Raw genomic sequence first — 121,896 nt, 5'->3', positions numbered from 1 at the left:
CCAGGGATGATTGGGAATGTCTTGCTGCTTGTCTGCCTAATCTCTGGGATCTCTGTTTTCTTCATTTTCAATCATGTCGCCGTCCATACTACTATGTGCTAACGTTACCACCATCAAGCTGCAATGATTTGCTGCAAATGAATCGCCGAATCTGTCGAATTCGTCTTGTAGTGGTGCATTACATGCAACATAGCCTACAGTATATTCCCATCCAATTAGATTGAATTCGGTATTGATCACGTGAAAAATAATACGGTAACTCCAGTGAAATTATTTGAAACTTGTTAGTGAGGACTAGATTAGGACCGTATTTAAAGCTGATGCTGGTTTCCAACTTCGCCCCGCCCCCAGGTGTGTCTGTAAAACACGGATAGAAACAACTTAATTCTTTTGATGCTTTACAAGCAACGTGAAACCTAGCTAACAGGTGAAGAACACAAACAACTAAATCACTAGCTAACCTACTTTAACTGTGCAAGAACTACAGACCAATAATACAACAACAGGCTTAAATGAACTGATAACATAAGTTATACAACTTACAGTTCTCAAGGACGCACACACAATCTCAACTGATTATCCTCCGGACAGCATTCTCTTTTTTTTCTTTTTCTATCTCTTTTTTCTTTGTTTTTTTTCTGTGGCGCACGGTTCGCTTACGGTGTTGTCCGCGCTATTCTCCGCATTACGACCTCTTGTACAAAACTAAAGTAACGAGCCAATTTTTGAAATGTAAGGGGTAGAAAGTACCGATATTCGTGTTAAAATGTAAGGAGTAAAAGTAAAAATTCGCCACAAAAAAATAGTAAAATAAAGTAGAAATATCCGAAAAATCTCTGCTCGTTAGACAACTTCTCAGACCCCTGCCATAACGTCAAGTTAGGTTAGCCCTGTTTGTTTAGCCCTGTATTGCCCTGTTGCTGAAATGTGCTATATAAATAAAGCTGCCTTGCCTTGCCTTAGAGAATGTAGGTTAGAGTTAGAATGGTTATCACTTCCTCGGAAATCTAGATTTCAAGTGTCTTTCTTTCTCTAAAGTTTGCTTTCCTCTTTACACACTAACCTAACACACAGGCAACACATACACAGATCAGCTGATGGTCACCCCATAGTCATGTGGTATTGCAACCAAGTTTCACTACCCCCCATCTTGGGGTTAAATAGCCTCTTTGTGTATTTTCCTCGAGTAGCCATTTTGTGCCTTGCCCTAAAAACTACAAATAGCCTCACATCTCGCGGTTTCATCCGCCATCTTGATCTTGCATGGCTTAGCTACCCAATTGATCTCATAACACACAAACCACATATTGGCTTGTTTTTGCCTTTGCTGTAGTGTAAAAAAGTAAATAGGTTTATTGATTGAAGAACTATTGATTGACAATTAATAATTTGGAAATTCAATCAATTATATTATTCTTTAAAGAGCAGTTGTTTGGGATTATTTGTGTACAATGTTGAAGAGGTCAGTACTTGAATTTCACCCTTCCTTTTCACTTTATAAATATGAGATAAATTAATCAAATGAATTAAGATCTGTATTTTCAAAGAGAGAACACTACCTATGAGAGTTTTTATAGTTCAGTTATTGGCCCCTGATTCCAGGGTGGTGCCCCGTTTTGATTGTTTGTCAATTTGGTAAAGTTCTCACTATTATAGATTTCTGAGGGGATTGCTATCAATGCATGAAATGATATTTGTATTGATGATATTAGGATAGGTTTATTACATAATATAGGATGTACCCTCCATCCTGCAGGACTCTGCACTCTGCAAAGAGTATCCACATGTCTAAGTAGTCCTACTCTGCCCTCTGCAGTCATTCAGATACTTTCACTTCTGGGCTGCTAAACATTACAAAGATACCTGAAGTAACTGCTCTGTTTGTATTGTCCCAATGGCCTTTCATTACACCTGTAGGCTAAAGGACTTTATACGACTGAAATTTGCCTATCATGCAGCTGATAGGCTGATAAGCACACAAGTTAAACTTGAGACTTAAAAGGATGTTAATGTTCAGCTCAGTCTGTTTCCTGATAGCAAGATATTCCAGTCAGTGTGCACATGTCCTGTGAAATCTCCTGCCCCATGATAGGACGTTGCTAATGGAAACATATCTGTGGGGAGTGATTAGGTCAGAGTCTAGACACCAAACTCTAACTATGTTCTGTTGTTGTCAAAAACATTTGAAACGTGAGTTATCTGACTGAAATGTAATTCTCTGCAAGGAGTATAAACATGTCAAAGTAGCCCTACTCTGCCCTCTGCAGTCATTCAGATACTTTCACTTCTGGGCTGCTAAACATTACAAAGATACCTAAAGTAACTGCTCTGTTTTTATTGTCCCAATGGCCTTTAATTACACCTGTAGGCTAACATTTTATACGACTGCAACTCGCCTATCATGCAGCTGGTGATAAGCACACAAGTTAAACTTGAGACTTAAAGGTTGTTTGGTTTGTTAATGTTCAGCTCCGTCTGTTTCCTGATAACAAGCTATTCCAATCATTGTGTACATGCCCCGTGACATCTCCTGCCCCATGATAGGACGTTGCGAATGGAAACATATCTGTGGGGAGTGATTAGGTCAGAGTCTAGAGCCAAACTCTAACTATGTTCTGCTGTTGTCAAAAACATTTGGAACGTGAGTTCTCTGACTGAAATGTGAAAACTCCAAAAGCCAGATCTGCAGCACACAGGAAACAAAGTGAGCACATCTGTGCATGCTAACGACCAAGAGGACAAATCATTTTATTTGAGGACTTCGATCACTTCACTCCTGAGTGGAGCTGAGTTGTTGACACACACGACAGGTACGCTATTTCACATTTCATTTTTGTTTTCTTTGAACTATTAAACATTCATCATTGCTTATTTGTGAATTAAAATCAGGATTGCCATCACACGTGGATATGCATATATTACCTCAATCGCAGTTATTTTGTGTGGCTTTGTTGCATAAAAAGATATAAAATTAAATAAAGTAAGATTAAGATTCAATGTTGGTTAACAAAAAATATAATTGTGATTATTTTGATGTTTTTTATTTTCCTGTCCATATGAGCTATTCCTTTTTTTACATGTAAATGCATACATTTTCAGAAATCCAGTATGCCTCCTGTGCCACATGATCTGATGAAAAGTGAGTACTTTAGTTAATTGTTTTTGTCTCTGCATTGTTGTACTATTCATAAAACTAACACAGACATCAGTAAAACTTTAGTTTTCTTTGTCTATCGTAACGCCTTTTTTTAAAACAACCACTGGTAGAAACCTAAGTCAAAAGGTTTCATATTCTGAGGATTGATTATTCAGATACATTTGAAATTGATTTAATGAGTGTTGATCCTGCCAAATGAGTTTAATATGTCTGCTCTCTCTCTCTCAGGTGCTGCCTCCTCAGCAGGATTTACTTCTGACTGTATTCCCATGGCTGCGGTGTGTGGCCTTGCTGGCCTGATTGTTGGTGTTCTAGTAGTCCTTGCTGTATTGTGTATATGTAAACGTAAGTCACAGCATGTTGATGGTTACAGCAATAACATATTTTACTGTGAAACACCAACCCACTGTTACTTTTACAGATGGAAACATAAGTCACAGTTCTATTTATCTATCAGCTTTTTATTATATATGATATTTCCATTTTAACTTGTGCACAATTTTATGTCTATATCTTGGATTCTCATTTTACTGTTTTTTTCCTTTATACATTTTGAAGCAGCATTGCTGGAAACAGCCTGAAAACATTACTTGTCTTACACACGTTTTTATCGAGACTTATTTGTGTTATATGTCTTGTTTTACACGTTTTTGTTTTATGTTATGTTTTGTTGTGTGTGGATCCCAGGAAGAGCATCTGCAGTTTTAGTGGCAGCTAAATTTGGATGAATTTCATAGTCAACAAAGGCTTGACTGTAATTCTTGTGCCGAAGAAGAGAAATAGTGTTATTGAGCATTATTTACACGCAGGGGCGCCGTATAGGGGGGAAAAGTTAGGACAATTCTAAGGGCCCAAAAAATAGGTAAAAACTAATATAAAATTATTAAACCATCATCATTCAGTATGTGTGATATATATATATATATATATATATATATATATATATATATATATATATATATATATATATATATTTCAAATGTAATAATAAAATGAATGATATCTTTCTTGTTACTTGTTTTTGGCAGTAAAAGTTAAAATCCCCATTGACCGACCACCCCCTGTATCTGCATAAAATGGTTTGGTCCTGCCTTAGCGCACTCAGTGACGGTGTTTAGTTGCAGTCATTAAACACGCCAGAACTACAGTGACCACAATGTTGCCAAGTAACGTTAACTCAAAATCTGGTTTTCAAAAAAGAAAAGAGAGAAAAGAGAGAGAGGAAAGACAAAGGAAAGGGTGTCAAACTGTAACCCAGTTTTTCACCAAGAAAGGTGGGTAGCCTCTAGTCTGTGAGTGGTATTAACCTGTTGGCTTAATGTCCATAGTGAAATAAGCTAGCTAGCTACAGACTAGTGTTAGCCTACATTTAATCACCATTTCATCAGTGCAGGGAAACGTTTAGCAAGATATTCATATTAAATCATTGTCCCTGCCCCTTTTAGCAGACTTTACAACAGATGAGTCAGCAGCACCCCAGTCTCCCTCTGTTAGTTTGTTATGACCATATTCCGAACCTCAAAACCTTTTGATTTAGTGATCACTTGATCTGTTTTGTAGCAATATAATAACCCTGGTGTGGAAATTCCATTTTACATGTCCACTTTATTTTCTTGTTGGCATGTATGTGCAGCTAAGTTAAAACAAAATCTGCTGTTTTCATTGTTTTGAGAGGATGATGTTAATTTATTTTGATGGAAAAGTTTTTATATATTTGTTTGTTTGTTTTTCTTTTTTAAAATCTTTAATTAATAATTATAATAATAATAATACAGACTAGTGGTAGCCTACATTTAATCACCATTTTATCAGTGCAGGGAAACGTTAAGCAAGATATTCATATTAAATCATTGTCCCTTCCCCTTTTTATTAGACTTACCAACAGATGACTCAGCAGGACCCCAGTCTCCCCCTGACTGTGCCCCTCCCTGTCCCAGTGAAAAAGGTGAGCAACATTGTGTTCAATGACATGCCTGTTATTTGAGAGAAAAGTTTGAGTTTCTTTGCGTTTCTTTGTTTTTATTTATACCTATTAATTTGATGTCATTGGTAGGCCTACTGTTAGGTTGTTATGACCATATTCCGAACCTCAAAACCTTTTGATTTAGTGATCACTTGATCTGTTTTGTAGCACTATAATAACCCTGGTGTGGAAATTCCATTTTACATGTCCACTTTATTTTCTTGTTGGCATGTATGTGCAGCTAAGTTAAAACAAAATCTGCTGTTTTCATTGTTTTGAGAGGATGATGTTAATTTTTTTTGATGGAAAAGTTTATATATTTAAGTTTGTTTGTTTTTCTTTTTTAAAATCTTTAATTAATAATTATAATAATAATTAATAATAATGATTTTGTTGAGAGAATTTTCCATTTTGTCAAATTTTTTCAAATTCCGATTTGTCTCATTTGTCGTATATATCTAATGTCACAAGCCAAATTCTATCAGATAAAACAATTGTGATATGAATTACTATTTGCTTAACCCTTACAAACATTTCTGTTTATTGAGAAGGCGAGAAAGCAGAGTTGGTGAAGAGAAACGCACAGCTTCAAAAGGAGTCGCTGAAGACAGAGGAAGACGTGGTCAGCACACTGATGGAGTTGAAGACTGAACTGGAGAACCAGAGGGGTCGACTCAAAGAGCTCCTGGAGGAGGTGGAGGGGGAGCGGGAAGTAAACAAGCAGAATCTCCAGGCTGTGGAGAAGGAAATAACAGAGCGAGAGGCGACGTTTGACAAACCGGAGGAACTACTAAGAGAAAAAGAAGACCTACTGCGAGCCCAGTGGAAACTGGACCAGACAAAGAGAGATAATGAGAGACAGCTGCTCAACACAGAGAGACTGCTGGAGGCAATAGAGATCCAGGTTAATAAAGTACACCGAAAGAAGTAGCCTTTGGGTAAAGTACTCTGAGGGAAAAAAAAGTCAATATACTGTATATAACTTAAAGCCACCAAAAGTCTAAAAGATAAACTTAATTATTACTATAGTATGTCAGGGAACGGCCCTAAATATTAAACTACAGATGAATTGATTCATGCTCCATTGCTTACTCGAGATATCGGACGAGAATACCTTTATATGTTTAACTATTTTAAAATGCTTGATTTCTTACATGATATTACCATGTAAGAAAATCAGTTTTAGCTTATCTTTTTTTACTTTTTTAAAGGATCTACAAATATGTGTACATTTTCTATATGAAATGCTTTTTGCAATGAATGTGTGCTGCTTTTGTTTATGTATCACTTGGATCTGTGGTCAGTTTATTTAGTGTGCAGCAGAGAGTAAGAAATGCGTGGACATTTTGTACAAGCCTTCATCTCCTGAATGAAAAACAAATTCCAATCAACATGAAATGGTGAAGGGTGCTAAAGGAAGCAGACGCACAGCTCCAGTTTACAGTTCGGAGACTGGCCTAAGATTAAATATTAACCAGTCAGTGCTGTTCACTCTAATATAAAAACCAGCAGCCTGCAACTCCTGACATCTATTGTGATGTTGTTTGCATTGTATTATATTTGTTTTCTACATAATTGTAAATGCTGAACTTAAATTATTTCCTACAGCTGTGGAAGACCTTTTACAGTCTACTTAAGGATCAAAGCATGAAAGCCAAAAGGTCATTACAAGTGCCATTATTACACCTCGGAACTGGCTTCAATGCAAAACTACCGATGAATTCATGTATGCATGCTTGGACTAAACTAAAATAATTAAGTGTAGCTTGAAATTGTATGAAACAGTGTACAATATTAAAAGGGGTGTATTATCACTAGGTGCAGCTGAAGTTCATGTATGATAGATTTTATAAAATCAACTAGATATAACTGATTGTATGCAGACAAAAATGTGTATGGGGATAAGATTTTTAATAACACATATGGGTGTTTATATAAGGTTTCAGAGATAAACCGTATGAACTGAGCTTCTTTGTGATTTGATTTGTTTGGCATTTAGTATTGTCACTGTTTTTTGTTTGGAAAATAGCTGATTGTTGTAGGTATTGTGAAAATCTAAATAAAATCAAATCTAAAAAGCTTCTGTGGAAGTTTGTATTTTTTCACTGTGAAACATATCACTGTTTGATTCTACTGTAAAGGACATGAATCACAACTAAACACAACTTCATTGCTTTTTGGAAAGGATGTTACTGCCAACTGTTAGAGCTATAGAAAAAAGTTTCAGCACTTTTAAAAACAGATGTTACAAAGTGTTTTACAGGATGAAGATCAGCTAAAGAAACAATGAAGACAAGAGCACATGACACAAAATTTTAAGTTAGAAAATTAAGAAAATCCAAAGAAAACAACCAGGTTCAAGGATGCCTTTATAAAAATATTTTGTTTTGTTTTTGGAGACTTTGTGAGATGCTGCTACAAATTCAAGGAGCAACAACAGCTACGTTAAAGATCCCTGCTTTAAAGACCTGAGGTCTATCTCTGGACAGAGGGCACCGCCCTTCCATTACAGAGATGCAGATCATGCAACGCGTTGTATGTCAAAAGTTAACATTTTAAACCATCTTAAAAGTGGGAGGGAGCCAGCAGGGAGTTGATAAAACTGGAGTAATGTGTGACTTGCTGCTGCAAAGTGAGTAAGTTTTAATGCTGTTAAAGATAGTAATTATTTATGTAAAAGCTGCAGCACAAAGGCGGGAAAAGCACAAGTCAACACACCTTACCTGATTACAGTTGACTGGGATCAAAGTACAAGGTATTTTAATCGAGGACTGTGATCGCCGAGGAGACTGTTAAGCACAAAGTGGGTAGGGAAGCTTTTGTAAATTCTACTCTTCTACATACATTGCTCATTCTATTGAAGGTGTACAACAAATCAGTTTCTAACTCCAATCTAAATATTAGTGTTTTAGAAAAATGCACAATGATTTTGTAGATCAAAAAGTCCAAACTAAGTAGATAAAAAGTTTAAACAGCATGCATGCTGTCTGCAGCAGGAAGCGGTTTCAGTTTTGTAATCACAGAAACATTACTCTTAACCCATTGTCATGTTAGTTGTAATGTTTCTGTAAGTGACTTTAGTGTTTTATCTTTCCAGCTGATTGTGTGCCATCCAGTGCTACATATTGTATCATTGCTGTCATGCGTACTGTCATCTCTGTTGTTGCTGCTGCTTTCCTAGCCTTGTCTAGAGAGAATTGTAAGTCACAGTTTGATACACATATTTTAAATACTTGTGATCACATTATGGAAGTATTGTTGTGCTGTACTGTATGGTTTATGTTGCTCTTTGGAATGAAAGGCTTGAGTGAATGCCTTCCCACATAAATATGGACTGTTTTATTACAATGCTGCTGTGCTTTTGTGTGCTGTTTGATTTTAGACTATTTCCCAAAAGATGAGAAAATGGTCAATGCAGAGACAAATCCACTGTTTCAACAGTCACTGAAGGAAAGAGAATTGGAAAATGTGCCCAGCAAGAAAGAGCTCACGCACATGACGAGGAAAATCCAACCACAATGTACAAAGGTGAAAGAGAGAGATTGAACATTTTGCAGATGTTTTATATGAACTGAATTCCTATATATTGTAAAGACAATGCCCAATTTACTTTTTTGAAAACACAAAATAGTTGCATAAAAACACCAGTCTTATTGGAAAAAAAAGCTGCAAAAGAGAGCAAATTGGGCCAATAGCTTCATGTTTGAATAAACCGAGTTTTGCCCCCTGCTGGGGGACCTTTGATGCATTTTCTTTCATCTCTCTACTTTCACCATACAGTACATTGCATCTATGTTGCCAATGTTCTTATTCAAAGCTGTTTACAATAAGTGAATTTAATCATGTCGGTACAACCCAAGAATTGCAAGAACCACGCAGGTACATCAACTTCATCAGATATGCTGAACTGCTTCTGGTACTACATTTAGAAACAACTTTTGTTATCTTATGGAAGATGTGTAGAGTTTATGCTAATATAATGTCAGTGGGAGCTCGTTTCTCCATTGAGGAGCCAGGACAACAAACAGTCATGACTTTGTTAAGTGGTAGCTGGGCCCTAGCGTAGTGTGGGAGTAGCGACCAAATTGGCAGTAGAAGAGCGTAGTGTATGGCCAGGGGTCTCATTTATAAAACTGTGCGTAGGATCCTTACTATAAGTGTACGTGCACCCAAAAGCCCAACATGGCATACGCCAAAAAAAATTATATATACTATATACTAATAATATGTCCAAAACGGCAGGCATTATGGCACTCAAGGACAGCTTCGATATACCAGACGTATATAATAAGATTTAACAGAACTATATATTATATGCAAACAAGCCTTAGTGATAAAGTTGATATATATATAATATTATTTTATTTTTTTAAACACTTAGCTCTCTGACATTTCCCTCTGGAAACAGCCAGTTGTGAGGACCTGTATTTGGACCGGGATGGCATGGCTCCGGCGCGTTGCCCTCTCTACTGGACCCACTTCAGTACATAGATCCAAGCTTTAGAAAATTGAAATCGGCATATTAGTCATCGTCAGGGTCCCTGAAGTCTCTTTTTCTCCTGATTCTTCCATTAGCGTAGTCCTCCTGCAGGGCCAGCAGTTGCATCATGAAGCATTACGCATGGGGTCACTGCAGTATTTATATGTTTACAACAATTTGTGATTGTTAACACCTTGCCAAAATCACAGCATCAACTAGTGGTACCCCCCCACCCCCACACACACACACACCCCAAAATACAATTTGAAGACAAAATAAAGTCTAACAGGCAAACACACTTTTCTTCATGCTGGTTTTGTCACAAACGGTATTAAAGTTCGGACTGATAACGAGGACAGTAAGGGTAACTATTGCGCAAGAGCTTAATGGCTGCATTTCCAGACTTTGATATTTGATGATATATGCACAGTTTTAAAGACAGATATTTTGTTATTTACACTGTGTTCTGCAGTTATCTAATGCTAAGGTATTTGATGCTATCCTGTATTCCATGCAGTTAGACCATCCCCTCCTCCTGTGCTCCGCAGCGGACAACGTGACGGTGAGACAGCGCCGATTAAATATTAAGAACGAGTTTTTATTGAAGATTTGAGTTGGAGGTGTTTATGGAACAGTTATCACTCAGTACAAGCAGAAATCACACTGTTGGATTTCATCTTCATGGTAATGTGGATGATATGGAGTGAAAGAATGTGCATGAGGCATCAATACTAGAAAATATTACGAGTACTCTTATTCCCATTTACTCTCTGCAGTCTGACTTCAGTTCACCACCTCACCATCTGTGAGTACTTCGTCCACAGTAATCCCACCAATCGGTCCCAAAATGTCTAAGTTAGTGAGTAAATGCCGTAAACATATTCTTTGTAAACCTTTACAATCATTTCCAGAAAGAACCAAGCGGACCTGCCTTACTGCACGATCCAAATTTTGTTTAAAAGTTGTCATTTTCAGCATTTAGCTTGCTAGCTTGAAGTTTGTTGTTGTTTGTTGAAGCGAACAGAGCTTGAGAATGGCAACACACAGATTGGAAGGTGAGAGACATCCGGTGCGTGATGTGAGGCAATTATCCTGAAAATACTGTATACTTCCACTGATCCAGACTAACTTGTTAGTTGTAATTGACTTTTATCTTGGTTATTTAACTCCTATACTACCTTATATTTGACCACATCAGTGCCGTCTGATTACTTTGTGTCATGACTATTTTGCCTGTTATATCAATACCAATTAATTCTTCAATATTCCACACTCTTTCTGGGATTTACAGCTGGTTCATTTCTTTTTAAAGAACCCCACAAACCGGAACGTGACAGATGGACTGTTCGTTAAACCTGCATTCATGGCCGTCAGTGGATCAATGACCCTTGACACCGTCTTCATCCTTCGGCTTATACACACGTGTGGAGGTAACTAACAGCAGTAGTAACAATAGTATATATTTTGTACTCTAATTTTCACGGGTCGTATTATCGGTCTTAAATTCACCCAAAATGTGAAATATAGAATTTTTAAGTCAACTTCTAACATCTAAAAATTGAAGTTCTTAATTAGCTAAATGTTACATTTTCTACATTTTCAAATCTGGCCTCAATTACATTTGAAGGTACTACATAGGCCTAAATAAGAGTTTTGCATTAGTGAAGCATGGTTCTGCACATGGCATCCTTTTAGCAAAAGTGCATTTTGGTTTCCAGAAAACAAATCTGCATTACAAAGATGCAACAAGATATGAAGAACCAAAACATTCATTTTAATTAGCAGCCATACCTGAAGATATTTGGACTTTTATTTGAAAGTGAATGGTGTGTTGTTCTGCTGTCATTTCAGCTGATTTGGTTGAATCCATTTCCACAGTGTGTCACCACATGAGCCTGCGTGGTGTCCTGGTTGAACTTGCTTTACATGTTATTCTAGCTGCTTGTGCCAATTACAGATGGAAACGTAAGTCACAATTCTATTTATCTATCACAGTTTTATTATATATTTTATAAGATTTTTTTTTTTACATTACATATACATTTTGAAGCAGCATTGTTGCAAACAGCCAGAAAACATTACTTGTCTTACACACATTTTTTTGAGACTTATTTGTGTGTACGTCTTGTTTTACACTTTTTTTTATGTTATGTTTTGTTGTTTGTGGATCCCAGGAAGAGTATCTGCTATTTTAGTGGCAGCTAATGGGGATCCGTCTTCCATAGCCAACAAAGGCTTGACTGTAACTGTTGTGTCGATGAAGAAAAATAAATCGTATTATGCAGCATTATTTACATGTATAAGTTATACAAACTAACCGTAAGTTAGTTCAAAACATTTTTTTATATTTTTTTTGTCTCATTTGTCGTATATATTTAATGTCACAAGCCAAATGCTATCAGATAAAACAATTGTGATATGAATTACTATTTGCTTAACTCTTACGAACATTTCTGTTTTTATTATTGAGAAGGCGAGAAAGCAGAGTTGGTGAAGAGAAACACACAGCTTCAAAAGGAGTCGCTGAAGACAGAGGAAGACGGAGAAGATGTGGTCAGCACGCTGATGGAGTTGAAGACTGAACTGGAGAACCAGAGGGGTCGACTCAAAGAGCTCCTGGAGGAGGTGGAGGGGGAGCGGGAAGTAAACAAGCAGAATCTCCAGGCTGTGGAGAAGGAAATAACAGAGCGAGAGGCGACGTTTGACAAACCGGAGGAACTACTAAGAGAAAAAGCAGACCTACTGCGAGCCCAGTGGAAACTGGACCAGACAAAGAGAGATAATGAGAGACAGCTGCTCAACACAGAGAGACTGCTGGAGGCAATAGAGATCCAGGTTAATAAAATACACCGAAAGAAGGGAGTAGACTTTGGGTAAAGTACTCTGAGGGAAACAAGTCAATATACTGTATGTAACTTAAAGCTACCAAAAGTCTAAAAGATAAACTTAATTATTACTATAGTACGTCAGGGAACGGTCCCCAATATAAAACTACAGATGAATTGATTCATGCTCCATTGCCTACAGGTATGATAGCGGCTTGGCTGCCTCCCCACTCATTTTCACTGTTATTTTGTTGCCGTTATTTATTATATACTGAACGCTCATAGATCTTCAGTTGGCGGGTTATCCTTCACCTTACCGGTTGAACGCCGTGAATGAAAAGCGAGTAACACTGATAGCTGCTGCGGTTTGCATGCTCGGAGCTGCCTCCCTCTGGGTCTACTAAAACTCTGCTTGAACAGTATGTGGGCTAAATGGGGTAGGATTTATTTGTTAAACTTATTTGGTGTTAATTATTATTTTCTGTAAACGCTAGGAACGCTGAAGTCGCTGGAGATCCCTGTTAGCTGCTTAGCACTTAAATTGCAGAGGCTGCTGTTTTGCCAAGACTGCTGCTGGCCTTTAAAAATCTTGAGTATCGTAACCATTGCTGCACGCCTCTGTTGCCTTCACGGCTACTGGGCCAATGTCTGAGCCACCTGTTTTACATGAATGAATGTAGCTGAGGGGTTTGGCTCCCTACATTAATTTGGTTGATTTAGTGGTTTCTTTCTTTACTTTATTTTTATTTTTCAATTTAGTTAAAAGTTGTAGTCATATTTTGTCTTCTTTTCTTTAGTGAGTGTTCTACTTAAAGCTTGAGTTTCTTTGGTTATGTTATTGTGCTAATTATAATTAGTGTTTTGTTTCTTTGGAGTTTATTGCAAAGTCTTTTCTTTGGAATTCTTGTTTTGTACGGCCTTCTGGAGCCACTAGTGGTTCTGGCCTTTATATTGTACTTATATTGTGTTAAATTTCTTTCAATTTGTTTCTTTATAACCTTTTTATATTGATTTTTGATATTCCTTTTGTGGAGTGAACCCCTTTAATTGTGTGTGTGTTTCCCATTTCTCTCCCGATTTTTAGTTGCTGAGAGCCGAAGGTGGTGGTGTTTGTGTCCGGGTGGTGGTATCTCCTTCCCTGTGTGCTGTGTCTCCCCATTTTCATTTGCTGTGTTCACTGTTGTGTTTTTGTGTGTTCACGGGTGACTTTTCCTGGGATCCACCTTACTGCCCTCTTACCCCCTTCTCCGCCACTGGTAAGCCTCAGCACAACAATTTTCTCCCTTTTTGGTGTGAATGTGTTTTAAATTGATTGTTTTAACTTTGATTCTTATTGAAATAAAACTGTATTCTTTTGTAAGTTGAACCTCGTCTTTGGCGCCTTTTGTATACTGACCTGTGTGACCTTAAATATATCAATAATCTTGCAATTGGAAGTAAAATCATTCATTAGTAAGTTATCTCATTCTCTGGGTGAAATTCCCAGGGTGGCGTTGTCGGTGTTTTTGAAGTGGGCTTCATCTGGAATACCACCTTTGTTCTGTCAGCTCTCGTGTCGCCACACTAACACCCACACTCGCCTGAGCGACATACGTCAGGTCATCCATGTCACCAGTCGAAGACCTTCACTGGACCATCTTCAGGGCGTACTATTATTCAATTCAATTAAATTTTATTTATAGTATCAAATCATAACACAGGTTATCTCGAGACACTTTACAGATAGAGTAGGTCTAGACCACAATCTATAATTTACAAAGCCCCAACAATTACAATAAGTCCCTCAAGAGCAAGCAGTGCGACAGTGGCGAGGAAAAACTCCCTCTTGGGAAGAAACCTAGGACAGACCCAGGCTCTTGGTAGGCGCTGTCTGACAGGCCGGTTGGGGATGTGATGAACAGTGGCGATAATAGTCACATTAATAATGGAACAGTGACTTCAAATGGTAGTCGTAGTAGTTCATGTCAATTATGACAATCCCGAAGAACCAACTAGAAAATGTGGATAGAGCTCTGAAAGATATTGACTGGTTTGGCCTTATGGAATGCGAGGATGCAGACGCTGGCAGTGACATATTTCTCTTGAAGGTCAAAGAGGTTATTCTCTTTTTCTCCAGGAGGGGGCACCATGGGAGAAAGAGGTCCAACTATCTCCCCTGTCTCAACCCTGCCTGTTTAAAGCTAATGAAGCATAGGGATCAGTTACTCAGAAAATGTATTAAATCTGGACTTCATATAGACAGACTTAACTTTACAGGAGCGAGAAATAAAGTGACGTCTGAATTACGTAAGGCAAAAGCAAACTTTTTCATTCAAATTATAGTAAACGCTATAGGTAACGGTAAAAAAATATGGCAGAACATAAATACATTGACAGGGAAACAACCCAAGCAGGAAACTAAAGGCTTGGAATTAAAAATGAACAATCAGCTGGTGAGACACCCTGTTGTTCTGGCACAGGAGCTTAATTCTTTCATCATTAAATCAATAGAAGATTTGGTGAAACAATTTACATCTGTCAAGGGTTTGATCAGCAGGTTACTACTCTACCTGACAATGTTCATCCCAAATTGTACATCCAAGAAATCACAGAACCAGAAGTTATTGATATTATTACGGCTCTGAACAACTCTAAAGCTAAGGATATTTATGGGCTCAATACTACCTTTTTAAAATTACATAACGATGCTTTAGCGCCCCCAATCATGCACTTGATTAATTTACCTATAAAAAGTTTAATTGTCCCTAAGGCGTGGAAATTGGCTTCAGTTACCCCAGTATTTAAAGCTGGAGATAAATATGACATGAATAACTATAGACCAATCAGCATTTTACCTATAACTTCTAAAATAATTAAAAAATGGATCATTAAACAAATCATTGAATTTCTTAGCAATAGCCAAACATCTTTACATCCCATGCAGTTTGGGTTTCGGCCATGCCACTCAATCGAGACTGCATTTCCTATGTTCATGGAAAAAATCAAATGTCAGCTAGATAAAAATGGATGTGTTGGTGCCGTTTTCCTAGATTTAAAAAGAGCTTTCGACACTGTCAATCACAAGGTGCTGCTTTCTAAAATATCCTGTTTAAATTTTTCTGTTCAAACTATTAATTGGTTTCACGCATACCTGTCTCACAGAGAACAATGCACTGTGGTGGGTGGGGTTAGTTCTGCTTACATGCATTGTCCAGTAGGAGTCCCTCAAGGGTCCATACTGGGGCCCATTTTATTTTCATTATATATTAATGATTTACCTGAATAGTGTTTACAAGTAGATGTTCAGCTTTATGCCGATGACGCTGTAATTTTTACTGCAACACAAAATCCTGAGGAGGCAGCATGTGTGCTCGCAACAGCTCTTACACACATACAAACATGGCTCAATAGATTGTGTCTCATCTTAAATGCAAAAAATACAGTTTGTTTATATTTGTCGAAGCAACCTTCTACTATTATGCTTTCTCAATCTGGGGTGTTCTTGGGCACATAGGAGTTGGAAGTTGTTAATGAGTTTAAATACTTAGGCGTGATTATAGACTCCAAACTCTCTTTAAAAAAACATGTTAAATGATATCCAAAAGAATTCAATTCAATCTTTGTAATTTTAAGCAAATTAGAGGATCTCTGTCAAAGGCAGCTGCTCTAATGTTTCTGCACTCAATGATACTCTCACATCTGAACTACTCCATCACCAGCTGGTCCATGTCGGGTTCTACTATCCTAAAACCAGTTTATTTTATTTATTTATTTTATTACATTTATATAGCGCTTTTATAATAGACACTCAAAGCGCGGTTGAGCTTTTGTACAAAAAGCCACTCAAAACTCTAGATAAAAAACCTTTCTCTTATCATCATTGTAAGATCTTAGAGAAATAGAACTTACTGAGTTTTGATTATTTTTGTAAATTGTCTTCATTATGCTTAGTTTATAAAGTACTACATGGCTTGGCACCACCCCCTCTGATAGAGTTTATTAAATACCGACAGACTCGGATCACCAGAGCTGTTGTAAACAGGGACTGTAAGGTTCCTTTTAGAAAAACCTCCTTCAGCCATAATGCACTATCTATTAAAGGTAGTGCATTATGGAACACTACCCCCAACTATAAGGGAATGTCTCACTCTGGCCACCTTTAAGAGCCAAGTAAAGGTGTGGGCTTAGAGCTAACCAAACGTGCAACCACCTCTAACTGTATGTTGTACCGTATTAGCCCAGTAGAGCATACTAATGAATTGTGTCTCCGTTTTAACACTTACTAATGAATTGTCCTGTTTTCCTTTTTGTTTCTTCCTGTTTCTCCTTGTTTTATTGCAAATGTTACTACTGTATATCTTTTGTACTTTTTATTGTAACTTGAACCTGCTTAATGGACTGCAGATGGACATTAGCCTTTGGGCTACAATCTGGCATTTTTTACGTGTACGTTGTACATGTTCATCAAATGTGCATTTTCCTGAAATAAAAAAATAAAATAAATAAATCAACACAAACAATCAAGAGGAAAATAATCTAGGACTGAAGCTGTGAAACTGCTCATTTATCGACCTGCAAAGAAACAGTTTACAGATGAATATCATCTTCTTGGTTTACTTCTGTCCTGACTGTCTTATTCTCAGACTGGACTAACTTCCTTCTAAACCCAGATTACCCCAGCAAGTACTCAATGAAACTAAAACTGTAATAAAATGTTGCAAATTTTTGAGACACAATTCATTTCAAGTTTGTATAACATCTCTTTGATGGTTATAGTAGTATTCAATATAAAACATATATGTGCGTTCAATGTTACTTGTAACACTGCATTTTTGTCAGTGTATTACAAGTAGTATTACTTGTAGTACTACAAGATAGTAGTGTAGAGAAAATAAATAGTATTAAGTTTAATAAAAGGGCATGTAAGTACTGGTTAAGTTAAGAAGCAACTTTAAACTTAAATGGAGTGTGATGGAATTAGGAGCCAAAGAGCAGGCAATCAATGATAAGTGACATCCTGCCCCCTGCAGACATATCATCTATCTCATGCTTCCTATTAGGTTGCCAAAAGAATACAAAAACTGCTGTTTCTTGCTCCTGTTTCATTGCCCTCAGATGTGTTAGCAGCTGTAGTATTTTATAATAGTGGTGATTAGCAGCTATCTGGCAACTGGATCAAATTTTAGCCTCTTATTAACTAAAAGACGCTGAATGCAAGTTTAAGATCAGCTAAAGGCTACAGCACAGAGCCAGTATGTTTAGTCAAAACTCACTGGTTTGACAAATTAGCAGGTTGAAATGTTATTTGTAGTCAGCTGTAATTTTGCAGTGATTATTTCTCTAGATTATTCCACTGCTCACCCCCAAAAATCATCACGTATTGGATTAATTGTTATTTTCGGCTTTTCTATCCTAAAATCAACATAATTTAAGGGGTTCTCTGAACACTTGGAAGGTGCAGTATATTTGTTTTGATTAAAAGGTGCATTGTGTGGCCATGCATTTAAAAAACTGGATTCTGGAATTAATTGATTGTATTATTTTACAGGAAATTGTAACTTTTTTTGGTATTAAAGCAACTGGCCATTAAACAACCCACTTTCCCAGACTCACTGTGCAGATAAACTCAAAGTTAAAGTGAAAATGCTTGTTTGACTTGACTGGTCAGTTAGATAACGTGGTGATTTAATGCCTGGGGTTATGGCTAGAGTTGATCATTAACTTGTACCTGTGTGTTGATGTACGGTTTATTGAAATGAGCTGCGTACTTTCACTCTGACTAAGAATAATAATGGGACACACTCTGTAGTCACTCTGTGTTGTGCTGCTGAGAAATTTACAGGACTATTAAATTGTAACAATTACATGCTTTCAACACAACATATTGTACCGTATCAACACATTTTACATCAGCAAAAGTAAATAAATGTCCAAATTATTTTGTGCAGATGTTCACTGCTGACGTAAATCAGTATGTTCAAAAAAACATGATCAATAAATTGTTTCAGTATATTTTTATATTTGTGTGTGTGTGTGAGAGTGAGAGAGAGAGCGCTAAAGAGTGAAATCAATAAAACCTTAGTACATTGTTCAAGTTATTGCAGAAAACAATAGACTGCATATATAAATTTAACAAACATATCTGATATCCATTAACCCAGGCCCAAAATTTAGATGAAAGCTGGCCCGCTATCAACCCCGCTATCATGGACACACTTGGGCTGACATGAACTTACCATTTTTCTGTCCCCTGCGGTCGACGGTGGAAGTTGACATTGACAAAATCGTGTCTGAAGCAGAGAAATGAAGCCACACACACATTCATCACACACACCTCAGTGACGTACCTCAGGGCATCAGACCGAGTCAGTGTTTAAGTTCAAGTTCAAGTTGAACCTAGAATTGAAAAAGAAGCAAAATTGGGATAGATTTATTTCTTATGAGATATTGAGTTAATTTTGAGACTTTTAAGAATGCATTCCCACTCATGCTCTGTGGAATAGGCCGTGTAGTTTAATTACATCTATGAAAATATCTTTCGTCATCTCCAACTGAAAGGACCACCAGAATGCACTTACAATAAAGTGTATTTATTGAAAGGATGCATTGTGTTTCTTTTATTGAGTTGTTATAAAAGGGAATCGTTAACCTTAGGTATACTTCACCTAATTCTGGTAATTTAAATTTTTTTGCTTTTCATGCATTATGCAAAATTTCATCAAGCAATATACAATTTTTATATAACATTTATATATTCATATCACTTGAATAGATATAACATCAGATTGTCCTTTCAACTTTTGTAGACATTACATTTTATGCGGCGCAACACATAAATTCACATTTCAATATTCTGCTCCATTTTAATTTGGTAGCTCCACATTAATAGTATGTATATTTTTTGATGATGCTAAACCTCTTACAACTTATGAAGTGCAAAGCACTACACAATTTTTTTACATGAATAGCCAGATGGCTTTTGCTTGTGACCCAGCTTGCTGTAGTTGCTGCTTGAGAGGGCACTGTGTCAAATGTAGAAAGTTGTTGCTTTGGGCTTAAGCACCTGCGGCGCTACCACTTTAGGTCCGGGCCCGCCCATTTTGACCCAAGCCTATAGTGAGTAGTGAGTAATTTTCATTCTAGCAGTTCATCCAATAAGCATCCAGAGGGAAGCTTTGAGTGAAAGCTTCTCAGCCAATCAGCGGCTTCTACCCCACGTGTGGACTATTAAGCCTGCCCACAGGCTGCATCGTCAGCAGCAAGTGATCCAATGAAATGAATGACATTTGAGAATGAGACAGACACAGACTGTAGCTATTAGCTAATATGAAACGCAAAGCAGCTTGTTTTCATTTAAATTTAGCAAGAAACGCTCCGAGGAGCAGGAGGAGGAAACTGCTGCCATTTTAAGTGACGAGTTACCATCCTGCTCAGCCGCCCTCTCCCCATCAAGTCCTCCCGTAGCCACCCCCTCAGCAAGGCAAGTAGGCTAACAGTTAGGCCAACGTTAATGTTAGTGTCTGGCTGTCTGTATGCAGGGGGAACCCTTTTTTTTTTTGGCTTATTTTAACTGGCCCATCCAGTTTTCTGGAGGCCCACCTACAATTAAAATCCTGGCGCCGCTAGTGGGCTTAAGGACAATAACACAAAGAAAAAATAATACATTAAAACTACAGAATACTACAAGAAATACTACATTAAAACTACAGAATCATATAACCAAAATGAACTGTACCACTGTCAAACCAATGTATTTTTGATAATATGCTGTCAAAATATTTGAAAATATCCCTCCTATCTAAAAAAATACAAATCTTTCATACATAATGGGAACAATTTCCACATCTTAAATTAAGAAAATCCTGCATTTTTGCTGCTTTGATTGCTGGACTAGATTCACATTGTTGAGAGAGAGAGCTGTGCCATATGTATCAAGAATAATGCAGAATCAAAATTTAAACAGTGTAAATGGAATCAGAATAGAGAACAATGAGGCTTCATATCAAATTATGAGCAAAATATAGACGAGGGAATTAGAAATAAAGGGATCCAAATAAGGTGATGGTCCTTAGGAAGGATGTGGAAGAAAACTATTACAGCAAATGTTTTTGGATAGATCATTTAAATTTTTTCAAATTCCCACAAATTAATCAGAATTTCAGATACTTAAGGCTCTATAACAACTCAAAAAGATGGTAAATGCATAATTTCAACAAGTGGTCTTTCTTTTAGTTGAAATATGGCACATACAAAGTATTTTCATATATGGAATAAAAATATACAGCCACAGTAAGAAACAAATCTGAAATGCCAATGAATTAAATCATAGTTAACATGATAAACTGAGTGAAATTTTGTGGGAATGAACATCTCTCCTGTCCTCTGTTTGCTCTGCAAATGCATAGACTCTCTGTCTCAGTAAGATTTTAGATTTGTGGCAAACTAAGAGTACACTGCAAAATAACTAAAACGATAGCTTCCTCTTTAGCTTATTCATAATAATTAGCATCAGGGTTTTGGTGAGGTCTGGCAGAGGTTGATGTGAAGCTCGCGGACTCTCCAAGCCGACCTAGAGACCCTGCGGATATTTGGAAAAATGTTCTCCTCATTTCCCCACTCTTATGTGTAGCGGTTGTGTACTCTGTCGTTGCCTTGTGTTAATTATGCCAAGGAAACTCTCATCATTTTGGCAAACCCGCCATTTATTCACAGCATCTAGCGAAGGATTAAACATCGCACAGGCCACATTATAAACCAAGAAAATCACCGTCAACTTTACATTAAAAGAACGTGCTCGACCATTCGGGAGCTATACGTTTCACAAACAAAATAAACCACTCGTTTTGTATAAAATTAAGATAATTAATAAAAATGATGGTGGAGCTCATAACTTGTGCACTTATCAAGGGGACAGCAAGGTCTGACTGCTGTACCCCCAGGGTGCATGACCCAAGTCTACAGGTACGTTGCGTTTAGTGACCATAGTAAAATTAAGCCACAGTGATATGTGATGTGTGATAATGGCAAGTGGGATCATATTATATTTTAACTGCGTTACATATACAGGAAAAACCCTGAATGACTTCAAAAACACCCAACACTATTTAAACTTACTTGGTATTGCTAAGTTTATGTGCGATGACTATGAAACCTTTGAATATAATGTGAAAATACATAATAAAACTCTTCCCACACAGTATTTATTACACGAATGACATATAGTTTCACTTGAATAATTCCAGTTCTCACTGATACTTACAATTAGAAAATAAAAATTGTGAGTTAATGTTGAGTGGAGACAGAACGGACCCAAGAGCAAGGCTCCAAAAAACACAAATTTATTGGCAAACAGAAACTGGATGGGAGTGGGGAAGGAGCTAATGGGGCCAGCTGTCTGGAGGTAGCGGAGGGAGATGGAGGAGATAACTGCAGGAGGAAACACAGACAGGGTTAGCACAGGTAAAGACAGGTAAGGACAAAAGTATTTGTTAGAGAGCTTTTACGGCGTTTCACCCAGGTGGCTGAAGCAACGATCAAGCAGAGATGAGTGAGTGAGTCCGGGGTTCATATACTGGGCTTGATTGTAGATGGCTGCCAGGTATGTACGGCAGGGAGGGGTGATTACGGAATGATGAGCAGGTGTGTGCAGTCAGCTGGCAGGAGAAGGCAGGAGGAGGGGAAAAACACAGGAAACAGAAAAAGGCAGGCAAACAGAGGAAACTGACAGTGGAAATCAAATAGAACTAGGAAACAAACAATGACTCACAGCCAGCCGACCCCCAACCATAAAAGTTAACCTAATGAATATGACTACACCACAAAATATTTTTTTTCAGTGTACACTTAGGGATATATTTAGTTAGAGTTAGTAAAACATTGGCATTGGCTTAAAGCGTGTCAAATCAAAATTACCAGAATGAGGATGCAAGGTAATGCCATTGTGTCACGGCAAAAAATGGTGGCACTTCATTTTCCAGTACATTAAAAAGATGTAATAAGCTGTACTTAGACCATAACTAGATTTAATTTTGTTTTTCAGAAGAGTACCGTAAAATAAAGTAGGCTATCAGTCTATTTTCTTATTATATATTATAAGAAGGTAATTTGTAAACATTGCAAAGTAATTAGAAGGTAAATTCCACACCTTACAATAAAAATAGTTAAATGATGCACGTATATTCATATTAGTATACAAAATAAATAAACACACGTGATATTTCAAAAATGCATAGATTGATTAATTGATTGATTGATTGTGTAGGCTTTGCAGTTGGCTTGTGTCTGATCTTTTAACGTTACAGCTGCTTGCCGCGTCGTCCCTCGTTTGTCTACATAATCAATCAATATGTTTTATTTTGTACTGTACAGACGCTGCTGATAATTTGAGCTTCTCAGGCAAAAACCACATGAGAACCTGAACGTCTGTAGAAGAGGCGTTCAGGAGCCTCTGCAGAAACAACAAACAGCAGCTTAAAGGGTAAACGGTGTCTTGTATATTGGGAAGAACAAGGACAGAATAGAGTCAGTCTAAATATTAAACCATCTGTTGTTACTGCATCACCTGCCTTTTTGTTTAGGCTGCATGTCCCAATATAGTACAGTAATAACATAACAATACAGTGCCTTGCGAAAGTATTCGGCCCCCTTGAACTTTTCGACCTTTTGCCACATTTCAGGCCTCAAACATAAAGATATAAAACTGTAATTTTTTGTGAAGAATCAACAACAAGTGGGTCCCAATTATGAAGTGGAACGAAATTCATTGGCTATTTCAAACTTTTTTAACAAATAAAAAACTGAAAAAGTGGGCGTGCAAAATTATTCAGCCCCTTAAGTTAATACTTTGTAGCGCCACCTTTTGCTGCGATTACAGCTGTAAGTCGCTTGGGGTATGTCTCTATCAGTTTTGCACATCGAGAGACTGACATTTTTGCCCATTCCTCCTTGCAAAACAGCTCGAGCTCAGTGAGGTTGGATGGAGAGCGTTTGTGAACAGCAGTTTTCCGTTCTTTCCACAGATTCTCGATTGGATTCAGGTCTGGACTTTGACTTGGCAATTCTAACACCTGGATATGTTTATTTGTGAACCATTCCATTGTAGATTTTGCTTTATGTTTTGGATCATTGTCTTGTTGGAAGACAAATCTCCGTCCCAGTCTCAGGTCTTTTGCAGACTCCATCAGGTTTTCTTCCAGAATGGTCCTGTATTTGGCTCCATCCATCTTCCCATCAATTTTAACCATCTACCTGTCCCTGCTGAAGAAAAGCAGGCCCAAACCATGATGCTGCCACCACCATGTTTGACAGTGGGGATGGTGTGTTCAGGGTGATGAGCTGTGTTGCTTTTACGCCAAACATAACGTTTTGCATTGTTGCCAAAAAGTTCGATTTTGGTTTCATCTGACCACAGCACCTTCTTCCACATGTTTGGTGTGTCTCCCAGGTGGCTTTTGGCAAACTTTAAACGACACTTTTTATGGATATCTTTAAGAAATGGCTTTCTTCTTGCCACTCTTCCATAAAGGCCAGATTTGTGCAGTATACGACTGATTGTTGTCCTATGGACAGAGTCTCCCACCTCAGCTGTAGATCTTTGCAGTTCATCCAGAGTGATCATGGGCCTCTTGGCTGCATCTCTGATCAGTCTTCTCATTGTATGAGCTGAAAGTTTAGAGGGAAAGCCGGGTCTTCGTAGATTTGTAGTGGTCTGATACTCCTTCCATTTCAATATTATCGCTTGCACAGTGCTCCTTGGGATGTTTAAAGCTTGGGAAATCTTTTTGTATCCAAATCCGGCTTTAAACTTCTCCACAACAGTATCTCGGACCTGCCTGGTGTGTTCCTTGTTCTTCATGATGCTCTCTGCGCTTTACACGGACCTCTGAGACTATCACAGAGCAGGTGCATTTATACGGAGACTTGATTACACACAGCTGGATTCTATTTATCATCATTAGTCATTTAGGTCAACATTGGATCATTCAGAGATCCTCACTGAACTTCTTCGGAGAGAGTTTGCTGCACTGAAAGTAAAAAGGGGCTGAATAATTTTGCACGCCCACTTTTTCAGTTTTTTATTTGTTAAAAAAGTTTGAAATAGCCAATGAATTTCGTTCCACTTCATAATTGGGACCCACTTGTTGTTGATTCTTCACAAAAATTACAGTTTTATATCTTTATGTTTGAGGCCTGAAATGTGGCAAAAGGTCGAAAAGTTCAAGGGGGCCGAATACTTTCGCAAGGCACTGTATATGCTAACAAAACTGTAAATGGTAAACATTTTCCCCAGCTAGCATGTTAGGATTTTCATTAAGAGCATGCAAGCCTAATGACTTTAGCATTTAGCTCAGAGCACCTCTGCCAACTGTAAGTGATCTCAGAGGTCAGGAGATGATAAACAGGGGGAAAAGCAGAAAAACATATTTCATACATCTGCTGTATGACTGGATGATTTTACCATCATTGTTGAACTTTGAGTTTGTTGATCAGCTTTTGATGAGAAAACAAGAACAGTGGTTCATTTTCACAACTTGCAGCATCAGCCTGAAACTGTTTTACTTTTTTTCATTTTCAATTGTCTTATGTTTATAAAAACATTAAGTAGTTTCAGTTCAAGTTGGTTTGTCAGCAAATCTGATTTTGCAAAACCTCAAAGAGTGTACCACTATTAGTCTGTAAATACAAAATGACTTCTTCATTAATATACTGTAAAGTTGCATTTCACAGAACAAATAAAAAATATATTTGGAAGTTGATGTGTTTCAAAGCAAATATTGATCATAAATGTATATCAGCATGAGTGAACAATTGTCTATTTACACATGCACAACAAAGACGATAAATAAGAAAAGTATTTGCCAATTAAATACTTGGAGTTCAACAGAATTGAAATCAAACTTGTATTTGTCTTTTTATCTCTTTATTAAAAAATTCTACATTGGCTAGCCTATATACATTCAATTACAGTTAAACAAAACAAAACATAAAATAACAAAGATCTGTGAAGATTTAATATATCCAATTCAGATAAAAATGCAAAAAGAAATCCCTGAGTTATGTTAGCTCACATGTTTTTGTGTTTGTCTTCATAACCGTTCAATATTTGAGATTTTAGAATTATATTTTGTCTTCATAATGAAGAGTGTTTTTCAGTAATGTGTCCAAATAGGAAGAGGCAGATGTTACCACATTTCAAATAAAACATTTTATGAATTGCTGAACTTACCACAATAACAAAAACATAGTGTTTGATTTAATATTCATGATGTTCTTCTTTAGTTGATTTCAGATTAAAGAGAGATGTGACATCATGATGACAGAGCATCACTACAATCTGTGTTTTTACAGGAAGATCTGAGTCATGATGTTTCTGGTGTGTAACGTGTGTTAATGTGATAATGTTTTCCATGGAGCTTTCTGTTGCTAATCGAAGCAGCTAAATGGGAGATTATTGTAGTATAAAGGAGCAGAAAGGTAAGGTAAAAAAATAGTATGACAGCAGGCTAATTATTATCTTCCAGAGACTATGAACTGAGTTGATTTGATCTCTCCCTTGTTGCTGGTGAGGGTGAACTTGAGTTTGTCTCCGGGGGTCCAGGACTTCAGCTCCCTCCATATAAGATCAGTGGGACATTGAAGGCTACCATAACCTGGGACAGCAATCTGCAAACATGCAAAGATCAAATTCTTACAAGCAGAATTATCCAATGATACAATCATTATTTTTAATATCATCATTATTGTTGTTGTTACATATCTTTTATTTCAACTGAAACTCAACAGAGGTGAAAGAAAGAAGAAAATAATGAAAATGCAACAACATAAAGTAAGGAATAAAATAAGACTCACTGTGATGATTCTGTCAGCCTTGAGCTTGAATGTTTTCGGAAATGTGTATGTGATGGGTTGTGTGTCGTTGATCTGCATTTCTAAATTCCATTCTCCCATTTGTTGGTCCTGCAGGACGAAAATCAGGCACGAGAGTTAGGATGACAGAAAGAGAGAGTAACAAGTGAATGTTACAGTTAAAATAGTGTGTTAATACATTGTTGCATGTAATTTAATTATTTAAATGAAAACAAGAGAACATTGATTTTGCAGTAAACAACAGGTTTATAAAGTATTGTTCCACACACACAAACAACCTTACCTCACTCAACGTGTTTCTGAGACGGATATAGTTGCCATTTCGCCCAACCTCATGAACAATGACAGGTCCCGTTGCTGAGCTCTGATTGGCCGAGCCCGTCTTGTCCTCCTTGTACTCAGAATCTTCATGCTCCCTCAATTCAACTCCGCTTGCATGTTCCTGTAAGAGAGACAACACATACGTACATTTAGTCATCCAACACTAATTATCTAGCTAACAGATATGCAGTCTTTTCTCTGTCAGCAGTAGATTACTGCAGGAAGTGATAGTCTGACAGAAAACTGTTCAGCTGCTGACTGAGATACATGTTGTCTTTCTACTTGTGAGTTTTGTGTAAAAAATATAATGAAATATTATCTCCTACATAGGAGTTACACAGTTTTGTCCAACCCATTCTCACTCCCAGCTCAATACCGTAAATACTGACGCTTGCTCAGTAGCTCTCAAGTAACGATGCAAAAATCACCCTTTAGCGTCTGTTTTAGACAAACAAGCAGAGGAGCAGCTCGACCGCGGTGCTGTAAAGTTAAGTAGTATGGAGAGAGACAACGGTAGTGAGTAGTATGAAAGAATGAAAGGAGGCTGGGTGGAGTGGTGGATGGGTGAAACAACATAAGACTTTCACCCAAGAGCCGGGGTTCTTATCCATAGTGCTCTTTAGTGTGCATAATATCCTTGTCTGGTCTACTGTACATCAATAAAATATGATCAATATTAGCCTATATGTTATCTCACAGGACAATTATAGATTTACTGTTTCACTTCTTTGAGTCCAGTTTCAGTTATTTGTGTATCAGATTTGTTCTCGTGGTTAGTTTGAACAGAAACAAATCAATGTCATATGAAGAAGATAAAAAAATGATTTGGATGAAATGATGAACCTCCATATTTTTGGCCATCAGCTCCTCCAGAGCTTTCTCAGCTTCCTCTTTCTTCTTCTGCTCATCCTGGAGCTGCTTCTTCAACTGGGAGGGAGGAGAGAAAAAGAGAGATGTTTTATTTCATTAAAGTGCAACTATTGTATAGCATTTTCAGGATAAAACTTGAATTTCGTTTACATGCTTTAATGTTAAAAAAAAAACACTTCACCCTCTGTATGAGATGCTCTGTAGCAGCACCTGTCTCTTTAAACCCTCCTCCCGAAAATGGCCCAGTCAGGCACTCGGGAACCTATTTTTGACCAGGGGTGCTGAACACCAAAATAATGGATGTCCGACGATTTCTCCCCCCAGGAAATGTTTCGGATTTTGACAGCTAAATACGTCATTTTAGCACAGTGTATGGGTGAAAGTGAGAAGTTTTAGAAAAGTCCTTTGCAGCCACAAATTTCACTGTTCCACAATCATGCGACAGCACTCGCCACTCACATCATTACCCTGTTTCAGTATATAGCTAAGGTAAATTACTTTTGTGATTGTCAAAACCACACCAGAGATGTTTGGCTTGAAAAGATATGCTAATAATCAGGCTGCAATGACCTTGTGGCTTCTCGACAGCAAATGTGTCCTAACCACGTCACAGCGGTTTCTGTTACACAAAACATATGCAATGAAAACAATCGTACACAGGTATTGACCTCACAGTGAACAGAATTATCTTTAGAGCAACTTGTTCTTTTTGCAGAATAACCAAAGTTTCAGGAGACACTGAACCAGCGTGTAAACCATAGTTCTATTCCACACATGAACAGGAAGTAAGCTGAACATATTCCCGTATTTCAGGATAATTACCAATTGTGCCCAGTAGATGGCATAGGCTACGGGAGGCGATAGGGTGCTGTCGCTACCCCTAGGATTGCCATAGCACCCCCTTAGCACCCCCAAGAAATTGCTGTGGTTGATTTATAAATAAATAAATAAAAAATTGTTAATGTGTAAATAGTATAAGTAATTTATATTTAATTTATATTTGAAAAATTAATAGATACATTAATAAAACAAGCTAACTGAAGCTGGAGCTACTGCAACTGAGTATATAGCAGGACTTTGTACAGGGAAAAACCAATAAAAGCTTCTAAACCAAATATTACAGGACCGGATATGTCCCAGCAGTAAAGTGACCAGAATTTGGGGAGAAATTATCAGCTTTGGCTGCCAAGATTACAGCTATTTTGCGTTAGCATGCAGCTACTTAATAGTGTATGCTAAGGTTAGATTGTAGTGGAACGAAGCGGCACTTTTTACTGTCAAAAATCACAGATAAATGCTTCTGAACCAAACACTACCCAATCGGACATGTTTCAGCAGTAATGTGACCCGGAATTTAACAACATTGGCAGCACAGATGACATTGTTTACTACCGTTAGCCATGTAGCTACTATAGTTAGCAGTGGACACGAATAGAATATAGCAGCACTTTCTACAGTCAAAAATCGCAGAAAAACGCTTTTAAACCAAATACTACATGAACAGAAAATGCTTTAAATTATGGCCAGCTTAGAGTAGCGTAACACTGAGCCGAGAGTAGATAAAACTGTTGAAACCAGAGCGTTCAGAACATTTGGACATCTGAACGTTTTAGCTTACTTTGGTTTCTCTAAAATATTTTTACCCATTATTTGAAGTTTTGGACACATTTAACATCAAAATCCATCATTATAACATTGTAGATATGACAGAAAATAGGGAAAAGCATAATATGTCCACTTTAAGTAAATCTTTAATCGGTCTAACCATTTATACTGGAAACACCAGCTCAGTGATCTGATTTATTTTCTAACTGTGTGTACTACTTTAACTGGTTTTAACCACTGACTGAACTGATAGTTATATATGACATATTATAGTAACTGTTAGATTGTAAGGACCATACATCTCATGTTTGTTATGAAACATGTATTAAAATATAATTTTTTGCTTCTGCACCACTTACAGTGATTGTGTTTAACTGTGCCTACTGTGTGTGTGTGTGTGTGTGTGTGTGTGTACTTCTCTATTAAGCGTTTTGATCTCTTCCTTCCTGCTCTTGAGTTCTTGCTTTTGCTCTTGAGCACTGCTGTAAATTCATTAACAGGAAATATAAAAAGAAACGTGTAATATTGGTTTGGTTTTGATGTGTAAATTTACGTAAATCAATTTGATCTGATTCTGGACTTGGTCAAATCCCTGTGGATCTGGTCTTGGAATGATTTTTGTAAGTGACCTGCACACACTACTGTAAGTTTGAACATGTCTACACTATGTATGGCATAAAGAGTATATAATCAGTGTGTTTTATTATTGAAGTGAAAATGAACCTCCTACTTATTGGTCTCCAGTTCTTCTTTCAGAGTCTGAACTCTATCAGCTTTCTCAGGAGAGAGATGAACAGAGATGTAAATGATTCTATCAGGGCATATTAGTGAAGATACCACACAATGAAACATGTAAAAATAATCATAACTCAAGTCTTGTTTTTGCAACATTTGAATGTAACTGCAATTGAGTAAATTCACTTTTAATTTAACATAAGTATCTATGAGAAGTATTTGGAAGGTGAATTTTTAGTTTCAATTGTTACATATTGCTAGTCTGCAGTGGTTGAGACTGGTTTCAGCAAATCAACCCTCCCACAGTGTTAACCCTCTCTATTTCAAGACTTATGGACAACAGAAGTTAGTCACTGTCAAAATAACAACTTTTGAGAATTTCAAATTCTTCTGGTGACCACATATTTCTTATCAGATGTTGTCCCTGTATTTCTGGTTAATCTCTCTCTTCTGTTATTCTAATCTCCTCTGATGTTTGCTCTCATGCTCATTTGACTCTGTCTGAACTGGGCCTCTTCGGTCTCATTCCTCTTGAACCTCTGAACGTCCCAACATCGATTAAAGTAAGCTAGTTAAAGTTAGTTGTTTTAGCAGCTTTTGTACTCTTCTTACTTTCTTTGGAAACACAGGTCCTGTTTCTTGATGCAACCATTTTCTATCTTTCTAGCTCAGATCAAACTTTACCTGCTTTAGTTTTATTCTCTTCCTGAAAGTCCTTCTTGTTTCTTTACTTACAAGTTTGATCTTCTTTTCCTTTTTTCCTGTCAAAGCCTCGGCTTCTTCTGCAGTGACAGACGGACCAGTTACATCCCTGTGGCTTATCTTTGAGTCTGTGTAAAAAAAGGTTGTAGTGTTAAAATACATTTACTTTATTTTTTGGAAATCACAGTATATGAGACATTTGAGTCTAAAATTAGGTATAAAACACCCAAATTTGACTGATTGTCAGAAAAAAATAGACATACCACGTTTAGTAACTACATTACCTTTAAAACACTGACATTTCAGTCAAATAACATTAAACAAGATCACTATTTCCACTAAATATCAGAATCATTTGACATGTACAAAACACTGCAATTAATTTGTGACTTACTGATTTTGTTTTGTCTCCATTTCCACACAGAAAAGAGAAGTAACATAATAAACAGGATGACAAAAACAGCCAAACTAACAGCCAAGCCAGTGTTGATGGGAACAGAAGAACTGGACTGGATCTCAAAGAAATCATCTGAAATCATAAAAAACACAATAACCATCACATCCTCATAACTAAACGACATTAAAGGTCAATTTCCAAAGACTCGCAAAACGGCATGTACGACCGTTCTATTTACTGCCGCTCAGTGGCGGTTTGATCATATAACTGTAGTCATTTGACTGTTCTATTTTAACATAACAGCCACAGTTTTAAAATTAAACTAGTTTAGACAGCAAATTCACTTAGTTAGGGTTAGATAAACATCAGTGATTGGAGTAAAGCTGCTGACACACTAACCCGATGGCTGATCAGTCGGCTCCTTGAGGTCCAACAAGACGCCGACTTGACCATGTAATACATCTCCATAACAGCAGGTGGCGCTAATCTGTATTGTCACCCAAAAAAATTAAAACCGGCATCTGATTGGATGAACGCGCCACGTGGGTCTGGTTTCTCCGGAAACTCAAAGACAGACTGTCATGGCGGCTTGTTCAGAATATGATCTCATATTTTACTAAAATAGTTCACGGAAATGTGTTTCTGAAATCATTTTCAACGAGAAATAGGCCGTACAGTTGCTGAATCTGTCTTCATTTCAGATCGACAAAGGTCAGTTTAAAAGATTTTAATCAGATTTTGAGAGGCTTAGTCACGCTCATCCCACTCGTCATTTCCGGGTTAACACTCCATCAGTCAGATTGGTTATGGAGTCCGACTGCCCGCCCTCCGATGCAACATGTCAAATCGGCCAAAATGAAGGCCGACAGCTCCTCGGACGGATGACGGCACAGAACACACCAAAGAGACTTGAGTCACCGACCTCGCCAGACTGTCCGACGGGCGATTATTGGGTTGGTGTGTCACTGCCTTAAAATGTACCACGTAAAACTACTACAGTGAGGCCGTATCGTGACGGTGTAGCATCACAGACAAGTCTGTAAAACTTGGTTAATTTTAAAATGACAATTGACTTTAAAAAAGGTCCTTTGTTTTGTTGACCCATCTCTTTGCGCGACATTTGTTCTTTGTGCTTTGCTTATACTTTGTCACCTCACTCTTGTTTGCTCTATTAATAGCCATGAGAGTTGGCCACGTAACAAGAAACATAATTCTCGGTCATTATTAGCTGCTGGAATAACATGATATTTATTCTAAACTGGACCATAGCTATCATCTATTAAATCATATTTACCTGTAACATGGATTTCTGTCTCTCTGGTCTGGTTGGTGTCCTTCTGCTGGACTCTACAGGTGAATCTGTTGCTGTGTCTCTTCTCCACAGTCACTCTGCTGCTGACAGTATAGAGATCATCGGGACCTCTGGCTGTCTCTGTAGGTCCAGCAGAGAGGAGGTTTCCCTCACCGTCCAGCCACAACACCTCAGGTTCTGGACACCAGCCTTTAGACTCACACTGTAGAACTACTCCTCTGGTGGCTTCATCAATTCCTGCTAAACTCATGACAGGCAAGGAAACGGCACCTGATGCTGAGCAAAAAGGAAAGATTTAATCAGTAGTCGGCAATAAAATGATGACTGTGGTTGTGCTTAGTCTACACTTATCAGCCTTATGTAAATACCATATACTGTATGTGTCAACTCACCAACAACAAGATCAACAAAATACTCTGTGTTCAGCTTTGGAATGTAGCATTTGTATCTCCCCGCATCAGAAGGTTTCACTTTGGACAGTTTCAGTGAAATGTTTCCGTGTTTCAGCTCATCAGGAAAGAGCCATGTCCGTCCTTTGAAAGATGGATGTTTAATTTGTACGTAGTCCTGACCAGCACGCCACACAAGGACAAATATAGGATTCAAGTCAGATCTCGTCCACTCCAAAGTCTTGGCAGCAACATCCTCGGTCGGTTCCAGGCTACATGGTAAAATGACGTCATCGCCAACTGTTGCTACTATTGGCTGAGAAGGACCAATTAACTGAGACTGACCTGGAAAGGAATAGATAAATACATTATTAATTCCTGCATTTGGCAGTCTCCCAATGCACTTGGAAGCATGCACCTGACCTGCAGCACAGCTGGTTAATAGTTACCATAACACCCAAAAGTGAGTGGACAAAAACTCACATTGTCCCGCTATTCAGGTGCCACATCTCAATGGATCAGCACATTGTCACTCCCAACTCGTCGACATAATGACGCTTGGTCAGGACCCTTTGGAGTCACTTTTCAACATGCAGGTTAACCACAAAGTTAGGGATAGGAAAATATTGTGGGTGGGGTAAAAAGATGTATGTTCGTTGGTATCTGATGCTGAGGGTGACTGATCAGTATGTTGACCAGGTGGGAGTGAGAATGGTTTGAATGGACAGATAAGCATAATGTTGGTTACAACTAGGGTTTTTAAATGGAATTTGTTGTACTGTCATTTTCAAGTTGTATGTACTGTACATGCTTAGCCAATCGCAATGAGCTTTTTACTTGTATGTGGGTTGGGCCTAAGACAAAAGAACAGCCAGTCCGTGGTTTTATCCACTGTCAGCTGTCACAGAGCTAGAAGTGATTTGGTCACTTTGCAATTCGAAAAAAACATGTACACACACCCTTAAATGTTTAAAATGACAGTGGATGCCACTGAAAAGATCTATCACTTTGTCTAGAGAGGAGAGGTGTTTTGATAACTGAAATGCCTATGTCCCACATTTAATAGCATACAGTATAATGATATTATTTTGTGTCTTTTAAGTCTAATTGTGACCTTTTTAGGAGTGTACTTATGTATGAGTTACCTCTACAAGAATGTATTAGGTGAAGATAGACAACCAAAAGCCTAAGGGGTCTGAGCGGAGCCTGAAGGGGCAGTCCATCCATCTGGGGAAGGAAAACAGATTTCTGGAAATGGAGCAGATGATACAGTGTTTGGAAATATGGCTTTTGGGTTGGTGTCCTTGGGTCGTCTCGTCCATCCATCCATCCATAACCCTCACATTACATTATTACATGTCACAATGTAATTTAGCTGATGCTTTTGTCCAAAGCAACTTACAATTGCTATATATGTTAGAGGTCGCACGCCTCTGGAGCAACTAGGGGTTAAGTGTCTTGCTCAGGGACACGTCGGTTGATGCATCAAAGTGGGTATTGAACCTGGATCTCCCACACCAAAGGTATGTGTCATATACACTGCACCATCACCACCCTCACGTATGGGTGTGGGAAATAAAAATCGTTAACTCAAAAGTAGTAGGACTACATCATACATATTAAATCAAACATATTTTTTTCTTCCCTTTGGTCCCATTTGAATTTAAGCAAAGGCCTACATGTACAAAATGTCCATATACTTTCACTTTTGTCTATGCATACGTATATGTTGTGCATTGTGCAATTAGGATAGTATCATACTTTCACTTTTGTTGCAAACAACAAATACTGCACTCTTGTGTATTCAAAAGTGTTTTGAAGCTGCAAAATGTGTTTAATATTTCAGCCTATGCCAGAAGCCCTTCTATGATACAAAGTCCAAATGAAAACATGGAGTTAAGATGATAAACACTCTTAGGAACCTCCAGTTTGGTGTTAAAACTAACAGGATTCCTGTTCAGATAACTACAAAAACAGAGGCTGATTGGATTGTTTATGATTAGATCTAAATGCAATGCATTGTAAATACAGTTTAACTATGATTACATATCCATCAAAACAACAGCTTTTAAATAGATTTAATAATCTTTTAATAGTGTCAAGTTTTGGTTAAAAGAAATATGAATATGGAAAAGATATGATTTCCGACCGACTTTGAAAAAAATAAAGTTAAACTAAACATGTAGAACAGGGATATATAGGGAATAAGGAATAGGGAAATCAGACTTACCTGTTGCGTGATACCAGTCATTTCAATGGACTGCATGGTCTGGGTCTGTAAATCATTGATAGACTCGGTTTATAATTCTCTTCCCACAAACTTCCAAGAAGCCATTCACTGTTTCCCTATAAATTGTGTGGTTTAATGGAGAAAGCAAAGCATACCAATTTACAAATATTAAAACCACATGAATATGAAAGCCTTAATGTTTGCTTGATTCATTTATAGAGAATCATTTTACTCAAGTTGAGTTAAAATGAAATAAAATCCAAGTTTGGCAAAGTATATATTTATATATAGATATATTGAATGTTTGAACTGCACCTTGAGCCTAGTTCCAGATTACTGATCACATTTATAAAATAATATAGCTGCAATCAAATCCATCATGAACAATAACAGTATTTCTTTCATGTCTTATATTAGCAGTTAAGAAAAAAGTTTGATATTAGGCTATGTCATGTTAAAGCTGATTTTTGTAGCTCTTCTCTGATTAGTACCTGCAAAAGAAAAAGATCAGTTGTCTTTCAGTGGCTGGTCGGGGTGGAGCAAGCCATGTCAATCATTACCTAGAAAGAGCAACACAAAGCCAGACAAACAGTCACCTTTGCATGCATATTGCATCTGAGCACTAATAACCCATGGCTCCCCTGCCCTACTGGAAACCACCAGAAGGAGGTTAAGCTTGACATGATGACTTATTTGTCTTTTCAATGAGTGCTACTTTTGTGAGCATTGTGAAAGTGAATCTGAATACTCTGCAACTGCCCTCATTGGATTCTGTGAAAGATAGCGAGAAGGGCTTAATGGATAACGTTTCAGTACAGTACATTTGTGATGAACATTACAGTATGGTGGGAAGAATGCTTAAGAAAACACTAAGGACACAATCAGCATAAGCAATTCACAACCCAATCAATGTCGGCCAATTTGTTCAGTTTTGCATTATACATGAACAGAAAAATAATGGACGGTGCTTCCCGTTCCAAAAAGTAAATCCAAAGCTTAAGTGTCTTAAACCTGCATTCTATCTAATCTTCCAGCAGGTGGGAGCAGCGTATCAGAAGGTGATAGAGCAGATGAGGATCGACTCGAGGATGGCTGAGTAGAAGTCCACCATCATCGTCTTCTTGTTGTTGATGAAGAATGGATGAAGAATGGTCTATGGACGTAGGCTGCTGCGCGTAATCATGAATGGCGCCCACCTGCACTGCTAGTTCTTTTATTAACATAGTCAGAGCCAACTGGGTCCTTACTGGCCAGATCATAATGGATTGGACCCAAAAGCAGACCAGGCAGATGATATCAAAAGTTGAGCTTTAGTCAGAGTACAAGTCAGGCACGGTTCAATACCAGGCAGACAAAAAGACAAGGCAAACTTATCCAGTCGGGAAACGGCCAGGTGAGCAAAAGTCCAAAAGAACCCTGAAATTACAGGAGAGCTAGTAACTGGCAGGAAAAGAAAGCCGATACGAATGAAAAATGTGAGCCCAAGACATGGTGGAAGTTGTTACACTTCTCTGCTTTAATAGCTGGTTTTCCTTGCTGCTATTTGAGAAGTGAACACTATATGTTCAACATGTCCAGGAGAAAAATTTGCATTTCCTAGGATAGCGAAGGCATGACCCACCCTACTCTGATTGGCTAGTACTCATTTCCTTCTTGGTTGAATTGATTATGTTTATGTGTGATACCTAAGCTGATTAGGGTAAGAATACCAGGGTAAGCCACTCAGAGGCAGAGTCAGGCAGTTTAGGATGGGACATGCCTTCACCATCCTGGGAAACCCACATTCACGTCCAGGAGGAAGTCATTTACTAGGGCCTGGATGACAACTGGGACATTAGTCAGTGTAAATGGCATTACAAGATACTCATGTCTGCTGGGGGTGTTAAGGGTTGTTTTCTATTCAATCCCCTCCCTGATCCTATTTAAATAACTGCCGTGCATTTCCGAGATCAAAGTTAGAGGATCATGACTGAATGCCTATTAATCAAATACAAGCAGAATGCCGTACTATAAATAAAATACAGGCAGAATGTTGTATGTTGAAGCCACTGTGAGTCTAACAGAAAGAACTGCACAGGGAGAGGAAGTCCTCATGCACATTATACAGGACTTCAGTCTTATACTCAGACAGTCAACAGCAAGACAACATGGAGGTAACAGTCTGAAAAAGGAAAACAGACATTTATGCTGTATTTTATGCGAAAAACATAATAATGGGCATACAACATTTCATCAATACGCAGCATATAGCGTAGCATAGTATATAAGCTATGTAGCAAAGACAGGTGGGCATTGGTGTACAGTAATCCCACTTAAAAAAAATCTGACCTAACCTTATAAGACTGAATTTAAATTCCAGAGACTTCATTGTTCTCTAAAAGAAAGTGCCAGTAAAGCAATACAGCACAAAATGGATTAACATATCAGCAAAAAGTTGCACAGGTATTAATGAACACAAATTGCTCAAATACAACAGATAACATGTTACACTGCAAACAAGTGCCTGAAAGAGTTGTAGCTAAAAAGAGAAATGGAAAGAAGAGTTTATAACCAGGCCATTGAAGATATGAGACTGTAAAGGGAGTTTGTTAACATGCAGTCAATGTGTTAATATGGTAAAATTTTGCATATGATGTTTGCCATGTTACGGCTTGGCTTTTTCTCACCTGTAGGATCTGCAGGTGAGTGCTTTTCTGGTGTTGGTTTTCCAGACGACAAACAGCCCAATACTGGAGGATAGAATAGACCAAATGCCATCAATAGAAAAACTAGATAGAGACGAGAGACGTGAATCAATCAGGTAATTTACTGAATTAAATATGTACTTGTAATTTCTGGGAGACCGGGTTTGTTGGCAGAGCAGCATGTTACAGCAGCTGTACCCCTGTGTTTCCTACGGAGAAGAAGTCCCATCACCAACAGCATCAGAGCCACCAATGATACACCAACACAACAATCCAGAGCAGGGAGGGCAGATTGAAAGGACTGGAATGGAATGAAACGGCTGCTGGAATGGAGTTATTAAAAATGCCTTCATCACCTTTTACTTTTAAAACAGTCAGCCAACTCTGTGGTGATTCCCCAGCTCCAGAGATGCTGCACTTGTAGAGTCCTTCATCAGACTTGGAAACATTTTGGATGGTCATGTTGTTTCAATACCAGGTCCCGAGTTTGGATCCATCTTTGTAGAAATCAGCCAGTGGCGGTTTTTGGCACGGGCGAACCAGGCAGCCGCCCGGGGCGGCATTTTTTCATGTCACATGGGGGGCGGCACGAGAACTTAAAAAAAAATAAAAATCCTCTATTTCAGTTTTTTCTATCATTTCACAGTGTGGGGAATTGGCAGATTCCCCACACTGCCCCCAGCGGCTGCAAGCGCCCTGCTTGCTGAGAGAGGTCAACACCCCCCACTTTCACAATGAAATGGACTAGTCTGTAACAGTGCGCCGCAGCGCGAAAGATAAACACACAGTGACAGGAGAAATGGGAAGTAGGCTACACAGAGACGGAGCAAGACGAGTCTAAACCTTTCTTTTAGGTCAATGGTCTAAACGCCAAAATGAAACAAAGTTACCCAAGCGGCTCAAATAAAAGAAAAAAGCGAAAAGACATCTTTTGGGCAGTAGCAGGACCTTCATCAGCTCCCGTGGCCGATGATAGTGGTGCTGGTGTCGGTTACAGTGACAAGCACAGTGGGGAGGAGACTTTAGAAGGAGAGGGACAGAGATGAGGGAGTGAGGCTACAACCTGCGGTAAGCAGAGCTCCCCTTAAAACACTTTGGCCCTTGATAAAACGTGTGGTGGACAAACTGTTAACACTACAACAATAAAAAAGTGGGAATGCTTTACTGTATGACTGCATTAGTAGCCTATATAAAAGTTGCACATCATGCAAACGTTCTTAACGAGAATTGATGCTTTTCTATCTGCATTGACAGACAAAAACTCATGATAGACCTCTTCAAATTATAGCATAGCGCCTCTCGAAATGATATATGATATATAAATATATATATATAGCTTGTTTTATGATTTATTAGGGGTATACAGTTTTAGTGTATTAATAAATGGCACTTTGTTGAAGTATTTAATATGTCAACTCTCACTGATTCTTGCGTACTCATTACATGGCGTTAGTAGTTTTAGGAGTAGGAGTTGGTATACTGTACATATTCAGGGGAGCGCAAGGACAGGTACAGCTTTATCAATACTAGTTAAACAGTTGTACAGTTTTATTCCCAACATGTATATATTTTAAATTATTTGTTCTTATATTCTATCCTATTATTATTTCATGTATATTGTATCCTATTATTTCATTTATATTCTGTGTGTGCAGCATGTCTGATATTGTGCTGCTGCAACACTGGTATTTCCCATTTTTTTGGGATCAATAAAAATCTATCTATCTATCTATCTATCTATCTATCTATCTATCTATCTATCTATCTATCTATCTATTTGTGATCTTATGTGGTGGGCCGGTCTGGGCCAAAATGCTGATTTTTGGTCCCAGTCCGTCCCTGTCAGTCACTGTGGCTCAAGCAGAGAAGAGCTTTTCCAAACTAAAGTTGATCAAGTCATACCTGAGGTCATGTCCCAGGAACGGATCACTGGCCTCGCCGTCATCAATATCAATCACTCAATAGGGGAGCAGATTTCATATGATGACATCATTGATGATTTTGCATCAAGGAAGGCCAGAAAGGTCAGGTTTTAGTTGTAGTTTGGGTTTTCTGCTCTTAGTGCTATAGTGTAATAATTACCTTCTCTTTAGTGTGTTTTCACATTTGTGTGATGAAGGATTTGCTATTTTGAATATTTATTCTATATTGTGTCTTTTGGCAGGTAGAGCTTGTGCACCTTAAAAAGAAAAACAATTCTGTGTGTGTGTGTGTGTGTGGGGGGGGGTGCTCAGAGGGGGTCTTGCCCGGGGCGTCATTCAATGTATGTGATTTGACTATTTGATTTGAGTATCCTTCTTTCTACAATAAAGACTCACATTTTCTCCCTCCAGAACAGGACTGGCAGGAACTTCCAGGATCACAGAACCAGCTGGTCAGTGTGATAAAAACAGATTTTATGTTGAACATGTATGTTAAGTAGAAAACAACCAGTCTCTGAACAGGGAAGAAAGGGACCATTCCTGTATTTGGCATGAATGCAATTATATTGTTGAAAGGAACAGTAACCCTTAATTTGTACAGGACTTTTCAAGCAGGAAATGATTAAATGGGAAATGAATAAATCAAACTAAGGGAAATGAAATTGCTATTTATTCTGTTTAATTTTAAATATGGTATGTGTGCCATGTGGGATGGATGCATTCTTGTGTATTGCTTAACTTGAATTCATGTTTCTACACTGTAGTTTTACCCTGTGAACTTTGTTGTTTTAGTTCATATGACTGTATTTCAGCCATCCTCCTACACAATAAATACTGTATTTGACTTAGAAGTGACTTTTTTCTGAAGTCAATATACAATTCTTCAAATTAAAAATAAAAATATAATTTGAATTTCAGGAGTATGTCTTTCTTCACCTCCTTTAGTGCAACGCCAGCCTTTTATAGAAAGTTAGTGAAGTGCTAGAGAATGTTTTATCACCATGAGTCTCTTAAGCCGTGCAGACACTCTACAGATGAAGCCCTACTTTAGCCCCAAATTGGTCTTCCTCAACTAATTTTAGAATCAGACTAATTTCTACCTGAATAGTTGTCTGATGTGCAGTGTGAGGTCACAACTCGGGATTCATTTATCTGATCCATAAACTGGCTCTCAGACGATCAGTTCAATTTCTGGCAGCTCAGAAATTTGGGGACAGCTCTTTACACAAACCATTTGTCTACATGGCTGCCTTCTACTTCAAGTGTAGCAGACATCACACTTTGAAACTTTATCATAAAAGGTAGACACTTAGAAAGTTAGCATCAAGATGGCACATGTGTAATTCTTCATACTATTGTCCTAAATATGTCTCTTGACTTGCATTAAAATGTTCCATTGTTGTACAGTAGAACTTTTTTCAAAATGCTAAATTGAGTTTACTGTGTCACTGCGGTCAAATAAACCAAAACTCTTATTTGCTAAACATACGATTGATGGTGATGATGACAGCATTGCGTCTGTTCCCCTCTGCATCTTCACACCAGTACTCTCCACTGTGATGTTTAAAGGTGAGATTCATAGTGCAGGATGGTGCTGATGAATTCCAGGTGTAAGAATCTGTTGGACTTCTTTCGTTGAGCCTCCTCATCACTCGCCATTCAGTCAAACCACCTAACTCTTGACAGATCACACTGACATTCTCATATTCAAAAAACTGCAGTCTGTCTGGAAGAACACGAGGAAAAGCCGCATCTGAGACGGACACACAGAAAGTGAGTAATCAAATCAAATATTCAAGTTATCTCAGGACACTTTTCATATAAACATGGTCTAGACTACCATTTACAAAAAATCAAGACAAATCTTTACATTAGTATTAACAGCATAGAATAAAAACATCTACATTTTAAGGTACTCTTAGCAGTTTGTGGAGCAGCAGGGTAACTTGGTCAAGGTCTGATTGTGTTCAGAGTACTGTGGTGACAGTGTCATTATTACATATTTCATCTTTCTTGGTCTCTTTGTTGCTAAGGTATAAAAAAATGACACATTTCAGCAGTTAATAAAGATACAACGATGATATAATTATTCAGAATATCACACAGCCGAGCACAAACTGAGTGTTCAAACTGAGTATCCAGCTAATTATTTAAATCCAACTTACTAGCTTTCTTAGCAACGTAACTGTGGTCAACTCTTACAAGCAGCAGTACCAACATGTCCATCCCTGGAGAGACACATGAAGAGAGCGGTTTGTCAAATAAAACACAGATATTTGTCCACTGGCTAAAAGGAAAGATAAGTAAAATAGTGATACAAAGTGTCAGTACTCACACAGTCTTATGCAGAGAGCTGTGACCTCCATGCTGTCTTCCTGCTGACTGTCTGAGCAACAGCGTGAAATACTACCAACACATGATGTACATCAGAACCTCCCCTCCCTGTCTGCATTATTTCTGGTTTAATAATTTTTATCTAGAAATATCTATGCGAGGCAGAACTGCGATAGTGCAGATAATAATTTCACTGGTGTAAACCTAAAAAAAGACAAGTGTGCATGATAGAGATCAAAGACAGGTGCCTGACCCCCTAACCCTAACCCTTAAACATAAGTAGAAAACGCTGGTCCAGCATCAAAGCTGCCATCAGACACTGCTGTCCTCAAAGCAAGCGTCAACACTAATATATTAACCCTCTTGTGCCAAAAGACTGTATTTAGTATGATAAGGAAAAATGACACCCTCGAAAACGAGATGCTTCATCTCAAGGGGTTATCCTCTTAACAATTTCAATAAACAATAATAAACACATTTGTTCTGATTGGTATTAAGTATTGAAATCTGGTACAGACATACTTTGGTTAAGTATCTAACAGTACAACTTTGAAAATGTAGGTCACATTAAAAAAATCTTACTATACTACTTACTATAGTCAAAGTTAGCAAAAGCACTAGCATTGTGTTTCTTAAATGTCTTCCATTTGAATATCAGAGATACAAATAATTGATTGTGCTCTGTAGTTTCTGAGATAAAGCCATATTCTCATCATGGGCCTCCTACATTAAGTCTTTGGGGTTTTATTCTGAAATATAGCAATTTTGAGTTATTGCTGGTTTAGTGATAAATAGCAAGAGCGAAATAACCACGTTTTAATCGAAAACCTGATATTCTCAGTCTAAATCAATGAATAAACACATACCGTGTTTCTCGTACAAAGATCCACATTGTTCAGACTGAAGAGATGTTATAAACACTGTTTTGAAACTATAGCTGTGTGTTCACGAAGACCAAAAAAAAATACATAGTCTGTAACTGCCCATATGTTTTCTGATCTGATGCCCAGCCCACAGCAGCAGGCGGATAAGGGGGGGATAGGAAAATATCATGGTTTGGGTAAAATATGTTTAAAAGAAAACTGTTTTTGGCAGGAGAAGAGAAATAAGACCTCCTAGGTCAATCTCTTGACACCTTCATGACCTTTTCATCCACCTAAACCTCACTATAAAGTCATGAGGCCCTGGAACAATATGACACTACTTGCTCAAGTCATATTTCGCTTAGCCACTAGAGGTGGTTGCCAAATGTAAACATAAGTCATTATAGGCATTTTGCAGAAATGACTGATGGTGTTTGGTATAATTTTTCTTGGGAAGATAGAACTTTTTCTCAAAATAGACTGGGGGAGTTCTCTCAAACTCTAAATCAGTACTTAATGTATTGCTCAAACATTTGGAGACAGTCCTCACTATTATAGATTTCTGAGGGGATTGATATAAATGCATGAAATTATCTTTGTATATGATATGTTTATTACATAATAGAGGATGCATCCTCCATCCTGCAAGACTCTGCACTCTGCAAAGAGTATAAACATGTCAAAGTAGTCCTACTCTGCCCTCTGCAGTCATTCAGATACTTAAACATTACAACGATACCTGAAGTAACTGCTCTGTTTTTATTGTCCCAATGGCCTTTAATTACACATGTAGGCTAAATTGTTATACGACTGCAATTCACCTATCATGCAGCTCGTGATAAGCACACAAGTTAAAGTTGAGACTTAAAAGTTGTTCGGTTTGTTAATGTTCAGCTCAGCTCCTGATAGCAAGATATTCCAGTCAGTGTGTACCTGTCCCGGGACATCTCCTGCCCCATGAGAGGAAATGCTATGTTCTGTTGTTGTCGAAAACATTTGAAACGTGAGTTATCTGACTGAAATAAATATTCAGTAAATATACTGTAAATTTCCTTTGGGATGAATGAAGTATCGATCTATTTATACAGTGAAAACTCCAAAATCCAGATCTGCAACACACAGGAAACAAAGTGAGCACACCAACGACCAAAAGGACAAATATTTTTTTTGAGGGACTTCGATAACTGCACTCCGAGTGGAGCTGAGTTGTTGACACACACAACAGGTACTATTAAACATTCATCATTGCTTATTTTTTAAATTAAAATCAGGGTTGCCAGGTTTGCTCTCTCTCACTCTCAGGTGCTGCCTCCTCAGCAGTATTTACTTCTGACTGTATTCCCATGGCTGCGGTGTGTAGCTCTGCTGGCGTGATTGTTGGTGTTCTAGTACTCCTTGTTGTCTTGTGTAAATGTAAACGTAAGTCACAGCATGTTGATGGTTACAGCAATAACATATTCTACTGCGAAACACCAACTCACTGTTAGTTTTGATGTGAAATAGTATTTTCTTGTGTTAAATGAACAGATAAAAGATTATGGGCCCTATCTATCTTGTAAAATTGACAGAACAAAGAAAAATTATGAAAGACAGAATATAAACGTAGAGAAAAAGCTGGAGCCAATAGAGTTTCAGCTGAATAGAATGAGAATTGCAGAGGAGACTGTAAAGCCGACATGGCATCATGACTTTGCGTAAACATAAACGCCACTTTCCTAAAGCCAAATGGCGTGTTATCTGTACGCATTTTCAGGTATCCACGTGTATGTCTACGCTGTATACAGCAAATGTAAACATACCCACCACGTGGCATCGCGAGAATGTGACATACTATCGCGAGAACGTCACACATGTAAAAAAAAAATAAAAAAAAAATGGTTGGGCTTAGGAAAAGAACACAGGGAAAGGCTTTAGTAACACAAAAAAGCCACAAAAACACATAAAACACGACAAAAACATGCTTAGGACAACAATGAACGGTTGGGTTTAGGAAGGAAACATTGGGTAAGGCTTAAAAAAAAAAAAAAACGGCTGAAAATCGCCACACGCAGGACGCAAAACCGGCTCTCCCTGGTTGGGTTTAGGAAAAGAACACATGGAAAGGCTTTAGTAACACAAAAAAAGCCACAAAAACACGGAAAAACATGACAAAAACACGCTTAGGACAACAATAAACAGTTGGGTTTAGGAAAGAAACATTGGGTAAGGCTTAAAAAAAAAAAAAAAAAACGTCTGAAAATCGCCACACATGGTGACCAATTTGCATTGATAAACACGCTAAAAAGCGATTATGCATCTTGATAACCCGCCAAAATGGCATACGAATTGGCGTGTAATACATACGCCACTTCATGAGATCAGTCTGGTAAAGCACAAAGTGGGTAGGGAAGCTTTTGTAAATTCAACTCTTCTTCATACATTGCTCATTCTATTGAAATCATAGAACAAATTAGTTTCTCACTCCAATTGAAATATTAGTGTTTTGGATGATGCACAATGATTTTGTAGATTAAAAAGTCCAAACTAAATAGATAATGTCGCGACCCGACACCGGATAAGCGGAAGAAGATGGATGGATGGAAAAAGTCCAAACTAAATAGATAAAAAGTTTTCACAGCATGCATGCGTCTGCAGCAGCAAGCAGTTTCAGTTTTGTAATCATAGAAACATTACTCTTAACTGATTTTCATGTAAGTTGTATTGTTTCTGTAACTGACTTTAAGTGACACATTGTATTGTGTAGAGTTGAGCTGGATACTCGGCTGAAACGAGTATCCGGTACGGATAAAGCACTTTTGCCGAGTACGAATATTATACGAGTAATACGAGTGAATATCTGTGCTCGGATTGAATAAAAATCGTCATTGGGTAGCTGATTGTGTCTGCGTTCTGTGATAGGCTAGTCACACAGCGCCCCTCCCCTCCACACATACAGATTTATTGTGTTGCTGTCTGTGTCCCGCTCTGCTCACTCACACACAGAACACTCTCTGTCTCTCCCTCAGTCACTCAGGTTCGCGGGTCTTTTCCGTTAACGTTTAGGGTTTCTTCAGCTTCAGGTTTATTTTTTTACTTTGATTTGTAGTACTTACTTATTAACCAGTAGAGTTCTGGTAAACGTGGGGTTTGTTCCAAGGGCGTAAATCTGATCTAACAGTAGGGGGGGACAATAAACATAAAATTTCTGAAGAGCAATTTTTGAATGCTTAAAATAACATACCCCGCCCATTTCAAGACAACCCGACCCACTTCCGGGTTAAATCCTGCCCACTTCCGGGCTAGGCCCCGCCCAGTCCGAGTATAGATACAGATACAGATAATTCATATGGTTAAGAGATACAGATACAGATAATGCTGTACTCGCTCATCCCTAGTATTGTGTTTTATCTTTACAACTGATTGTGATTGTCAGGCGCCCCGCCATCTCTTGTTGCTGTTGTTGCTGCTGTTGCTGCCCTAGCCTTGTCTACAGTGAATTGTAAGTCACAGTTTGATACACATATTTTAAATACTGATGATCACATTATGGAAGTCTGGTTGTGCTGTACTGTATGGTTTACTGTATGTTGCTCTTTGGAATGAAAGGCTTGAGTGAATGTCTTATTGCTGCTGTTATGTTTTTTTGTTTTTGCCTTCCCACATAAATATGGACTGTTTTATCACAATGCTGCTGTGCTTTTGTGTGCTGTTTGATTTTAGATTACACAAAAGATGAGAAAATGGACAAAGCAGAGACAAATCCACTGTTACAACAGTCACAGAAGGAAAAAGAAAATGTGCCCAATATATTGATGGAGAAGGTAAAAGAGAGAGATTGAACATTTTGCAGATGTTTTATATGAACTGAATTCCTATATGTTGGACAATGTCCAATTTCCTTTTTTAATAACGCAAAATAGTTGCATAAAAACACCAGTCTTATTAGAGAAAAAGTTGCAAAAGAAAGCAAATTCGACAAATATCTTTATGTTTGACTAAACAAAGGCTTGCGCCCTGCTGGGGACATTTAATGCATTTCCTTTTATCGCTCTACTTTCAACATACAGTACATTACTGTTTACAATAAGTGCATTTAATCATGTGGTGACAACCCAAAAAGTGCAAGAACCACGCACATCAGCTTCATCAGATATGCTGAACTGCTTCTAGTACTACATTTAGAAACAACTTTTGTTATCTTATGGTAGATGTGTAGAGTTTCTGCTGTCATAATGTCAGTGGGAGCTCATTCCTCCATTGAGGAGCAAGGACAACAAACAGTCATGACTTTGTTAAGTGGTAGCTGAGCCCTCTCGTAGTTTGGGAGTAGTGACCAGATAGGCAGTAGCAGAGCGTAGTGGATGGCCTGGGGTGTTTGGTTTTAACCATGTCCTGGATATAGGAGGGCCTCAATCATTCACAGCACGGTGGGCAAGTACCAGTGACTTGAATGGTATATGAGCAGACACGTCAAATAATCTGGGTAGGTTGAAGACCAGCGGAGCTGCTGTATACTGGGCTACAGAGCTGTGATGGCAAATGCATTCAATAAGTGCCAAAAATAACTCAAAATAATTCTAATAAAGAGAAAGTAGCTAACTTTTTTTTTTCTGACTCTTCTATTCTTAAGTTCTCCCATCGGTCTAACCCTTCTACCAGTAACTAAGGAATGACTAAACACCTGCATATGTAACCGATGTGATCTCTGCGTTGTGTATAATTGAAGACTTCACACTTGCTTCTCAATGTTGTCGGATTTATTCTGGTAAACAAAGAATTATATCCTGGTCAGCCACGTAGTACACAGCGTACACACCCAGTCATTCACGGGCACACTGCTAAATCATGTACAATGGCATATATAATATCACAACACGACATTAAATTGAACAAATATGTGAACAAAACAATACAATATGTACCTGGTAAACAAAGAATTATATCCTGGTCAGCCACGTAGGACACAGCGTACACACCCAGTCATTCTAATTACAGATGGACAAAAGCAAATTAGCGACCTAGCATGCTACACTAACTAGCCGGCTAAGCTAACTAGCATGACCTCAGCACTTTCTGTACATTGCCCGAGATAAGCATTTCATACAGTACTTTAGGTATACATAGCCGTCGCTACATTCTACTGAAGTATTTATGCATCATCATATCAACATGGTGTGTAAATGAAATATTATTAAAAGAAACCATTAAAATGTGCTTATGACTGGGTGCAATCCAACCTAACACGGGCACACTCCTCGTGCACTGGCACTGCTAAATCACGTACAAGGGCATATATCTACAGAGGAGACGCCCACTGACCAACCACAATACAGAATGCCAAGAAAACCTCTTGGTAATTAAACTTGGTGGATTAAACCCTGGCAAGTGGAATCACTAAATAACTCTGTTACACATAGAGAGGGTGTACATTACATGTACATGACTTTAAAAGTATTAACCAACTTGTAATCTTGCATTGCCAACCCTATTTCCACAGCGCTGTGGATTAATGTCTTGCTACACAACAGATGCTTTCCAGGACAGGAGGAAAAAGTTCTCTGGGTTGTTTGCATTTGTTTAAACCAATCACAATCGACTTGAGTGGCGCTAAGCTCCGGATGGAGCCACGGCGTCTCTGCAAAATAGTCTCAGGAAGTAACTTGTTTTGGTGGAAAATATGCACGCTGCAAAAGAAAACGCCACATACAATATTAAATTAAGTTAACTGTTCAAACAATACAGTAACATTAGCTATTTAAATTAGCTGACACATGGTTAAACCTCATTGGCGTCTTACCAGTGTATCTCCGTGTGTACTTCGTCCACAGCCATCCCCCCAATCAGTCCCAAAACGTTCCAGTTAGAGAGGAAATGCCGTACATATATTCTTTGTAAATCTTTACAATCATTTTCAGAAAGAACCAAGCAGACCTGCCTTATTGCATGATCCAAATTTTCTTTAAAAGTCCAATTTTCAGCATTTAGCTTGCTAGCTCGAAGTTTGTTGTTTGTCGTCGAACAGAGTTTGAGAATGGCAACACACAGATGGGAAGGTGAGAGACATCTGGTGCATGATGTGAGGCAATTATCCTGAAAATACTGTATACTTCCATTGATTCAGACTACCTTGTAAGTTGTAATTAACTTTTATCTTGGTTATTTAACTACTATACTACCTCATGTTTGACCTATCTACAGCAAACATCCTAACACATCAGTGCCGTCTGAGTACTTTGTGTCATGAATATTTATTGTTCTATCAATACCACTTTTTTATTCAATATTCCACAATCTTTTTGGGATTTACAGCTAGTTTATTTCTTTTTTTTTTAGAATCCCACAAAGCTGAGCATGACAGATGGACTGTTCTTTGAACCTGCATTCATTGTCGTCAGTGGATCAATGACCCTTGACACCGTCTTCATCCTTCTGCTTAGACACACGTGGGGAGGTAACTAACACACTTATTTTGGGTAGTAGCAGTAGTATATGTTTTGTACTCATGGGTCGTATTATTGGTCTTAAATTCACCCATAATGTGAAATATAGAATTTTTAAGTGAACTTCTAACATTTAAAATTTTGTTAATTAGCTCAATGTCACATTTTCTACATTTCCAAATCCGGCCCAATTACATTTGAAGTTACTACATAGGCCTAAATAAGAGTTTTGCATTAGTAAAGTATGGTTCTGCACAATAAATCCTTTTAGCAAAAGTGCATTTTGGTTTTCAGAAAACAAATCTGCATTACAAAGTTGCAACAAGCTCTTAAGAACCAAAACATTCATCTTAATTAGCAGCCATACCTGAAGATATTTGGACTTTTATTGGGAAGTGAATGGTGTGTTGTTCTGCTGTCATTTCAGCTGATTTGGTTGAATCCATTTCCACAGTGTGTCACCACATGAGCCTGGGTGGTGTCCTGGTTGATATGGCTTTAAGTTTTATTCTAGCTGCTTATGCCAAGTACAGATGGAAACGTAAGTCACAGTTCTATTTATCTATCCCAGTTTTATTATATATCTTATTTGTGTTATATGTCTTTTTTTATATGTTGTTTAAGTTATGTTTTGTTATGTGTGGACCCCAGGAAGAGTTTTAGTGCTATTTTACTGGGAGCTAATGGGGATCCGAATTTCATATCCAATAAAGGCTTGACTGTAACTGCTGTGCCGATGAAGAAAAGTAAATAGTGTTACGCAGCATTATTTACATGTATACGTTATAAAAACTAACCAAGGGTTAATCATTTAAAATGTGAAAATATCTTTGATATTATTTAAAGTTATACTTCATGAGATTCCACACATTTTGTTGTCATTTTTATTGTAAGTTAGTCCAAAACATTCTTTTGTCTCATTTGTCATATATATCTAATGTCACAAGCCAAATTCTATCAGATAAAACAATTGTGATATGAATTACTATTTGCTTAACCCTTACAAACATTTCTGTTTCTATTATTGAGAAGGCGGAAAGCAGAGTTGGTGAAGAGAAACACACAGCTTCAAAAGTAGTTGCTGAAGACAGAGGAAGACGGAGAAGATGTGGTCAGCACACTGATGGAGGTGAAGACTGAACTGGAGAACCAGAGGGGTCGACTCAAAGAGCTCCTGGAGGAGGTGGAGGGGGAGCGGGAAGTAAACAAGCAGAATCTCCAGGCTGTGGAGAAGGAAATAACAGAGCGAGAGGCGACGTTTGACAAACCGGAGGAACTACTAAGAAAAAAAGAAGACCTACTGCGGGCCCAGTGGAAACTGCACCAGACAAAGAGAGATAATGAGAGACAGCTGCTCAACACAGAGAGACTGCTGGAGCCAATAGAGATCCAGGTTAATAAAATACACCAAAAGAAGGAAGTTGCTTTTGGGTAAAATACTCAGAGGGAAAAAAGTAATTATGTGTTATTTAAAGCCACCAAAAGTCTAAAAGAACCTTTTTTTATGGAGCAAATTATTACTGTAGTACTACAGGGAACGGCCTTGATTTATGCTCCATTGCTTCCTTGAGATACCGGATGAGAAGAATACCTTTATATGTTTAAATATTTTAAAATGCTTGATTTATTACAAACATTTTACTTGACTAAGTAAGTTTGTGGTGTGAAATTGTTACATGTTTGACATTACCATGTAAGAATATCTATTTTACCTTATCTTTTTTTACTTTTTTAAAGGATCTACAATGTGTACATTTGCTATATAAAATGCTTTTAGCAACGAAGGTGTGCTGCTTTTGTTTCTGTATCATCCAATCTGTTGTCAGTTTATTTAGTGTGCAGCAGAGAGTAAGAAATGTGTGAACATTTTGTACAAGCCTTCATCTCCTGAATGAAAAACAAATTCCAATCAACATGAAATGGTGAAGGGTGCTAAAGGAAGCAGACGCACAGCTCCAGTTTACAGTTCGGAGACTGTCCTAAGATTAAATATTAACCAGTCAGTGCTGTTCACTCTAATATAAAAACCAGCAGCCTGCAACACCTGACATCTATTTTTATGTTGTTTGCATTGTATTATAGTTTTCTACATAATTGTAAACGCTGGACTTAAATGTTTTCCTACAGCTGTGGATGGACTTTTTACAGTCTACTTAAGGATCAAAGCATAAAAGCAGGCATTCTCAAAATTTTTGATACTTTAAAGTTTTAGTAGTATAGAAATATAACAAGCACATGTGCAAACCTGCACGAGAGGGGGGGCTGTAAATCGGAAAGAGAGGACTGTGGGTTTGCAGTTGTTGCCGTAATTCTAAGCTAATGAAGTGTGTTCAGTCGGCAAGGTAGTGGTATTTTTAACGGTTCCTATTGTAATTCTAAGCCGAGGAAGTGTGCCTGTCTGGCGTGTGGAGAGGACGGTGAGGTTGTGGGGTTTTTGCTGGTTCATACTGTAATTCTAAGCCGAAAAAGTGTGTCTGTCAGTTGGTTACAGAGCTCCGCGTGAGCACGGGCTTCTATGACTGTCAATATAGCCAGCATCTACCGTTAGCTACTCCGCTGTGCAGTGGAGTAATGTCTGGCTATGTGAGACAATCGTCTAGCAACATTGTTGTGGATGCTGCGGTCTCAGCCTGGCAACCTCCGTGAACTTCGAGTCTGGCGGGAGAGACGACTCTCTCCAGTGTTTTGAATTTGTACTGAAGTAACTATTTAAAACAATAGCTGTCAGTATTACATATTGGACCTTTAAGTGTAGCTTGAAATTGTATGAAACAGTGTACAGTATTAAAGGGGGTGTATTATCACTAGGTGCAGCTGAAGTTCATGTATGATGGATGTTAAAAATCAAATAGATATAACTGATTGTATGCAGACAAAAAATGTGTATGTGGATAAGATTTGTAATAACATATATGGGTGTTTATATACGATGTCAGAGATAAACCGTATGAACTGAGCTTTGAGATTTGTTTGGCATTTAGTATCGTCACTGTTTTTTGTTGGGAATTAGCAGATTGTTGTAGGTATTTTGAAAATCTAAATAAAATAAAATCTAAAAAGCTTCTGTGGAAGTTTGTATTTTTTCACTGTGAAACATATCACTGTTTGATTCTACTGTAAAGAACATGAATCACAACTAAAACACAACTTCCTTGTTTTTTGGAAAGGAGGTTACTTCCTAACTGTTAAAGCTATAGAAAAAAGTTTCAGCACTTTTAAAAACAGACGCTACAAAGTGTTTTACAGGATGAAGATCAGCAAAAGAAGGAATGAAGACAAGAGCATATGTCACAAAATGTAAAGCTAGAAAGTTAAGAAAATCCAAAGAAAACAACCAGGTTAAGGATGCCTTTTTAAAAAGATTTTGTTTTGTTTTTTGGAGACTTTTGAGCTGCAGCACAAAGGCAGGAAAATCACAAGTCAACACACCTTACCTGATTACAGTTGACTGGATCAAAGTACAAGGTATTTCATTTGAGGACTGTGATCGCCAAGGAGACTGTAATGCACAAAGTGGGTAGGGAAGCTTTTGTAAATTCAACTCTTCTACATACATTGCTCATTCTATTGTAAGTTGTACAACAAATCAGTTTCTAACTCTGATCTAAATTTTGTTAATTAAAAAGTCCAAACTAAGTAGATAAAAAGTTTAAACAGCATGCATGCTGTCAGCAGCAGCAAGCGGTTTCAGTTTTGTAATCAAAGAAACATTACTCTTAACTCATTGTCAGGTAAGTTGTAATGTTTCTGTAAGTGACTTTAAGTGCCACATTGTATTGTGTTTTATCTTTCCAGCTGACTGTCATCCAGTGCTACATATTATATCATCACTGTCATGCGTACCGTCATCTCTGTTGTTGCTGCTGCTGCTGCCTTAGCCTTGGCTACAGTGAATTGTAAGTCACAGTTTGATACACATATTTAAAATATTTGTGATCACATTATGGAAGTATCTTTGTGCTGTACTGTATGGTTTATGTTGCTCTTTGGAATGAAAGGCTTGAATGAATGCCTTCCCATGTAAATATGGACTGTTTTATTACAATGCTGCTGTGCTTTTGTGTGCTGTTTGATTTTAGACTATTTCCCAAAAGATGAGAAAATGGTCAATGCAGAGACAAATCCACTGTTTCAACAGTCACAGAAGGAAAAAGAATTGGAAAATGTGCCCAACATATTGATGGAACAGGAGAAGGAGCTCACGCAGATGATGAGGAAAATCCAACCACAATGTACAAAGGTGAAAGAGAGAGATTGAACATTTTGCAGATGTTTTATATGAACTGAATTCCTATACATTGTAAAGACAATGCCCAATTTCCTTTTTTGATAACGGAAATTAGTTGCATAAAAATACCAGTCCTATTGGAGAAAAAGTTGCAAAAGACAGCAAATTCAACCAATTGCTTCATGTTTGAATAAATTGAGGTTTATGCCCTGCTGGGGGACCTTTGATGCATTTCCTTTCATCTCTCTACTTTCAACATACAGTTCATTGCATTTATTTTGCCAATATTCTTATTCAAAGCTGGTTAATTTAATCATGTTGGTACAACCCAAGAACTGCAAGAACCACGCAGGTACATCAACTTCATCAGATATGCTGAACTGCTTCTAGTACTACATTTAGAAACAACTTTTGTTATCTTATGGAAGATGTGTGGAGTTTATGCTAACATAATGTCAGTGGGAGCTCGTTCCTCCATTGAGGAGCCAGGACAACAAACAGTCATGACTTTGTTAAGTGGTAGCTGAGCCCTCTCGTAGTTTGGGAGTAGTGACCAGATAGGCAGTAGCAGAGCGTAGTGGATGGCCTGGGGTGTTTGGTTTTAACCATGTCGTGGATATAGGAGGGCCTCAATCATTCACAGCACGGTGGGCACGTACCAGTGACTTGAATGGTATATGAGCAGACACGTCAAATAATCTGGGTAGGTTGAAGACCAGCGGAGCTGCTGTATACTGGGCTACAGAGCTGTGATGGCAAATGCATTCAAAAAGTGCCAAATCAAAATAATTCTAATAAAGAGAAAGTAGCTAACTTTTTCTCTTCTATTATTAAGTTCTCCCATCGGTCTAACCCTTCTACCAGTAACTAAGGAATGACTAAACACCTGCATAGAGAGGGTGTACATTACATGTACATGACTTTAAAAGTATTAACCAACTTGTAATCTTGCATTGCCAACCCTATTTCCACAGCGCTGTGGATTAATGTCTTGCTACACAACAGATGCTTTCCAGGACAGGAGGAAAAAGTTCTCTGGGTTGTTTGCATTTCTTTAAACCAATCACAATCGACTTGAGTGGTGCTAAGCTCCGGATGGAGCCACGGCGTCTCTGCAAAATAGTCTCAGGAAGTAACTTGTTTTGGTGGAAAAAATGCACGCTGCAAAAGAAAACGCCACATACAATATTAAATGAAGTTAAGTGTTCACACAATACAGTAACATTAGCTATTTAAATTTTCTGGATACATGGTTAAACATAATTTTCTCTTACAAGTGTATCACTGTGAGAACTTCTTCCACAGCAATCCCACCAATCGGTCCCAAAACTTCCCAGTTAGAGAGGAAATGCCAAAACTTATTCTTTGTAAATCTTTACAATCATTTCCAGAAAGAACCAAGCAGACCTGCCTTATTGCACGATCCAAATTTTGTTCAAACGCTGCCATTTTCAGCTTTTAGCTTGCTAGCTCGAAGTTTGTTGTTGTTTGTCAAAGTGAACAGAGTTTGAGAATGGCAACACACAGATTGGAAGGTGAGAGACATCCGGTGCGTGATGTGAGGCAATCATCCTGAAAATACTGTATACTTCCATTGATCCAGACTAACTTGTAAGTTGTAATTAACTTCTACTGTGGTTATTTAACTCCCACACTACCTTATGTTTGACCTATCTACTGCAAACATCCTAACACCTCAGTGCCATCTGAGTACTTTTTGTCATTACTATTTTGCAATACCACTTTTTTCTTCAATATTCCACACTCCTTCTGTAATTAACAGCTGGTTTATTTCTTTTTTTAGAATCCCACAAAGCTGAACGTGACAGATGGACTGTTCTTTGAACCTGCATTCACGGTCGTCAGTGGATCAATGCCCCTTGATACCGTCTTCATCCTTCTGCTTATACACACGTGTGGAGGTAACTAACACACTTATTTTGGGGTCAGTAGCAGCAGTATTTGTTTTGTAAATTCACCCATAATGTGAAATATAGATTTTTTATGTCAATTTCGAAGATTTAAAATCTTTAATTTTTAATTAGCTAAATGTCACATTTTCTACATTTCCAAATCTGGCCCAATTACATTTGCAGTATAGGCCTAAAGAGTTTTGCATTAGTGAAGCATGGTTCTGCACAATAAATCCTTTTGCAAAAGTGCATTTTGGTTTTCAGAAAACATATCTGCATTACAAAGATGCAACAAGCTCATAAGAACCAAAACATTCATCTTAATTAGCAGCCATACCTGAAGATGTTTGAACTTTTATTTGAAAGTGAATGGTGTGTTGTTCTGCTGTCATTTCAGCTGGTTTGGTTGAATCCATTTCCACAGTGTGTCACCACATGAGCCTGGGTGGTGTCCTGGTTGATATGGCTTTAAGTTTGATTCTAGCTGCTTATGCCATGTACAGATGGAAACGTAAGTCACTAGTCTTGGATTCTCATTTTCCAGTTTTTTTTCTTTTATGAATTTGAAGCAGCATTGTTGGAAACAGCCTGAAAACATTACTTCTCTTACACACGTTTTATCAAGACTTATTTGTGTTATAGGTCTTGATTTACATGTTTTTTATGTTATGTTTTGTTGTATGTGGACCCCAGGAAGAGTATCTGCTATTTTAGTTGCAGCTAATGTGGATCTGAATCCGAATTTCATAGCCAACAAAGGCTTGACTGTAATTGTTGTACCAATGAAGACAAATAGTGTTATGCAGCATTATTGACATGTATAAGTTATAAAAACTAACAAAGGATAATCATTTAAAATGTGAAAATATCTTTGATATTATTTAAAGTGATATTTCATGAGATTCCACACATTTTATCGTTATCAGTAAGTTATCAAATAAAACAATTGTGATTGTGATTACTATTTGCTTAACCCTTACAAACATTTCTGTTTTTATTATTGAGAAGGCGGGAAAGCAGAGTCGGTGAAGAGAAACGCACAGCTTCAAAAGGAGTCGCTGAAGACAGAGGAAGACGGAGAAGATGTGGTCAGCACACTGATGGAGTTGAAGACTGAACTGGAGAACCAGAGGGGTCGACTCAAAGAGCTCCTGGAGGAGGTGGAGGGGGAGCAGGAAGTAAACAAGCAGAATCTCCAGGCTGTGGAGAAGGAAATAACAGAGCGAGAGGCGACGTTTGACAAACCGGAGGAACTACTAAGAGAAAAAGAAGACCTACTGCGGGCCCAGTGGAAACTGGACCAGACAAAGAGAGATAATGAGAGACAGCTGCTCAACACAGAGAGACTGCTGGAGCCAATAGAGATCCAGGTTAATAAATTACACCGAAAGAAGGAAGTAGACTTTGGGTAAAGTACTCAGAGGGAAAAAAAGTCATTATGTGTGACTTAAAGCCACCAAAAGTCTAAAACAGAAACTTTTTTTTATAGAGCAAATTATTACTGTAGTTCTCCATTCCTTACTCGAGATACCGCATGAAAAGAATACCTTTATATGTTTAAATATTTTAAAATGCTTGATTAATTACAAACATTGTACTTGACTAAGTGACTTTGTGGTGTGAACTTGTTTGACATTACCATGTAAGAAAATCAGCTTTAGCTTACCTTTTTTACTTTTTTAAAGGATCTACAAATATGTGTATATTTTCTATATAAAATGCTTTTTTGCAATGAATGTGTGCTGCTTTTTTCTGTATCATCCGGTCTGTGGTCAGTTTATTTAGTGTGCAGCAGAGAGTAAGACGTGTGAACATTTTGAACAAGCCTTCATCTCCTGAATGAAAAACAAATTACAATCAACATGAAATGGTGAAGGGTGCTAAAGTCGGCATCTCCTCACATCTATTGTAGGGCTGCACGATATTTTGTTTCATTTCATTTCTACATCGCGATGTGCGCATGCACAATAATCACATTGCAGGAAGTTGTGATGTTGACACTAAAACCTTTTTGCTGCTTGATAGAAAAGTAATCTTTCATCGTTCTCCTTTTACATGATTGCTACCAGCTGACCCTTCCCCTTTAAGACAGGTGGTCATGTGACGTAACGTTAGTCTGACGGGGTTTGTTTTGGGAAGTGTTGAACGGAGGTTCAGTTGAAAACCCAAAAAACAGCTAAAACTATATTACTGCTTAGAAGTGTATTAACCCGAAAACAGATAAAAATGTATAATAATGCTATAAAAATATTGGTATGTATTGTAAATGGATCATGGTTTTGACTGTCTGCTTTCAAATGAAAGAGAGTAGGAGACTGCTGCAAAAAAAAGGAGAAGGTGCGAGGTTCATAGGAGCCGATTTATGTTTTCCTCCGTGGGTGCGCACAGGCGCACGCCTTAAAAAAAAAAGTCAAAAATTGTTTGCATTTCAGAACCTTAGAAAATGGACAGCGGCCGACACGAACACACGCCTATTAACTCGATAATAAAGCCGTAAAGTAGGATTTCAACTCCGGACAGCGCCACTTCTCAAAGATAGGATTGGAGATGAAAAGTTTAACTGACACGTAACCGCGATCAGCTTCATGGGAAATTAAGAATCAATGCCACCGAAATAACCAATCACACTATGACAGACGCTCCACTTAGCACCAACTGCAATGTTTAATTTTAAATGAATGTCTAGTCTGGCACACGTGGGTGCTCAGTATTTTCCGTGGGTGCTCGAGCTCCGGAGCACCCACGGTATCGGCGCCTATGGTGAGGGTCACTGATGTTCATATGTGAATCTTCCTGTATGTGCCTTCTGACTCTGGTGTGCGTACCTTTTGGCTTGTATTTGCTTTAGCTTATTCCTGTACGTGCCGTCTGACTTTTGTGAACGTGCCTTTTGGCTCGTATTTGTATTAGCTTATGTTACCCTACAAGGGCTTAAAGATTGGTGAAACAAGCCAGCTGCGTCTAGGGGAGTGAATCAAAAAAAAAAAATGTTAGGGCACCTTGCTCTTTGGATGCGAGGGTTTTAGTACTTCAGCATTTAGAGGAATTACTCACCGAATCTACTAGGTTCGGGGCTTTGTTCATTTTCATTTTTATTCAACATAGCTTATTTGTTTTTTTTTTCTCTGCTTCATATAAAATAAGAATACCTGAGCTCGTGTTGAGCTAGAGAACCAAAAAACCCGTGAATTTTTTGTGGCTTTTTTGGAAGACCCTATTTTTCCTCCACCCCTGCCATACAGGCTGGGGACACCCCACGGGGGACAGCTCAGACTCCTCTTTAACCGCCCGCGGCGAGTTGCAGCCTGGCGGGGACCGATCTTGACAGTCAGACCTCCTGTTATCTCCCAGCGGAGTGCATTTCCCTACCCGCTCGGATGGTCAGAGCCCCCGAGTGCTTGGCCTCCCTCAGCACGGTGACCAAAGAAGGCTAGCGGGTGTCCTTCGAAAGAAAGGGACCTTCGGTGATCCTGGGAGGAGCGGCCTTAAACTGTGAGTACTTAAGAAAAATCATTTGATCCCCTCGGGCAGTGCTTTAGATCCACAAGGGGATAAGAGCCTGTGAGTTGGGGACATCTAGGGTGATAATCAAAGCCTCTTGCCTCGCCTCCGGGTTCCCTGACCCCGGCGAGGGCCCTTTAGTACAGGCGTGTGTCTCTCTAATAAACTAACAAACAGGGGAAGTATCTGAAATAACTCCTTTTAATATAGACCAAACCATCCGCTCCGCTGACGGTAGCTGGTGTTGCTGTACGGCAGAAGAGGGCATAGTAGACGCGGGGGTTATCGAGGGGAAGGCATAAAGGGAGTTGGCTTTTGATGAGAAAGCGATACGAAGCCTCTGTAACTGTCACATCGCTCTTCAGAAGTGAGACTCTCCCGTGTGTAGAAAACTATCGTAAGCGGCAGCTGCCGCTGAAAAGTGATGCACATACTTTTCCATGGGTAGTGCAGCTACAGCAGTCAGTGTTTTATGTACGCTGCAAAGACAAACTAAATCACTTGTTTAATGCAATGTAATCACAACGTCTCCCATTTTTCACCGCAAAAACACTGCTACCAGCCAGGCTAAAGCTAATATACCAGTAATTAGCCTAAAGAAACAACTAACATTATGGTTCGGAGCCACAACACTGGAAACGTAACACTAATCTACAACAGCAGTCTGTGTAATTTACACTGATTTAAGTGCTCCTGGATACACAGAGCTTGTTACTAGTGTGTGATATGCAGGCTCTGCATGCACAGCAAACCAACAATCACAATCAATGTTGATCAATTTATCTAAAAAACAAGCAGACCCTGCTAGTCGACCATAACCTGAAATTTAGAGGAAGCAACATGCATGCATTATTAATATCATTCACTTTAGCCTAGATCGATACAATTATATGAATACAATGGTCTCATGTCAGTCAACCAGTGTATTTCTTCCTAATTTCCCTCTCCAAAATCACTTCAGAAGAGTAGTAGTCACAGCGCTTACTTGATTTGGTTTTTGTAAAGCATTAAAGTTCAACAAAGAATGGTTCACATAAGAAAATTTCCTTTTTCATTTAGATTTTGTGTGTAGATGCACTCCCCTACAAAATCAACCCAGTAGCTGAGAATGATTTAGTATTTCTAAATATGGCTATTTATGTCATCTTGTGAAAATCTTTTTTTTATATCGCAATATATATCGCAGGAAAAAAAAGATATCGCAATGTCAGTTTTTTTCCAATATCGTGCAGGTCTAATCTATTGTGATGTTCTTTGCATTGTATTATATTTTGTTTTCTACATAATTGTAAACGCTGAACTTAAATGATTTCCTACAGCTGTGGATGGACCTTTTAAAGGCTACTTAAAGCGTAACTCTTGCTAAAATGCAGCCTAGGGTCTTTTTGTGAATGTACCCGGGTCAAACTTTAGTTTAAAAGCATATTTAGGAAGGAAGCGCTGCTTTTAAGACTTACCGTATTTTCATTTTTCGGTCAAATGGCCTTTTGAATGGGAGTAATAGGGGCACCTTTATGCTAGCCTCAAAATAGCCTCAAAATAGCTACCTTAAATACACTGGTTCACAAAAGATATACTAAATCTGTGGCTACTTGTTTTGATATCGACTCGTTTTGAGTCAATATCAACAACAAGAGCTACGGTGAGTTGTTCAAAACCTCTCTTTTTAGTAAACTCTGTACACAAACAATGTTGTCAGTGCTTGAGTTCATGTGTAGAGCTCCTGGTGATACTTGGAGCAAAGTCTCATGTTGTGTCAAACCTTCTTAGTGTTTTAAAAATAGCTATTTGAGGCTAGCATCAAAGTGCCCCTATTACTCTCATTGAAAAGGCCATTTGACCGAAAAACGAAAATACGGTACATCTTAAAAGTGGTGCTTCTGTCCTAAATATGCTTTTAAACTAAAGTTTGACTCGGGTACATTCACAAAAAGACCTTAGGTTGCATTCTGGCGAGAGTTACGCCTTAATGATCAAAGCATAAAAGCAGGCATTATTTGTGATACTTCTAAGTCTAACTAGTATACAAATATAACAAGCGCTTTCCATACAAACCTACATATAAATGCTGCAGAGTAAACACACCTTATCTTGTTATACACGCCTAGGTTCAAAGTACACATTCGTCACTTTGAGCGCCCGGCATACTGAGAGGTGAGACGACTCACACACAACAGGTATGTGGGATTCTCAAATGTTATGATTTATTATATTCACGTATAAATATAGAAAGAAAGGAGGTATTCCTTCACAACAGAAGTGTGAGATTGTTATGCCTCACTGTCTTTAGGGGAGGTGGTTTTAATATTACCTCCGCCACTCAGTGATTTTAATCCTGCCCGGTGAGTATGTGGGTCATTTGACAGCCCTACCCTGTTATACTGTAATTACAATGCAACAGCCTTTATGTGACGTCCATTTTAAAGTAGATCTCTGAGTTCTTTTTACGCAGGAAGAGGTGCTTGTCCTACTTTACTTTATCAGGTCAGTGTGAAATTTGTTTAAAAATGGAGCAGGTAAAAAAGGTTTTCTTACTCTGAACATGCAAACACCAAGATATAGACCTATTTGAGAAGCAAAATGACGACTGAAAAGATTAAAGACATCAGGAGAGAAAAAGCTAATCAAATGTGCTGCTGTAATGTCGGCTACAAGTGGATACAGAATTTCTCGTTTGAGTCCTGTTTTAACCTATATTTGTTTACATTTAAAAGTAGGCAAAGTTAGCTATTAGCTGGATTTATTTGATACAGAAGCAAACCTAAAAAAGTGAATTTCATTTCCCACCTCCTCCTGTAATGTTAATCCTGTATGAAGGCCTTGAAAATAACCGTTTGACAGCCAGATCTATTGGTTGTCATTGTTAATGCACACTACTTCAGATGCTGCACACCTAGATAATGCTGCTAAACGCTTATGAAAACAATATTGCTTTAAATACCTTCATTCTACAAATTTAAATTTCATAAAAGTGTATTTGAATTTGTAGCACTCCAGGATGGTTCACATCAAGGATGGACTTCTCAGACCTGTCAGTGTTTTCCGACACATCGTTGTCTTACTTCTCCTAAACCACTTATGTGGAGGTAACACACACACACACACACACACACACACACACCACACACACACACACACACACACACACACACACACAAAAATCGGCAGCTCTTCTTTTACTTTTGTCTAAAGGCCAGTTTTGCCCAGTTCAATATTGTGTTTTTTTGGTTACACATATACACCCGTAAGGCACTATTGAGTCATTGTCATCATTTAGCATTTGTTGGCTGTAGTTTGGTAGATTAACTGCACAGTTTGCTCTAATCAGCAAGACCTTTACTCCATGCATAGGCAGTAAAGACACTCACACTAGTTGTGTGAGCTGCTTTCTGTCGAAATTCATCACTTTAGAAAAAAATAATTACAATAATAATACAACGTTTTATATACAGTATGTGCACAATTTTTTCTTGAAATAAGATAAAAAATTATCATGTAACTTATGCACGTAGCAGTAGTTAAGTGTGTAAGTTACTTGACAAAAATAAGTTAAATTAAGTCAACGTTGACTTGTGGTATCACAGAGGACATAAAGAGTCTCCTGGGTAAAAGTCCTGTTTGTTCGGCCCATCCCTACTTATGCAGACGTTCTTGCACCCCTGCACATGCTGGCTCATGATTATGTGGGTTATATAGGAATTCAATTGTGCATTAACTTTCGTAGGCATAAGTACAAACAGTGAATGTGAATAGTCTGCCTGTGGGAATTATATTTTCCCTGCTTATCAATAACATTTGAACATGTACTGTTTTGGATCGGATAGTGTTAAAAAGGAATGTGATCAGCATTTTTAAAAACCCCGAACGCTGCATTACAAACACTGAAATTCTGTAACTACGTGACTTTGACTTTATTCGTGCCACTTGATGCATACAAGAAATGCTTGTAGATCAGAATCTCTAAAGACGCGTCGGAAGCTGCAATCAACAGTTCATGTTTACTGTGAATATTCGACCTCACGGTGGTAAATGTGTATTAAAACAGACCTACTGTCTTCCAGGTCAGTCTCAGGAGATAGGTCCACCTCAGCTCGTCGTGGCGATGCTCGGTGATGACATCATTTTACCATGTCAACTGGAACCTCCGAAGAATGCCGTTTCTATGACGATGGAGTGGGGACGACATGACCTGGAACCCAGATTTGTCCTTGTATGGCACGATGGTCAGGAACTTCTGACTGACCAAAACAAGGCCTACAAGGGAAGAGCATCAGTGTCCATCAACAACTTGACGCTCGGAGACTTTTCACTGAGACTGTCCTCAGTGAAGATCTCTGACAACGGGAAATACAGATGCTACTTCCCAAAACTGAATAAAGAATATTTTGTTGAGCTTATTGTTGGTAGGTAAACTGACTACACTGTTCATATAGAACTCTTATAACTTATAATTTTACAATATCTGTACACTGATGTGATGATTGAGGTATAAAGGATGCTGTACATCATCCAAAGATTGGACCAATCATTTCTCATTAATATGTCTCATCATTAGGTGCTTCCTCCTCACCTGCTATCAGTTTAGCAGGCCTCCATGAGGCCACCAGCGGAGTGATGCTAGACTGCAGGTCTGAAGGCTGGTATCCAGAGCCTGAGGTGTTGTGGCTGGATGGTGAGGGAAACCTCCTCTCTGCTGGACCTCCAGAGACAGTCAGAGGTCCTGATGATCTCTATACTGTCAGCAGCAGAGTGACTGTGGAGAAGAGACACAGCAACAGCTTCACCTGTAGAGTCCAGCAGAAGGACATCAACCAGACCAGAGAGACACACATTTATGTTCCAGGTAGAAAACTTTTCATAGGTTTCAGCTTCTTTTCTGTCAAACATCAAGTCTTATTTTCTATAAATGTTGTTTTCTCTTTTATTATTTCAGAGGATTTCTTCGTGTCTCCATCTAGCTGTAGTGCATCTGTTGCCATGAGCGTGTTGTTTGGCCTCATGTTTGTTCTCACAGTTGTCCTTTTTGTCTGGAAATGGAGACAGAACAAAATCGGTGAGCAAAATATTTGAAGTTTTTAATGATGGATTTACTATGGCTTATTTTTATGGTTCTGATAACATGATACAACACAGCATAACAGAAATGTACAACACTGTTTCTGTTTCAACACAGAGATCAAGATGCAACTCAAGAATAAAAACAAAGAGGCAGAGCAGCAGGCTTTAATGAAAGAAAAAGTGAGCAGAGAGCAGCTCATGGAAGAAAACAAGAAAATAAAAGAGGAGTTACAGAAGAAAGAGAAAGACATGACACAGGTTATTGATACATTGACTGAACTGGGACAGGAACTGCAGAAGCAGAAAGAACAACTCAATGACCAAAAGAAGAAGGCAGAGAAACAGGCGAAGGAGAATGAAGAGAAGGTTAATTCAGTGGATAAAGAAGTATCAGAGAAGGAGGGAGATAAAACAGCTAACAAAGCTCAGGGATACTTAAAACTCAAAGAGATCATAACAGAGAACAAATGGTACCTGGAGGAGAGAAAGAAAGAACTTCAACAACTGGAAATGAACACAGACAGACTGATTAAGAGGACATTTGACTTAAGAGAATTACAAAGAACCTAAAGGAAGGACAACATACAAAACCACATGGAGCAAATAAAGAAACAACTGGACAAGACGGAGGACATTCAGAGGAACCTTGACTCAGAGAGAGAAGGGAGTGGTTTCCTCAATCTTAATTAAATAGGCTATAAACCGAACTTTTACATAAATCATGTATCATCACATGACAATGTGAAAGGTGTCACATGCTGATGAAGCTACAGAGAATTAAAACAAACAGGCAGCCATTTGAAAAACAGCTTTAGATGATTTAAATGTTGGATGGCCTAGTTAGGAACTGTACTTTATTTATCAAGATAAGGAATATATTGTGCAGTTAGTATGTGACATATCTGTGGATGTTTTTTCGTTTGCATTTTTTATTGTTTGATAAAATGTATTGTTTGTTTGATCTTTTTACTGACTATGTTTTTGGTTTTAATACATGCTTGTCTGTTTTTATTTCAAGTTTTCATTGGTCAAATTGTTCTCATTGTGTGAGTGTATTTGAACATTTTAGGCCAACAGTCTGCTGTAGATGTATAAATAAACTTTTTTTTTTAAAGAAAATTTTTTGGTGCATTTTTAGGCCTTTAATTGACAGGACAGATGAAGACATGAAAGGGGAGAGAGAGGGGGGAATGATATGCAGCAAAGGGCCGCAGGTCGAGTCAATTTCACATTTTAACCATGACAAATATATTTAATATTAAATAGATAAACAAATATATAGCAACACTATGCCAAATTAATTCAACTTCATTATTGTTCTAGCTGACATATAACCAAACATCAAATAATTAACAAATAAAAATATGTATAAAAAAAACAAAAGTTATACACTAAAAAAAAATGTGGGTATACATGTTATTAGGATCTCTAATTTTCCCTCTGTATCTGCACACTTAAAATCACACAGACTGAGCAAGTTTGTGGTGAGACCAAGATGGCCAGCAGCCACACTCCAGTTTCCCAAATCCTGTGGAGTTCAGCTAAGTTAATGTGGGGATGCTAAGGTTAACTAGCCTAGCCTATAGCCTACATTTTGCTGTCTGCAAAAGACAGAGTAACTTAAACGTACCATATAACTCCCACAAGTGCATACAATTCGACACAACTACACAAGCATTTTTTTAACCTTTTTAACCGAACGTTAACGTTACTGTGTCAACAGACTATTGTCTAAATGACCGAGCTAACAGAGCTATGTAAACAGAGCCAACATGAGAGCACCCGACTGCAGACGTCAATAATGCAGTGTAATGGAATAATCTCCCGATCAAACTCCGCTTCCTGAAACTGAAACTGCCTCCGGAACCCAGTTAAGGTACAAAAAATCTATTCAACAAAAATAGTGATGCAGTTAAGTGTTTTTTCGCTCAGCCGAGCCCTCTCTGTTGCTTAGTGGAGCAGCCTGTGTCAGTCAACTCTTTTACTCTTTTCCCCTCCCCCGACTCCTGAACATCACTCACTCATTCGGGCATGCACTGCGGTCTCATGAGGAAACGCAGCTTTTTGATATCAAGTTTTTCTTGTTCCCGAATACAAATATTTTTTTAAGTATTTGTTCGAAATAAGTATTCGTAAAAACCACGTTATTTGTGCCTTTCCGAATAACGTATACCGTATTCGGGTTTGGCTCCACCCCTAATGTAAAGTATATATTTCTCTCAATTGTATGCAGATCTTAGATAGATAGATGTTCAGATGAGACCAATGGGAAGATTTCCTTTATTGTTTTAAAGTGTTAAGTTAAAAAACAGGAAAACAAATGCTGAAATGCAGCATACTTTATGTTCTGCATAGTTTTCCAACATTCAATTGTACTCTGGTAAACATTTGTGTAATTAGTTTTCTAAATTTGTGGTTTGGTTTTTCAAAAAAGTTCATCAAATTGGAGTAAAAATAGAAAGTTTGAGCAGAAAAGAAACTCCTCACTGCAGCAGCTGGTTGATGTGTCTGTAGGATGAAAAGTTTCTGTTAACACAGTATAAAACCAGCAACCAGCTGCTGTCGTGGTTTATCTGGTTCTAAAACCATAAAATCACAAATTGTCCAAAGTCCAAAGTCTGGACCAACAACATGCAGCTTTTTTTCAACATAAGCAGACTTTGAATTACTATCACAGTGTAATACAGTCTAATAGAAAGGAAATAATTATACTTCTACTTGATACTTTTCTAATGATCCTTTATGTTATCACAACTTAGTTTTGCAGCATCGTAATAGCAATTATCAGACCAAGTTAAAGCAAACGGAATCACCATGGAGGCTGCTGTGTCTGTAAATCTACAGTGTTGAAATAATTAACCTGTTTTAAGAAAGCTAAGACAAATACCACCATTTACAGTATTTTATGTTCCAACTGCAAACCAATGTGACTGTATTCTTCCTTTAATCTCATCCAGCGGCTGCTTTAAAGTGATTAAAGTTGAGAACATATATTGAAATTCAGAATGTTATAGCTTAAACTGATCCTGGTTTCTGGGGTATTTGTCAGGTAACTCTTTGAAACTTTGTTAAGCCCTGAATAAGTTTAAGTTTTAATGAAAAGTAGACAATGTGTTCCACCAACCGTTTTATTTATTATGCATCTGTTCAACTGGTTTGGATTCTGGCTTTTTGTCCTCTGCAGCCTCCCAGTAACCACAGGTAACCTGACTCATTGAATTAGAAAATGCTTTGAAAACTACATATCCAACAAGTCCTCATGCCTCATGATTAAACATGTTTACTTGCCGTAAAAAAATCATGCAATTCTATCTCTCAGGCTTATGGTTCTGATAACATAAGACAACATAGTAAAACAGAACTGTATAGCACTGCTTCTGTTTTTACGCAGACATCAAGACACAACTCAAAGATAAAAAAAGAAGAGAAAGAAAAGAAGACCACACGCTTTAAAAACATCACAGAGCAGCAGAGTTTGATGGAAGCAGAAGGAAGCAGAGTACAGCTCATGATAAAAAACAAGAAAATGAATTAGACGTTAGAGAAAAAAAGAGAAAAACATGACATGACAAGAGAAAGGTTATTGAAACATTGACAGAACTGAGTAAGGGACTGAAAAACCATAAAAAAAACTCATCGACCAGATGCAGAAGGCAGAGACACTGGTGAGGGAGATTGAAGAGACGGTTAATTTAGTGATGAAAGATGTATTTGAGACGGCGGGAGATAAAACAGCTAACAAAGCTCAGGGATACTTAAAACTCAGAGAGATCAGAACAGAGAACAGCTGGAACCTGAAAGAGAGAAATAGAGAACTTCAAAACCTGCAAATGAACACAAACAAACTAATGCATATATGATGACATTACTAGAATTACATGGAACCTAAAGGAAGGAAAATAAGGACAAAGTAGAGAACAACATGGAGCAAATTAAGAAACAACTGCAGGACATAGAGACAAAGAGACCAATTCTTTAAAAAGAGATCAATTTACTTGTTCCTAATTTCAACATTTAATAATTAAACCTGCTATAATCAATACTTTTATTTTAATAAACTATCACATGACAATGTGAAAGGTGTTGTATGAAGTAAGAATGTTAAATAAGGTTGAACATAACCCAGCTACAGTAAAGATGAAAGGAAATGGGAAAATATACAACAAAGTTATGTCCCAGTCAGATTTAAACTGGAGACGTTGTATGGTCAGTGTCTAGTCCACTAACCCAGGGTTGCACCACATTACTGTATGTTGAAGCCAAAGTGAGTCGGACTATAGTTTGTAATAACTCACATATAATATACTTCAGTTTTACTTCAAACTGATACACACAGTGAATTAGTCTATGGTATATATATACACAACAAGTTAGTTTTCTTTGTCTATACGATCCCTAAATTATTTCTGCTCTGTGCACAAAATGTGAAAAGACAAAACTAAATCAGCCTGTCAAGCTAGCTGGCTGGCTGGCTAAGCTAGCTAGCTCGACATACCTGGGCTGACATGAACTTACCGGTTCTCTGTTCCCTCCTCGTTGGTAAACGGTGGAAATTCACAAGTTCAAAGCGAAGCAAAATTGCAAATGTTGAAAAATTTTGTATGTTCATTGTTTGGAGCAGAGAAATAAAGCCACACACATTCCTAACACACACATGTGCCTGAGCGACATACTGTACCTCAGGTCCTCCACGTCACCAGATGAAGACCTTCACCACTGGACCATCTTCAGGGCCCATCAACACAAACAACCAGGAGGAAAAGGACCTAAGACTGAAGCTGCAGAAAGTGCTCATTTATCAACCTGCAAAGAAACACAATCTACAGTCTTGGATGAATATCAATTTCTCGGTTTACTTCCTGACTGTCTTATGCTCAGACTGGGCTAACTTCCTTCTAAACCCGGATTACACCCACAAGTGCTCAATGTAACTAAAACTGTAATAAAATGTTATGAATTATTGAGACAGAATTCATTTTAAGTTTTTCTAAAAGCTCTTTGATGGTTATAGTGGTATTCAATATAAAACATATATGTGAGTTCTATGTTACTTGTAACACTGCATTTCTGTCAGTGTATTACAAGATAGTAGTGTAGAGAAAAGAAATAGTATATCCAAAGTTTATAAAAGGGCATGTAAGTACTGGTTAAGCTAAGCAGCAACTTTAAACTTAAATGTATTTCTGAGTGCACACAGAGACAAACCCTGTGACTCAAGTCTGTGATGGAATTAGGAGACAAAGAGCAGGCAATCAATGATAAGTCTTATTAAAATGAAAGTGAAAATGTTTCTTGTGTGTTTGACCGATATGGCTTGTTTGACTTGGAAGGTCAGTTAGATAACGTGGTGATAATGGATAATATCTGGGGTTATGGCTAGAGTTTATCATTAACTTGTGCCTGTGTGTTGATGTACAGTTTAATGAAATGAGCTGCGTACTTTCACTCAGACTAATAATAATAATAATAATGGGACACACTGTGTAATTGCTGTGTTGTACTGCTGAGTAATTTACAGGACTATTAGATTGTAACAATTACATGCTTTCAACACAACATATTGCACTGAGGTCGTCCAATCAGATGCTCCTCGATGTGCCCAGATCCAGGTTAAAAAATAAAGGTGACCGAGCCTTTGCAGTGGCTGCTCCAAACCTCTGGACTAGTTTACCTGTTCATATAAGAACAGCTCGGACCTTCAACATTCAAGTCCTTGCTTAAGACCCACTACCATTGGTTGGCTTTTAATTCAAGTTTCGCTTTGATACCTTGACCTTTTTCTGCTGTTCATTATTTTGTATTTTGTATTGTGTATTGTTTGTGTGTATTATCTTTTTTTTTGAGGTTGTGGTTTAAAAAAAAATTGAACTGAACTGAACATATTGTACTGTATCAAAACATTTTACATCAGCAAACGTAAATAAATGTCCAAATCATTTTGTGCAGATATTCACTGCTGCCTATTTCTGTGTGTGCGTGTGTGAGTGTGAGAGAGAGAGATAGAGAGCGAAATCAATAAAACCTTAGTACATTGTTCAAATTATTGCAGAAAACAATAGACTGCATATATAAATTTAACAAACATATCTGATATCCAATAACCCAGGACTGAAATCTTGATGAAAGCTGACCAGCTATCACCCCCCCCGTGTCCTGCAGATAATGTAAAGTGATAACAAAATCAGCCAAAAAGGCCTGTCAAGCTAGCTGGCTTGCTAAGCTAGCTAGCTGGACACATCTGGGCTGACATGAATTTACCTTTTCTCTGTCCCCTGCGGTCGACGGTGGAAGTTGAAATTGCCGCAAAATCGTGTCTGAAGCAGAGAAATGAAGCCACACACACATTCATCACACACACCTGAGTGATGTACCTCAAGGCATCTGACCGAGTCAGGGTTTAAGTTGAAGTTCAAGTTGAACCCAGAGTTGAAAAAGAAGCAAAATTGGGATTGAAATTTTTTAGTGTTTGTTGTGTGGAGCAGAAAAATGAAGCCACACACACATACATCACACACAGCTGAGTGACGTACCTCAGGGCATCCAAGCTGAGGTTCGATCCCATGTCTCCACGTCACCGGTCGGAGTCCTTCACCACTCGACCATCTTCAGGGCCGAATGAACTTCAGGCTAAAGCTGCAGAAACTTCACCTTCATCAACCTGCAGACTAAATTTATAGTCTTAGATAAATATCTTGTTCTCTTTTTTTCTGCTGTCCTGACTGTCTTATCCTCAGACCAGGCTAACTTCTCCTTAACCCTCTTGTTGTCCTCAGGTCAGATTTGACCTGTTCTCAAGACTTCTATATCAGAAATATGGGCTTCTTTTTAACCAAATTATTCAAAATATTAAGTAAAATTGCAAGTACTCGATTACTACTTTCAGTGAATTGTGGGTGTTCAATTTTATAGCATTTGAAAAAATTGAAAAGGTTTCAAAACATGACTAAACTTTGACATCCACACGTCTGTGATTCTCCACCAACATACGTTCCTCTAATATTAGTCAAAATCATTCATCATTTCAAAAGTAGGTATAATCTCCTATAAATTAAATTTATTGACCATGAATTCCAAAAATATGTGTAAAACTATATATATATATATATATATATATATATATATATATATATATATATATATATATATATATATGTAGTAAGTTGGTGTTAGTGCAAAATAGCTTTGAAATAGCTTTTGACCCAGAACAACAAGTGCATGGTCGACCAGAAGACAACGCAAGGGTTAAACCAGAATTACAGCTACAACTCAATTTACAGCTTCTTTGGCTACAGCTAAGGGGGATTCTAATAAATTAAATTAAATGTAACTTAGGGTGACCAATCGTCCCTCTTTGCCCAGACATGTCCACTTTTTACGTACTGTCCGGGGTGTCCGGGTTTATAAATTCATGAAAATGTCCGGTTTTCAATGTTTTTCATGGGACTATTAAGCGTGTACTTAAATTGACTAGTGCTTTGCACACAATACTACGTACGTTGTTGTGTTACTTAATTCCTGAGAGGCTGCTTTGTGGGGTATTAAGAGATATTTTGTTGAAGCTGGATCTTCTACACAGAAGAGGTCATATTTAGAACATTATTTCATATTATTTCTTTATTTTAAAAGAGCTATTATTTTGTTACAAGTTGTTAACCCTCATGCCCTCCTCTGTCATTTTTGTACATTTTTCTCAAGTTTTTTTTTTCATTTTGTGATCATTTTTGCTGTGTTACTGCTTATGGCATGAAATTTTGTAGGAACCTTTCTTTTCAGCCAAATCTTTTAAATCCAGTGATTTTTATTCTTACATGTCTTTTATACTTAAATGATTCATTTTGTACCCTTTGGACACCTTCGTGGCAAAAATGTCCACGCACACAAAAACTGTTATTAAATCATCATATATCAATATTTTTTTCTGCTTTTTTTTCATAAATCACTTAAACAACTTCTTACCTAATCAAAACCACCAAATATTCAATCATTTTCAGGATTTTAACCATTTAAATGCCAGTTTATGTATTTGAAGTATGTCATTATTTATAAAAAAAAGACAAAAAATGTTTTTTTTCCCATATAATGAATAATATGTAGATGGGGCTTTGGTGGTGATTAGCGGCTTGGATATGTCAAAGATAAGCAACAAAACTGATTTGATTGCATTAGTATTTTTTATGTAGTTCCAGATGCTCCCTTTGGACACCTTCGAGGCAAAAATGGCCCCATTGACTTCCATTATAACCACATGTTTTGATCTCACTGCCTTTACAGTATAAAACCATGCATTCTGTAATGTCAGCATTTCATTTGGAAGAAAACTAGTCATATTTGACATTTTTACAGTATTTCACCAGATTCAACCATTTTTCCCTTGTAGGCCGATGCATGAAATTATAGTTATATTATGGAGCTGTGTGTGTGTGTGTGTGTGTGTGTGTGTGTGTGTGTCTGTGCGTGCGTGCGCGTGCGTTTGTGTGTGTGTGTATATGTGTGTGTGTATGTGTGTGTATGTGTGTAAATGTGTATATTTGTGTGTATGGGTGTGTGTGTGTGTGTGTGTGTGTGTGTGTATGTATGCGTGTGTGTGTGTATGTATGTATGCGTGTGTGTGTGTGTGTGTGTGTGTGCGCGTGCATGTATGCATGTCTGTGTGTGAGAGAGAGTTTGTGTAAATCTGGGTGAAAAAGGGCTTCTTTGAAGGATGCATTTCATGTGTCTTTGAAGACGTGCTTGAATAAAAACATTGTCTCCTGCATTTGTTGTGAACAAAACCAACTATTAGTGTGTTTATGCACCTGGCTATAGAGAAGGAGAAAGACCTGGAGCAAAGAAATGGGGCCTTTATTTTCCAGTGAACTGCAGGACTCATCTGAAGATGACACAAGTTTCTGGAGTCTGACAAAATGGTCACTGGTGTCCTCCAACTCTGTGAGTGCCTCTAACCTTCCTCTGAAAGTGGAGAGGACACTGAAGATCCTGTCCATCCTAACATTGAATGGACAGTGAAGAATTGGCAAGTCTGGTCTCCATCTAGTACTGAGACGCTGCGCAACATTCAAGCACCGACTGGCATGATGTCAGAGCCACGGATATGCCATATCAAGAATCCATGATGTGGCATCCTCTTTCCACCTTTTCTTCACTCTTGACTTGATCCAGCTGATTCAGGAAATGACAAACCTACACGGGAGGTGTTCAATCTCAGGATGGAGTGATGTGGATGCTCAAGAGATTTTAACATACATGGGACTTCACACTTGGCTGGTGTGTACCGGTCCAAAGGGGAATCCACCCGGAGCCTGTGGGATGTCCATAGTGGGAGACCAGTCTTCAGGGCCACCATGTCCCACAAACCATTTGAAATGATAAGCGCCAGTTTACAGCAAATGCAGGAGACAATGTTTTTATTCAAGCACGTCTTCAAAGACACATGAAATGCATCCTTCAAAAGATGCCTTTTTTCAGCCCTAAAATGATCATTGCTTGCTTACAGGTTTATGCAAACTCTCTCTCTCACACACCACACACACACACACAACAACACACACACACACACACACACACACACACAGAGCTCCATAATATAACTATAATTTCATGCATCGGCCTACAAGGGCAAAATGGTTGAATCTGGTGAAATACTGTAAAAATTTCAAATATGACTAGTTTTCTTCCAAATGAAATGCTGACATTACAGAATGCATGGTTTTATACTGTAAAGGCAGTGAGATCAAAACATGTGGTTATAATGGAAGTCAATGGGGCCATTTTTGCCTCGAAGGTGTCCAAAGGGAGTATCTGGAACTACATAAAAAATACTAATGCAATCAAATCAGTTTTGTTGCTTATCTTTGACATATCCAAGCCTCTAATCACCACCAAAGCCCCATTCCCCTATGATTTATTTTATGTTTTGTTGGGTTTTTTTATAAATAATTTTTACTTCAAAGATTTAAAACTGGCATTTAAAGGGTTAAAATCCAGAAAATGATTAAATGTTTGGTAGTTTTGAGAAATTTAGAAGTTGTTTAAGTGATTTATGAAAAAAAAGCAGAAAAAAATATTGATATATGATGATTTAATATCAGTTTTTTGGACATGTAAATTTTTGCCTCGAAGGTGTCCAAAGGGAGTATCTGGCACTATGTAAAAAATACTAATGCAATCAAATTAATTTTGTTGCTTATCTTTGACATATTCAAGCCTCTAATCACCACCAAAGCCCCATCTACATATTATTCATTATATGGAAAAAAAAATCATTTCTTGTGTTTTTTTGTAATAAAAAATGAAATACTTCAAATAAATAAACTGGCATTTAAAGGGTTAAAGTCCTGAAAATGATTGAATGTTTGGTAGTTGTGATTAGGTTACAAGTTGTTTAAGTGATTTATGAAAAAAAAAGCAGAAAGAAATATTGATATATGATGATTTAATATTATATGATATTTTTGCCACGAAGGTGTCGAGAGTAAGTTTTTTTAAGGAGGGCATGAGGGATATATATATATATATATATATATATATATATACATATATATATATATATATATATATATATGTGTGTGTGTGTGTGTGTGTGTGTGTGTGTGTGTGTGTGTGTGTGTAGAGGTTTAATTATTTCATTTCCATTAGACTGTATTAAACTGTGATTCAAAGTAATTCGAAGTCGGCTTACCTTGGAAAAATGCTGCACGTTGTTGGTCCAGATTGGAATTTGGACACTTTTGTGATTTTATGGTTTTATAACCAGATAAACCACGACAGCTGGCTGGTTACTGGTTTCATGTTGTATTAACAGAAACTTTTCTTCCTACAGACAAATCAACCAACTGCTGCAGTGAGGAGTTTCTTTTCTGCTCAAACTTTCTAGTTTTACTCCAATTTGATAAACGTTTTTGAAAAACCAAACCACAAATTTAGAAAACTAAATTCACAAATGTTTACGAGAGTAGTTTTACTTGGAGTACAATGTGAATGTTGGAAAACAACAGTACAAGAGCAGAACATACAGTATGCAGCATTTTAGCATTTCTTTTCCTGTTTTTTAACTTAACACTTTAAAAAAAAATAAAGGAAAAACTTCACATTGGTCCCATGTGAACATGTTAAATCTATTTTAAAATACGCATCAAATTGAGAGCATCAAAATATACAGTATACTTCACATATAACATTGTTGTGTTTTGTCTGAACTGAATGTTATGAATGTTGATGTTTGGTTATATGTCAGCTAGAGCAATAATGAAGTTGAATTAATTTGGCATAGTGCTGCAATATATTTGTTGGTCTATTTAATATTAAACATATTTGTCATGGTTAAATTGTGACATGATTTTGAGCAGACGATGAAACAGCAAAGTGTATTTATATATCTACAGCAGACTGTTGGACTAAACTGTTGAGAACAATTTGACCAATAAAAACAGACAGACAAGCATGTATTAAAAAACAAAAAACATAGTCAGTAAAAAAATCGAAACAATAAAAAAACATCCACAGATACAGTATGTCAAATACTAACTGCACAATATGTTCCTTATCTTGAGAAATAAAGTACGGTTACTAACTATGCCATCCAACATTTAAATCATCTAAAGCTGTTTTTCAAATGGCTGCCTGTTTGTTTTAATTTTCTGTAGCTTTATCACCATGTGACACCTTTCTTATTGTCATGTGATGATACATGATTTATGTAAAAGTATCGGTTTATATCCTATTTAATATTTAAAACTGAGTAAACCACTCCCTCTTCTCTCTGTGTCAAGGTTCCTCTGAATTTCCTCTGTCTTGTCCAGTTGTTTATTTATTTACTCCATGTGGTTTTGTATGTTGTTCTTCCTCTAGGTTCTCTGTAATTCTCTTAATGTCAAATGTCCTCTTCATTAGTCTCTCTGTGTTCATTTCCAGATGTTGAAGTGCTGTCTTTCTCTCCTCCAGGTTCCAGCTGTTCTCTGTTATGATCTCTTTGAGTTTTAAGTATCCCTGAGCTTTGTTAGCTGTTTTATCTCCCTCCTTCTCTGATATTTCTTTCTCCACTGAATTAACCTTCTCTTCATTCTCCTTCACCTGTTTCTCTGCCTTCTTCTGTTGGTCATAGAGTTGTTTTTTCTGCTTCTGCAGTTCCTGTAACAGTTCAGTCAATGTATCAATAACCTGTGTCATGTCTTTCTCTTTCTTCTGTAACCCCTCTTTTATTTTCTTGTTTTCTTCCATGAGCTGCTCTCTGCTCACTTTTTCTTTCATTAAAGCCTGCTGCTCTGTGGCGTTATTAAAACCTGTGGTCTTCTCTTCCTCTTTGTTTTCATTCTTGAGTTGCTTCTTGATCTCTGTGTTGAAACAGAAGCAGTTTCTGTTATACTGCGTTGTATCATGTTAAAAGAACCATAAAAATAAGAAATAGAAAATCCATCATTAAAAAAATTCTAATATTTTGCTCACCGATTTTGTTCTGTCTCCATTTCCAGACAAAAAGGACAACTGTGAGAACAAACATGAGGCCAAACAACACGCTCACGGCAACAGATGCACTACAGCTAGATGGAGACATGAAGAAATCCTCTGAAATAATAAAAGAGAAAACAACATTTATAGAAAACAAGACTTGATGTTTGACAGAAAGGAAGCTGAAACCTATAAAAAGTTTTCTACCTGGAACATAAATTTCTGTCTCTCTGGTCTGGTTGATGTTCTTCTGCTGGACTCTGCAGGTTAATCTGTTGCTGTGTCTCTTCTCCACAGTCACTCTGCTGCTGACAGTATAGAGATCATCAGGACCTCTGACTGTCTCTGGAGGTCCAGCAGAGAGGAGGTTTCCCTCACCGTCCAGCCACAACATCTCAGGCTCTGGATAGCAGCCTTCAGAAGCACACTGCAGAACCACTCCTCTGGTGGCTTCATCAATCCCTGCTAAACTGATGACCGGTGAGGAGAGAACAACACCTGACACTTGAGCAAAAGGAAACATGCAGAACAGTATTGTCAGTGGAAGAAAATCTTTGTTCGACAATAATTACCAATCTGCAAATTGTTAAAATTAAGAAAGTTACCTGATTAAGGAAAATGTGTGTGCAATTGCAAAGCAAATAGTTCAAGTAATCTCACAAGAAAATCCCATTTCCCAATAATGTATACATGAAAATGTTCTTTGGACTGGACTATTATATGCAAATGTCTAAAGCTCCCTGTTTGTCAAGATTATGATTACATTATGATTAGGATGAATCTTTAGCTTTAATCCATTTAATGTATCTCCCTGTTTGTCAAAAATCTTTTTAGAAAGACTTTTAGTAGCTCTACATTAGCATGTAGATGAAACTGTAGATGTCATTGTCATGTATTGGAGTATTACTCAGTTTCTTAAATCTTCTTAAAGTTGACTGTTTTAAGTTACCAGCATCAGCCTTTTACTTGTAGCTACTTTATTTGTCCTTTATTTTAAATTGAAGCCAGTTCACGGACTTTTAAATGAGCTGTTAAAATCCAAAGGGATTAGATGTCTGAAAACGGATTCTGCCAATAATGAAATTGTAAGTTAAAAAATAGTATATACTGAAATGATAAAATGTTGTATGTTGATACATATGTTGTCGGTAACCATGGATAACACTGACTGCTTGTTTGCCATCAAGATGTTTGTTCTCCGACTTCAATAAGTAATTAATGTGGTGTTGGTTGTACACTTCATCTCCGAGCATCAATGCCTGAAACCTTTCCCACCAAAAAACCCTTTGCTGAAAGCACAGTCTACACCAAACTTAACCATGAACACAAATGATCTGTGTGTACTTACCAACAACAAGCTTAACAGAAGAGTGTTTATTCAGTAGTGGAATGTCACATTTATATGTTCCCTGGTCGGAGGGTTGTACTTGGGAGAGTTTGAGAGAAATGTTTCCTCGCTTCAGTTCATCAGTAAACAAAGATGTTCTTCCATTGTAAAAAGGATTTCTTGCCTTTATAACGTCGTGACCATCACGCCACACATGGACTAATTTCGGGTCAAGGTCAGATCTCGTCCACTCCAACGTCCTGGCAGTAACATCCTCTGCAGGTTCCAGGTGACATGGTAAAATGACATTTTCACCAACTGCTGCCACTACTGACTGAAGGGGACCAATTAACAGAGACTGAACTGGAAAGAAATAGATAAGTTTATTCATTTGTAGGATGCAGCTATCAAGACACTATTTTGATATTACAGACTGTTCATCTTAAGAGTAAATTAAAAGTATAGTGTCTGTCATAGCAGCAGTGTTTGCCGTACATCAAACAGAAAACTAAGAGGTGGCTGACCAACACAGTCTCCCTCCCAGTGCGTCAAACACCAACACTTTGTTCAGGTGGTTTCATCATTAGTTACTGATGCAAACAATTTCCTGTAGCTTCTCGGTCAGATGCAGCATCAAGAGACAAACTAAAATATGAAACCACACAGTGATATGGGTCATTTATCCCTTCCCTCTAATACGACCCACAGGAAATATTTCAGTCCTAATATGTAAACCAGAAACAGTTACGGTTTTAAATATGTTATAAACGTTGTGAAACAGTCGCAGTTTGGTTAGTTTAAGGCACCAAAACTACTTATTTAAGGTAAGACAAAGATGGTGGTTTGGGTTAGACTCAGACGTTACTTCACTTCCAGTTGTGCATGTGACGTTGAATGTGACGAAGGTGTGTTTGTTCCGTAAAAAGAAGTAAAAACAAGTGAGAAAAAACCTTGTTGTTTACTTTCATTTTCAAACCGGTCATGAACCCCCGGTCTCCTGGGTGAAAGTCCTGTGTTTGTTTGACCCATCCACCCCCGCATCCTGCGTCTTAAGCCGACTACACATGATCTGCGGCAAAACCAAGAGGTAGGGCGCAGAGCAGAGAGGCAAAGCGCAGCGCAGGAACGTTCTCGAATTGGTGTTGCATTGAAAGGTCAGTGGCAACTGGGTCCAATTTGAGAAGAGCTCAGCGCTCAGTGGCAATTCTGAGTGGTGCGTGATGCCAAAGGTTTACTTGTGTCACCTTATTCCCTGCTTTGCTCCCATCATAACTACTATGGACACTAAATGCCGCTGCCGCTACAAACGTTAAAGGTGCTCTAAGCGATGTTGGGTGACGTCACTTCTTGTTGACGTTCGAAGTATTGTCAAACAAAACTGAGGCTAGCTCGCCTCTCCCTCCTCCTCATCCCGTGCCCTCCTCCTCCCTTCCCTGCTTCCAGGCACTAACCCCCCAACCAACCACCCCAAAATCCTTCTTGTCGGTTATTGGCTGGAACGCTGGAACACGATTTGTTATGGTTCGTGGTTCAGGTTGGCGCAGTTTGTTTTTGTTGCCATTTGTGGAGCCTGGGCTGTCTACAGAGACCACGTTTTTTTACAGTGTGTTCAGGAGACAGGCAGCTAGAGGATAGTGAGGAGATGTTTGCTGTATGTGACAAAAACTATTGTAGCCCAAAATACGCATGACATCGATTAGGGATATCAGGCTCTGGTGTTTGAGCTTCAACTCAACAGAAATACATAATATTTTCCTTCAGAGGAAAGTGTTTGAATAACTGTAATTATATTCAATCCAAAATCGTAATTGTGAGAATAGGACTGTATTTGTGTGAGTTACCTCTACAGGAGTGTGTTAGCAGAAGATGGAAAACCAAAACACTGAGGGGTCTGAGTGGAGCCTGAAGGGACAGTCCTTCTATCTGGTGAATCATTCTGTAGCTCTGAAAATGAACCAGTGATACATTGTAGTACACAAGCTTGTATTGCTTTTTAGGTACAACAGGTAATTTAGCCATTCTTGAGCAACCTATTATTTTATTTAGGTTCTGGTGAGAGACAGATTTGTGTGTATGTGTATCACTGTGTGTAAATGTGTATCTGTAAAGTTTGTCAATGTGTTTGTTACTCATCTTTGGATTCCCTTTGTCACAAAATGTACATTGAGCACCTGGACTTTTTATCGACGATAATGATTAAAACATACTCCGTTCATTTTCACTTGTGTCATGACAGACGGAACATCGATATACTGTGGCAAAATTTCACTGACACAAAGGCTACAAAATAGACTTAATACTCAAAAACAAAACATATTTGTGATCTAAAGGCAGACCTATGTTTATTCTAGTTGAAACATTTAAAATAGGCAAGAATACATTTAGAAGACGACGTACCTGCTGCATGGTGTCATTTCTTCAGACTGCACAGCTGTAAAGTCTGTAAATTATTATAGGAAAAGTGTAATTGTAATTGTAAATGTCTGTTATTTTACAGCAGGGGGCAGAACATGATTTATTTCTCAGGTTAACACTGATTGAAGCCAAGCTGCATCTATATTCCTCATATTTTACACTCTATTGTTAATGCTGACTGGAGCATTACCTTCCCATTACTGCTTGCATAACAAAACATGCAATTGTCTTTCAACTGTTGGTCGGGGTGGAACCATGTCAGCCATCTCCTTACGACAAAATAAGTGAAATTGCTTATTTAGACAACAGTCAGCAGTGGAGACATTCACCTACCAGTGAATAAGGCATCAGTATTCATGATCCTGTTACTAGTAATGTTGTGGCGAGACTGTCCTATCCCGAAAAACGACCCCATAGGTAATTTGTACAATCAGCAATTACAACCCATCTTTATGTTTGTGGCAGCTGAAATAGTTATAACAGTAGCAAAGCAGGAAGTCATGTAACATGGTATTAAGACCCACAAAGTCTGTTAAGGGTGTATGGGTCAAACAAATACAGGACTTTCACCCAGGGACAGGTGATGGTGTCCCATTAAAAAATCTCTGAAAATAAAAGTAATCAGCAAATTAAATTTTACAATTTAAATTTTTACAATCCAGAATTTAATCTGCATTTTAACTTGAATTGACAAACGGAACTACATAAAATTCTGTACATAGTGAAGTGAACGTAACAAACAACCTTTTTTATGGTTTGGATGTGTTTTTAGTTGTGTCTTGAGTAATAGCTCCCCATAGTTAACAAAAAACTCCAAGAAAAAGGTTTAGGTTGGCATGATGTTGATCATTGTCTATGAAAAGCCTCAGTCATCAAGGTCGGGGTATATATACATTCAGGTGCTCTTGAATTCTTGTAGAAGGACTTGCTTTTACAGTTCATGGTCAGAGTCCTTAACCATGGGGCTCACAACACTGCTGTATGTTGAAGCCACAGTGAGTTCGGCCCCAGCCTCTGCATCATCATCGGAAATAAACTGCACAGGAAGAGGAAGTTTCCTCGACATAGATCTTCAGCTGTGTCTCAGTCTGATACTCAGACACTCAGCAGCAAGACAGCATGGAGGTCACAGCTCTCTGCTTCAGACTAGGTGAGTACTGACTCTAAGGTTTAAGTTTTACATGATCCTGTATATATATACTGTGTGTGAATATGAGTCAATGGATGATAAACAGCGAGTTTCTTTTGTTTCTCCAGTGATGCTTGTCTTTTTCTGCTTGATGCATATGTTCAGGACAGCAGTAAGTCTCAGTCAATGCTAAAGATTCACAATTATGTTTGAATAGTTGTTATGGTCCCTCAAAATATGGTCTCATTAAAGTTATTACATTTTTGTTACGCATAAGTTAATCTAAATTTGAATTTCTTAACTTAGTCTCAAATGAACGTCCACATTGAGAGGGAATACATTGATTTGTCTTGATGTCGTACTGTATAACATACTGTAGATGACTGCAGTAATGTGTGTTTCTCTGCCTCAGACGCAGCATTTCGTATTGTACCAAACAGACTCCAGGTCTTTGAATACGAGTCCGTCTCTTTTCACTGTGAGGGTCTCGATGGCTCCGCTCAGCTGAGAGGGATCAGGAACACTGAGGGGTTCATTTCAGCATGTGATGGATGGGCGTCGGTACTATCTTGCACTATTCAAAGAGCCTATCGAGCAGACAGCAGAGAATACTGGTGTGTGACTGAAGGAGTACAGAGAAGCTACAGTGTCAACATTTCTGTCACTGGTACGCTCAAGTTTCCAGATAGTCATGAAATTAATGAGATGATGTTTTGATAAAAAATTATGTTTAGAGAAATTTCAAAGAAGACATTAACTGACAGCACTGATGTAAAATTCCCCATCTAACTCCCACAAAGTGAGCAAACAAGTGTCTTTCATAAAACCTTTGTTTTCCAGCTGATTCAGTGATCCTGGAGAGTCCTGTCCTTCCTGTGACAGAAGGAAACAACGTGACTCTGAGGTGCAGAAACAAGACGGCTTCTTCCAACCTCACTGCTGTTTTCTATAAAGATGGCCGCCTCATCAGGAGCAGCTCTACAGGAATCATGACAATCCACAGTGTTTCCAAGTCTGATGAAGGACTCTACAAGTGCAGCATCTCTGATGTTGGAGAATCACCAGAGAGCTGGCTGGCTGTCAGAGGTGAGACATTGCATTGTATAAAACTCAATGTTTAGTTTTTGCAACAGAAAGCCCTCATAAACATGCTGTTGTTCATAATGCCATGGTGTTACAGAAGATACGTTCTCTTGTGTTTGCAGCACCTCACAGAGAGACCTGTCCCTTCTCGGATCACTTCATATATGTCCTCCTCATCTTAAGGACTGTGTTCACCATAGTGATGGTGGCTCTGCTGCTGCTGCTGGTGGGACTGCTGCACTCTGGGAAACTCAAGAGTCAAACACAAATAACTGATACTTGTGTGTAAAGGTAAACGGTAGTTTGGACATCAAGGTAATGGAGCAGTGAACATCCCATCATGCTTTGTGTCAGAGAAAGCTGGCAGGTCAAAGAAGATGCCATTTAAAAAGCAAACACCAAGAATTTGGTGAATATTTGTTATATTTAATTTGCATCAGTTTACTTTGACCTTTGTTTCTTTGTGTCAATAATTTTTAACTATTAGACTTTCTCAGACAGAAAACAGGTCAGAAACTACAGAGGTTCTGATGCATGGAGTATTTTTAAAACGCGGGCAGTTTTCTCAGTATGTGTTGGTCTGTTTATTTTAGACTCTACAGATGCTGCTGATAATTTGAGCTCCTCAGACACAAACCACATGAGAACATGTATGTCTATAGAAGAGGCGTTCAGGAGCTTCTGTAGAAACAACACATTCACAGTTTGATTGAATAGCTCAAACCACAGGTCAAGGGTGATTAACAAGAGTGGAAAGCAGAAACTAATCCTGCCACCCTATTTTGTTTTTGTGTGAAGTGGTGGAAAGTTTGACTTGAATGCCTTTTTTTCTGAACTTAATCTTCCTTTAATATAAAAAGAATAAGTAATAATGAAATAATTTAGTGATATGTATGATGAGCTTTCATTGACAGAACAATTAATAACAGTGATTAATGTTAACAACCGCCAGCTTCTGTCTTTTACTGTTTTGCTTAATATTTTAATATATATATATATATATATATATATATATATATATATATATATATATATATATATATATAGTATTAAGGCAATTGAGGAAAAATACAAATAATCATCTTATTTGTTAATTTTGGTAGATCAAATAAAAGAATGTACAAATATTACTCTGTAAATACAAAATTATATTATATATTCATATAAACACGTATCTCACAGGACCAATTAAAAAAATCAACAACCTGGAAAGTAAGTTTTTCCCTAAAGAAAATATTGTCAAATATTTAAAATGTATTTGTAAAATGTCTTTGTTACAGAAAATGGAGTAGGGAATAGGTAGAAAATGTAAATAAAAAGGTCTGAAAGATTTATCAGCACAACTTATTTTTTAAAAGTAAGAGAAGGTACAAATATCACTTCATAAATACAAACTAATCTTTTTTTTCTATATTGTAAAGTTGTATCTCACAGAACAAAAAACCTGGAAGTTGATATTTCTGAAGCAAATATTCTCAGCATCTGAACTCTGGAAAATTAAATATCAAACATGTTTTTATATTTATTTATTACAGAAAATGGAGTAAGGAATTGTATATTGACAGTATGAATTGAATTACAAACAATACAAAACATATACACAAATAAAACAAATAAAATATCTTGAATTTCAGGAAGAAATGTGACTACTGTAAATGCATATTTGTGTTCCCACTCAGAGGACAAGACATTTAATATATACATTAAATCAGCAAACACACATAATAAGTTACAGTAGCTCACATTTATATTAATTAATTTTACCTTTTGTCTTTATACCAGTTCAATATTTGACATTTCAAAGTTATTTTGTGCTTTTATAATGAAGAGAATGTTTTCAGTAAAATGTGTATAGAAATAAAACATTGTTTTCAGTGCAATGCTTTTATAATAAAAACATAAAATGAGCTAAAGTACTGCAGTTCAAACACATTTTGAGCAAAACCTTTTGCAAATTGTTCAATGCATCCAAGAGCAAAACAGTGATCATGTTGGATTTGATATTCACAGAAAAGGTCTCACTCATTTTGCTGATTCCAAATCAAATTCATGTAAAATTTTTAAATTTTAACTGTTTGGTGACTTTAAGGAAATGAAAGTTACCACGTTTCAGATGTGTATGACTTGGTGTTTTCATGTTTGCACATCGGAATTCATCGTCCCATCAACTTTCTTCTTGGCCATTTCCTGTTGGTTAAAGAAAAATTGTGAAAGTTATGCTGTACTGTGGCTAAAAGAGAAAAAAAGTTGTGTCAGTTAATAACTACACAAATGTAAGTGGACAACAAAATAAACTTTGTGAACAGTATGTTGGTGATCACAGTCAACATTAGAGGTCTTCTTCTACTCCATTTTAAGGAACAGAGACCTGACATGGGTTTGGGTTTCAATTTTGTAAGTTTTTTCTTTAAAGGGGTGATAGAATGCAAAACCAATTTTACCATGTCATAGTTGAATAACGACAGTTCGGTGGGTAAATAGGACATACATAGAAGCTCAAAATCCCATTGACACCCCTTTACTATGAAAATCTCATATTTTGAAACTGCCGCTGAAAATGGGCGAATCTCAACAAAGCTGGAAGTTGACATCCCAAAAACTGGAACCTTTGTCAGCCCATGGGTGTATTAAGAGAACGGTCACGCCCCAACATTTACATAGACTACACAACTGACCTGAGATCAGGTAGTCTTCTGAATCTAGCTAGGTCACGCAGATCTCTGCTATTCCATTACAAAATTCACTTCTGAAACTTTTTTATGCGAGAAATCAACTATGTAAAGCTCAAATATGGGCCGCTTTACGAAAATGGATGGCTAATTTCAAATTTTGTCGGACTGTGTGTCGGAGTTCAGCGCCGGTGCTGCCTGTGTTGCTGCCTCGCCGCCCAGCCTGCCTTCCTTCACAGACCCCGGCCTGCTATGAGGTACTTGTTGCTCGTCACGACTGGCAGCCCACAGCACTCCATACCCGCGCAAAGTCACCGTCTCTTGGGCTAATGACAACCAAATGCCCCTGCCCTGACAGAGCTCCAGGGACTGCAACTCCCCTCTTCCTGTTAGCTAAATGCCAGGTGTATGTGAGTGAGAGCGCGGTCAGCGAGCTTGTTACGCCAGCAATCTCTTACCACAGGTTTCAGTTAATCTTTTAATGTGTGTAATTATAATGTGTTGAGTTACTTAAACAAACGATTGGGGAAATAAACGCTGCTTGTCCGCGATCGAGTCTCATTGATAGAGCCTGCTGCTGGATGTAGCTCTATCAATGAGAGCTAGCTAGCCTCCTCTTAGAATTCCTCTGGAATTCACAAATATTCATTTACTTGAAATCAGACACCGTTGTTAGCTTTATAAGATATTTAGCTAGATGTCGTATACGTGGCGTGACAAAATTCTAACTGTAAATATACTCGAATAACGACCAAAAATGAAGCTAACTATCCGTGATTTGTAGCTACACAGGTAGCTAGGATGGAAGGGACAGTTGCAGCTAACGGAAGCCCTACTCTTCACAAATATTCATTAATTTGAAATCGGACACCGTTGTTAGCTTTATAAGATATTTAGCTAGATGTCGTATACGTGGCGTGACGAAATTCAAACTGTAAATACACTCGAATAACGACCAAAAATGAAGCTAACTATCCGTGATTTGTAGCTACACAGGTAGCTAGGATGGAAGGGACAGTTGCAGCTAACGGAAGCTTTACTCTTCACAAATATTCATTAATTTGAAATCGGACACCGTTGTTAGCTTTATAAGATATTTAGCTAGATGTCGTATACGTGGCGTGACGAAATTCAAACTGTAAATATACTCGGAATGACGCCGAAAATGAAGCTAACTATCCGTGATTTGTAGCTACAAATCTACATCCAGCCGCAGGCTCTATCAATGGGACTCGCGGACAAGCAGCGTTTATTTCCCCAATCGTTTGCTTAAGTAACTCAACACATTATAATTACACACATTAAAAGATTAACTGAAACCTGTGGTAAGAGATTGCTGGCGTAACAAGCTCGCTGACCACGCTCTCACTCACATACACCTGGCATTTAGCTAACAGGAAGAGGGGAGTTGCAGGCCCTGGAGCTCTGTCAGGGCAGGGGCATTTGGTCGTCATTAGCCCAAGAGACGGTGACTTTGCGCGGGTATGGAGTGCAGTGGGCTGCCAGTCGTGACGAGCAACAAGTACCTCATAGCAGGCCGGGGTCTGTGAAGGAAGGCAGGCCGGGCGGCGAGGCAGCAACACAGGCAGCACCGGCGCTGAACTCCGACACACAGTCCGACAAAATTTGCAATTAGCCTTCCATTTTCGTAAAGCGGCCCATATTTGAGCTTTACATAGTTGATTTCTCGCATAAAGAAGTTTCAGAATTGAATTTTTTTAATGGAATAGCCCGATAAACAATGTATAACTTTGCAGTGTCTGAAATATGAGAGTCTCCCATGTGTTTCTATGTAGTTTGCTCAAACCAATCAGCACGTAGCTCATTCGGAATATTCATGAGCATACCATATTTGGAAGAAAAGCTCTTCTTCCAAATAGAGCCATATTCACAGGGTAGTTAAGGGCCTAATAAAATAGCATTTGGGCAATTTTCAGCCCAACCAATGTTACATACCCTATTAGGAGACCTTAAGGAACAGTGTAAAATACCCTATATAATCATTCTATCACCCCTTCAATCCAAGTGGATTGTAATGAATCAGATTTTACTTTGACATCATAATAAAAATAATGATCTTCCATCTATTGCATAGTTGGCTGTAGAATTACTGTTGGTGCAGGAGGTAAAATAGGACATCATCTCTGAAGAAAACCAAAAACTATTTGTGGTATTCTCGGGACATTGTATTGTATTGCTGCTCTTCAGTGTGTTAAGTAATAGCTTACAATACAGCTGCTTTCTGTATTCTCTCTTTGTTAGGGTCTGTTCAGGTTTACCACATTTTGAATCAGGTCTAATTATCTTTAGGTCTGATCTGATCGGGTGTCACTGTGCTCCGGTCCCCTTGGGATCACGGCTCTCTCTCTTTAAAAAAAGAATTAACTCATGCATGTCGGATCAGGTAGAGTCTATTTCAGACTTGGCCCAACATTATGGAGAGGAAGAGCTCACATGGCATTTCAGTTTATCCCAAAAGTTCAAGACCAAACCAAACTGAGAAAAACATTTATTGTTAGAGCTGGCATTATGCATGTTGAAACTGGAAAGGGTCTTTTGCCTGGTGCTGTATTACGATTTCTCCCCATTGGAACTAAATGCTTTGACCAAACCTAAAAAGAAGAATCCAGATGGAAGTACACTGACGTATGTGACCAGATCAGGTCAGTGTGTCCATCCTTTTGGCCATACAGTGTGTTTGTCAAGGTGTGTGATGAGAGGTGATATCAGACCTCTCCAGTGTTACTGTAGAGAAAGATTAGCAGTTGGTCTCCATCGCTCCAGGATTTCTTGCAGTTCACCTGGTCAGTGGAGAGATTGTATCTGACATTATTATTTTAAGATCATACAATAAGATTTAACTCAAGAAGGAAAATACAACATGTGACAATCAAATTAAGACAAACTCACATTGAAAGTCGTTCCAGCCTTAAGTACATCACCATGCTTAAATGTACGCATGATGGGTTTTCTGTTATTGACTCGTATATGTAATTCCCAGCCTCTCAGTACTTGGTCCTGTGTTAGAGAATTCAAGAGAAGAGGAAAGTAGCAACCCAGTCTCACGCAAGTTTGTGAAATGGTCACATTATTTAGATTTATTGATTTGTGTACAGGTCACGATTTTCGAACGTGACCATTTCACGACCTGCCATGATACTGGGCTGCTCTGGGGGATGCAACAACGGGCAAATGAAATGCCACACGCTGGCCACAACAACGGGACGGTTGTGGTTAGGAAACGAAGAACAGGGAAAGGAACTGTCACACGACAGGAGACGCCGACAACAATGGGACGGTTGTGGTTAGGAACAGAATAACGCGTAAAAGAACTGCAACACGCAGGACTGGATCACCAGTCTCTGGGGTGAAAGTCCTGAGTTGTTTGACCCATGCATCACCCCGACCAACCTCCCTGCGTGGATTTTCGCCTTATCAATACTACTTGCTACTGTAATCATTCTGTGATCACGAAATATGCTTCCCATTGAAATACATTACTTTCAAATTCATGCTCACCACACAAAAATAATGACATTAACCTGTTCGGTACATGAATCAATAGATTCAATAACATGACCATTTCATGAACTGCCATTAGACTGGGCTGAAAGTAGACAAAGAGACACTAACAAATCACCCCAGGCAGTCATAGTGTAACAGTATTTGATTCAATTTGTTAAATATGTTGGTGGCTCATTGGTTCACTTTTTTTGCAGCAAAATTCAATATTCCTACAGTCTACATTAGTCTACATTCTGTTTTCCAACAATTCACTATTCATTAATGTGGGTTTTTGTTTCATCAGTTTCTTTTAACCACGACAGCCTTCCCCAACTGTAGCCTTTCCTAAGCTGCCTTTAGGCAGGACATATGCTATGCTTGAATGTCCCATTTGGAATACCACTGGATACAGTCTGTTAGTGTATAGCTATAAAACACACTGTACATGCTCATATATTACTCACGCAGTGTTCATCCACACATTAACAACATTACCTCGTTGGAGGCGTTGCAGAGACAGACAAATTTTCCCTCCGGGTCGACCTCATCCAAAATGAAGCGTCCCATGGCTGATTCCTGACTGGTCTGGGGACTGAGTTGCCCCTTGGACTTCACTGGTTTAAGCATTTTCCTTGCCTCCAGCTGAGAGATAGACAACACACACATATACTGTATGTATTGAACTTGCTCTTGGAGTAGATTTATCCAACAAATAGACTTCCATTAGTTGTTGATCTTTTAGCACTATGTTTGAGTTGTAGTTTTATTTGCATGTAGCCTATACAACAGCATAAAATTAGATGACAGAAGACAATGTGACAGGAGAGATCAAAATCCACAGGCCTACAAAGTGGACCAACCCCCAATGTAAGTATAACTCCCAAACCATGATAATTATTCCTCTGCTCTAACAGCTTCCACTCCTCTGGCTTCATTCTTTCCACCACGTTTGCTGCAGGTATTTGTTGTCATTCAGACACAAGAGCATCAGTTAGGTCCAACACTGATGTTGGTGATCAGGTCTGGTGAACAGTCAACATTAGAAGTCTTCACAGGTTTACTCTTTTCTAAAGGAACCAAGACCTGAGATGGGTCTGTGTGTCAAGGAAAGGCTTGTCCCCAAACTGTTGCAAGAACACATTATTGTATGCTGTGGCATTAAACACTTTTTTTAATTGGTACTACAGGACCTTGACCAAACCCAGAAAAACAGACCCAGAATGAAAGTACACTAAAGTGTGTGGAGAGGTGCTTTTGGTCATGTAGTGCATTTGTTATTGTGTGTGTTCTGAGGTGACGTCAGACCTCTCCATTGCAGCTGTAGAGAGAGACCAGCAGTTGTTCTCCAGTGCCCCAGGGTTTCTGGTCCTTCCACACCAGGTCAGTGGAGGTATCATTATTGACACCACAACCTGAAGCCCAGATCTGAAAGGAGCAAACTTCACAGATTCACCTTACAACTAACCACTAACCACAAGGCAAAATTCCAGTCACTGAAATAAAAAGAAACGTTTTTATGTTGCATTGCATTGTCAAAACACAGCATAGAATAAAAATATAGAAATGAAAGGAGAGCTTATTTCACTGTTATGTTATGTTTGATGCTTTGGCAGCCTGGTCACGCAAAGTCCTCACAGGTTTAGAGGGAGAGCAGGATCAACAGGAATACACAAAAAAAAAAAAGAGAAGAATTCAACAAGCACATGGTTGAAAAACTCACCTTGACGGTCTCTCCAGCCTTGAGTTTCCTTGAGTCCGAAATGTGTAAATGTTGGGTTTTTTGTTGTTGACGTGTAAATATAATTCCCAGTTTGTCATTTCTTGATCCTGCAGGAGAGGTCAGATGAGACAAAGAGACAGTAATTAAATTCATGTCTTACAAAACATTGTAGTGTTCAGCCACACACAAAAGCATTACCGTTTTGGACTTGTTGTAGAGACGGACATATTTGCCCTCCGGGTCGACCTCATCCACAACGATGTGTCCTTTGTCTGAGTCCTGACTGGTCACACAGGTGTCATTCTCCTGGTATTTCTGAGAGTTCCCAAGCTGCATCATTTTTCTTGCCTCTAGCTTTAATAGAGAGATAAAATCAGATTTCAGAAGTGAAACAGACAGGAGAGGTCAAGAAGCCACAGGCCTACACACTGGACCAACCCCTAATGTTAGTATAACTCTAAAAGCATACAATAACGTACCAATGCAAAACAAACGTCCAGTAAAGTTTTAACGTGTCTACACTATATATGGCATAAAGTTTGACTTTAAACTGAAATCAGTGTATTTTATTATTAAAGTGAAGATGAACCTCTTTCTTCTTGGTCTCCAGCTCCTCTTTCAGAGTCTGTACTTCTCTCTCAGCTTTCTCAGGAGAGAGATGGACAGAGATGTAAATGATTTTATCAGGCATATTAGTGAAGATACCAAACAATGAAACATGCAAAAAATAATCATAACTTATCTCTGATTTTTGCAGCATTTGAACTTCAGTGCATTTGAGAAATGTAAGCTTTTAATGTAATATAATTATCTACCAAAATAATTTGGAAGGTGAATTTTGAGTCTCAGTTCAATAAAAACTTTATACGTCTGCAGTGGTTGGTACTAGACTCAGCAAATTAAACCTCTCACATTTGTATCCCCTTCCATTATAAGACTTATGAACAACATGGTTTGTCACTGTCAGTTTCTTATGAGCTTTTGTCTCTGTATTTTTGGTCAATCTCTCTCTCTCTCCTCTCATATGACTTTTGTAAGTTTGATCTTGTTTACTGTGGATGACAAAGAATGTGACTTTGAACTGAAAGTCACATTCTTTAAAGACAAACCTCCTTCTTCTTGGTCTCCAGCTCCTCTTTCAGAGTCTGATTTTCTCTCTCAGCTTCCTCCCTCCTCTGCTGCTCCTGGAGAGGGGTGAACAGTGTGACATGTGGGTCATCATTTTATTAGGGAAGGTCAGTCAGTCCCTCCAGAAAAACGCGATTATGCGATCGCATAATTCAATGCATAATCAGCCAAAGTCCGCATATTCATGCGGGGGCTGCATTTTTTCAAATATGCCGCACTTTCGCCGCATAAATTGCCGATTTGCGCGCAAAATATGCAGTGCTTCCATGATTTCATGTAATTTCATTTTCGTTGCAAAAAAGTCACATATATCTTGTATATATTGTATAAAAAATGTTGCTGTCAGGGTATCTTGGACTTTTAGTCGGTGTTCATTGACTGTTTGTTTCCCCATTCACTGTCACCAGCACTCACTCTCTCATTCTCCCGCACACACTCCTCCCACTGATTCATACTCCTCGTCACTCACGCAGATCAGACGCTCCCAGTCCCCTCAGTCCTAATTGCACACACCTGCACCTCATCAAGCCTCATCCTCAGTCCACCACCTGCAACTAATCAGCCACCACCTACATAAGCAGCACAACCACACACACTCCTTGTCTAGTCTCGTTTCCACACGACGCTTTGACCACTCACGTTAAGCCTAGTCATTCCAAGTTTGCCTTACCTGTACTTTGTATCCTGTTGTCTGCTGCTGCTCTGAAACCTGCCTACCCAGCTACCAGAGGGGTATTGCACAAAACCAGGATAAGGGATTAAGCCGGGATATTCAGGTTATCCTGGATGAATTTAGCTTTGACTTGGTTGCACAAAAGCAGGTTGAATTAAACCCAGCCAAGTAACCATGGCGATTTATCCTTTGCAGCTAGCCTGGTCCAGAGCAGGCTAACAGCCAGGCTAAGATTAATCCTGGAGTCTGATGTGTTAAATCAGCTGCCGCTCTGATCCGAAATAAACGTGTTTAACAGTTATTCCGTTGTCTTCTGAATGTGTTCTGCTTTATTTTTATTAACATGCATTACTTGTCACTATTGCTGTCACGAGTTTGATTTAAATCCTACTACTGCAGTTGTTGAGATGGTAATGGTAAAAAGTGGGACAATACGGAGGAAATGGGCTTCCTCCGCTGCTGTCCCCGTGAAATGTGTCCCCGCCCGTGCAACACGGGGAGGCGGGGGGAGTCAGGGGGGATCCTCCCACACTGTGCAGCGGACTCTAAAAGCGGACTTTTAGCATCAATAACGACGACAATGGCACCTGATCAAATGTCCTTCTTAATCATTTTATTTTGGTGCTGTCACTTGTCATCTTGGAGCTTGGGATTGAGAAAAAAAAACATGAATAACAGGCTACATTGTTTTACAGATATGCGTACAGTGTGTATCGAAGTCACTTATTTTTCTAGTTTTTGTCCAGTCATGCTTGTTCTGTATGAACATTAATTGTAGAAAGATATTTAGAATTAGACATAGCTTATGGAGATCTGTGCATATGGTTGTAAAACATATTCTCGCATTATGAATAAGCTTTGAAATTAAGCATAGTCCTTATAAATTTCCCAGGAACAAAAATTATTGTTTTTTTATTTATATAGTGCTTTACAGGCTACTCAAAGACACTTTACACTAAAACCAGCACATTTAGCGCATAAAAACAGATACAGCAATATAACCAACACATAAAACAAGCATATTAAAGCAATTAAAACGTGGAGTGACTAAGTAGATTTTTTGTTTTTAAATCCATACGTATTCAGTCGGTCCGCTATTGTCTGTCGGGCTTTTTTTCCGTTTGATAACAGCTGTATTTTCCTTTTTGCATATTATATTTGTACCTCCTCGTAAATTTCCATTAGAAGCTGCTGCTCAGCGGGTGAAACATATGCTGCACTCGTCTTTTCCATTTCTGCATCAGTAAATCTGTGATCGATACCGTGGTCTATTTAAGAAATCCGTGAACGTGCACTTATCCCAGCTATGTACACCTGGCTTGACATAGCTTCACCTACTTATCCTGGCTCGGCAAACGTGCAACCGATTAAGCCACGATGAGTGGATCACACTAAGTCAAGCTGCGCTTTTTCATTTATCATGGATTTCTTTATTCTACTTTTGTGCAATAGGCCCCGGATTTCCTGCCTGTTGCTTCCTGCTCGTTGTTGGATCATTGTCTAATAAAGATCTGCTTCACTACTCCAGTCTGTCTCCTGGTCAGCCGTGACAGTTGCGTTTACTTCACATGAGAGCAGCCATTTTCCCCTGTTGCCATGGGAACGTTATGAAGTGATGTAATTACGCGAAGTGAAAATCATCGAAAAGCAGGGTGTTGGCATAGGGTGTTGGAGGTTGAATTTGACATTTACTTTGAGTGTCTTAAGTTGGTATCCAATAAGAAAGCTATCTTAATATCTGATGTCTACTCAAATTTCTTTGTCTAAGTGCTCCTGCTGTCTATATTATTAACGATTTTTGAAAGTCTGTCTCTTTTGTATCTTTTATTTCCCTCTGTTTAGACTATTACTTTTATTTTTACTTTAATATTATATTATTTGTATATATTTTTGTATTTTATTTGTTTACTTATTGCAATGACTGAATATCTGTAAACTATTTTTGGAAATTAAGTTTAAAAAAAGCAGGGTGTTGGGGGAATCACTTTTTCATCAAACCGCACTTTTTGCAAGTTCCTGCATTTTTTGCAAGTTCCCGCATTTTTTGGAAGTTCCCGCAATGTCATCGCATAAAATTGCATAAATATCCCGCATATTCCATCGCATTTTTTAAGAAAACGTGCCGCATAATCAAGGATTTTTGCCCGCAACAATCACAAAAAAACTCCGCGTTTTTCTGGAAAGGTCAGTAAAGATACCACACAGTGGCACAGGTAAAACTTTATCATAACTCAAGTCTTGTTTTTGCAGCATTTGAACTTAACTGCAATTGAGTAGATCCTCCTTTAATTTAACAGAAGTATCTATGAGAAGTATTTGGAAGGTGAATTTTTAGTTTCAGTTTGATAAATACTCTATATGTCTGCAGTGGTTCAGACTGATTTCAGCAAATCTAACCTCTCACAGTTTTAACCCCCTCTATTTCAAGACTTATGGACAACAGAAGTTAGTCACTGTCAAAATAAAAACTTTTTTTTTTAACTCAAATTCTTCTGTTGACCACATCTTTCTTATCAGATGTTGCCCCTGTATTTCTGGTTAATCTCTCTCTTCTGTTACTCTAATCTCCTCTGATGTTTGCCTTTATCCTCATTTGACTCTGTCTGAACTGGGCCTCTTCTGTCTCATTTCTCTTGAACCTCTGAATGTCCCAACATTGATTGAAGTAAGCTAGTTAAAGTTAGTTGTTTTAGCTGCTTTTGTACTCTTCTTACTTCCTTTGGAAACACAGATCCTGTTTCTTGATGCAATCATTTTCTATCCTTCTAGCTCAGATCAAACTTTACTTTACCTGCTTTAGTTTTTTTCTCTTCCTGAAAGTCCTTCATGTTTCTTTACTTACAAATTTGATCTTCTTTACCTTTTCTCCCGTAAAAGCCTCAGTTTCTTCTGGATCATTAGTTCTGTTTTCTTCTTCATCATTTTCATCCCTGTGACTTATCTTTGTGTCTGTGTAAAAATAGGCAGTAGTGTTAAAATACATTTACTTTATTTTTTGGAATTCACAGCATATGAGATATTTGAATCTAAAATGATTGTCATAAAAAAGTAGACAAACCACATTTAGTAACTACATTACCTTTAAAACACTGAAATTTCAGTCAAATAACATTAAACAAGATCACTATTTCCCCTAAACATCAAAATCATTGACATGTACAAGACACTGGAATTCAATTTGTGACTTACTGGTTTTTTTTTGTCTCCATTTCCACACAGAAAACAGAAGTAACAGAATAAACAGGATGACAAAAACAGACAAACTAACAGCCAAGCCAGTGATGGTGGAAGAAGAACTGGACTGGACCTCAAAGAAATCATCTGAAATTAGAAAACACAGATTATCATGACATTTGTAAAAAAACTGAAGCTCAGGTATTTGAAACTAAAATGGTAACCAGTATAACAAATTATCAGGTTTACCTAATATAAGAATTGCTGTCTCTCTGGTCTGGTTGATGTTCTTCTGCTGGACTCTACAGGTGAAGCTGTTGCTGTGTCTCTTCTCCACAGTCACTCTGCTGCTGACAGTATAGAGATCATCAGGACCTCTGACTGTCTCTGGAGGTCCAGCAGAGAGGAGGTTTCCCTCACCGTCCAGCCACAACACCTCAGGTTCTGGATACCAGCCTTTAGACTCACACTGTAGAACCACTCCTCCTTTGTCAGTCCCAGCTAAACTGATGACTGGTGAGGAAACAGCACCTGAACAAATGGCAGTGCTGTATGACTATCTAATGACACAAGTGTTGAATTCTAAACTTTCAATGGACACAATGGTGCGTTAGGAATAAACACTGTTCAAACCATGTTAATCCTACTAAAATCCTTTACTGTCAACAGTGTCTCACTACCAGTGCGTGAAGAACCAACGCTTGATCAGGAGCCTTTGGCGTTAGATACTGACGCAAAAACTCTCCTTTAGATACAGGGGGCTTTCAATTAATGCCAATATTATATATATAAATAAATAAATAAATGAATAAAAAAAAAATATATATATATATATATTTCATACTAGCTGTTACTGTTGTCACAGCGCCATGGTCGAGCACCTTGTCTGCCCGGTGAGTCCCATACAGATGCTAAAGGGTGCCTTTGGCGTTGGTATCCGACGCTGAGAGCCACTGACCAATCATCAGTATTTAACGACTTCAGAATGAGAATGTGTTGTTACTGGAAGTGTGAAGATTAAGTGAAACATGCACTTACCAACATCTAGTTGAACAAAAGACTGCTTGTCCAGTGCTGGAATAAAACATCTGTATGTTCCCCGATCAGCGAGTTTCACTTTGGACAGTTTCAGTGAAATGTTTCCAAACATCAGCTCATCGAGGAACAGCGATGTTCTTCCTTCGAAGGATTTGTGTTTTTTACTCACAAGTTCTTTCCCAGAACGCCACACATGGACAAATCTGGGGTCCAGGTCAGACCTCGTCCACTCCAATGTCAAGTCAGTAGCATCTTCCACAGGCTCCAGTTGACATGGTAAGATGATGTCATTACCAAGTGTTGCTATTATTGGTGAGCCAATCAGCTGAGATTGACCTGGAAAAACAGATGTGTTTTATATTTCTAAAGGAAGTACATCAAAGTATAAAGGAAGGAATCTCTGTGTATATCTGTCTATTTGTCGTCCGCATATCTTGAGAAATTTTGGACAAAAGGCCAACCAGATCACATCATTGTCATGTCCTGAGAGATCTGAACGTGTCAAGATTCGACAGCTCCATTGAATTTGCAAATTCCTGCTTATATGAACAGGCTCCTCCGGCTCTCTGTGACATGGTGCAACCATTACAGGCCAGTGGATTGTCCACTAAAAACACAATTGCAGGAAAACCACCTTTGACCAGACATCCAGATGGATTTGTCTTGTATGTTTATGTGCTTTATGTATTTTAATATGGCAATGTTAAATGTTTATTTTTATGGCTGTTTAAAAGCCCTTCAAAGGATGGGCATTGGAAATAAGCAATAGCTATAAATGCTGTGATACTGTACATTGGAGATTTGTTGCACAAATGTCTATGTCGTAGCACCTGTCCCTATTCAAAGAAACATGAAATGGAAATGGAAATAGAACCGTTTATCTGATCTACTTCACACTTGGCAGGTGTATTGCTAAGTTTTCAAGAATGCTGCATGCACAGCCCGAATTGGGACAGCATTAGTTTTGTCAACTCAAATAAGACAAAGTGCTAAGAATCATTTATGTTTTATCATAAAAGTTGCAGTGTCACAGGTTGTTGTTTTTCATCAATATTTTTCGAAAAACAAAGAGTAACTCTTTTTATTTGCTTTCAAACCAATACATTATTGGGATTCTTTCTTGTTCGAATCCAAGCTTTTGTTGATAGTAGATGGTAGACATAGATGCGAAGAATAAAAACTCTGGTGGTCACCCCATAGTAGTGACTTATTGGTGACCTAATAGTGACCTATGAAGATTTTAATTGTGTGTAAGTTACCTCTACAGAAGTATGTTAGGAGAAGAGTGAAACCCAAAAGACGGAGTGTTCTGAGATGAGGTTTAAGGCACTTTCCATCTGTGTGGAAAAGCATCATGGAGCTCTGAAAATAGGGAGAAAACAGTGATAACAGTGTTAATTTCCAGGGACAAATTACTTTGCAAAAACTTTTGCCAAAAATGAAGTTATAAAGAAAGAACTCAATCTGAGTTATAAACTGAACATCACAGGTTTGAAAACAAAATCTTTACCGCCGTCTTCTGCACTCTACAGTAAATTACACATTATCTGTTTACAAATCTTCTGATGCTGACCAGTTAAAGTTCTTTAAATATTACTTCTATGCATTACTATTTATATTCTTTCTTTAGTTTCATCCTCACACAAACTACATCTATTAGCACACCTTTACTTCTCTGTCATTCTTACTTCTATGGTGACAACTCTACAAATATGTCCACTGTCATGACATTTTACTTTCACTCCTGTCCCACAGTTGATTCTCTTGTGTAAGTCTGTCTGTGCATCGTTCTGTAAAAATCCAATTACATTTTCACTTTAGTAGCGCAAGACTTCAAATCATTCCATACTGAATGTGTGTTTTTGAATATTTTAGTTATGTTAGAACTCTTTCCGGTACATTAATCACAATAAATACCCTCTGTCTCAGTTTGATGTTAAAAACAACAGGTGTCCAGTTAATATGCTCACATTTATATAAACTTTCAACGTTAAAACAATTCAATTGTACTTGAGACTGCATTTGAATGACATTTTGCGTCTGATTGCAATTTCCTTCTGACACAAAGATATGAAATAGACTTTAACTGCTGTTATCTGTTCTAATCTGAAGTTGTGGTTGAGAAAGACCACAAGTCATAATGCAGACCCACTTGTTTTAATGTATTTTATATTAAATGTTAGACAAAGACCACATACCTGTTGGATGTTCCGTGTCTCAGTGATCATGATTTGACTAGGTGGTGACCAAAGTCTGTAAATGATTGACAGGCCGTCTCACCAATGTGCTCCATGCTGTTTATTATTATTTTGCAAATAAAGTAAGAGCTTCATTCATGTTGCACCATAGTGTTATTAATAAAAACCATTAATAAGTTTAAGTTGAGTTAAAATGTACATAAAGAATTGTTTTTTGTATAGAGTGTCTTTGTTTATCTTGATCATCTTAACTTTGGACTCAGTTGCCAGGTAACTGGTTATAAATTAATCTATTGCAACAAAATCTGTTGCAAAAGACTATTAGTAGGCTATTTGTTTTAGCAACTTAGGATAAGTACATAGTTGTTAAGGTAGATTTTAAGGCAGCTATTTTACTGCTGGTGGCAGGAAAGGAGTTGCCATAGAATCAGTCTTCTCCAGAACCCTACATGGTCTCTGTTCAGCTCATTTGCAGAGTTTGACATAGATTAAATTGGACCTTCTCCATCAGATGTTAAACTATCAGGCTATGGTAACTGTGAGTTGCCCATTATTTATGACATTTAGTAGGTGGAACAACGGGCATTGCATCTATAGCATCACACTGGTCGGTATGCATGGGTGCGCTGCTTGTGATGCTGCACCGGTTCCTCATGGTTACCCCCGGCCAACAGGAAACCAGCAGCAGGAGCTTTAGTTTGGTGTGGTGGGTTAATTACATTATTCAGTGTAAGCATTTTAATTATAGTAGATCACATGTGTCAAACTCAAGGCCCACGGGCCAAATCCGGCCACTTGCAGATTTAGCTCTGGCCCATATATCAATTTGGGGTCACAATAAACTTTGGCCCGCCTAGTTGTGCGCCAAACCAAAAACACAGGAAAGTGTTTTTTAAAATGTAGAGTGGCAAGCTGATCGAGCGGCCACGCCCCTTGACCGACTTACACAGACAGAGAGAAATGGGGAAGACACACACTGCTGCCCCATAGCCTGTATAGCTACAAACAGTTTAAAGTAATCAACAAATAATTGTATCATATTTTTTTTTTAATCTGAAGAAGCACTGTATTAGTGTTGTTGTTGTTGTTGTTGTAACATATGAAAGATGTGTGTTTCCAGTATAAATCCACCAAACAGTCTGTGTATAAAAAGGGTTTTTATCACATCATCCAGCTGAACACAAATGAGAATTAATTAGGAGCTGGTGACCAAAAACATTGAGGTTCATCTTTTCACCCAAATCACATTTATCTTCATCATATGCCATTGGTTTGTTTCTGAGACCAAGAAGATCAAACTAACCATGAGCGCAAATCTGAGACACAGATAACTGAAAGTGGACTCAAAGAAGTGCAAGAAGAAATGCCCCCCCCATCCCACTGACTTTGTATGTTTTCACCCCTCGTCTAAATCTGCCTGCTGTCTGTCTGAACACAGCTTACTGTCAGAGAAACATGTAGAACAAGAAAAAAGAGGTTCAGCTTTTATTGATATTGATTTTACCACCTATTTGTTTGTTTCTAGTTTACATTTCCAAATTACTACTTAAAATGTATATTAAGCATATTCAAATATGTAACAACATAATCCTGACAAAGAGTCAAGTATTTGAAGACTGTCAAATGAAATGGAAGCCGTTGGGTTTGGTTGACTCTTACTAAGTAACTTTTTTTTAATCAAAACTGTATCATCTAGAGAAATCTGTGACATGGATAACTCTAGTTTTTAAGTTTATGTTTTATGAATTTCCATTGAGAAGACATCTCTTCGAGACTCACTAAAAGTACAAATCACAACTGTGTACTGCATTACAGTTACCATCTGCAGAGTAAAACACAACAACACAACAATCTGGAGAACAACCAACAGGAATTAGCAGAGGACCAACGAAGAGCTGAAGGAGACACGCTGTCAACTGGAGACAAATATGCAGAGATCATCCAGTTTAAGAAACAGGGACACACACACACACACACACACACACACAGATTTGATTTCACTTTGAAAGCATTGTGTTTTGTGTTGACACCACCTTGTGCTATTTCATTCCGAGATTATTTTCAATTGAATATTGAAGTTAATAAATATGTGTTTTGGCATGGCTGGCCGAGTGGCGCTATATCCATGGTACTGAAAGGGGGGTTACATTTTTGCATGTTTTTTGTTGTTGTGCATTAACAAAAAATACACCCCACCCCCCTCCCCCCACACCTCTGCTTTTTCGCAAATCGCACCCTGACAACATGTATGGCAGTTCACCAGTTCACAGCTCTGCTGCTGCTGGTGGGACTGCTGCACTCTGGGAAACTCAGAGTCAAACACAAATACCTGATACTCATGTGTAAAGGTAAACGGTAGTTTGGATGTCAAGGTAATAGAGCTGAGAACATCCCATCCTCTGAGTCTAGCAAATCCACCAACTCAGGAAAGATGCACTTGAAAAAGCATCACTAAGATTTCTCTTACATTTCATTTCCATCTGTTTTAATTTTGACTTAACTTAACCTTTGTTTAAGTTGGGTTTAATGTGTCAAACTCTCTTGTTTACATGTTCATATTTGCAGAGACTTTCTCACACAGAAAAGGTTACAAACCACAGAGGTTCTGATGCATGGAGTATTTTTAAAAGGCGAGCTGTCTGTTTTCTCAGTATATGTTGGTCTGTGTTTTATTTTGGACTGTACATATGCTGCTGATAATTTGAACTTCTCAGATACAAACCACATGAGAACCTGTATGTCTGTAGAAGAGGCGTTCAGGAGCCTCTGTAGAAACAACAAACAGCAGCTTAAAGGGTAAACTGTGTCATGAATAATGGAAAGTATAAGGACAGAATAGAGTCAGTCTAAATATTAAACCATCTGCTGTTACTGCATCACCTGCCTTTTTGTTTAGGCTGCATGTCCCAACATAGTACAATAATAATATAATAACATATGCTAACAAAACTGTAAATGGTGAACATTTCCCCCAGCTAGCATGTTAGGATTTTCATTAAGAGCATGCAAGCCTAACGACTTTAGCATTTAGCTCAGAGCACCTGTGCCTACTGTAACTCCGGATCACCAGATGTGTAACGTCTGCGGACCGGCTCCGCTGCGTGTCTGCTGCGTGCTCCGCCGTCCGTCAATACCCACCAGGTCCGGATTTGTTGCGGCACGGCTGCGGCCATAACTGACAGCTGTATTCACGAGGACCCACAAGTTCTCGCGAATTCAGGTAGAATAGAACCACAAAACCAACAACAGTTTGTTTCCATCCAGAGGAGTAGAGGGGAAACAGCTCTGTGCTGTGTTTTCAAGGTGTAGTTCAGTGAAATATGATCCGCCGTGAGCACAGTGTATTTTATTTTGAAAATGAACCGGATATTTATTTTGTTTCTGTGCTCGACTTCCTGTCCTGCACTATCTGCCGTGTGCTGAATTGCTGCGGAGCTCTCCGTCGTCCGTCAAAAATAGAAGCTCTGCGTATCTGCTGCGGAGGGCTGCGGATCACCGGAGCAGTGCTGGAGTCGGGACGCAGCCGTTCTGCAACCGGGGGAAATGCAGACATTGACTTTAAAGGAAACCTAATGACTCCGCCGCCGTTTAGGAGCCGTTACGCAGCCGTTACGCATCTGGTGGAAATCCGGGTTAAGTGATCTCAGGGTTCAGGAGATGATAAACAGGGGGGAAAAGCAGAATTGCAGTTGTGAAATTTCAATAAAAACATGCACAACTGATTTTGCAAAACCTCAGAGAGTTTACAACTATTACTCTGTAAATACAAAATGAGTTCTTTGTTAATATATTGTAAAGTTGCATTTCACAGAACAAATAAAAAAACATATTTGGAAATCGATGTGTGTTTTAAAGCAAACATTGATCATAACGTACATCAGCATGAGTGAACAATTGTTTATTAACACATGCATAACAAAGACAATAAATAAGAAAAGTATTTGCCGATTAAATACTTGGAGTTCAACAGAATTGAAATCAAACTTCTATTTGTCTTTTAATCTCTTTATTACAAAATTCTACATTGACTATCCTATATAAATTAAATTACAGTTAAACAAAACAAAACAGAATAACAAAGATCTTTGAAGATTGAATACATTCAATTCAGATACAAATGCAAAAAAAACATTTTAGAGTTATATTTTGTCTTCATAATGAAGAGTGTTTTTCAGTAACTGTTACCACAATAACAAAAACGGAGCGTTTGATTTAATATTCATGACATTCTTCTTTAGTTGATTTCAGATTAAAGAGAGATGTGACATCATGGTGACAGAGCATCACTACAATCTGTGTTTTTAGAGGAAGATCTGAGTCGTCATGTTTCTGATGTGTAACGTGTGTTAATGTGATCATTTTGTCCATGGAGCTTTCTGTTGCTAATCGCAGCAGCTAAATAGGAGATTATTGTAGTACAAAAAAGGAGCAGAAAGGTAAGGTAAAAAAACTAGTATGACAGCAGGCTAATTATTATCTTCCAGAGACTATTAACTGAGTTGATTTGATCTCTCCCTTGTTGGTGGTGAGGGTGAACGTTAGTTTGTCTCCGGGGGTCCAGGACTTCAGGTCCCTCCACATCAGATCAATGGGATGATGATCCTTACCATAACCTGGGACCACAATCTGCAAACATGCAAAGATCAAAGACTTAAAAGCAGAGTTATCCAACAATGCAATCATTATTTTTAATAATCACCATTATTGTTGTTATACATATCTTTTATTTCAACTGAAACTCAAAAGAGGTGAAAGAAAGAAGAAAATGATAAAAATGCAACAACATAAAGTGAGGAATAAAATGGGACTCACATTGACGATTTGTTCAGACTTGAGCTTGAATTTTTTCGGAAATGTGTATGTGATGGGTTGTGTGTCGTTGATCTGCATTTCTAAATTCCATTCTCCCAGTTCTTGGTCCTGCAGGACGAAAATCATGCACGAGAGTTAGGATGACAGAGAGAGAAATGAATGTTACTGTTAAAATAGTGTGTTAATACATTGTTGCAAGTCATTTCATTATTTACATGAAAACAAGACAACATTGATGTTGCGATAAACAGCAGGTTTATACAGTGTTGTTCCAGTTCCACACACACAAACATTACCTCTCTGGACGTGTTTCTGAGATGGATAAATTTCCCATTTCGCCCAACCTCATGAACAATGACAGGTCCTGTTGCTGAGCTCTGATTGGCCGAGCCGGTCTTGTCCTTCTCAGACTTAAAATCTTCATGCTCCCTCACTTCAACTTTACTTTCATGTACCTGTGAGAGAGACAATACACATACATATCAGTCATTCAACACTAATTAACTAGCTAACAGACAGATCTGTGTCTACTGTGTCAGCAGTAGATTACTGCAGGAAGTGATAGTCTGACAGAAAACTGTTCAACTGCTGACTGAGATACATGTTGTCTTTCTACTGGTGAGTTTTGTGTTAAAAAAATATAATTAAATATCATCTCCTACATAGGAGTTACACAGTTTTGCCCAACCCATTCTCACTCCCAACTCAAAACTGTAAATACTGACGCTTCAGAAACACCTTTGTCATCCTCTGAAAAGAAGTTGTTAAAAAAACCTCTGTCAGCATCACAAAAAACGGCCTCAGCATCAGAAAAACCTCTGTCAGCCTCAGACAAAACCCTTTTCAGAAGTTGTCAGAAAAAACGTTGCCCAGATGAGGGAGCTGTTGACTAGCTTTCTGAATTAGCTAAAGCAGCTAGCAGCTTTTACACGGCAGTTTGGGAATTTCTTTTTTTTTTTTAATAACGCTTTATTGAAAGGAGTGGATAGACATCAGGAAACAACAACTTCTGTACATCTTAAGAGTCTGTGTTCATAAACGAGCCAGGGGGTTACTTAAGGAAAGAAATCAAAACAAAAAACTTCATATAAATATTTTGTAAAACTTACTGAGTTCATATGATCCAACAACTTTTTTGTTTGTACATTCAGATATGGAAAACATGTATTGTTTAATATTGGAAACCAGCTCCAAAAAGTTTGGCTTCTTTTTCAAAACCTTTGACTTATGTAAATAAAATTTGGTTGAAATAATTATTAAATGTATCGCATAATACTCTGAATACAACTTTCTATCATATTGAGTGAATTAAAACAATACATTCTCCCAAAATAATGTGAATTGAGGGTAAATATGAACAGCAATAAAATGTGACAATCTGCTTCAAAGTTTCTTGGTATATTGGCAAGACCAAAATAAATGTACCAGTGTTTGGTTCAGTACAGTTTATATTTATGTCTTTTTTCATTTTCTGCAGGTAATGGTTAGTTGGGTAAAATCTGTGGAGCATTTTGAAGGAGATCTCTTTAACTTTGTTGGTTAAGAAAAACGTGTGTGCCAATTACCAAACCTTTTCCCAACAAATCTCTTCAACATATGAAGACCAGTACGATAAAGCAGCAGTTGTACTCTTAACGTCTTTTTGAAAGAAGAGTTGACGAGTTGCCTTATTCTTCATTTATTTTGGTCTTGCCAATATACCAAGAAACGTTGGAGCAGATTATCACATTTCATTGCTGTACAAATTTACCCTCAATTCACATTATTTTGGGAGAATGTATTGTTTGGATTCACTCAATATGATTTATGTTTTAGTCAGAGTATTATGCGATACATTTAATAATTATTTCAACCTAGTGTTAATTTTGTCACCTATTTTTAATTTAGTCTTAGTCTTGTGGCAAACATTTTTGTTAGTCAAGTTTTAGTCGACTAAAAGTCTCGTCATTTTAGTCTAGTTTTAGTCAAAAGAGAACTCAAGGTATCTTAGTCAAGTTTTAGTCGACTAAAAGTCTTGCCATTTTAGTCAGGTTTTAGTCAAAACATTTTAGTCTTTTTTTAAATACATTATTTCTGATAACCATTTCAGTCAAATAGTTATAAAAAATAAATAAATGCTATAAAGTTATATAAATATTGAGCCTCTTCCTTGTTTCACCACTAAACGACAAAAACAACCACTCATGGGGAAAGGATATTTTACAATAAAATAAATGCAGCACGAAACTGGCGAGGCGTATTTCAAGTGAACGCAACATGTGTTGTTTTTCAGACAACGGCAGCTGCACACTGTCGTACGTCTCGTGTTGGAAATAGAGACAAACATTTACACCGTTTAGCTGTCAGCATTTTAACTGTGTTAAATCCAACTGCTAGCTAACGGTACTAATTTACTGCTGCCAAGTGTAGTGTTAACTAGCTAACGGTACTAACGTTACCTGCTGCCAAGTGTAGTGTTAACTAGCTAACGGTAGGCTAACGTTACCTGCTGCCAAGTGTAGTGTTAACTAGCTAACGGTAGGCTAACATTACCTGCTGCCAAGTGTAGTGTTAACTAGCTAACGGTAGGCTAATGTTACCTGCTGCCAAGTGTAGTGTTAACTAGCGCCCCGTGCAGCGATGTTTCGGTTGACTATAACGTCCGTTTAGGAGCATCAGAGAGAAGCGCAGGCTATTCGGTCCGGTAGATAACGGTCGTTAGGGCACCTGTCGGTGCCGTAGCATCGGGTCTCAGTAACAGCTGAATAGTCTATCTCATGATGAAAAAGTAGAGACGATTGTAGACGAAAATGAAGAGAGATTTTATCTTAATATTTATTTTTTGCAAAACATTTTAGTCTCATCTTTTTTCGTCAACAATAATGCATGTTAATTTAGTCTTAGTCAGCGTTTTTGGACATTGGCGCAGTCTCGTCATCGTCTCGTCTTAGTCATGGAAAAAAAGGTTGTTGACGAACATATTTAGTCTCGTCTCTTCTGACGAAATTAACACTATTTCAACCAAATTTTATTTACATAAGTCAAAGTTTTTGAAAAAGAAGCCAAACTTTTTGGAGCTGGTTTCCAATATTAAACAATACATGTTTTCCATATCTGAATGTACAAACAAAAAAGTTGTTGGATCATATGACCTCAGTAAGCTTTACAAAATATTGATATGAAGTTTTTTGTTTTGATTTCTTTCCTTTAGTAACCCCCTGGCTCATTTATGAACACAGACTCTTAATATGTACAAAAGTTGTTGTTTCCTGATGTATATCCACTCCTTTCAATAAAGCTTGATTAAAAAAAATAAAAAAATTCACGAACTGCCGTGTAAAAGCTGCTAGCTACTTTAGCTAATTCAGAAAGCTAGTCAACAGCTCCCTCATCTCGGCAAAGTTTTCTCTGACAACTTTCTTTCTGAAAAGGTTTTGTCTGAGGCTGACAGAGGTTTTTTTGGACGCTGAGGCCGTTTTGTTTGAGTCTGACACCTGAGTCTGAGATCTGAGGATGTCCTAAAATGAACAGTGTACAGTTGCTCTCAATTAACCCTTTAGCGTCTGTTTTGGACAAACAAAGCAGGCAGAGCAGCAGCTTGACCGCAGTGCTGTAAATTTAAGGAGTATGAAGAGAGACAGTGGTAGTAAGTAGTATGAAAGAATGAAACTAGGCTGGTTGGAGTGGTGGATGGGTGAAACAACATAAGACTTTCACCTAAGAGGCCAGGGTTCTTATCCCGTTCTTGTCCTGCGTGTCAGTAAAACTACATTTTTGTAACCCCACCCACGCCCCGTTCTTGTGCCACATGTCAGTTAAACTTACGTCATGACCCAGAGCATCGTAAAAAGATGCCAGAGGGCTAGGCGCTAAAGGAGACTTTTTGCAAACAAAAAGCCAGATTCACCTGACCAATCTCTGCTTTTTGACGCATTGGGAGAGAGAATGCAAATCTTTTATCCACCTTGCATTCCAGGGCTTCCATACACAGAACAGTGGTCACACTATGGAGAGCTGTGGCACTTTATGGTCTGTTCAATTTCAGAAACACTTATTTGTTTTCTCAGATTTTTAGATAAATATCAATTATTTTTAAGGAAGATTAATTAACACAAAGTAAGATAAAAACAGATACAATAATAAACAATACTTAAGTTAAAAAATTAACCTTGTTCTCCTCCTGTAGTTTCTTCAAATTTTCCTCAGCTTTCCCCCTTTTAGTCTTCTCCTCCTGGAGCTGCTGCTGACACTGGTAGGGAAAAAGAGATGTCTTTTATTCAGGAATTTATTAGTACTGTTTAGTGTGTATAATATGCTGGTCTGGTCTGCTGTACATCAATAAAATCTGAAGTATTATATGTTATCTCACAGGACAATAATAGATTTACTCTTTCACTGTTTCAGTTATTTGTGTCTCAGATTTGTTCTCATGGTTAGTTTGAACGGAAACAAATCAATGTCATATAGAGAAGATAAAAATTGATTTGGGTGAAAAGATGAACCTCCATGTTTTTGGCCATCAGCTCCGCCAGAGCTTTCTCAGTTTCCTCTTTCTTCTTCTGCTCATCCCAGAGCTGCTTGTCCAACCGGGAAGGAGGAGAAAAGAAGAGAGATGTTTTATTTTATTAAAGTGCAACTATTATATAGCATTTTCAGGATAAAACTTGCATTTTGTGTTTGTACTAGAACATGTTTACATGCTTTAATGTTAAAAAAAACACTTCACCCTCTGTATGCGATGCTCGGTAGCAGCGCCTGTCTCTTTAATTCTTCCTTACAAAAAATGCCCAGTCTGCTCTGATTGGTCAGTGTGTTTCCTGGAATCTCCGGAGCGCTCTAACCGCGCTCTAACAACGTTAAACATTTAACAACAGATGACAGCCCAGATGACATTGTTTACTACCGTAAGCCATGTAGCTACTAGTTAGCAGTGGACACTTACAGAATTTAGCAGCCCTTTCTACTGTCAAAAATCACAGAAACAGGCTTTTAAACCAAATACTACATTACCGGAAATGTGTGTGTGTGGGGGGGATTTAACCACACTAGCAGCCAGGATGACACATTTTACTTATGTTAGCATGTAGCTACAATGTTAACACAACCGCAGTAGATAAAAAAAAAAAAAAAACACTCCAGTTAGCTCAGTGCTCTGGTTTTAACCACTGACTGAACTGATAGTTGTGGATGACATATTATTATAGTAACTGTTAGATTGTAAGGATCATAAATCTCATGGTTTGTTATGAAACATGTATTAAAATGTATTTGTTTGTTTGTAATGTTTGCCTCTGCACCACATTGTGTTTAACTGTGCCTTGTGTGTGTGTGTGTGTGTGTGTGTGTGTGTGTACTTCTCTCTTAAGCGTGCTGATCTCTTCATTCCTGCTCTTGAGATCTTGCTTTGCCTGTTTCAGCTCGTCATTAGTGTTCTTCCACTTTGTGTTAACACCTTGTTCTCTGTCCTTCAGCCAACAGACAGACAGCATCAATAAATAATAGAACAACAACAGTCAAATCCAACAGCTTCAATTTAATTTAACAATCTTAATATACAGTATGTTTTTACTCTGTGTGGTTTATGTTCAACATTTAAATACGCTCAAGATAAAATGAAGCAGAAATTGAAACAAATTTAAACAAAAAAAATTCACAAATAAATGGAAATAATATCCATTATAGATTAACCTTTTTTATCTCCAGCTCCTTTTGCAGCTGCTCCTGCTGGTTCTCACTCCTTTGCTTCTCCTCTTCATCCAGCATCTGGGTCAGGATCTGGACAGCTTCCTCCCTCTTCTGCTGCTCTTCCTCACGTGTCCGCTTTTTAAAAATCTTCAACCCAAACTGAGACGGGGAAGAGAGATATGAAGAGCAGCACAATAACATCCATGTTATATTCTACAGGATCATATTCTAAATCTAATGACATGCTGAGGTCAGAAACTCATCTAAGAGAAAATCATAGTTCTCTTGTTTGACCACTAAGAATAACACAGTCGGGGCGTCCTCTAGCTCACCCAGTAAGAGCGTTCGCCCCATGTCGGCTGAGTCCTGCAGCAGCGCGAGTTCAAATCTGACCTGCTGCCCTTTGCACCCACCCCCCGCCTCCCTCTTCCCCTTTCATGTCTATCTACTGTCTCTACACAATAAAGGAAAAAGCCCCCAAAAAATAATCTTAAAAGAAAAAGAGTAGTACAGTCCATTTATTCTCATTCACAATACCAGGATTACTTACCAGAGACAGGCCAGCTTTTTCCTCCAACTGGTACGAAGGAGAAAGAGGTAAAGAGAGACATGTTCTTTTATTAAAGCATGTCAGTAAATATACAACACAAAGACATCCAACTAAAGGTTAAACCCTCTCTAGTCAGGTCATTATACATTTCTCTAAACAGTAATGTCTTGAGAAACTTCTGTCTTGAGAAACATGGATGAGTAGGATGTTCAAAGTAAAGTAAATATAGAGAGATTAATTTTAATAGGCTAACCTCATTGATTTTGGCCTGCATGTCATCCTTCATCTTTTGAATGTCTGCCATCAGATCCTCATGTTTCTGCTTTTCATCGTTGAGCTGCTGCTGGACTTCAGCTAGTTTACTTTCAAACTTGGAGGAGAGAGAAGATAAAGGGGAATACAATGACACGTTTGTTTATCAAAGTTATTCTACAAATAAAGGAAGCAGTTACAAGCTGCTGTAAATTGATTAACAGGAATATAAAAATTTATTTAAAAAATTTATTTTAAAGTGTTTTTGTGTTTGGTTTTGATGTGTAAATTTACATAAATCAATTTGATCTGATTCTGGACTTGGTCAAATCCCTGTGGATCTGGTCTTGGAATAATTTTTGAAAGTGACCTGCACACACTACTGTAAATTTGAATGTGTCTGTCTACAGGATGTATGGCATAAAGAGTGTGACTTTAAACTGAAATCAGTGTATTTTATTAGTAAAGTGAAGATGAACCTCCTTCTTATTGGTCTCCAGCTCCTCTTTCAGAGTCTGAACTTCTCTCTCAGCTTTCTCAAGACAGAGATGGACAGAGATGTACATGATTTTATGAGGGCAACTTATGTCTGATTTTCGCATCATTTGAACTTCAGTGGATTTGAGAAATGTAAGCTTTTAATGTAACATTAACAACAAATAATTTGGAAGGTGACTTTTGAGTTTCAGTTCAATAAATACTTTATATGTCTGCAGTGGTTGGTACTAGATTCAGCAAATTAAACCTCCCACATTTGTATCCCCTTCCATTATAAGACTTAGGAACAACATGGTTTGTCACTGTCAAAAATATAATGTATTTTTGGTTAATCTCTCTCTCTCTTCTCGTATGACTTTTCTAGGTTTGATCTTGTTTACTGTGGATGACATAAAGAATGTTACTTTAAACTGAATTCAATGTATTAATGTAAAGACAAACCTCCTTCTTCTTGGTCTCCAGCTCCTTTTTCAGAGTCTGAACTGCTCTCTCAGCTTCCTCCCTCCTCTGCTGCTCCTGGAGAGGGATGAAGAGTGTGACATGTGGGTCATCATTTTATTAGGGCAGGTTAGTAAAGATACCACACAATGGCACATGTAAAAATTAATAATAACTCAAGTCTTGTTTTTGCAGCATTTGAACGTAACTGCAATTGAGTAGATTCACACTTTAATTTAATATAAGTAACTATGAGAAGTATTTGGAAGGTGAACTTTCTGTTTCAGTTTGATAAATACTCTATACGTCTGCAGTGGTTCATAATGGTTTCAGCAAATCAAACCTCTCACAGTTTTAACCCCCTCTATTTCAAGACTTATGGACGACAAAAGTTAGTCACTGTCAAAATAAAAATTTGAGAATTTCAAATTCTTCTGTTGACCACATCTTTCTTATCAGATGTTGTCCCTGTATTTAAGGCTAATCTCTCTCTTCTGTTATTCTAATCTCCTCTGATATTTGCTCTCATCCTCATTTGACAGTCTGTCTGAACTGGGCCTCTTCTGTCTCATTTCTCTTGAACCTCTGAACGTCCCAACATTGGTTAAAGTAAGCTAGTTAAATTTAGCTGTTTTAGCTGCTTTTGTACACTTCTTACTTCCTTTGGAAACAGAGATCCTGTTTCTTGATGCAAACATTTTCTATTCTTCTAGCTCAGATCAAACTTTAGTTTACCTAGTTTAGTTTTTTTCTCTTCCTGAAAGTCCTTCCTGTTTCTTTACTTACAAGTTTGATCTTCTTTCTCTTTTTTCCTGTCAAAGACTTGGTTTCTTCTGCAGTGACAGACGGATCATTAGTTCGGTTTTCTTCTTTATCAGGTTCATCCCTGTGGCTCATTTTCGTGTCTGTGTAAAAAAAGGCAGTAGTGTTAAAATACATTTATTTTATTTTTTGGAAATCACAGCATATGAGATTTTTGAGTCTAAAATGAGGAATAAAACACCCAAATTTGACTGATTGTCAGAAAAAAGTAGACAAATCACCTCATGTTTAGTAACTACATTACCTTTAAAACACTGACATTTCAGTCAAATAATATTAGACAAGATCATTATTTCCCCTCGTTTGTGACTTACTGATTTTGTTTTGTCTCCATTTCCACACAGAAAAGAGAAGTAACAGAATGAACAGGATGATGCAAACAGCCAAACTAACAGCCAAACCAGTGTTGATGGGAACAGAAGAACTAGACTGGACCTCAAAGAAATCATCTGAAATCATAAAAAACACAATAACCATCACATCCTCATACCTAAACAACATTAAAGGTCAATTTCCAAAGACTCGCAAAACGGCATGTACGACCGTTCTATTTACTGCCGCATAGTGGCAGTTTGATCATGTAACTGCAGTCATGTGACTGTTCTATTTTAACATAACGGCCACAGTTTTAAACACATTATTAATTAAATTAAACTAGTTTAGGCAGCAAATTCAGTTAGAGTTTGATAAACATCAGTGATTGGAGTAAAATACACCACGTAAAACTACTACAATGAGTCCGTATTGTGACGTGTAGCATCACAGACTTAGGTCCCTAAAACTCGGTTAATTTTAAAAGACGGTTGACTTTTAGTTTTACATAGGACACGAACTCCTGATTAAAGGTCCTGTGTTTGTTGACCCATCTCTATGCAGAATTTGGCCCTCTTATACTTTGTCACCTCACTCTTGTTTGCTCTAATGATAGCCATGAGAGTTGGCCACATAACAAGAAATGTAATTCTCGGTCGTTATTAGCTGCTGGAAAAACATGATATTTATTTTAAACTGGACCATAGCTAATCATGTTTACCTGGAACATGGATTTCTGTCTCTCTGGTCTGGTTAGTGTTCTTCTGCTGGACTCTACAGGTGAAGCTGTTGCTGTGTCTCTTCTCCACAGTCACTCTGCTGCTGACAGTATAGAGATCATCAGGACCTCTGACTGTCTCTGAAGGTCCAGCAGGGAGGAGGTTTCCCTCACCGTCCAGCCACAACACCTCAGGCTCTGGATACCAGTCTTTAGACTCACATTGTAGCACTACTCCTCCTTTGTCTCTGTCAATCCCTGCTAAACTGATGGTTGGTGAGGAGACAGCACCTGATAATCAACAATAGGAAAAACAAATGGCAGTGCTGTACGACTATCTAATGACACAAGTGTTGAATTCTAAACTTTCCATGGCCCGAATTTATTCCTATAATGCCTCCTAAAACCTTTTTTAAAGAGGTAAACTCAATAATTTCTTCATTCATTTGGTCAAATAAAGCATCTAGATTGAAAAGGAAACTTTTGTATCACTCAAGAGCAGAAGGGGGTCTAAATCTCCCTAACTTAGAGTTGTATCACGTAGCAGGCCAGTCATTTTATATTGATCGTATAATAAAACAAACGAAGATAGAAAATAATCAATTACAGTGCAACAGTTTACTGTTGGCACTTTTTTCTAAGGGCAACATCAAATCAACAAGTGTTGTTATCAATAGTAAATTAAAGGCCTGGAATAAAAAAAATTCTTCATCAAGAAATAGGGCTTCCCAGGCATATATCTATTTGGAGCAATCCCTCAATAAATATACAGAGCACGCAGCTTTACTGGGAAACATGGATAAAAGGTGGAATAAAGCAGTTGTCAGATGTCATAAACCATGACATTGTTGCACCATTTGGTGATTTGAAAAGTAAATATAATCTAAAAGATACAGAATTATTTAGGTATATGCAACTGAAAAACTGGATTGTCTGTAATTTTGACTTGGAAAAGAATATCAGCCCTGAAATGTCAAATATTTTCAGCCTAATTAACAAAAAAAGGAGACTGATCGGCTCTATGTACAATTTACTGATAAGCATGGAAAATAGTGATATATTATTACAAAGTATATACAATAAATGGACAGAAGACCTAGGAGTGAAAATGGAAAGAAAGTTTGTCACTAACATACAAATTAACTACTAACGAAAATCTGCGTCTAATACAGTTTAAGATAATGACAAGAACATATTCCACTATAGATAAAATAAACAAGTTTGATAATACATCATCAGATATATGTCTAAAATGTAATCTACTTGGTGACTACCTTATGCATGCCTTTTGGTACTGCAAAGGAATAAAGAACACTTGGGAGGGTATAGAGACTTGGTTATCTAAGTATACTAATAGAGAAATGATATTCTCTCCAAAAATATGTATTTTTCAAGATATAGAGGGAATAAGATATCCAACTAGTTGGCAGATCTTTAAAAAATGAATCTTGCAAAACTGGAAAAATAAGGAAGCACCATCAATAGAGAATTGGAAGGCCCTAATTAAGTATTATCTGTGTATTTCAAAGGTCAATGTCAGAGGACAAAAATAAAAATAAACAATTTGTTAGCCAGTGGAGCCAAATTTATGATTCATTAGAACCCCGTTAATTTATTTTACGTGTGTGTGTGTGTGTGGGGGGGTGGTGTATGGGTGATCGGGGTGGGGGTGGGTCGATAAAATCAATAAGGATTGAGGAAAGTATACTATATAAAAAATAGAGATGAAATTTTGACGAAACTGTTTTTGATGAAATTTTGAAATCTGTTTTTATTGACTTATTTTCCTTTTTGTTATTTTTTATTTTGTTGTTTCGCTTTGTTTGAAGTATTTCCTGGAACCAGATTATGGTGACCCACAGAAATGGTGTTAGTCCTACTAAAATCTTTTACTGTCTCACTCCCAGTGTGTCAAAAACCAACGCTTGGTCAGGAGCCTTTGGCGTTAGATACTGATGCAAAAACTCTCCTTTAGCGTCTCAGTCAGACACAGGGGGCTTTCAATTAATTCCAATATTATATATAAATATATATATATATATTACCTGCTACCGTTGTCACAGCGCCATGGTCGAGCACCTTCTCTGCCCGGTGAGTCCCATATAGATGCTAAAGGGGGCCTTTTGCGTTGGTATCTGACACTGAGAGCCACTGACCAATCGTCAGTATTTAAAAACTTCAGAATGAGAATGTGTTGTTACTGGAAGTGTGAAAATTGAGTGAAACATGCACTTACCAACATCTAGTTGAACAAAAGACTGCCTGTCCAGTGCTGGAATAAAACATCTGTATGTTCCCCGATCAGCGAGTTTCAGTTTGGACAGTTTCAGTGAAATGTTTCCGAACATCAGCTCATCGATGAACAGCGATGTTCTTCCTTCGAAGGATTTGTGTTTTTTACTCACAAGTTCTTTCCCAGAACGCCACACATGGACAAATCTGGGGTTCAGGTCAGGCCTCGTCCACTCCACTGTCAAGTCAGTAGCATCTTCCACAGGCTCCAGTTGATATGGTAAGATGATGTCATTACCAAGTGTTGCTACTATTGATGAGCCAATCAGCTGAGATTGACCTGTAAAGGAAAGGAAGTACATCTAACTATAAAGGAATGAATCTGTGTATATCTGTCTTTTTGTCCTCCGCATATCTTGAGAAATATTGGGCAAAAGGCCAACCAGATCACATTATCGTCATGTCCTGAGAGACCTGAACTTCCAATGTCATCTGAAAGTGCTTACATGAACAGGCTCCTCAGGCTCTCTGTCACATGGTGCAACCATTACAGGCAACCCAGACTCACGGCAGTTCGTGAAATCGTCATGTTATTTAATCTATGGATTTGTGTACGCGGACACGTTTTTCTCGTGGTGGCCAGCACAAAAATGTAAACTAATGTATTGCAATGGGAAGCATATTTCGTGATCACAGCACCACTACGGTAGCGAGTAGTATGAAATGCCAAAAATCCACGTAGAAGGTTGGTCTGGATGGTGGATGGGTCAAACAACACAGGCCTTTCACCCCGGCGACCAGGGATTGTGACCCGCGTGTGGCGTTTTGTTTCCTCGTTGTTGTGTTCCTAATCACAACCGTGACGTTATTGTCGCGCGTCCTGTGCGGCTGTCTCCCGGCGTATTAGGTGTCCTTTCCCCTTTGTTGTTTTCCTAAACCCAATCTCCGCCGTCCCGTTGTTGTTGTCGCGTGTCCCCCGGAGACCGTAGATTGTGTCCTGGGATGTGACATTTGCTTCCCCCGTTCATCTTTTTCTAAACCCAACCTCCGTATAGATGGTTCCCATTTCGTGTTGGCCACCACAAAAAAGTACACGAATCAATAGATTCAAAATAACTTTAACGAACTGCCATGAGACCTTGTTGTTACAGGCCGATGGATTGTCCACTGGAAACACAATTGCAGGGAACTGTAAAATATAATTTAGAAAAACCACCTTTGACCAAACATCCAGATGGATTTGTCTTGTATGTTTATGTGCTTTATTTAGTTCAATATGGCAATTTTAAATGTTTGTTTTCATGACTGTTTAAATGCCCTTCTTAGTAGTAACCCTTTTTAATTGTCTTCAAACCAATACATTATTGTGAATCTTTCTTGTTAGAATCTAAGCCTTTGTTGATAGTAGACGGTAGACATAGATGGGAAGAATAAAAACTCTGGTGGTCATCAAATAGTAGTGACTTATTGGTGACCTAATAGTGACCTATGAAGATTGTAATTGTGTATAAGTTACCTCTACAGAAGTATGTTAGGAGAAGAGTGAAAACACGGAGTGTTCTGAGATGAGGTTTAAGGCACTTTCCGTCTGTGTGGAAAAGCATCATGGAGCTCTGAAAATAGGTAGAAACCAATGATAACAGTGTTAATTTCCAGGGACAAATTACTTTGCAATAATTATTTTTAAGTAAAATGTTTGCCATAAATGAAGTAATAAATAAAAAAAAGTCAATCTGATTTATAAACTGAACATCACAGGATTGAAAACAAAATCTTTATCGCCATTTTCTGCACTCTACAGTAAGTTACACACAGGGCCGGCGATTGCTATAGGCGAACTAGGCGATTGCCTAGGGCGTCAAATGTGTTGGGGTGCTGTGTCGCCCTTAGGTCTACTTCCCATTAATAATAGAATTAGAACGACAAGCGAAATAAAACATGTTTATTTAACATGATCATCCTAGGGCGCCCCCTCAGACACACATTTACTTGTCAACCTGATTATTAGATTGAATTGATGATTATTGTTGATCATTTCATAATTGGGGGAAGTTCCTGGGACGTGACATTTCCAGTCTATGGGTCAGACTCAAACACACGGAGCTCTGAAGCAGACCAGTGCGTCGCTTAGTGTCCACTCTCGCTGTAAAAATAGAGACGAGCAGCGGCACAGACCACGGAGCTGCTGCAGCGCGCCTTCCCTGGTCTGGGCAGCTTCAGGTTTATAATGGACGTTCACTGCTGTGGGCATGCTGCGGCAGATGTGTCACGTTCATGCTCCGTGTATTTCTGCCATAGTTTCGGTTCTCCACCTCCGATGTAGAGCAGCGTACAGCCACTTCCATAAACTTTGTCTCATTCAGAGACGGGAGACCGAGACGGGGCTGTGTGTCTGTCAGAAGGTCTGAGATCTACCGCATCAGCAGAGCAATCACGTAATGCACAGCAGACTATGGTGCAGGTAGATTATTTTCTGAAATATTGTGACTTTATTCTTGTAATAGCCTATTATCACTTTATTTTTCTCAAAATATCACAACTCCTCCATAATTCAAAAGAGCACATGGAAGCTGGAAACTAAAATGAACATATATTGCTACTATATCGCTGACACTCTATAGCGCTGTGGAGATCTGGCAATGCAAGACCGGTGGGGGGGGGGGGGCAAAACTCAATCTCAACTAGGGCAACCAAAGGGCTAGAGCTGGCCCTGGTTACACATCATCTGTTTACAAATCTTCTGATGCTGACCAGTTCTATGCATTACTATTTATATTCTTTCTTAAGTTTCATCCTCACACATACTACATCTGTTAGAACACCTTTGCTTTTCCATCATTCTATAAATATTTCCACTGATATTTTACTTTCACTCCTGTCCATCGTTCTGTAAAAATCCCATTATATTTTCACTTTAGTAGCTCAAGACTTCAAAGCATTCCATAGTGAATGTGTGTTTTGAAACTTGAAGATCATATGACATTTTAGTGATGTTATAACTCTTTCCAGTACATTAATCACAATAAATACCCTCTGTCTCAGTTAGATGTTAAAAACAACAGGTGTCCAGTTAATATGCTCACATTTTAAATAAAATTTAAGGCGTTTTTGCATCTGCATGCATTTCCCTCTGACACAAAGATATGAAATAGACTTTGTATCTGCTATTTTCTGTTCTAATCTTAAGTTGTGGTTGAGAAAGACAACAAATCCGAATGCAGACCCACTTGTTTTAATGTATTTTATATTAAATGTTAGACAAAGACCACATACCTGTTGAATGTCCCGTGTCTCACTCACATGATCTGACTACGTGGCCAAAGTCTTTAAATGATTGACAGGCTCCAGACCTTTACTAAGACTGTTTTAACTGCTCCATGCTTTGTTTACTTTGCAAATAAAGTAAGAGCTTCATTCATGTTGCACCATATAGTGCTTTCAGTGTGCTTATATTTATTGCTGTTGCAATGATTCATCACAACAAACTCACCATTAAAAAACAATTAGTATGCAGACCGTCTTGTTAGTGGTACACAAATGTAGACCTAAGTTTAAGTTGAGTTAAAATGTACATAAATCATTTTTATTTTTTCACTCTGAGTGTCTTTGTTTATGAACATGGTTATACAATCACATCTATTGCAATAAAATCTATAAAAATGTTACCTTGTGTCTGGTTTAATGTATAGTCATTTGTTTGGTAGATGCTTTTGCAATAGTTTTCTCTGTTTCTCTTTTTTTCCGATGTTAAACTCTGATCTCAGGCTATGGTAACTGTGAGTTGCCCATTATTTATGACATTTAGTAGTTAGACCAATGGGCATTGCAACTAAAGCATCACACTGGTTGGTATGCATGGGTGCGCTGCTTGTGATGCTGCACCGGTTACTCATGGTTACCCCCGGCCAACAGGAAACCAGCAGCAGGAGCTTTAGTTTGGTGTGGTGGGTTTATCCGTCCTTCCTGAAAAATGCTGAGTTTTTTTGTGATTGTTGCGGGCAAAAATCCTTAATTATGCAGCACGTTTTCTTAAAAAAATGCAATGGAATATGTGGGATATTTATGCAATTTTATGCGCTGAAATTGCAGGAACTTGCAAAAACTGCGGCTTGATGAAAAAGAGAAAAAAAAGTGATTCCCCCAACACCCTGCTTTTTGATGATGTTCACGTCGCATAATTACATCCCTTCATAACGTTCCCATGGCAACAGGGGAAAATGGCTGCTCTCAACTTTTTGCTAAGATATATGTGACTTTTTTGCAACAAAAATGTGGGGATTATGAAATCATGCAAGCCCTGCATATTTATGCGCCGAAAGTGCGGCGTATTTGAAAAAATGCGGCCACCGCATAAATATGCGAACTTTGGCTGATTATGCATTGAATTATGTGATCGCATAATCTCTGAAGGGACTGGTTTATTACATTATTGAGTGTAAGCAGTTGTGAATATAGTAGATGATAGATGTTTGAACAGGTTACTTTTCCTTTGGTACTCACATTAAAATTTAGATCATCAGCCAGATGAAAGAAAACATCTTTAGCTTCAATCACCACCTCAGAAGGCTGACCCAATGGTGAAAGCTGATCATCATGTTGAGAGGGAATACCAAAATGTGTCCTTGTAAAAAAAAAAAAAAAAAAAAAACATACCTTGTGTCTGGTTTAAAGTATAGTCATTTGTTTGGATTTTGCAAGTAATTTGTATTTGGTAGATGCTTTTGCAATTGTTTTCTCTGTTTTTAGATGGAGCTTCTTCATATTGCTCCAAACAGACTTCAGTTCTTTGAATATGACTCCGTCTCTAAAGAATAAAGAGGTGAATCTTTTATTGGTATTCAACCTCTTGAGGCTGATTCAGGGGGCTGTGGCTTAGCCAGCAGGCAGACAGTGGTGAATCCGAACTGTCTCTTACGAATCCAAGCATGGGGGCAGGACAGACCGGTGAGGAGCAGGCAGCAGAGCAGACAACAGCAGGGAGCACAGCAGGTCTTGAGTTGGGGTCTGGGCAGAGAAGAAGATAATTAATAGCAGCATTAATAGCAGCACTAGAAAAAACACAGGTCAAGATCTAACTAGGACGAGCTCAAGCCCTCTTTACACGAAGGGAAGACACAGATATTTTCCTGTGGTTTGGCCTCTTATTTGCATGAAAACCTCGTTTTTATCACAGAAAACGATTATTTCTAAAAACTCCGGCCAAAGTGGAGATTTTGGAAATCTTCGTTTGCACGTTTGCATGTAAACTGAGACAAACGGAGGTTTAGGCAGCCGAGAGAGAGAAAGAGGACGTGATTGGTTGCTGTTGTTGCTATTGTCGGGATACTGATTGGCTAACGTGGGCTTGAGCTCCTCATTTCACCGCCACCTACAGGTCTGGCATGCTCTTGACTGCATTGACGGCATATATATACACACGGATACATATAAACGAAAACTTTTCTGAAAACAGAGAGGTTGAAATGTCCGTTTATGAAAATAGCCGGCCACGTGTAAACGTAGCATAAGAGTACACAGAGCCAAGTTACCACACTGATGGATGAAATAATGTGGGCGATGATGGTGAGATCAACCTGGGTTTTTGTATTGATGAGGTGAGTAGTGGATTGGCAGCAGCTGTGCTGGCAGAGTGGCAGAGCTGATCGAGCGGCCACGCCTCTTGACCTACTTACACAGACAGAGAGATAGACAGAAACACAAGGGAAAGGGGAAGACACACACTGCTGCCCCATAGCCTGTATAGCTACAAACAATTTAAAGTAATCAACAAATAATTGTATCATTTTTTTTAAATCTGAAGAAGCACTGTATTGAGTGTTGTTGTTGTAACAGATGAAAAATGTGTGCTTCCAGTATAAATCCACTCAGGGTAAACTGAGCCAAACTGTCTGCATATAAAAAGAGTTTTTATCACATCATCCTGCTGAACACAAATTAGAATTAATTAGGAGCTGGTGACCAAAAACATTGAGGTTCATCTTTTTAAAGGTATGGTGGAGGATTTTCTTTTTCCGGGTGGATCATCAAAAATAATTGGTCCTCCTAGTTGTCAATCAGTCTGGTGATATGTTTACGTAAGGCCGTCGTACGTGCTCGTCCCTAGGTAGTTTTCGCTTTCTGCGCATGAGCACTTTCAGGTGTATATGTGTGGTGAGCTACGGTTTCAGCCGTTCATGGAAGCTCGCTGTTCTCAAGACAAGTGTTTTTGGGAGACCATTTCACACGCTGGCTTGCGCTAAAAGCACAGGTTGGGCTTCCCACTGATGCCTCAGTCGCGAAGTTTCTACTCGACAGGTAAAGTTTGGCATGCTATTTGGAGAAATCCATTTAAAATCACTGCTACTAAAAGTTGATGTAGCTAAGCTATGATTAGCGATGCTAGCCCTGGCACAAGTCACGCACCGCGCACACACGGTAAACATCTCAATTTGTGAAAAAGTGCAAATCTTCTTTTGGAAAGTAGGCTTGTATGAGCCATGCCGACAGCAACTTGTAAACAGTGCACTCTCGTGCACACGTTTAATAGGCATTCCCTCTCGGGAGCAGGCTGAGTGTTGCGCATGTGCATTTTTTCAAAAAGTACAGAGGGCGGTTCTTTTCTAAAATTCGGGAAAATCCTCCACAATACCTTTAACCAAATCAGATTTATCTTCATCATATGCCACTGAAAGTGGACTCAAAGAAGTGCAAAAAGAAGTCTGACTTTGTATGTTTTCACCCCTCGTCTCAATCTGCCTGCTGTCTGTCTGAACACACCTTACTGACAGAGAAACATTTGGAAGAAGAACAAAGAGGTTCATCTTTTATTGATATTGATTTTACCACCTATTTGTTTGTTCCTAGTTAGCGTATTCAAATATGTATGTAACAACATAAACCTCACAAAGAGTCTTAAGTATTTGAAGTTGGGTTTTGTTGATTCTTACTAACTTTCTTATCAAAATTGTATTATCTATAGAATTCTGTGACATGGATTACTCTAGTTTTTAAGTTTATGTTGTATGATTTTCCATAGAGCAGACATCTCTTCAAGACTCACTAAAAGTACAAATCACAACTCACGTAACTCGCATTACAGTTACCATCTGCAGAGTAAAACACAACAACACAACAATCTGGAGAACAACCAACAGGAAGCAGCAGAAGACCAACGAAGAGCTAAAGTGATCATGTACTCCACCAATAGACCATATATTATATAGAAGTACCATAGACATCGGGAGCCGGTCAAAAACATTTTCGTTTTTTTTATCGTCCCGTAGAGATAGGGGGAGATCACCTGATTCGTGTGACTTCTTAAAACACACCTGAGGAATAAAGAAGCGTTTCCTGGGTGAAAGTAT

The 121,896-nt window shown here is 38.2% G+C and overlaps 7 protein-coding genes and 1 long non-coding RNA gene across 26 annotated transcripts; 4 read left to right on the top strand and 4 right to left on the bottom strand.

Annotated features, from left to right (window-relative positions):
• The first annotated feature begins 3,102 nt into the window (after positions 1–3,102).
• LOC120572203 lies at positions 3,103–7,154 on the top strand. Of its 2 annotated transcripts, none has more exons than XM_039821409.1 (4): positions 3,103–3,139; positions 3,386–3,502; positions 5,031–5,102; positions 5,672–7,154. In XM_039821409.1, exons 1-4 carry the CDS (start codon positions 3,109–3,111, stop codon positions 6,049–6,051), a joined length of 600 nt encoding a protein of 199 aa, XP_039677343.1. In that variant the 5' UTR covers positions 3,103–3,108; the 3' UTR covers positions 6,052–7,154. The 2 variants fall into 2 exon arrangements, with proteins under 2 accessions (XP_039677343.1, XP_039677342.1); XM_039821408.1 differs by having other exon boundaries at positions 5,669–7,154.
• A 1,450-nt stretch (positions 7,155–8,604) lies between these two features.
• On the top strand, positions 8,605–57,530 carry LOC120572202. Of its 7 annotated transcripts, none has more exons than XM_039821401.1 (6): positions 52,491–52,622; positions 52,849–52,949; positions 53,133–53,293; positions 55,086–55,203; positions 55,592–55,705; positions 56,203–57,530. In XM_039821401.1, the coding sequence occupies exons 2-6, from the start codon at positions 52,889–52,891 to the stop codon at positions 56,604–56,606; spliced, it is 858 nt and encodes a 285-aa protein (XP_039677335.1). In that variant the 5' UTR covers positions 52,491–52,622; positions 52,849–52,888; the 3' UTR covers positions 56,607–57,530. The 7 variants fall into 7 exon arrangements, with proteins under 7 accessions (XP_039677339.1, XP_039677340.1, XP_039677341.1 ...); XM_039821404.1 differs by having other exon boundaries at positions 52,542–52,566; XM_039821402.1 differs by having other exon boundaries at positions 52,542–52,570.
• LOC120572193 (butyrophilin subfamily 3 member A2-like) lies at positions 25,423–35,375 on the bottom strand. Of its 6 annotated transcripts, none has more exons than XM_039821382.1 (11): positions 35,323–35,375; positions 34,832–34,876; positions 33,747–33,828; positions 32,605–32,946; positions 32,195–32,488; positions 30,898–31,032; positions 30,537–30,631; positions 27,435–27,518; positions 26,554–26,712; positions 26,253–26,360; positions 25,423–26,066 (listed from the first exon to the last, which is right to left on the bottom strand). In XM_039821382.1, exons 2-11 carry the CDS (start codon positions 34,865–34,867, stop codon positions 25,914–25,916), a joined length of 1,488 nt encoding a protein of 495 aa, XP_039677316.1. In that variant the 5' UTR covers positions 34,868–34,876; positions 35,323–35,375; the 3' UTR covers positions 25,423–25,913. The 6 variants fall into 6 exon arrangements, with proteins under 6 accessions (XP_039677316.1, XP_039677313.1, XP_039677314.1 ...); XM_039821379.1 differs by having other exon boundaries at positions 33,747–33,849; positions 35,323–35,367; XM_039821380.1 differs by having other exon boundaries at positions 32,195–32,482; positions 33,747–33,849; positions 34,832–34,947; positions 35,323–35,362.
• Positions 43,392–49,870, top strand: LOC120572210. Of its 2 annotated transcripts, XR_005641386.1 has the most exons (6): positions 43,392–43,637; positions 43,723–43,859; positions 46,047–46,112; positions 46,334–46,434; positions 48,947–49,064; positions 49,481–49,870. It is a non-coding gene; the product is annotated as an uncharacterized LOC120572210 (long non-coding RNA). The 2 variants fall into 2 exon arrangements; XR_005641385.1 differs by having other exon boundaries at positions 43,392–43,859.
• A 913-nt stretch (positions 57,531–58,443) lies between the features above and the next one.
• Positions 58,444–64,858, top strand: LOC120572195 (butyrophilin subfamily 3 member A2-like). Of its 4 annotated transcripts, XM_039821384.1 has the most exons (7): positions 58,445–58,686; positions 60,804–60,872; positions 61,685–61,781; positions 62,757–63,098; positions 63,251–63,538; positions 63,629–63,748; positions 63,869–64,858. In XM_039821384.1, the coding sequence occupies exons 3-7, from the start codon at positions 61,694–61,696 to the stop codon at positions 64,321–64,323; spliced, it is 1,293 nt and encodes a 430-aa protein (XP_039677318.1). In that variant the 5' UTR covers positions 58,445–58,686; positions 60,804–60,872; positions 61,685–61,693; the 3' UTR covers positions 64,324–64,858. The 4 variants fall into 4 exon arrangements, with proteins under 4 accessions (XP_039677322.1, XP_039677318.1, XP_039677321.1 ...); XM_039821388.1 differs by lacking the exon at positions 60,804–60,872 and having other exon boundaries at positions 58,444–58,686; XM_039821387.1 differs by lacking the exons at positions 58,445–58,686; positions 60,804–60,872 and adding an exon at positions 60,880–61,037.
• Positions 64,859–74,693: 9,835 nt separating this feature from the next.
• Positions 74,694–79,940, bottom strand: LOC120572194 (butyrophilin subfamily 2 member A1-like). Its single transcript, XM_039821383.1, has 6 exons — positions 79,922–79,940; positions 79,366–79,468; positions 77,546–77,887; positions 76,405–76,701; positions 76,195–76,314; positions 74,694–76,082 (listed from the first exon to the last, which is right to left on the bottom strand). The coding sequence occupies exons 1-6, from the start codon at positions 79,928–79,930 to the stop codon at positions 75,556–75,558; spliced, it is 1,398 nt and encodes a 465-aa protein (XP_039677317.1). The 5' UTR covers positions 79,931–79,940; the 3' UTR covers positions 74,694–75,555.
• A 10,843-nt stretch (positions 79,941–90,783) lies between these two features.
• Positions 90,784–101,395, bottom strand: LOC120572196 (butyrophilin subfamily 3 member A2-like). 3 transcript variants are annotated; one of them, XM_039821389.1, is made up of 8 exons: positions 101,297–101,382; positions 98,256–98,310; positions 97,317–97,419; positions 96,058–96,393; positions 95,269–95,550; positions 95,035–95,166; positions 94,688–94,794; positions 90,784–91,228 (listed from the first exon to the last, which is right to left on the bottom strand). In XM_039821389.1, the coding sequence occupies exons 2-8, from the start codon at positions 98,283–98,285 to the stop codon at positions 91,142–91,144; spliced, it is 1,077 nt and encodes a 358-aa protein (XP_039677323.1). In that variant the 5' UTR covers positions 98,286–98,310; positions 101,297–101,382; the 3' UTR covers positions 90,784–91,141. The 3 variants fall into 3 exon arrangements, with proteins under 3 accessions (XP_039677323.1, XP_039677325.1, XP_039677324.1); XM_039821390.1 differs by having other exon boundaries at positions 90,786–91,228; positions 94,706–94,794; positions 101,297–101,381; XM_039821391.1 differs by lacking the exon at positions 98,256–98,310 and having other exon boundaries at positions 101,297–101,395.
• Positions 101,396–102,227: 832 nt separating this feature from the next.
• On the bottom strand, positions 102,228–117,861 carry LOC120572191 (lamin-A-like). Its single transcript, XM_039821374.1, has 16 exons — positions 117,827–117,861; positions 116,070–116,166; positions 114,558–114,893; positions 112,325–112,612; positions 111,606–111,740; positions 111,256–111,374; positions 110,473–110,547; positions 109,535–109,651; positions 109,282–109,308; positions 108,735–108,890; positions 108,401–108,511; positions 107,549–107,620; positions 107,215–107,295; positions 103,364–103,522; positions 103,068–103,175; positions 102,228–102,881 (listed from the first exon to the last, which is right to left on the bottom strand). Exons 2-16 carry the CDS (start codon positions 116,158–116,160, stop codon positions 102,729–102,731), a joined length of 2,028 nt encoding a protein of 675 aa, XP_039677308.1. The 5' UTR covers positions 116,161–116,166; positions 117,827–117,861; the 3' UTR covers positions 102,228–102,728.
• Between the last annotated feature and the right edge of the window lie 4,035 nt (positions 117,862–121,896).

Source organism: Perca fluviatilis, chromosome 14, assembly GCF_010015445.1.
Source record: "Perca fluviatilis chromosome 14, GENO_Pfluv_1.0, whole genome shotgun sequence".
Classification (NCBI taxonomy): Eukaryota; Metazoa; Chordata; class Actinopteri; order Perciformes; family Percidae; genus Perca; species Perca fluviatilis.
This window is presented reverse-complemented; position numbering and strand designations above follow the sequence as displayed.

Excerpts from the sequence above, each read along its gene's own strand:
- LOC120572203 (XM_039821408.1), top strand. The coding sequence starts at position 3,109 with ATGCCTCCTGTGCCACATGATCTGATGAAAA. Across the intron at positions 3,140-3,385 it reads GCCACATGATCTGATGAAAA|GTGCTGCCTCCTCAGCAGGA; the intron begins GTGAGTACTTTA and ends TCTCTCTCTCAG. Across the intron at positions 3,503-5,030 it reads TGTATTGTGTATATGTAAAC|ACTTACCAACAGATGACTCA; the intron begins GTAAGTCACAGC and ends CCTTTTTATTAG.
- LOC120572193 (XM_039821379.1), bottom strand. The coding sequence starts at position 34,867 with ATGCAGTCCATTGAAATGACTGGTATCACGCAACAG. Across the intron at positions 26,713-27,434 it reads TGATGGCCAAAAATATGGAG|GAACATGCAAGCGGAGTTGA; the intron begins GTTCATCATTTC and ends TCTCTCTTACAG. Across the intron at positions 26,067-26,252 it reads AGGCTGACAGAATCATCACA|ATTGCTGTCCCAGGTTATGG; the intron begins GTGAGTCTTATT and ends GCATGTTTGCAG.
- LOC120572202 (XM_039821401.1), top strand. The coding sequence starts at position 52,889 with ATGCGTACCGTCATCTCTGTTGTTGCTGCTGCTGCTGCCTTAGCCTTG. Across the intron at positions 55,204-55,591 it reads GCTTATACACACGTGTGGAG|CTGGTTTGGTTGAATCCATT; the intron begins GTAACTAACACA and ends CTGTCATTTCAG. Across the intron at positions 55,706-56,202 it reads TGCCATGTACAGATGGAAAC|GCGGGAAAGCAGAGTCGGTG; the intron begins GTAAGTCACTAG and ends ATTATTGAGAAG.
- LOC120572195 (XM_039821388.1), top strand. The coding sequence starts at position 61,694 with ATGGTTCACATCAAGGATGGACTTCTCAGACCTGTCAGTGTTTTCCGA. Across the intron at positions 61,782-62,756 it reads CCTAAACCACTTATGTGGAG|GTCAGTCTCAGGAGATAGGT; the intron begins GTAACACACACA and ends ACTGTCTTCCAG. Across the intron at positions 63,099-63,250 it reads TTTTGTTGAGCTTATTGTTG|GTGCTTCCTCCTCACCTGCT; the intron begins GTAGGTAAACTG and ends TCTCATCATTAG.
- LOC120572194 (XM_039821383.1), bottom strand. Across the intron at positions 76,702-77,545 it reads TTCTGTTAAGCTTGTTGTTG|TGTCAGGTGTTGTTCTCTCC; the intron begins GTAAGTACACAC and ends CTTTTGCTCAAG. Across the intron at positions 76,083-76,194 it reads ATGGAGACAGAACAAAATCG|AGATCAAGAAGCAACTCAAG; the intron begins GTGAGCAAAATA and ends GTTTCAACACAG.
- LOC120572196 (XM_039821389.1), bottom strand. The coding sequence starts at position 98,285 with ATGATCACTGAGACACGGAACATCCAACAG. Across the intron at positions 95,167-95,268 it reads GACAGCAATTCTTATATTAG|ATGATTTCTTTGAGGTCCAG; the intron begins GTAAACCTGATA and ends TTCTAATTTCAG. Across the intron at positions 91,229-94,687 it reads AGGTAAAGAAGATCAAATTT|GAGCAGCAGAGGAGGGAGGA; the intron begins GTAAGTAAAGAA and ends ACCCCTCTCCAG.
- LOC120572191 (XM_039821374.1), bottom strand. The coding sequence starts at position 116,160 with ATGATGCTTTTCCACACAGACGGAAAGTGCCTTAAACCTCATCTCAGA. Across the intron at positions 111,741-112,324 it reads GACAGAAATCCATGTTCCAG|ATGATTTCTTTGAGGTCCAG; the intron begins GTAAACATGATT and ends TTATGATTTCAG. Across the intron at positions 109,652-110,472 it reads TGGAGACCAAGAAGAAGGAG|TTTGAAAGTAAACTAGCTGA; the intron begins GTTTGTCTTTAC and ends CTCTCCTCCAAG.